Source organism: Lepisosteus oculatus, chromosome 7 (assembly GCF_040954835.1).
Source record: "Lepisosteus oculatus isolate fLepOcu1 chromosome 7, fLepOcu1.hap2, whole genome shotgun sequence".
Taxonomy (NCBI): domain Eukaryota; kingdom Metazoa; phylum Chordata; class Actinopteri; order Semionotiformes; family Lepisosteidae; genus Lepisosteus; species Lepisosteus oculatus.
Genome location: NC_090702.1, coordinates 40,874,172 through 41,018,350, shown reverse-complemented (window position 1 = coordinate 41,018,350; position 144,179 = coordinate 40,874,172). Strand labels below are relative to the sequence as shown.

General features: G+C 38.1%; 3 protein-coding genes and 1 long non-coding RNA gene across 10 annotated transcripts; 2 read left to right on the top strand and 2 right to left on the bottom strand.

Moving 5' to 3' along the window:
• The first annotated feature begins 4,883 nt into the window (after positions 1-4,883).
• Positions 4,884-34,489, top strand: cep83 (centrosomal protein 83). 7 transcript variants are annotated; one of them, XM_069192503.1, is made up of 16 exons: positions 4,884-4,940; positions 6,363-6,655; positions 14,030-14,180; positions 14,717-14,809; positions 15,333-15,464; positions 16,939-17,190; positions 20,729-20,860; positions 22,163-22,277; positions 22,478-22,622; positions 24,132-24,281; positions 25,984-26,059; positions 28,007-28,164; positions 31,065-31,194; positions 31,509-31,612; positions 32,358-32,544; positions 33,035-34,489. In XM_069192503.1, the coding sequence occupies exons 2-16, from the start codon at positions 6,381-6,383 to the stop codon at positions 33,143-33,145; spliced, it is 2,211 nt and encodes a 736-aa protein (XP_069048604.1). In that variant the 5' UTR covers positions 4,884-4,940; positions 6,363-6,380; the 3' UTR covers positions 33,146-34,489. The 7 variants fall into 7 exon arrangements, with proteins under 7 accessions (XP_069048604.1, XP_069048610.1, XP_069048608.1 ...); XM_069192509.1 differs by having other exon boundaries at positions 4,919-4,936; XM_069192507.1 differs by lacking the exon at positions 4,884-4,940 and adding an exon at positions 5,100-5,175.
• Positions 34,490-37,202: 2,713 nt separating this feature from the next.
• On the bottom strand, positions 37,203-88,421 carry plxnc1 (plexin C1). Its single transcript, XM_015352302.2, has 31 exons — positions 87,356-88,421; positions 82,734-82,868; positions 81,236-81,370; positions 81,034-81,134; positions 79,683-79,803; positions 79,417-79,588; positions 79,052-79,157; positions 78,737-78,830; positions 69,311-69,343; positions 67,086-67,219; positions 62,695-62,871; positions 61,982-62,075; positions 58,436-58,618; positions 58,173-58,343; positions 57,578-57,674; positions 57,113-57,214; positions 56,336-56,439; positions 56,051-56,092; positions 53,940-54,064; positions 49,622-49,820; positions 48,779-48,925; positions 47,208-47,382; positions 45,525-45,628; positions 43,750-43,825; positions 42,587-42,621; positions 42,401-42,505; positions 41,921-42,084; positions 41,379-41,526; positions 40,729-40,869; positions 40,567-40,641; positions 37,203-38,714 (listed from the first exon to the last, which is right to left on the bottom strand). The coding sequence occupies exons 1-31, from the start codon at positions 88,283-88,285 to the stop codon at positions 38,610-38,612; spliced, it is 4,530 nt and encodes a 1,509-aa protein (XP_015207788.2). The 5' UTR covers positions 88,286-88,421; the 3' UTR covers positions 37,203-38,609.
• LOC107078008 (uncharacterized) lies at positions 87,785-124,608 on the top strand. Its single transcript, XR_001478984.2, has 3 exons — positions 87,785-87,874; positions 122,458-122,603; positions 124,521-124,608. It is a non-coding gene; the product is annotated as an uncharacterized lncRNA (long non-coding RNA).
• cradd (CASP2 and RIPK1 domain containing adaptor with death domain) lies at positions 124,335-142,963 on the bottom strand. The gene is made up of 2 exons (XM_006633368.3): positions 142,113-142,963; positions 124,335-125,940 (listed from the first exon to the last, which is right to left on the bottom strand). The coding sequence occupies exons 1-2, from the start codon at positions 142,417-142,419 to the stop codon at positions 125,642-125,644; spliced, it is 606 nt and encodes a 201-aa protein (XP_006633431.1). The 5' UTR covers positions 142,420-142,963; the 3' UTR covers positions 124,335-125,641.
• Between the last annotated feature and the right edge of the window lie 1,216 nt (positions 142,964-144,179).

Sequence of the window (144,179 nt, the reverse complement as noted above, 5' to 3'; positions counted from 1 at the left end):
AGCTGCAGAAGAAGATAGATGATGTCACTACCTTGGAACCAGGTTAATACTGAATTTTACCCACAAAAGGAGGCTTAGCCTTTTAGTGTAGCAGAATTCATCATTCTGGGAGAACAGCATGGGTATGGTTATGAAACCAGAAGTCTGTGATTAAATCCCAAAGGAGAAGAGTTGCGAATGTCACACATTTGTGTTGCTATAAGTGTGACAACATAAATCATTATATTGTTATAAAAAGTAGTGGAGTCAGCATATAACCATATAACCCAATTTACCATACTACAATGTATTTTATTCTTCTTCTGTACAGATCTTGGTGATATAGTAAGAAATCAGAGCCAAACTTGGAAAACAAAAAACAAATATTTCTTAGCAATAAAACAAATGATAACCAGTGCTTTAAGGTTTCTGAATAAGGTCTTGAGTAAAGCACTCAAGAAGTGAACTGAAAATTTAGACTTGGCCATACACACACACCCTGGGAAATTGTACAGTACATTTTACAATTTATTATATTTCTTTCTGTTTTGGTTTCTGGTGTAATGAAAACAAGTTGTTCACTTGTTTTTTTAGGGCGATAATTATGTAAATTACTGCTCTGTCTGTAATTTCTCTCTCAGCAAATGCCTTTATGCAAACAGAATTATTATAAATTGATGACTGCAATTTAATAACAGTGGACAACTGTTTCTCCAGTATCACTTTTAGGCCTGGGATTTTACATACATTTGATGAACAGAGTTTAAGGAGTTTCATTAAATTCCTCTTTGACTAATGTGACTAATGGTCACTATGTAGTAAATCAAGGTCACCCTTTTAATACATGGACTTAATTATACTTTAAATTAAATAGATCGGGTATTTTTGCATACATGTGGTACTTTGTGCATTACAGAACCTCTGGCAGTATTTATGTAAGAGGGACATAATTGTGTGAATCTTCAGCTCCCATTCATGCTGTCATTAGTTAACAAAAGTTTAATTTTTCTTAGACCCTTTAGATTTAGGGAGTGTAACTTCTTAACAGATATTAACTCAACTCCTTTTAAAGTTTACAGTTAATCAGCAACAGTTTTTATAAAGTGACTGGCACTATGTTAATATTTATCAGATTCCCACAACTTTATCACAAATGTTCCTAGATTCATGGTGATGGATTTCTGTTCCATCTGTAGTGAATATTTAAGAAGTTGTGTTAAACATGTAATTCTTTGAGGCAATAACTCTAGTTTTATGGTATGTTGGGTTCAGGGGTTCAAACTGCACTTTGTTCAAAGGTGTTGGTTGGTACTGATTCTTGTAAATTGAGTGGAACTAGGGTTTACAATATCACCAGTACAACAAACTGCAGCTGTGAAGTAAAAGGCATGAAAGACTGAAAGAAGGTGTTCTATTTCAAGACTGCTGTGCTGGGGCAACTATTGATTCTCCAAGCAGACAGCACGTTAAACCACTGCTACACCACCTCCCCACAGTAAGGATCTCATTCCTGTGTGATTCTCACTCCTTTGGACTTCTAAGATGGTCTCAAAAGTCTCAAAGACTGGCCAGCGATAATGAACATGCAATAAAGGCAGACCGTATTTTATACCTTTTTTTATTTACATGAACTTTCTTCATTTCTGTCAGTACTCTCATCTTCTGAACTCAATGTGTATAGTGCTGTCCTATAAAATATAAATGAAATCAATGTCTCAGGCTGTTTTCTGGAAAGACCTGCCACTAGAGGTAATTTAAGGCCCCTATTGTGTGTAAATAGAAACACTGTGATGGATTAAATCCAACATCCAACAATGCGTGATACTTTGGTGCCTGCAGAATGCCAAGATTGCTGCTGGCTATGTGGGTAATCCATGTCAGGGACTCCTTGCATTAAATCCCAAGTCTGACAGCACGTCTTGCGTTGCCAGAAGTCATTGTTTCTGCTCCTCTTGATACATCTGTCACCAGATGTTTTTGACAGCAGACTTTGCAGCCCAGATGGGAAACTGCTGCCCTATCCATCTGTTTCAGCAGAGACAGCTCTTAGGGGATGGTGGGTGCCACTGTCTTCCAGCAGGACAGTAAAGGGGCTCCTAACTACAAAATAAATGTCCAGTTGGGTCAGCAGGAAGGGGAACTTCTAACAGGATTCTAACATAAACTTCTTACAATGACAAACACGTGTTGCCCACATGCCACAGCCTATTTCTGCTGAAAAAGACATATTGATTTAGTATGTTAATGCTTTATTTTCTTGGGCTGCTGAACTTTCACTGAATTTACAGGTATTTTGAAACAGTTCTATGTGATGTAAATATCTATACATCTGCAGAGAAACTGAAGACAGAAGTTGTATTTTGCTGGCATATGATTAGATCCACATTAGAAGCCAGATCCAGTTTCCACCCAAAGAAAAAAAGACTTGATTTGTTAAAAAGCATTTGCATGCATATACAGTAGCTGTAGTTTATACTAACGGGATCCCATAGCCATACAGTAGAACAGGCTGTCACCAGATGAGCCTTAAAGAGATAATCATTCTTCAGTTTTATTGCCTTAAGAATAAGGTTTTGCTGTTTCATTCTGTTGAGTGCTAGTCTTGGAATATATATATATATATGATAATGTATCTAGCTATTTTAGAGTATGAATATGTAGATTGAGAATATTAATAGAATATGCAAATTATTAATTTAACAAGCAGGTAAAATGCTGCCACTTGTGAACAACTGCTAGACCTGGTTCATCATTGGGTCTGTGCAGATTGGATGTCTCTTTCAGAGCTGTGAATCTATGTGGTGTTGTGAACCTTGGCTCCTGGACTCCATACCTTTTAATCTTCACTCTGGCTAATCCTTAACTGGACCACCTGGGTTTATTAAGCAGTTGCAGACTGGTTTAGTTCAGGGCTTACGGAAAGTTTTAAAATCCTGTCCATGTGTCATGGTTTCCTGCCTCTGACCTAGAGTTGAATAGCTAATTGCTAATGCCATTTCTAAATTACTTGGTGAAGTGTGTCAGCTCAGTACATTTTGGGTGTTCTAGCAAGAATTCAAATATAGGACATAACTGTATTTCACTATAGCGGAGGGTAGTACTACCCTCTTATGGGCAACACAGGAAGTTACATTTTTTTTTCAACCACATTGGATTTTCTTGATTCAAGGCAGGCAAATGCATTTCTTGCTGTAATCTCAATATCTGAATTCTTAGTATCACTATTTTTCCTTCGGCTTCCTTTCTGGTTCAAGACAAGTTAATGAAGCAAAAGGAGTCTTTCTGAGTATATGGTTTTATATTTGATTTTCTGTTAGTTCTGATGAGGTGGATAATGGTTTAATCAGTTTTGACAGTGTTTTCCCATTAAATTATCTTGGTTTATCTGCACACAAAGCAGAGCCATGTGGAGAATCTTACTAATGCAAACAGGAATAATTAACCAATCCAATAGATTTTGGAAATCCCGAAGGTGAAGGTTTGTGCTGAGTTTCAGTTAAGGAAAGTAATTTCCTATGACCTGGGGATATGTAACTAGATGGGCATGTAAAATCCTATTACTTCCTAGTAACATTCCAAAATCCCAAATGAGTCAATGTGTTAGGGCTGTGGGACAATGGAAAAAGCTACTCTGCCATGTTGTTGAAGCTGATACCCTGGTTTCTTTCAAGAAACAGCTGAATGAAATCAATTAACTACTAACTACCAAACAGGCTAGATACTCCAAATGGCCTACTCTTGTCTTATGTTCTTAAAAGAAGCATGTGCTGGAGTCCCGTTCCTCTGAGAGGGTATGTTTGACATCTTGTCAAACCTGAGATGCTTCTCCCAGAGGGGGTAAGTGAGGAAGGCAAAACCAGCGCCATGAGCTGGCAGTGTGGAGTACTGCTTAGGGGCTCCGGGTCAGGCACTGCGCTCATACCCTTGATCAAGGTATTTGTCTGTGGTTTTTACAATAAAAGGCCCTGATGTACAAACTGGTAGAAATCCAAGTCACTTTGGATAAGCACATCAGATAAACTAAGAATAATTAAATCATCAGAACTGTGTGCAATTGACTAAGTAATCGGAGAGCATTGCCCAAATTGTCTAAATCCAATTGCTTTGCCATAAGAACATCCCTGTGAACCTCTTACATTGGTCTGTATTGTCTCTATTGTTTAGGTAAAGTCTGATTAGAAATGTATGAAAGTTTTAATTGAAGATGAAGATAACTTGATTAGTTATTTATGTAGAGTGCTAATTGCATGTAATTTGTGTATATACACTGGTTAAAAAATAATAAGGTAATAGTATCTATTGGTTACATATGTTATGTATTTAATTTTTAATTGAAATGGTACAGCTAGCTGCTTCACACAAGCAATCACAAACTGAGCAAATAAGATCCCAAATAACTGCTATAAATATCTTAAACTTCAATATGTAGTTTGAATGTTATATATTATGTTTTATATTTCTTAGGTTACATTTAAGCAGACATCAATGAGTTTTGAGTTACAAGTCACACTTATTATTTTACACTTAATGGGATAGTATTAATTCAGGATCTGGAGCAAACATTTTGTTATGAAAGATGTAAAATAAACTTTGAATTGGGAACATTTTGCAAATAACATGCAAAATTATCTACACCCCGAAAAAGTTCTGTTGATAGTTTAAGACGTTTTAGCAGCTGAAAGGTATATGAGGCGATAGCAAAAGCTTTTTAACAGCTAGATAGCACAAGTGACTAGAACAAGATTGGTTGAGATCTCTGTATCTTTTACATTTTGTACAGGTTTACAGTTTTATATACTGTTAGTATGTGTCCATGTGTTACCGCTAGATGGTGCGCAAACGGCGAGCGCCATCCTTCTTGAATGAACTACACTTCTGTGGTCCATCCCGTGAAGCACTTCGGTTTTGTAGTCCCAGCGTGTGTTGGGCCGAGCTTGGCGGAAGGTGGTCTGCAGCTGTAGGTAAGGGGAGTTTAACGCCAGAAATGGTATGATAATTATATCGCGCAGAAACTGTGAAAATATTTTTACATGTAATGATGCCCATATTCACTTTTTGTTTTATAGTAATGGAAGGATTTTGTGGAGTTACGAGATGCTAATAATCATAAGCAGCGGCGGGAGGAAAAGCGCCATTTTTAAATATCAGAACTGAAGTGACAGGAAAAACAAACGGCATCAACAGAAAGATTATAAAGTGCGTTTCTTTCTAGCTGTACTTTGTACATACGCGATATCAAAAGCTTAAGCATAAAATGAACGCACTGATTCTCTTAGATGGCATCACAAATAAGTTTAATACGTGTGTCATGGTGTCAAGATCAGTGCTGTTATCCTCAATTTCCCCTCAGGATCAATACAGTCTTATCTTATGTAGGTTACTCAAATGATTGGCAGTGACATCCAGTTCCCGTTCTGTATGCTGTTATTTTAATCGATTATCTGAAAACAGTATCGCTTAGTGATTTATGAGACTCGGAAAAGGGAGTGTCTTTAGTTTCTAACGACTCGCTTTGAACAGGACCTTGTAGTAAAATTTGCTTATGTGAACTACTGGTGTCATCAGATCTTTTAAGGCAGGAATTGTAGCCTGGATGTACAAAGCTGTTGTTACCAGGGGCGCGCTGTTACCTTAACAACGACGTTAAAAAAGGTTAATCAAGCTCCACCCCAGCTGCAGTTCAGGGTTTGTTTTCGGTTTAGTCTTGGGGTTTACTAGCGCTGAGGAAACAATGGTATTTATAGCTTTTGTCACAGAATAATTTACCGTTGTATTTTAATCTTCTGGAAGCGTGGATTTCATAATTGTGATTATCTTATTTTAGACTGTTTCCCTGTTAACCTGCTTCTGCGCCTCGTTGGCAGTTCTCTCACACAGGGCGGAGTGTGATATTCCCGAATCTCGTGTAAGCAGCTGGAAAATTGATGGATTTCTGTTGAAGTGCGTGGACTTCTTTTCCCACACCAACAGAACAGAATGTTGCCTTTTCGATTTACTTAGCAGATGTGCAGCTACAGCTGATTGATGAGAAAGTATCGCCCATCTGTAATCCAGTTTTGGCTGAGGATACCCATTCTTTTTAAATGAAAACTTGATTAGGTGACGTTTTAGAAAATAAAGAAATCAGACTTCCACTTCCCAGTTTGTGCTGATTGCTGTTAATAATAATAATAATAATAATAATAATAATAATAATAATAATAATAATAATAATAATTGCATACACTTATATAGCGCTTTTCTGGACACTCCACTCAAAGTGCTTTACAGGTAATGGGGACTCCCCTCCACCACCACCAATGTGCAGCATCAACCTGTTGTAGTTCTAGACTTGAATGGAGTTGAATAGGACACAAGACTATGTCAAACATGTTCTCTTCAAGGTGATTTAGTTGTCTGGGATGACCACTGGGCAGGAGGAGGAGGAGGCTGCTGCTGGACACCCTTCGACGAGTGAGAGACCTCTGCCTGCAGGCCTGGTGCTCCCTTCCGCTGTAGCACAGTCTGCACCCCTCTTTCCAGGCATGGACCCTCTGGCTGGGAACCCCACAATTGCGCAAGGAGCTGTGGGGCTGGGAGCTTCCGATATGGAGCTGCAGAAATTGCTCATCGACGAAAGAATGAGATGTGAGCATCACAAGACTAATTATCAGACTCTAAAAGCCGAGCACACGAGGTAAGTCCAATATGTGTGTTTTGGATTGTTCTTGTTACCAGGTTATTCATTAAACCCTTAATTTCCAGATAACGGTCAGGGAAAGCCAGAGCCTGTCTTGGAAGCACAGTGGGGTGTGGGACTGGATGGGATGCCGGTCTGTGTGTGATGATTTGAGAGTTTGAGTTTACTTGGGCCATTAGAAATATGATCAGTAAATTCCCAGAGTATTTTTGTGGCTGCTATGAATCATGCAGCTGGAACAATAACCAACGTATGCACACGTTCAAAGAATACGTTTTATAAACACAGTAATAAAATGTGGCATTTAAACCACAATGAGGACAGGCAAATCACACTGTCATGATACACACAAGTGGCTGGTCAGATACTTAAGGATTAGAAATGCTAACATAGAATTAAATATAATACTTGGGTGTGTATTACTGAGTCTTATAAAATCTGCCTCAAAGAGGACAAGTTATATATTCAGTTGCTGTCATGATTCAGCATATTACCAAATATTTCTTGGAATAAAAGCTCGTTTCTCCAGGGTTCAAATGTGAATGCTGAATGTTCAGTCCTGATCGGAATTGACACGCTGGGCCAGGAGAGGATTCCTGATGAGGGTTGAAAGTTCCATGGGGATAGAAACAGCTGGGTCCATGTAAATACTGGTTCTGTCCGTATCCACTGAGCACTCTGCCCAGATGTTTTTCTTTTGGCACGGGGGAAGGGACGAGCTCTGTTCCAATCAAACACACACCACATTCTTGTGCAGAAACCTGGAAAGCTTGCTCACAGTTGCTTTAATATGCAATTACGTTGACAAATGTATGACAAAATGAATATCTTGATGAGCAGGTGAAGTTGTGGTTGGGACCTTCAGACAGCTTGTAGGTAGCTGATGAAGTTTTGGCCAGAAATCGGTTTTACCCAAGGTCTCTGTCTGGCCCGGCACTTTCTTTCACCTGAACGTGTTTGGCCTCAACAGTTCATTGTGTACCTCTGTGGTCACAATGACATGATTAGTGTGCTGTCAAGTTGCCAGGACCTCAGTGAGCAAGTGGGGAACGGAGTGCAACAACTGTTAAGTGGTAATGCTGTCCAGTGTTGTGGCAACCCCACATAGTACATCCCTCATTGGGGTTATGACAGTTGATATCCAGCTGGAGTATGAGTCTAGATGTGCATTCCTCCTACAGATTCAGTGAGTGTTCATTTAGAGATTAAGTCACTGGTGTTGTCAGGGTCTTCCCATGATTGCCTAGCTCGGATGTTGGAGTACCAGAGAATCCTAGTTAGGAGATCCTTCTCTCGTAAACATCCTTGTGGAGCTGGTTGAGAGGAGTCGACCAGTTCTTGGATTGACTTCCGTGTCAAGGGAAAGATTATAAAGATGATAATCTTTTTTTTTTTAAAGTTTGTTCTCGGCCTTACCAGTACCTTGATGCAACGTAAACGCACACAAACGTGCGCATGTGCAGGCGTACAGGTGCAATTTAGAGACGCCCATTAACCTCGCTAGTGTACTGTAACAGCTGCTGCTCTGTTCTGCTGGGATGTGCTCAGGCTCAGAACAGAAAGATACATCAGTAGCTGCAGATAATTTAAAGCCTAGATGAGTTGGCCATTCTTTTAAATTGACATTCATTACAGGTATGCCTTTCTCATTTTTTTGGTTTGTGCATTTGTTGAGTCTTAACTTCCCTCTCAGGAATGTTAACACACCTGCATTTTGGAGCAGCATTATTTTGTTGATTAGAGGTCACCCACTCCCACTCCCAGTTCAATCATCGTGTACGTTGGGGGAGTTGGCAGTTCTAGGCCTGGATGGCCTGTGTGTCTATACGTTGTCATTCTAACTCAGCACTTAAGGAGCTCAGACAGCTCATTACTGGCTTAATGCTTTATGAGGCCAATTTAACAGCTTCATTCAGCTCCTCAGGTGCTGATTGAAGAGATGTAGAGAACCTGCTTGATCATTTCTTCTGAATTTTTGCTTCATTAAGAGCAATGTGGTGGATGGTATTGAGATAAAAACATTACTTATATATCAGGGCAACAGTGGAGAAAATATAGCTTAGCCTAATGCAAAAGTGTGCACTGTTAAACTGCTGTGGAGCTAATGATTGGCTTCAGTTTACCTTATGCAGTCCTGTGGTTTCCTAATAAATGGGGGGCAAATACTAGAGTGGAAATTGACCTTCATCTAGAGTCCCCTGTGGCCTGTAACCATGAAGTTGTATGAATCTTGAATTGGGCCTTTCCCCATTTTGTGCAATACCACATGGTGGTGATGTTGAGCTGTGAATCATTTTGTCTTATCCTTTGATGTATAGGCCTGGATAATGGGCAGCAAATCAGTTGTTGGATGTGGGTACGCTGTGTAAATAATTAAGATGGTAATTGAATTTGAAAAAGGAGAAACAAACTCAGAAAGAGTGGAAAACCCGATTTGACTAATCTGATTTTTTTTCTGTAGGACCTTAAAATGAAATCTAAATGAACATAGGGTGTTAAGAAGGGTTTGCAGATTACATATGTACATAAAAACCTAAGAAAGTTTTCAGTTGAGAGGAGACTATTTGGCCAATGTAGCTCTTTCCACTGTAGAAATCCTCTGTGTTCCCTGTTTTAAATGCACTTTTACATGGTTTCTGTTTGTGTCCTCAGACTCACATTTCATTATTGATTCATAGAAGTCAATTGGGTTCACTGTATCAAAGAGTTCAGCAGAGACCCACATTCTATTTTTGTAAGGGAGAAAGCAGAGCAAATCATATTTGTGGTTGTTGTGTCAGGGAATCTCTACTGACCGTGATCATGTCAGAAGGCTGAATCAAAGTTGCAGAACTTCCAAGTTTTTGGATTTTTTGTTGCACATATGAATTGGCGATGAAAAATATATCCATGTGAAAAACTTGGCACAAATCAACTGTAGGTATCCGAGACTGGCTGCTGTGCACCACCGGCAAAAAATATTGGGGATGTTGACGCATGATTTTCTGTTGCTGCACAGCAATGTAGGATTTCACAAGAGCTGAGTTGCATAGACTGCCATTCTCCACTGTGGCTTGTACTGCTAATTTATTCACCCTACAGACTGCTTGTGTGTTAATGACTCTTATCACTTCCATTATTTGGATTCTGCTATGTGACACTTGGTTTTCATATTTCCCAGAAGCCTTGCATTGAAGAGTAGGCACCTACTCAATGTTGCGCCTTTTAAGGAAATGGCCGATGCGTTCGATTAACTATGTAATTTTTTACTTTTTTGAATGTCCTTGCAGCTGAGGCAAAAAAAGAATGAAATGATTATAACAGCCGCTTATTTTTCTTGACAATCAAAGGAGCTAGGAGTTGGTAAATTGGAGGATAAGGAACTTACATTTACATGGGATAAATACATTGTGAAGAAATGGGTTTTATTGTTTTTTTCTTTTTATGTACCTCAAACCTTTTTAAGGAGAGGCGCAAATGTTGAAGCATTTATCTGAACGCAAGTTCAGGTCTTTGACCCAGGATTAGCGGGTTCGAGCATGAGCCACGCTGCTAGACGACTATGACCAAGACTCTTAAGAGGCTGCCCACAATTTGCTCAGTGCTCCTAGGCCTAGATTGGGTTTAATAGGTCATAGTTCTCTTTGTCCTCAGAGACACAGGTGGAGTAAACCGTCCTTATTCTCACCTTGTGATGTTGTGAGCTTGAAACCGCCCCACAAGGTGAGAAAAACACACAGCTGGAAATTGGGTGGGTATAACTTCATTTACAATCTTACGTGTATATTTAAAAAGGCTTTACATACCTCACGAATATTGGGAATGATTTGGTTTTTTATTATAATAAAACAGAAATGCGCCATTCTTTTTGTCAGGATAAACAATGAAAGTAAAACGCTTAAGTCATTTATCTTCCTGAATAGACCACTTCTACTTTTGAGCCTGACTGCACTCCTTGTATGGAAACAAATGGTTGAGTTCAGTTGATTTGTTTCAGGGGAAATGCCAAGGAAGTTGCTGAAGCTCGATTTATTCTTTAGTGTAACTGCTGTCTTGCACATATGGTGGGGGGGAAAAAGCAGAAGGAAGTTAAACTCTCCCATTTATTGTAGAAATAAGTCAAATTCTATCTGCAACAATCTGGTGACACATGCAATTTCCGAATTATCAGTTAATCAGTATGTTGCAGAGAAGGTTTGAGTTTTCCTTTATATCTGTTTATCACACAAAACCTCTCTGTAGGACCACTGCTGCTAGACATGAAGTGCTAATTATTTCTTAATTCCAGGATCTTGCAAAACACTTTCAGACACTTCCTATGGTGTACAGGGTTGTGAAATCACAAAATGATGCGTGCAGCTTTTTAATGTTGTATTGAAAGTTAATATGTCTAAGGGTTAGGTAAGGTACAGTAAATATCATCAAAAACTAAAGAGAAAAACTAAAATATTTTCATTACATAAGTACTCAAACTTGTAGAAGCACCTGTGGCAGAATTTACAGATGTAAGTCTCTACCAGCTTTGCACACTGGTTTGTTGCAGTTTTTGCTCATTATTGTGGCTGATTTTGCTCAAGCTCTCTGAATTTGCTCGGCGATCTCTTATGGACAGAAGCTTTCAGATCTTTGCACGGATTCTCAAGAGGATTCAAGCCAGGATCGTGACTCGCCACCCAAGGACACCCACTGCTTAAGCATAAAATTAGTCTTTATGGTTTTGATCATTTTCAGCTGAAAGCTGAATTTTTGTCCCAGTTTTAGGTCTGAAGCAGGTTTTTCCTCTTTGATTTGCCAGTACTTTGCTCCATCTGTGTTCCCGTCAGTCTTGAGGAGAAGCAGGGTTTGTAAGGGCTTGCAAGCAACATATTGCTGCCGACACCATGCTTGACAGAAGGGAGGGTGTTGACTGTGTGATGCTCAATGATGGGTTTGTACCAGATGTAACACTTTATATTTAGACCAGAAAGTGCCAGTATTGCTTGTCTGACCACAGAACCAACAAGTTGCATGTTTGCGGTATCTCTTACAGTAGATGCTTTGACCATAAACCCTGTATGGATTTTATCACACAGTTTTTCCAGTTCCATACAAGTCCCCTTTTTTGAGTGACTGGGTTATTGTTAATATCATTAATCACCTTTTCTTCCATCACAGCCTTAATGGCTGATACTCTGTAACTTCAGTCATTGTTGGCCCCACAGTGGCATCTCAAACCAGCGTCCTGTTTGCTTAGATGCTCCGTTTGATGGGACAGACTGATTTAGGCCATGTCTGGGTGCCTTTCATTTATTGATCAAGTTCACAATGCTGAAAGAGATTTTAATGGTTTTTGAAATGTTTTTTTACCCATCTCTTGATCAGTACTTTTGTAAAACTCTTTTTTTGTGTTGTTGTGAAAGCTCTTTGGTTGAATCTTTGCTTGAAATTCATTGTCTGTGGGACCTTATAGAGATAATTGTATATTGTATGTTTTGTAATCATGTGAAGCACCATCATTGCATGCATTAGCCACTCAACAAATTGTGTGACTTAAAAAAGCATCTATTGTAGGTGCACCTGAATTTTGTGCACCGCAGCAAAGTGTTTGAATGCTTATGGAATCATGACTTTTCCATTTTTCTATGATCTATTTAATTCTTTTATTTTGTTTTGAATGTGTGGAGTAGGTTGTGCATATAAAAAAAATATTAATTCTAACTTCAAGGTGTCATGACTGCAAACTTTAAAGCAACAAAATGTGGTAATGGTCCACGAGTCTGAATATTTGTGCAAGGTCCTATATACTCTATATATTGTGCATAACATTATTTGTACTGTAAGTGTCTATGTGCACAAACCTACAGTAGACACTTTTGGAATTTACATATGAAGATAGATATTTCAGAAAAGTTTAATGACAAATAGGAACATGGTTTATGAAACTCCCGTGAAGACCTTTTGGGGGCACATTATGCATAAACCATGTGATTAGTATCTGTCATTCAAAGTAATGGCTTTAGCAACATTGACAAACATTGAAGTGCATTTATGTTTCCCTAATAAGGGACGTTCATATGAAAATACCAAGTACAATGGAGCTGACTGGTGGGGAAGGAGCTCACGTATTCCACACAGTCTCTCCACTGAAGTGATACTTCTACTTGCAGATGGCCTTTGTGTCTTTTAGTTTTCACTTCAGCCTGGACTCTTAACAGTTGTTCAATTAATTTGCATTGTCAGTGTCTCCAGGTCTTTGATTATGGAGGATTACAAATTGCCTCTAAACCCTGGTGCACTGCAGTCCTCTCTTAACCAGATTCTAATGAGCTGTTTTTGACTGTCATGCTTCATTTCTTTTTTTGCCCATCAATAAGCATAAGCATAGAATATAGCACCAAAACATAAATATAAAAGCTGTCCTGTTGACGGTCATTGTCATAAATCCTCACATTAAATAAATGAAATGAAGATTACAAACTAACTCCTCCTCAACAGTTCTGCAATGTGAATACCCCACTCTTTCCCTTGAGACTTCTCTCACATGTTCTGCACTGTGAATAGACACTGATTTATTTAATGTGTGCCTCTGACGTACAGTAATCTAGCTCTGTAGTACTGTACAGAAATGGGCAAGAGAGGTGGATATTCACAGCCAATTTGTTGCATGCTTGTTAGCTTGTTAGAAGTGTTTTTTTTGTTGTATGTAAATTATTGCAGAGTAGGTGGTAAATCAATCTAACAGTCTAAAAGCTGTTAAACAAACAGAACGTCTGACAGAGTAATCAGTGGAGTTGCACTGATAAACAGCATTTGGTTTATTGTGAAATATTTTTACCTGTGCAGCATTATCAGTGGTGTGAGGTGGTTTGGTTAGCCCGTTTACTGTGATTTAGATGTAAAGGAAGAAGAAGGCTCCACAGCCCAGATGTTGTGACTCTTTTCTTTTCAGCATGGAATAAACCTTTACTTGTTCCTTAGCAACCTACGCATGCTGATGCAGCTGCCTACTTGAACCTACATGATTTAGCTTTGTCTATTTAATTCTTGATATTACATAGCCAGCGCAGTTTGAATAGACTAATCTAGGAATTCTGATGTTGGCCTTAGTAAGTAGATCAAACGTTTGTCCCAAACACAGATTACAGACATATTACCTAATGGTAGATTTCTGAATGCCATGGATGCCTTACATTTACAAAGCTGCTGTTGGGTTCAGAATTGGTGATGAGTAAGTCATAATTTTGATGTGATTCAAAATCTTTGTCAGGAATGACTAGCAAGATTTGTAGAAATGTTTCCACGTAACCTATGGTCTTACACTAACATGGTTTTAAGCATTATATGTGAATACTGTAACAAATATTTGTAAGAATGATAGCTCTTATTTGATTATGCTTGTGTGTATTTTTACAGGCTACAGGATGAATACACCAGAGCTCAGAATGAACTGAAACGTTTGCTGAGTGAGAAGCAGGCTGCACAAGATAAGCTTCAGTTGCTGCTTGCAGAACTCCGGGGAGAGCTGTTGGATAAAACTAGGGAATTAGAGGAGCTGAAAATGCAGGTAATTTAGTAATTGTTACATTTCTGTTCCCTATCGGGACTGTGGAAATTTTAATACTGTATCTTCTTCTCTAAGTCATTTTCCCTTAACTCTTTGTGTATGTGTATGTTTTTGAGAACCGCTGATTTTCTGTAGTACTCTCTCAGTGTTCTTGGAATCCTTGCATATTTTAGCGTGTAGGTCAAGATAACTTTTTCTCTTTGTATTTTAAGCTTTATCAGAAGATAGAGAGCTGAGTCTGAAAACATTTTGTACTTGCATATCTTTAGCATTTTAAATCAAATTGCTGGACTTGTAAGGCTGATGTTTCTTGTGATGCTTTTAGTGTAACACACTAACACTACTAATATATTTAATGTAGAATTCATGTTAAGTAATGAATATTTTCATATTTCCCTTGTACAGATGCCATGTGTTGTTTTCTGTATTTTTCACGAATGCGAAAAAGGCTGATAGTTTTCTTCCTTGTTTTCATTCTCTGAAGAAGAAAAAAATGGGTATTCAGAGTAGGAAGTTTTTTGTTTTGTTTGTGCCAGATGCTTACTCCACAGAAACTGGAATTGCTGCGAGCCCAGATCCAGCAGGAACTGGAGATGCCAATGAGGGAGAGATTTAGTAAACTTGAAGAGGTTGGTCTTAATTTACAATACTAGATATTCATAAGAACAGTTACAAATGAGAGGAGGCCATTTGAACCTTATAGTCTGTTTGGTGGTTAGTATTCAGTTATCCCAAAGATCTCATCCAGAGGGTATCAGCTTCAACAACATAGCTGGTTAGCTTGTTCCATACTTTGGGTAATAAAGTGCCTCCTCTGGTGCCCTCTGGTTTGTGGTTCGCTGTTTGCTAGGAAGTTCTCTGAGTTAACTTTGTCAATGCATTTGAGCATGTGCATTACTGGTATCTTAATTTATTTCTAGAAAGCTTGCCCATGCACTTTCTGTAAGATAACAGCACATTTAATTTTATTAAAAGAACCTTTGCATACCTGGGTGGGTGCAAACTGTTAACAGTTGCACGTGCTAAGGGATTCTCAATAGAGACCATCACGGAGAATTCTCATCCTGCATGTTACATTTTTTTAAATGGTTCTTCACAATTCTGTGTAAATATAGTAACATGGCAAAAATGTTAACCTTTCCTTTTTCAAAGGAAACAGAAAAGTACCGTTTGGAGTACAACAAGCTCCGTTATGACTACACTTTCCTGAAGTCTGAATTTGAACACCAGAAGGAAGAGCACATGCATGTTTTGGAGGAAAGGAAGATCCGTTTTGAAGCAGAGGTGGGTTAAGAACTACCTGAAACTACCACTCATAGACTTGATTCATTTAATAATAGTTTAAATAGACATTCAAGCAACAAAGGCGCTGGAGGAAGTTTGTTTAGTTTTTATTATACTTTTTTCAGATTTTTTTTTTTTAAAAATAATTAAAATAAAACTAATGAAATTGCATACTGTTAGACACCATTGTCAAATTGCCAGAGTGATTACATGGTTTGGCTGCCGTATAGAATTATTTGCAAAACTTTAAAACAATCGTTTACTGTGAAACCATTTAAAATGCAAATCTGAAACCTGGTCCACAATTTTAGGCAATGTCAAAGAGACTTGTTCAGGATGTGATAGTTGTTTGCGTTTTTTGGCTGCTATATTGGATTAGTTAAAAGTGTTCAAGTAACTCCTCTCAAACTCCAAGATTAATTGGAATGAAATTTAGTCTGAAACATGTCTGATACAGGTTGCTCTATTGAAAGGCAAGGCCAGTATGAAAACAATGAAGGTCTCTGTTTAAGAGCAGTTGGTCTGTTGACTCCAAACTTAGTACTGTAGGTGCTGTTTTAGTGTCAGTATCAGCGTTCTGCATAAATCAGAATGACTGCCTGACTGTCATTTTGTTCTGACAGCAAAGATATTCAAAGCTATTTTTTTGGTCATACCTCACAAAGAAAAAAAAAATATTCTGGTAATAATGCTATTGTGCAAAACCTGTTTGGCTAACTATACAGTTGATGTATTACAATATGGGAGTGATGCCTCAACACCCTTTTCTCTGTACTTTCACACTGTCTCGCTCTTGGGAAATGCTGCACTGATTACACCTCGTGTGTTGCAACAATATTTTTTCTGCCTGCACCAGTTCATTGGGCAAACAGTTCACAGCCTTCTAACATTATTTCATCTATATGAAATACTTACTCTTTTTTTAATATTGAAGCTAGAAATTGGGGGTTTACAGTAGGTAGAGTAATCTCAGAGTAGAAGAGACAAGTAAAGTAGGTTAGTGAGTGTTTTGTATATGTGCTTTCACACTTGCTAAAGTTCACACTCTGCAGAGGCAAAAAGGGTAGGAGATATTTATATGAGTCTGTTATACTGAACTACTGTGCCCTATATCTTTTAGGACCACTTTCAGATAGGAGAGGAAGGTGATAAAATAGTGTTTTCCTCCATTATTAGTTGTTTGAAGTTCAATTAAGTTTTGTTACATGAAACATTCTGCTTTTGCCTTCTTTTTTAGGTGGTTGTGGGATAACTCTTCAGGGAGTTCCAGCAAATTTTAATGGCTAAAATCACATAATAAATCACATAAAACACAGCATATTTTGCAAACACATACTGTACATGCATTTCTTTATCTTCATTTATGAAACTATATACATTAAACAAAACATAAAACAATGATCAGGTTTCCTACTTCTGTGTTTTAAGAAACAGATTGCATCCTAGTAAGCAGATGTGTTTATTTTTATATTAGGTCTCCCGGTTAGAAAAAGACAAAGAGGAGCTTTCCAATCAGCTGTTAGGCGCCGACCCCACAAGAGACAACAAGAGGGTGGAATCGCTCCTAAGGGAGAAGGCTCAGTTGCACCAGAGGCTGAAGAGCTTGGAGGCAGAGGTCGCTGAGCTGCGGGCTGAGAGGGACAACTCTGGGGCACAGGCCGAGAACGTGCAGAGGATCCAGGTGCGACAGCTGGCCGAGTCCCAGTGTGCGGTCAGATCTCTGGAGGTAGGTGCTCCAGCTGAGCCGAGACACTTAAATGACTTAAAACCTGAGTTTAATAACATGGAAGATATACATGAAAGGGGGTCTTTATTCTTCTTCAAAATCATCTAGTAAAATATCAGGAAAATCTCCCCCTTTTTACTGCCCCACGAAACACGCGATGTGAATGAACCTTTTAGGTTTTCCTTTTGTTAAACAATACACAGTAGCCAAAACCAGTGCTGCACCAGTGTGTACTAGAGACCTGGCCATAACACCAAAAATAGGTCCCAATACTTTTTTGGTCATATTCGTAATCCATATTTGTCAGAAATCAATGAATATCATTAGTTACTATTTAGCTTTACTCTGAAAGCAAATAAAGGAAAAGCAATTCAGACATATGGGCCACAACTAGAAATAGATTTCCACAAAAGAAGAGTACATGATGTCTTATGATCACATGGGTTTTTAGGGGGCATAGGCATAATGTTCTTTTAAGAGGACACAGCATGGGATCATTTAAAATGTAAGCTATAAAAATAAAACACATAGATTGTTGTTATTAACTATTTTATTATTAAGTATTTCAGTTATTTCTGCAGTCAACAGAAATGACATCTTGTGATTTTGAGAAATGCTGAGTTGAGTACAGTTAAATGAAAAGGTGGTACATACATATTGGAACTAAGTTCTAATGTTTATACCAATAAACAGTGTAGTATCAATAACAGCAATTACTAGTAGGGGGACTTTCTAGCCTAAAACTGCAACTAATTGTACTGTTAACTGCTTATAATAAATCAGTACTTTGCATTGGCCTATTTAACGTATGTCAGCATCTTCATATAATAAACACATGACTGATGTGATTTTCTGAGAAAGGTCTTGTAGCTCAGATACAAAATAGATTATTAAAGCTTAAAGACTATGGAGGTCTTCAAAATATGCCTGTTTCTGAATTTTCAGAGCTGTATAAATCTGCATTTGCATTTGCTTAAAGAAGTACCAGAAAGTGTGATGTTAATGTGTGAAAGTGTGATGTTATTGTGTGTGTGAAGTGTAGTGTGTGTGAAAACTCGAGTTTCAAGCTAGTGAGAAGATGACCCACACCCACCCTTGACCACTGCACAGAGCTAAATGCCTAATATAAGTGCATAAGGAATATTACATGTAAGAGGAGGCTGTTTGGCCCATCTAGCCTGTTTGGAAGTTAGTAGTTAATTGATCCAGGGATTTCATTTTTGGATATTGAAAAAAACCAATATCTGTCATCACACACAGCAAAATAGGCCCCATATCAGCACAGCAGCTGTCAGTAAGACATACTGTCTATTAATACTTTCTTACTGACACAAAGCCTGTTGAGAGCTGCTAAATGTCTAAAACATGACTGGTACCTGTATTGTTAGTACGGCCTGAAAAGACAGCTTTAGTTATTACTGGTGTAATATATAACTTAACAAATGTTGGATAACCACTGCATGATGGTTAGTAAGTTACATATTACACCAGTAATAACTAAATCCACAACAAATGGCACTGAAGCATAAACAACAAATATGTTCTGCAATCTGCTGAAAATTTTAAAAAAACACTTGCCCATTGACTTACCAAATGTTGGATAACCACTGCATGACGGTTGTTAAATGCTAGGATATCATTTGTACGTAACTGCTACATGGTTTACAGGTGTCTGCTTTCTAAAGTCTTCCCACAAGAATACTGCAAAGATTCAGCAGGCATCAACTACTTTGTCAATGGGCAAGTGGTTTTTTAAGGTTTTCAGCAGAACATATTTGTTTTTGCTGCAGTGCCATTTGTTTTGGATGATTGTTTGAAGGGCAGAGATTTCTGAGATGTTTAATCCCTCATTCAAAAGACAGAGAAAAAGAATTAAGACACAAAGAAGCTGGTATGAAGGTGGCAATGTGTTCATTTTTTGCATATATTAAGATGCCTTTTAAAATACTTTAAATGTATTATTCAAATGTTTTTTTTTCCTTAACTGTGGTGGAAATTACTTGTTTAAGCATAGTATATAATGCAAATGACAGGCAGAGTGCAGTATGTGTATTCATCCTGATTTTCCTCAAGTTATTTGTTACTTCTTTTCCTACTCCCTTTTGTGATATAAATGGAATATATTTGAATGGCACATGAGTACTAACATACAGTATGAACATTGTCTGACTTAAACCTGTGCTGTTTTATATAACAGCACTAACGGTAACTTCAAGATCTTGATTAAAACAATAATGTAAGAAAAGTACACACAAGTCAGTCACAGAACAGTGGTAGGTATCTCTGACACAAACAGAGATGCCACCTGGTCTTTTTTTTTGTGTAACTGCCTGTTACAGATGACATTATTTAAAAAGCTGGCTTGTTTTAGAATTTAAAGAGCTATTGCGTTATTGTATTTGTGTGCTCTTTTGTGCCAGCACAGTAGAGTCTCTAAAGACTTCTGAGGATAGTTTGCTTCCTGAATGCCTTTTGGATTTTGATGTACAGTAGCTTTTAAGGTTAGGCTTTCTCTTACGTGAAAGAGAAACATAATCAACTGACATTTCAGCTTTCTGATGTTGTATTAGCTTTTTATAATCTGCAGTAGAAGCTTTGGGCTCTTACATTCTTTGCTAATGTGTACTATTACAGTTTTAGAAATATCAATTTTATTGTGGAATTTTAGAAGGGTAGTAGTTGGTTTATTGTGTTTCTCAAAAAGCAGGAGATCTAAATACAAATATGATATTTGTATTTAGATCTCCTGACAAAACATCCTCATTACTGTAGTTTTTATTAATGCTTTGTTTGTATCCCCCGTTGAGAAAATTGGTAAGGTTTCTTTGGGCTCCCTAACAAATCTAAAAACCCATGTGTCTCATTTTGTTCAGGGATCAATTCTTACTAAGAATTAAAATAAGAAAAAATAATATTGCTAAAAGCTGGCAAAGAGCTGTCATTTTATTTTAAGTTCCTAGAGCATATGTTTTTCAGATGTCTTACCATCAAATTATTATTTGTGATTGTTGTGTGTAATGTTTGCATTTTATAATCTATGAACAACATTTTAGTGAAGTTGAAAGACAAATAAGTATGGAAACAGTTTCTTTCCACATTAATGCCTGGGTTAAATCAAAACCACTCACCAGTCACATTTTATAAACCCAGCACTAATGCAAGTTTCAATTTCTAAGAACTCAGAATGAAACTCAGAGGTTGTGGGGGTATAGAATTTTTAATTTAAAAACCAGGTTTAAAATGTATTTAAACTGGGCCTAAACTTGTTTTTCCAAAATTAATTTAATATGCAAATGCCCATAGTGATCTACTCTTTCTTCATTTTGCTTCTCTTGGGCAATGCAGTTCCAGAAGGAAAATCCAAAATGTAATAAACCAACCCCCATAAATCAAAAGGTCTATATCCACTGAGGATGTGGAGAAATCTGGTGTTAGAGTTGAGTGTTTATAGTCTTCATGATTTTTAAATAACTTTCTTGTTAATCACTTTGATAGGCAATTTTCAAAAAGCTGATAGGTGCTGTTTTCTCATTTCTAGGGTGAGAAGCAGTCTCTAAAGCTACAGGTGGAGCGCTTAGACAGAGAATTACTGCTAAGTCATGAACAAAATGCACAGCTCACCAGCAAGTTGCACAAGGTTGAACGTGAGGTCAATATTCTAACTAGCAAAGTAAGTATTTATGCTGTGTGCTAGGAGTTTTCTCACTTTGTGACCTCTGAGATATCAACAACATAAAGCATAGCGATATGAGATGCATTTTTTTTCCTTTGTTTTTACACTTTATTTTGAATCATCTTGCCTCATCTTACTAGACATTTAATGTACTGTATATGGGAAGTTAAAAACTTCTACTCAATGATCTATACTAGAGGTGGTCAGCCCTGATCCTGGAGTGTCTTATACAGTACATTGCCTTTAATCATTAATTTATCAAAAGCTTAGAACCTTTATGGGTTGTGAGTTTAGTAAGTTAATTAGTTCTATTAAGTCACAAATGGCCAGTTAAAGTGCTTAAGAGCTTTGGGAGTAGATCTCTAAACTTTATTGACGATTGCCTTTCTTTCAAAACTTTCACAGAAACAGAAAATGCCAACAAAATCCTTATAATTAAGTTTGTGGAATTCAGATTGAGGGAAGTAATATTAGAATTATACATGGTATTATTCTGAGGTTGGAGTGGGTTGTCACTGCATTGTTTGGGCAGCAAAGGAACAAGTATAGGTTAATTCCACACTGAAAGTGGGGAAAAAAATGTAGAATTTTAGCTGTTGAGCCTTTAGATGAGGATCTCTCCTGAAGAATGGCTAAATTTCAGATATTAACCTCTCTGCTCCAGTTTTGAAGAAAACACAGAATGGTCTTATAAACATCAGCCAAAGACTCCCCCTCAATTTATGATTTTGATTTCCGCACCAGTTGTGTGTTTCTGTCCTAAAGTGTTTGCTTTTGAATATTGCTTTTTTGTTAAGGTTAAGCTTTAAAGACTTTTATTAAACATTTTCAGACCATGCTATACAGTATATTTAACTTTTCCAAAATGGGTCTAAATATTGTTTCTTTTTGTGTTACACAAAATGAAATGATGTCCTGAAAACAGCCCAAACCCTTCAATTCAGTCTGAAGACTGTTTCTTTCATTTTTAATTAAAAGTGATAAGCTTATTTAATTAAACCTTTTGAGTTTTAATTTCTCTTTTGTTATGCTTAAGACATTTTGATCAGACTAATTTTGTCTAAACATGTCATGGCTTAGCTGATTATGAACTAGGTTTACAGACAGACACAAGCAGTTGTAGCTTGGTCTAATAGAAAGATAATTTGATTAACAACATACATAAAATACCTTTGAATACTAAGAATTATATTCAGCATTGCACACTAAAATGTTTATTGACAGTACCAGTAAATACTTTCTTGGTCTTGATGGACACAACAAGAAAACATTCTCAAAAAACTGATATTTTCTTTTTAGGTAGAGGAACTTAAACATTCCCATAAGATTGAGGTTGCTAATATTAAACTAGAGTGTGCAAGATCAAAGGGAGAGGTGGAGAGAGAGCGGGACACCCTACAGAACCAACTGGATGGTAATTTACTAATTTCCTCATTTAAAAAATAATAAGCATGTCTCCATTCAGGCATTCTTGGGACCATGTGACACAGAGCTGCCTGTTGCTTTTCATGCTTAAAATTAATGAAGGATCAAAAACAGTAGATATTTCCTGTCCTTTACTCTGCCTGCTGTCCCTGTTCAATGCTATATTGTTTTTCCTCCATGTTTTAACAGGATTGCAGTCAGACGTTGAAATCTTAAAGACCACCATTGAAAGGAACAAGGAGCATTTGGCTGAAAAGGAACGTGAATTAATACGCAAAGTTCAGGCAGTCAGGGAGGAGGAATTTCAAAAACTGGCCACAGTACAGGATGAAAAGTAACTATACATTTGTTTCATCCATTTCGGTTACTTTCAAGTGCCAAACCGTCAAGCTGAGCCTTGTGGATGGATGTGTGCACACATACAAGATCAGACCAAATCTATAATAAAAAAAATTCTTCAAAGCATTTGCCATTGGGATGCTACTTTTCTTTCGGCTGTAGGACGTTAGTCATAATTTGTCATGGAGAGAAATCATTATTCTGTAAGAAGAACTAACACATTGGGCAACTCTTTAAGCTTTAATTTAGAGAAAGAAATATGTCACATATGGTAAGTGATGCACTGCGACTGTAAGATCTGCAGCTACTGCTAATGTGGTCAGCCTGACCACATAAATAAAACACTTACTGTAGGGCTGCGCTAGTGTTTTTGAAGTTTGGAGGTTGCAAGGCGAGTTTCTTCAGTGGTTATGTCTGTTGTTGTTGTCTTACAAATGATCTTCAGACAAACATTTTAAAATTGATAGTGTCCAGTTTCTTTAAAGACCGTATTCATTGAGTTTGGTGTTATCCAGTACCGATAGTTGTTAATCCTTTTCTGTAGGTGAATCTTCTCTTTGAAATGTCAGAACCATGTGTCTTTGGGCACAAGTCTATGAAATGCTTTGAAAATTGTAATTAAAAAATGACAGACGTCAATTTAAAATAAAATAAAAAAGACTAATTTCACTTTCCCAAAATTGTGGATAATCCTTTTAAAATATACAGTATTTGATTTATATAAAAGTTAGTGAAAACTCACATTTTATTGTAGGTAAAGCAGAGAGCAAAAAAACCCAGGCATGGTTTCAATTAACATATTATTAAAGAAAAATAATAAATTACTAATCATTTTGATTGGTTAATCCACAGATCAGTAATCTCTTTACATATATTTACAAATATTAAAAAATAATAAGTAACCATAAAAGTCCTTCAAAACTAGAACATAATTCCAAATATCCATATCCCTTGATTTTTACAATCACTTAAAAATGATCTGACTCTTTCGGTTTTCTCAGGACTTGTGATTACTACTCTTTTCCCTCCAGCACTTAGAGATAAACATGAGTTTGTTTGTTTTATGAAAGGTTGCTTGTACTAGGCCATCTGCAGACTTTTCTTTGAAGTAATGTGACATCAGTAAGGTTTCTCATAATTTGCTACATGGTTCCGGGCATTTCACAGGAAGCCTTTTTAATCACTTATGCAAATCTTATCTGTATACCTTTGATATTCTTGGACCCGTGTTTTAGAGTTATATTATTCAAAACAGTCATTCTAGGGCACAGCTGAGGTCCAAAAACATTTTTTTACTGAAGATGTTTTTATGCAAGTTAGTAATAATATTACCTATTGATGTAAGCCTACTTTAATACATGTAATGTTAAGAGATTCCTTAGTAAACAGCTGAGGGGATTAGGTTGTCCCGTACACCTACAGTACAGTAAGTATGTTAGATGCACAGTGTTTAATGCTCGTTAAGGCTGACTGGGGCTACGGCTGTCCTGTGTCCTCTGTCCAGGCTGGAGCTGGAGAGCCGCGTGGCGGAGCTGGAGCAGCAGAGGGCAGTGCAGGAAGCTGCAGGGAGCTCGCACAGAGAGCAGTGGCAGGAGAAGCTGCGTGCCGTCGAGCGGAGCGAAGACATCGCCAGGAAGGAAGTCCAGAGCCTCAGGTACTGCTTTCTTTAGTGCTGTTAAGGAAGCTGCTTCAAAAAGATGCATCACATTCATGCTGAAATAGCACCTCCAAAACAAGTCAGCTGCCACCAGAACTTATTTGTAAGGGTTATTTAAAGACATTTACTCAAAGTTACTTTAGAAGTTACTGTATGTACTGGTACGTAGACATCAGAAGTCAGGTTTGAAGATGTTCACTGTGGGTTTCTAGGTCCATAACATAAAACTTGTCACAGCCGTTTTAGTGCTGCATATAATACATGTCTCCCCTTGAAATTTCTACACCTCTGTAGCATTATGTATTACGGGACTGAAAATTCTGAAGTCTCAAAAGCATCAGACTGAAGAATGTATCGATTGCTGACTGCACAGGCTGAAGAAAAGGTTAAAATGGTAGTGCCTGCAATGAGCTACTACAATTAAACATTTCTGCCACTTTGAGTTTTTGGCACTTTGGGTTGTATTGCAATCCGTGATAAATGTTATATGGCTATGAACAGGTTTTAAACAGGCTGTCTTAAGCACAGTATACATTTTATTGACTTCTTAAAGTGTTATGTTATGATAAATATCATAATTTATAATTTCATTTTTCATTTCCAACCAAAGTAATCTGTTCCATTTTTGTTGTGTTTAGTGCACATGGTTACGTTTTTTTTTTAGGTTTTATGACTGTTTCTTTAGGTTCATGACTTTATTTTTGATAAGCTGAAAGCTGCTTATTCCATTTTTTTCTGTATGGGAGAAAATCCACACAATCGTCATTGAACTATTTTTTATAGGAAGCTGAAGGTTATAACAGAGTTAAAAATTAACAGGCAAAAATTACCTGTCAAAAGAAGAAAATGAAAAATAGTTGCCTCAGTGGTTCCTGCTATGTGCTTGTCACTCTCTGTAAAAACCAGATATTGCACTGGTTAAAGAAGTTCTTGTACTTCTTTTAAATTCATTTTTATAGCTGTCCACACATAGAGGTGCTTTTTTTTGTATTCCCTGCTCTTAATTTAGTACAAACATTTGATTCCCCAGGTGTTTAGGGCTTGCAAAAGATACACATAAGCAAGGTTGTATTTCTTGCTTCCACCTTCTCACAGTGCTTTTTAAGTCTGTATTTCCACCATTACAATTTCTGATTGGAACTTAGCACTCCCAATGATTTTTAGTCTTTTTTTTTCACAAAATGTGCAGCAGACACCTAAGTTAATCTAAAGTCCTCTGCTCTGAGTACAACACAGCCTATAAGACATAACACATTCGGGAGTGGGAGTTAGAGAAACAGTTCAAAGTTAGAAAGTTCATTTAGACTTTTACTACATGGGGAAAAAAAAGTTAATTTGAAGATCACAAATTGGGGCTGGTAGTATGCCTTGCTTGCAGAATTGTCTGTTAAATGGCAATTAGCACTTTCGGACAAATACTAAAAATAGCTTCCTAACACTTATAGGCTGTAGCACCTTTAGACTTCAGCTACATTTAGCCGTTGTCTATGTTAACTGTTATAGCGTTACAGATCACAACGGACGTCCTAGTTATTTTTGTATTCATCTACAACTGCGATACATTTAGTGTACAAGGAAGAAAGGTCCTCAAATGTTTTGTTGCTTGTAAAGTATCTTCAGGAATCATTGAACCTCATATGAACCTCATACAAAAATAACTGCCACGTGCTTTCATTTCATTCTCACTCCATTCTCTCAGGACTAAAGTACAACAGCAAAGCCTTCACCTGGAGGAGCTGGAGAAGGAAAAGAATGAGAATTGTGACCTCAGACAGGTATAATGCATGTTCACGCAACAAGTGGAGCTTAACATGTATACAGCTCTGCTGTTCAGGTAGTCAGTCACATTTCCACTGTAAATGTCATGTCAGTCACATTCCCATTGCCAGTATTGGACTTGCAAAATATGTAAAAAAAAGGTAGGAAAATCTTTTCCTGAATAACATGGCTGTTATATAAATGATTAAAATATACTAGTGCATATTGTGCATATATGTTGTATAACTATCACTTCATCTGCCATGGGTATCATGGTCTACTGTGAGTGTGCTCTATCACAACAAGGGTGATGATATATCCAGAAACTAGGTTGAGAAAATGGATAAATAGGGCAGAGTGACTCTTTAGTGAAGAAGGCATTTCATTTTGATCTGTTTTTTCAAAAACACAGGGAGCCTGTGTGCTGAAGAAGGCAAAACATTCCCAATGGCATAATGTATCATTATTAATGATAATACATATTATATCGAGGGTTGGCAACATCTCTTCAACACAATGGCAGAACGCCTTGTGAACTGGGCAGTGGGTGGTGAGGGACAATACATAAGGCAGTACTTTAGAGGTTATTGCTGTATTCAAGTTACACTTACAAATGACACGTGGACAGCATTTTAAAGATAATTATCATACATAAAATGTATAGTACTGAGATGTAAACTGTACTGTGTTTAAGACACTACACAAGGCTGTGCAGTTCAACAGGAAACCACATTTTTATGTACGTGTTCAAACCTTTTAATATCAAGTTATTCTAACACCTGTAATGACATACTAGTAGCCAAAAGTAGTAACATTCTTGCATAAAATGTTCAGTGATCATTTATTCAGTTACCCGACTGTGATTCTCCACTCTTGTATGCGTGATTCAATCTGCAATTCATTTTGTGCCTCTAGAGGTTGTGCTGGGATTAGCTGGTTAAGGCTCTGCTGGCTCCCAGCGAAACAGACTCCTGTGGCTTTCCAAAAGCGTACAGGCTTATGGTGAAGTCAGTGAGGGATGTGCCACTCTTCCAGTCAGTACTTAAGTCGCTGCAGAACCTATAGCATGAAATGAGATGAATAGCTTGGAATGATCCCTCTGAATTTCTCTTTATTTTTAATCCATTCCCTCGGTTTGTTCACCAACTTTCAAATTACAAGGTAATGTTCAGCGTTTGTTCTCCAGATCCTTGTTGGGTTACATTTTTCTTTTGCAAACTGTCCACTCAGCCAATGACCTTCAGCTGAGCTGCACAGAGCAGATTCAACCACTACTATGAAGCTGTCGTTAGCAATAAATAGAAACGGAACTGTGACAAATTTGAGTTTATGGCATAGCAAGGAGTGATACACTGAGGGCTGGGTGTACTGTAAGTTCTAAGTGGTGTTTTTCAGGTCTATTCTTGCACTTACCACAGTGTCAGTAATTTCCAAGGATGAAAAGTGAAACATTTTAGCAAAGGTTATGAAAACTGATACTATGATAAGTCTCTGTGTTTGACAACATTTCCAAAATCTGGAGAATGTTCTTTTTAATTTTTTGTTTTTTTTATTTCCTCTTTCTGTGTTTGATCCCAATTGTAACAGTCAGTTGTTGCTGTTGAATTGGGAGTAAAGATGGCTGTAACCCACAGAACGTCAAGCAAAAAAATCTGTTTATGTAAAACAGTAAAAGACTATTTCTTTTTCTAACAGTCTTGTTCTTTGTATGAGATTTGAGATTTGTATGATCTAATGAAGTGATGGGGTCAAATTGTTTTTAATAATGTGTTTTGAAAAATGAATTCTGGACACCTGAATGATGTCAAAGTTAGGTTGGATAATTAGATAGTTAATATCAGAAATTTAAACTAACCTTCATAAAGGGACTTAGATAGATGTAAATGTGTATGTGGGGTTACTTTTTTCCCCATGGGCTTATTTTAAATCTGAGTGGCCTGGTGTCCTTTTGTTTATTTTTACAGCAAACTCATGAGCTGCAAATCCAAGTCAGCACTCTGTCACAATCGGAGAGCGACTTGCTCGACGCTAATCACAAATTGAAAGAGCTGCTTGAACGGCTGAAGGAGGAACTGAGAAATGCCCGAGGCCAAGCGGAGAAGGCACAGAGTGAAGCAGAAAAGTATATTTCCACTTTAGTCCTGCGAACTGATTACTTCCCATTAGTTTACTGAGCTAAGAAACTGTTGAATTAAAAAGGTGTGAACAAAACGTGTCTTCTCCTGAAAAATATTTCTGATCTTAAATCCGGCTTTGAGGTGGGATGCCAGCTCTGCGTGATAGTGAAACTGAGACTTTAAATTGATTTGCTTTCTTCTTTTTTGGCTTGCATTAGAGGGTTGTCTGAGTATGTGGATCTGCTTTCCCTGAAATACAATAAGCTTCACATTGCAGCTTCCCACAGTGGTCCCATGGCAATCATATTTGTACTTTCAGTTAGCAGTTCCGGGAACTTGGGTTAAGATGATGGTGGGATTTTAGAGAAGTTTATGTAGGACTAAAATGTAGACACAGCTTATTTATGATGGCCTATTGGAAGTCACCGAAAGATTTTGTGGTGAAGTAGGATTAGAGGGAAGTTCAAATAAAATCAGTATAGAAATGACTGATTGGATCAATTGCCAAAGTTATTATACTGTAAGTGTCTGAGAATACATACTTCTGCAAGTTAGTTCTTTAATGTATAGTGGTTTAAGGGTTTAGCTTTTGAACTGGATAATTTGATGGGGTCAGAATCTGAGCTAGACATGGCTGAAATGGTAACGATTGCTTCTTGACACAGTCTGTTAAAGCACCTGAATGGGAAGATGCTTTAATGACCTAGACTTTTTTTAGACAGCTAGGATATAATTAGGGTGACAGGCGAACACTTTAATTATAAGGTGATAGAACCAGTGGATAGAGGTGATTTAATATTTTAGTATAGTATATAATATTGTATTTGTTGATGTGTACAGTAAATCTCTAAAATTTAAGACTAAAATTATTTTTTTTAAGTAGTGAACCTTTGCATTCAGGTAATTAGAATGAGGATGAATGGACTTCAAAAACACAATTGTTTTAGGGGTGAATTTGTTTTAAGGCTGTGATATTATTTTCCTAGATTTGGATTTATGGCCTTGATGGTTTAATGGAGAAATTATAGGAAATAAGGAATAGGAATAAGAAAACACACCAGGGGAAGAGAGTGGTTTACAGGTTGTGTAAAAGTGTCTAAGATTCCAAAATAAAAAAAACAGCACAGAGCTACAGGCACACATGAAAAACTGCATAGAGAATTGCATAGAAGGAGACAGAAGACGGAAAAGAATATTGTAACAGAGTAAAAAATATTTTCATTTAATGAAGTAATTAAGTATTTTCATTTTCAGTGTTACAACAGTAGAGGAACAGTATAAGTGTAAATAGTTAAGATAGCAGGATATAAGTGATAGAAGATTATAAAGTTAGTCAACATGCTAAATTAATATGAAGGTCTCTATAGTAGGTGTAAATAACATGCTCCTTGTTATCTTACATGCTTCAATTTTAATTTAACAGATCTAATACCCACAGGGGAATTAAATGCAGTCTGATTCTCACTGGGAAATTTAATGTAATGTAATGAGTTCATAAAAATATGTTCGGAGCTGAGCCAAGGAATGATTGACTAATTTCCCTTTCTCCTGCTGCTGGTAAAGCTATCGGAACAACAGTCATAGCTGAAGTGAAATAACACTTAGAGAATAATGTCATTTTAAGAGACAGCCAACATAGAACTAGAAAGGTAAGATCTGGCAACAAAGACTGTAGGCACAATTAAAGCATATACCTGATACAGTGTATTCGATTTCCTGAGAGTTTTCTATAAAGTCTTTCCTAAAAGATAAATCATCAAATGAATGGCCATTGGAACTTAAGATAATGTATGCTTATGGGTTAAAAAGTGGTTAGTGAGTAGGAAATGGAAATAGTGAGTCATCTTAAGGAGAGTAACCTGGACAGATGCAAGCACCTGTGTACGGCACACATCTGTTTTAGGCTGCTAGCTCTCCCTGATCTATATCTGTGATTTCGATTCAGATCTACAGTAGTTAACAAACAATTTCAGTGTGGCGATGATACAAAACTAGACTAGATAGCAGAAACAGTGGCAAGGGCATTTAAAAAAGATTTGGACAGAATCGTGGTTTGGACAGACAGTTGGCAAATGCAATTTAACATGAATAAGTGCAAGGTGATCCACAGAGTTAGCAGATGCATATATGATATTATTCCATGGGTGACTGTGAGTTGTTCGAAGCTATGCTCAAAAATGTATCTGGGTTTTTATGTACATTCACACCAAAACAATTATGGAAATTAGATGGTAAAATTAAAAGAGTAAATGGTATGAGCAAATGCCTGGGTATTTTGCAAAGAGCTTTGCATACATAAATGCAGTAAATAGAAGAAAGTTGTGGTCAAGCTTTACATCAGACTAGTCAGACCACACACATTTAAGGCTATTTTAGTAGTACTAGCAGACAGTCCACAGCAAGCAGAAGATAGTTGTGCTTGATCAAGGCCATCCAGCCCCAGTGATGCTCGGTGAGATGCGCACAGCTGTTTCGGGAAATTCTGCTCATAGTTGACTGATGGTGTTGTCTCAGACTCGAATTAGCGAAGTCTGTGTTAGAGAGCTGAAGCTTTGCTCCAGATGACTACCTTTACAGTCTGAGCTATCCCCTCGGCTGTGAGGCTGTGAATGCAAAATAAGATTAACATTGTTCGAATGAAAATCAAATAAGATCTTTTAAAAAGCATGTAGTTTAAGTTTTTTAATTGTGGTTTTAAGCCCTATAAAAACATTTTCAGTACACTGTTTTAAACATTGTGTACATGCATTCTATGTGGTTAGTGTAGTAAGTAATATAATTTATTGTGATTCGGAAACTTGTAGATGTATTGAACCATTACAAGAGCTACTGGTGTCTTACTTTACTGTAAATATGAGGCTGTCCTGCCCCTAACAAGGTGCTTTTTGTCCTGTCCCTGTTAAAGAGTTCTTGAGGACAAGCGTATCTCCTGGCTGGAGGAGAAGCATAGGCTACAGGAGCAAGGTACTGAACTGCAGGAGAAGTACAACCAGGCCAAGGAGAAGCTACAGAGAGCTGCATCAGCTCAGAAAAAGGTATCCACTGTGAGCAAATTAATTTCCTGAATCCGCGCCTAGTTTACAGTGATAGATTTCTAACCTTTGTGACTCTGCAAGCTCTGTTGGGAAAGAATATATTAAAAGGTAAGATTCAAACAATGCCAAGCAAGATGAGTTTTCCAAGCAGACAGCAATGATTGATGAAGAGTAATACAAAATCAACTTCTTGTTGTGTATTTAAAGAAAAACCTTACTGAAAGAAGCTGCTCTGTGTAAATTCTGCCTCTGACCAATAAACCTGTAGGTCTAATGTAAAATGAGTTTTGTATATATATTTTTTTTCTTTGCAGCGGAAGACATTAACTGAAAGTAAACAAAAACGACTACAGGACAAAATACAGCTGCTGGAGGCAAAGATACAGGAATTAGAAATAGAGAAAAACACCTTAAACAAGTACGTTTCAGGTCTTTTCTTTTGATAGAATGAATCAAGCAGAAGAACATCTTGCTATCAAAACATGAACTGTAAATTTATGTTTTGCAAAAAAACAGAATTTAGCAAGGCCCATGATCCACTTTGTTGTTACAGTAAGCAAATCTTGGTTATTTATAGCAGCACTCAAATCTGCGGTGACCCATTTTTCAAACAGACTGAAACCTTATGCAACCGATGATGTGATTATCTGAATTCTCTTTGCAGAACTAGAGGCCTGGGTTAAAACTAGTGTATTCTATAAATGAAGACATAAACCAGTAGTTTGCATATAGTTTGCAAAGCATATGAAAGTCTCAAACAAAAACAAAAAAACATTGACATTGAAGATGGTAAACATTTTAATATTCATTTGCATACCATTAGGTCACTCATTCCCTTAATTATAAGCTCTTTAAAAAAAGCATATTATTATTTTTGCAACTGTGTGTCAGTTATTCTGCATCTTTAAAGAGTGTAACATCGGTTAGTGCTTCTGTAGTTTTGAATTGACAGTAAATGTAACAAAACCTCAGAAGGAAATACACCGCCCAGATTTTGTTTCTGAGGAGAAGTGAATTTTCCTAAAGCAGTTTTTCAAGTGAAGTTACTTCTGTAGTAATGTATTTGGTCTGTACTTATTTGCTCTAAATGCAGACCTAGATGTATTAAGAGGTTTTTTGGTCGTTGTTACACTGCTTGTAGTTTATTGCGCTTTATTTTTCAGGAAGCCAATCTATACGGAGGAACAAGCGCAGCTTCAGAAACGACTGAAGGAGTTACAACGCAGACACAATGAGTTCCGCAGACTCATTCTAGTGCCACACATGACATCCGCGGGGATCCACGATCCAACCCCTTTTCTTTCATCCACGCTAGTGGCAGCAGCTGACATGAGTTTCCCCAATCTCCAAGTAAGGTGCCATCTGGGCAGAGCGAAACCTTTCTCCTTTCAGAAGCTCGATTTCCACGTAATCAAGAATCATCCTTTGTATGGCTGGGTGCGATTCATCCCCTTTTTGAATGAAGTCTATCCACATCTTTTGCACAAGTTAACAAGACCTGGTTTCAGGTTTGTTGTTTTCACCGTCTTTGTCCAACACCACAGTCTTTAATACTGCCTTCGATTTGCAAGGTCACAGATGTCTGGCAAGCTGTTGCCAGCTGTAGCTGAGTCTGCCCAGGCCAACCCTAACGTTGCTCAGGTAAAATGCACTAGGGCCTGGGGATGCCTAGGGAATCCTCACCAGATCTAATGACGGCCTGGGTTTGAACTAGTAATGCCTGGAGTATGGGACTCAGCCTGACCGTTTGGGAACACCCTACTCTTAACATTCTTATGGGTGGGCAAGCGCGTGGGTGAATGGAGGATTGTGTTGCTGACCCACTGTATTTGACACACAGGAAGAGCAGCATCAGAGGGAGCTGCGTCTGTTGCGGAAGAGACTGGAGGATCTGGAGACGACGCAGCAGCAGCAGCTGGAGGAACTGGGTGCCCCTGTGGAGCGCGAGTGACAAGAAAGCGCTCGATAAAGCAAGGAGACAGAAAAGGATTTTTAAGATCAAGAACAGGAGGCTGTGCGAGGGAACAGTAATTGGTAATCACCACGGCTTGCTTATGGAACTGTATGATCATTTCGAAATTATTAACATGCATGAATTGATGCAACGTTTTATGGCTTTAAGTCTTTAATTTTTACAGTACATGTGGAATTCAATATCCGAGCCAATACAAAGGCATGACACTTTTTCAACACTATAGTACAAAATACCTTAAACACTTAAACCGACATTGACATCTCCTACAGTAATTATTTTCATGGTCTGTGCAGAGCTTGTGCACCTTGTCCATTTAATTTATTGATTAATTAGATTAATTACTGTAGGTGTTCTTTTGCATGTACTATATGTGTGTGGATTAATCATCAAATGCTTTACTTTATTGGGACTTAAAAACAGCATTATAAGTCCTACTTAAACACTGCACAAGGTGATAAAACTACATGCACACAAACCAATTATTAAAATAAAATGTAATATAAACCCTGAGGACCACTGTTACTGAGATTCATCTGCAGAAAGTCCGTCTCACTTCTCAAAGCCTTAACGGTGTCATTTTCACCTGACTTTTCTCTACTTGAAGTTCTGCTCCTAGCTTTTGGCTGAAATTCTCTCGTTATGGACCATTATGGATAATTTTGTGCCTTTGATGACATTACAAATCGTTGTAAAGGATAATATGTGTTGACGTATAATGTTGAGTATTTTTTAAGAAAGGAAAATCTTAAATCACCTAATTTATTGAATCTGCATGGTCACAACAGTTCCAGATCTGCTTAAATAGCATCTGATTTTGAAGTTTACATACTTTGCCATAATACATTGTTGTTTATCGTTGCTTTATTGTTTGCTCTTTGCACATCTTAAAATGTGGAGATCTGTGAAAAGAAGAAAGTCTGTAGTGACCGGGTTTTTAGTACAGCTCCCAGCTGGTGATATGATCCATGATCAAGTCATCATGGTGAGAGAATGTCCAGGTTGGTAACCTGGTAAACAGCAAATTGTTTCTGTTACACAGTATGTACGGGTAAGCACCTTTTTGTCAATTTGAATGCTTTCCAAACTGTGCTACAACTTGAACACCACCAAACCATGGTCTGTCTTCGGTATATGTCGGATAATCATTCAACAATGTGACATAATTGTCTTTGCAAAATCATATTTAAAAAGTGGGATGATGGTGTTGCTTATAACCTATCAAAAGAAATAGTCCTTTAATATACCTACAGAAAATAAGTTCATATCTTTTTTTGTACTTAATTATATTTATATTTAGAATTTTGTACATGATTTGTATTAAAATATTTAAAATCACCTTTTGTCTGAATTTCCTTTTTTGCATTTCAGTGTTGGCTGTCTAGGATTATTAGAGTAGTATCTTTTGGATGTTGGAGCTCTTGATGGACTAGTCATTGGAGGAGCATCATTTGCTGTTAATCAGTGCCAATAGAAGTCTAACAGCTACTGTAGTTACTATTATAGAGATCAAGCTAGAACTGAATATGGAAATTACAGTAACATCTCATTGTATGTGAATGCACAGTGTAAAAGTGTAAAAGAATTCACAACAAAGTGTACTAAGATTCTGAGAAATCTAATGATAGAACTTATAGCCCATCCAATCTTTTATAATCCACAATTACCAGAAATTTAATGCCATGAAATTTGATCTACCTGAATGACTGGATTGCTGGCTGAATTTCAAGCCTTCTGTTTCTAAATTGATAGAATAAAATACTCAGAATCTTGCAAATGACATTAATGTAGTTGTAGTAATATTTTTTTAAAAGCATAGCAGGTCTTACTTAACAAATCTGTTAAAGTTCTTTCAGCAGTAAAGAACACAATCAGACCACCTTTGGTGTGTGTGGAACACTGCTACACATTTTTTATGAATCAGTGGTGGCGGTGGCCATCTTCTGCGCTGTTGTGTTCTGGGGCAGCAGCATCAAGACAAAAGATGCAAATAGGCTCAATAAACTTAGCAAGAAGGCTGGCACTGTGTTGGGGATAACCCTTGACCCCCTGGAGGTGGTGGCTGAGAGGAGAATGCTGACCAAGCTCACAGCCATCATGAACAACGCCTCTCATCCGCTTCATGGGACTGTTACTGGGCAGAGGAGCACTTTTAGCAACAGACTGCTCCAGCTATGGTGATCAAGGGAACGTTTCCGCAGGTCTTTCCTTCCGGCGGCTGTCAGGGTGTATAACGCTGCCCTAGGCTTGGACTGTTAGCCCTTCATTTGCTCATCTATGAACAACATGTTTGCTCCATTGTACTTTTTGGACAATCAGTCTGTATAAACTTATGCATATTTTGCACATAATTTTATTGATTCTACAGTGACTATGGTCATCACATTTTGCACACACATATGTATTTATTACTTAGGTATTATATATTTATTTTGTTGTCTTTTGTTCTTAGAACTATTCTGATGTCTGTTTTTGCTTGTCTTGGGCTGGACTGCTGTAATACAACAATTTCCCTACGGGATTAATAAAGTCTTATCTATCATATGGGTATATAAAACAAAGTTTTTGATAATGTTCCTTATAAAAGATGATTTTGTAATTTGCATGTCATAGGCATTAAATGTTGAAAACTGCTTAATGCATACAAACAATTGGAAGAGGTGAATGATCCAATTAGGGTGAAATAATTTAGTAGTATAGGAACAAGTAAAGGTTTATTCCATGCTGAAAAGAGAAGAAAGGAAACAGCGTTTCAGCTGTGGAGCCTTTTTCAGGTGTGAGGGTGTTTCCTTTCTTCTCTCTTCAGCATGGAATAAACCTTTACTTGTTCCTTTGCAGCCTATGCATGCTGATTCAGCTCCCTACTTGAACTAATTTAGAAGTATACCAAAGGCATCGATATTAAGAGCATTGCTGCTATTAGTTTATACTGCATCATTACTTTAGTTCCAGTATGGTTAATAAACCAGTCAAGTTTGCAGATACCAGAATAGGAGGACTAGCAAGCAATGGAAAGCATTATTCAAAAAGAAGCAGAGTGTTGTATGCGTGTAGGAAAAATAAATACAAATAAGATGGGAAATGCTAAGCTAGGAGATGCTACCTATGAAAAAGGACTTAAGCCATTTCATCTTCTAGACTGGTTGTTCTCAACTCCTAGCCTCAGGGACTGCAGTGCTAGCAAACGTTCTGCTTGCTTGTTTAGGCTCTTTTTCTGCAAGTCGGTCCTTGGTTTCAAAAGTAACTTAGTTAAGGTAATACTTCCAGCAATACTACAAGCAAACAGGATTCTGTGATGTCTCACCTCAGTTTAGAATTTGCTCTTAAAGTGCGGGCAAAGGCGAGAATAATCAATCCATGCAACTGAATAAGTGTCTCTTCCTTCCCCCTAAGTCCAGTAGGTTGTATGGCATTTCAGCTGACACACCTCAAAGAAAGGAGATTTGAAACTCAGGACACAGGGTTGATACCGATTACAAACCCAATACAACCACTATAGGATCTGAATGGAAATTCAGAAGAGGAACATAGCTGCTACAGAGTTGCTAATTGACATTAATCTGCCTGTAATGAAGAATGCTATCCCGGCAAGCAACAGGTGCAAGGCTTACAACCTGGAGAGGATGGCAGTCCATCAAGGACCTTATTCTTTTTTAGCCTTAAACAGAAGAAACAAGGAGTGGACCTGACATGTCCTCAGAGACATTAAGAGTGTGAACAATGACAACTGAACCAGAGGACACCAGTGAAAGCAAAGAGGAAGTGAGTTTAAAACAAAGAACAAAGAGCTGTTTTCTGCACAGAGGGTTGTGGGAGACTGGGACACGGTTTCCGGCCATGTTGTCGAAGTTGTTGCTCTGGCTTCTTGTCAAGAAATGGCTGCATGTGGTCATTGGATCAACTACTGTAGCACCTAAAAAGCGAACAAGCTGGACAGGATGAATGGCCTCCTCTTAACCTTAATGTTCTTTACCGCTACGTACATTGCATTTTTAAAAAATGCCTGAAATGTTACTGCTTTACACATCACTCAAAATGTTGTAAAGGCATAGGTTTATTTCCAACACTGAATTGTGTGTACTCTAACACCTTAAAAAGTATGTACATTTTATAATTTCATCATACAACAGTATACAATAGCTTTACTCTCACATTCCTACTGTATCTCATGAAAACATCAAACATCTTTGCTTTAATGTGCTAGTGTTAGCGCACTTTACAATGTAATTGATGGTTGCAGCTGTTGTGTTTCCACGCTGTTTCCTTATATAATCCTTTCACCAGTTTTTACATTGCAATTTTCTGCACGCTCCACCCAAACTAGGGTGTAATGTTATATTTTTTTATTCTAAAAAAAAGGCAGTTCTTTAAATGATTCTAAAAAAAAAAGTGAAATACAAAAGACAAAATACACAAAACCTTCCTTTTTAGTATTTAAAAAAAGCAACATTTGCCCCAATTTTAGTATAAAAACACTACTTCTAACTTTCAATAAGTTAAATGCTGTTCTCTAAATGATCTCTGCCATCAAACATGAAGGAATATTCAGATACCATCTGAATAGCAGTTACGTTTCTATTGTGATAAAAAGATGGAATGAAACATTCAGACATCCCTTATTTTGACTACAAGCATCATATTTAAGAAACATGAATTCTATGGAACAGCCAAAAATATCCAACCACACATTTTCTAACAGCTTTATTTGATTCAGGGTCACAGGAAAGCCAGTGCCTATCCCAGCTACAGGCTCAAGCCAGGATACACCCTAGCCAGGGCCCAAGTCCATGACGGGGCACACAGTCACAACACACTCTTACCACGGCTAATGTTCCCAAGACTCAATTAATCTACCAGTCTCTGGACAGTGCAAGGAAGCCCGAGCACATCTAAAAATTTGTAATTTCCAAAATGATTTCAATACACCATTAGCCTGTCTATAGTTTGTTATCTCTCTTTCTAACAGTTAAGTTAACTTAGGCTTGCAAGATCAAGTAGCAAGATCTGTTTGTGTTATGTGAATAAAGTATGTTCCATAAATATTTATTCTTTCAAAAAAATGTATCAATGTCTTACCAGTTTCAACAGCCTCACAAAAATCTTCTAGTTAAATGGATGTTAAATACGCTTTTTTACTTATTTCTGAGGTATGAGAAATCTATTTTTACATTTTAAAATAATTATATATTTTTAGATTTAAGACAAATGGATGGCTTATTCTGCTGAGTCACATGGCCATAGAGCTGTGTGAAAGTAATACAATTGAACAAATAAAAGATCACCTTGAACTTAAAGTATTAGTGCAGTACAGCTCCAGCATCATTAGTATTCCAGAAAGTGTCATATACAGTATATGTGCAAACGTTTTTTTTTAATTACTTAAAAGTACTGATTTCGACTGTAAACCTCTCCCCGCCTTCCTGTACATGGCAGGAATGGAAGATTATTCCCACTTCCACATCTTCCGTCCATCGAAGACATCCTTGACGTGACTTAGCTGTTGCTTCAGGTCACTGGGAGCTCCGCTCTGTTCCAGTTTCAGCTTGATCTGTTGGAACAACACACAGGTCAAAACAGCCAGGGCCCTGCTCACCCGCCCAGGGTCTCATGGCGAACATTCAGTCTCTGTTTCCTGAACATGTTTAGAATGATTCCTGCCATTAAAAGTAAAGAATGTGTACCAGAAACAGCAATCATGATAAAGAGCATTCTGAAGCCTATAGCCTGACAAACAGTAAAACAACTTACTACAGTAATGTAGAAAAATGATTTAGCATTGCTTTACATGAATTTACTTCGGGCTAAGAAATACAGTCATAGCTCTTTCAATTACCACATAACACAACATTACAATATTATCCTGCACAATCCTTTATTACCATTTGTGACATTACAATTATAGGATTATTATTATTATTGTTTTTATTCCACAATATAATTTAAGCCAACAGCAAAGAGCAAAATTCCAGGTAGAATTCAAGTGAAAATGATACAAACACTTTTTGCAGATGCAGTTCAGCAACAATGGTTCAGGTATTTTTGTGAAATTGTGATGTATGGTGTTAATGCATGTTGTGTAGTGTTTATAAAAGAGTTATGACTGTTTTCAACCTTAATTAAATCCTTAGTTATCATTTTCAGTTCAGTTTACAGTATGTGTAAATTTTCAAACAGTTTTATGATGAAGGCACATTGACTTGTATGTTTCTGTTCATTAAGTGTACATTGTTTTCACTGGAAAGCATGCACTAAGCAATCGTACTTCTTAACTTTCCACCTCAGAAACACCACTTAAGACTGCTGTTGTCACACTCATATTTTCCTTTAGGAATTATTTCCATGCATAACGCTAACAAATAGAAATTATAGACTTTACTAGGTCTATTGAATTATCAGTCGAAATGAACGGGTGTAAGAAACTGGGACTTTCATGGATACTTCTTAGATTTATGTCTCCATTCATCCATTTCATAACTGCTTCTTCCAGTTCAGGGTTATATGGGAGCCAGATCCTATCCTGACAAGCAATAGGTGCTAGGCAGGGGTTTATGTAGTCAGTTACACTTCTAATATTAAAAGAAATGCAATGTTACAATCCAAAAATGTGCATGGGGCTTAAGTGACATCAATACAGAGCACAGAGGTATTTTCAGTCAAGTAGCATATGCACACATACTACAATTTGAACTGTGTGCTCAGGTTTATTTGAATACGTCTAAAACGGGGATTATAAAATAAGATATTCAAAAAATTCAATCCCCCCCCCCAAGATTCAACATAAATAATAGGTGCACACAGCTTAATATCCAGCATCACAGAAGAGAAAGCTATAAGAGGTTTGTGTACAATTAGTCTCATACTGCGTGCAGTACCATCAATAAATTCCTGTATAATATGAGTTTAAGGCTGTTTGAGTCCAAATCAAGTACTTCACGTCTTTTTTGAGAGCCTAAAAATAAATCTACAGCTGTGGAACAATGATAGCACTAACACCAATGGGTGAACAATTATTCTACAAGTAACTAAAACTGTAATGCAAGTTAAATTTAGCTTCATGTGTATAGAAAGATCACTTTATTAGCCATATACAATTTCTTGCATTAGGAACTTGTCTTTTCACATACCCCAGCTTGCTCTCTATGAGACACACAAGCAGGGAGGGAGAAGCTTGAGGTCAGAGCACAGGGTCAGCCATTTAGACTACTCTCAACAGAGTAGGGTTCCTCTGCCAGCTGCAGGATTTGAACTGGCAACCTTCCAGCCACAGAACCACAGTGCCACCGCTCCACCCAATGTATAAAAGCATTGTGTTTTTATTTAATATATCTTCTCCTTTGTATTTTGTTCTGATTATTTGTAAATGATAGATAATCCTTTTTCCCACAAGGATAATTACCTACCTCATCAAAATATTGAAATATATACTTGTAGATTTCATGAAGAGCAGCAGATTCGTTAAATTCGTTTTCATGTTTCTGAAAGGGAAATGGTAAGGTTACAAGAAATCACAAAAAATTAGTACATAAATAACAAAAATATGTCTGCTTCTAAACATTTAATACCTTTGATTCCTCCTCCAGAAATAATGTAAACTCTGAGAAACCCAACAAAGGCTGATCGTGTATTTGCTTGTAGTATGCCTTCACCTCCTCCTTGTACTGTGGTATGTCTTTGGCATAGAGGAGTTTATTTGTTGGAGCATGCTAAAATCAAACAGGGAAATGAATGAGCCTTGTAGTCATTCAACACATTTACTGTCATTTCCTTCTTCAGTATTATTTTTAATCTGGAAACCCTCTAAATTAAAAAATAGAACAAGAAACAATTTTGGGCCTTGCTTAATTTAGAGGGAAAATACAAAGCAGTTCTTAGTTAAAATGTCCTTAGCTAAGGAACAAGAAGTAGCCTCATTTAGCAAAGAAAAGACTGATATAACTTCCAAAACAGAACAAACAAGCATCTTTTTTCTTCTCCTTCTGGTTTTGTTGTGCAGCTCTTCTTTGATATTTGTTCCAATTCCTGCATCTTCATATCTCAGGGTGTGCTGTTATGTATTGTAGACACTGTTCTTGCAATAAGGAACAATAGGCATTTACAAGGTATAAACACTCATCTGGGGCTGGAAATGAAAGAATCCCCAAGCACAATTCTAGATGAGGGGAAGCAGGTCATGCTGCACACCCGTGTAAGTACCGGAAACATGGAAAATCACCTTTCCAAGCTGCTGCTCTGCTAGGGAGAAGGAATCCATGAATGCCTGAGCTATGACTGACAGACAGCTATCGAGATGGGCAGTCTTTTCCATGTCAAAGACAAACTGGGGGTTTTTCAGGATATTGACCCAAAACCGCAGAGGAAGGCTGGAGAAGGGAAAAGAAAATAATTATGTACCACACCCAAGTGTTAAGCAGCATTAGTTCATCCATCCATATTCTAACTTCTTCTCCCCCGTCCAAGTAACAGGCACAAGGCAGGGTACACTACAGTCCATCACAGGGCAGACAGACACAAACACAGATGCGTGACACACTCACCGCAGGGCCAGTTTTTCCCGGAAGACAATGGACCTGCCACTATGTTTTTGGACTATGGGAGGAAACCCACGTGAATAAAGTGAGAACCTGCAAACGCCATGCAGATAGCACTGTAGGTCCAAAACTGAACCAAGCACCACAGCCCTGCAAGGCAGTGATGCTAACCACTGTGCCACCATGCAGGATTAGATCATGTTTTAACAAAATGAAAGTGCTGTACCTGTTGGTTTTCCAGATGTGCAATACATCTGGATCAGTGATTTTCTTATTTTCCGCTTGAGCATCCAAGAAGTCAAAGAAGTATTTTACCGCCAGTGGAGCCTTGCCGTTGGGCAAGCCCCATATTGTTTTGAAGAGGTTTTCAACAAAAGAGTGAACTGCAACCTGAAACAGGAAGTGGTTACAGATGGTAGGCTCTTTCGTAAGAATTAAGCTGAAGACTGCTGATTGTATTTCTTATTTTGGGGTGGTGGCAAATTTCAATGTCTAACATTGCAAAAACATCAAATTTAGAATGTCGGAGTGGAATATTTGTACAGTAGTTGAGTCATGCAAATTTGTGTGCACTTTTTAACTTGCGGGTTGGCACCACAGCTAGTCTACAGTATATTTCAAGACTTGAACAAATTACAAAAATAAGTGCCACCTTCTTCTAGCTGCAGTTTCAACAGTGAATGATATAGACAAAAAATGTCTTTACCTTTGAAGACAGAAGTTTTGTCAGGTAGACTTCCTTCAATTTTAACTTTTTTCTTTGAGGATTTCCTTTCTGAAGGTCATCTATTTCTGGGCCATCTGCTTCAATCTGCAAGCATCAAATGGTTAAACACAGAATATACTGTACAAAGCTAACCCGAGAGATCTTTACCTCAGAGATCACACTTACCAAATGGCAGTATTTTGTGGAGTAGTTGTCATCATCTAAACAAACATAGACATAAAAAAGACAATTACAATTACCAATGACACATTATTTCAGTAAGTCATGCATGTTTGTCCCATACACATGCAATAGAAATATGTATAAATGCTGAGACATTAAATCCCCCCACTGTCAAGTTATTTAGCCTAAGATAAAAGAGAATATGTTGTCTATTGTACCTTTCATATACTGTACAACTTTATTGATGCCACTTTTGAGTTTATCTAAGATTGTGTTTTTATTTTATTTTGTGATTATTTTTATTGTAAAACAATTTTTAAAGAACACAAATACAACAAAACAATTAATAATGCCTCAAATATTTTGCTAATATCACAGGGCTGTTTTCTTAATTCCATAATTTAAACTACACTGCTGGTTACATTTTTATGAAATTAATATATGATTAATAAAAGACTTGTACTCCACCTCCACCACAAGTAGGGAATAGTGTCCAGGTTTTACATTCCTTTCACTTTATTAAGCTTTTTAATTACAATATCCTCCGTAATATCATAGAATAAAATTAATGAAAAAACAAGATATTGATTCCTACTTTTTGAGATTGCCGATATCCAAATGATCCTTTATTAAAGTCAAACTGGACCAGTTTTATATTAGTCTTACCAATTGTTACAGTATATAACACTTTAATGACTCCCTTTCTTTGTTGTTTTTCCAGCTGTTCTGTGTGTGGAGGATATTGCTAGGTCTGTGTCACAAGCTCTGTAAAGACAGCCATGTGGATGCCCCTCTGTGAAAGCATGTTTCAACTTTTTATTCTGTAGTAACAGGCATATAAATTCAGACCAGTAACTCCAAGTATTCAATAAAACAAACACTACACACTGTCAAAGTAAAGAAGCATATATGCAATTCTTGCCTTGATCAGACTGTTTTTACATGCCTATTAATTCACACATATACTGTATTTTTTGTTTTTAATTAATTCTGAGCCTTTGTTCCCGGGGAGAGGGAGGACTGCTAAATAAACACTTGCTTGTTCAGCTAATGATATTTTGAAAGTATTGTGAATTAGTTAATTCTTGCCACATTTGTAGAGAGAGGATTTATTTTTCACTGGAAGTAGCTGACATGACTCAGTAGTGACACTGAAAAATATTCACCTTTTATGCTTTCCTGAGTAGATAAGGTGGCTCGAGCAATCTTCTTTGTCACTCTAACACTGTCTCCATCTGAAAGCTAATAAAAAATGAATGCATAATAAAGATCCATGACTGCTTGTTTTAATTATCCATCCATTGATCCATTTTCTAACCGCTTCTGCCAAATCAGAGATGCAGGGGAGCCAGAATCTATTCCAGCAAGTTACAGGCACAAGGCAGGGTACACGCTGGACACCTAGTTGATTGCAGGGCAGACCAGACACACTCACAGCAGGGCCAATTTTAGCAGAAGCCAATTAAATTACCAATTTGGTTTTTTGGCTGTGGGAGGAAACCAGAGCACCCACAGGAAACTCACACAAACAGCATTCCAGGTCCAGATTTGAACCCAGGGCCCCAGCACTGTTAGGTGACCATGCCAACCACTGCACTACCATGCCACCTTTCTTTAAACCACCTTTCATAAAATAGTTTTATTTATACAAATTTGGTACGAAAATAATCATACATCAACTAATAAATATTTCCCCATAAATACCGGAAAGCTGTAACACACAAAACTCAAAACAAACCATTCATCCATTCATTAGAAGTAAAATATACTGTACGGTATATTGCTGGCAAGAGTTACAGCAATCTAGGGCCTATCCTGAAAGTGTAAGATTACACCATGGGCAGTACATTAGTCGACTGCAGGGCACACCACCTCATCTGTGAAACAGGACATGCATGGCTGCCTCTGGAAATGGCTGTAACTTATTGATGGTGTAACTGGTGATGGTGGCAGCAGAATGAATTCAGAAGTGTACAAAAACCTACGTCCAAACAAATACTGCCAAATTCACTGGACAGTAATTCACCCTTCAGCAAGATGATGACCAAAACCACACATACAGTAGTGCACTTAACCACGGAGTTCAGCAGGAAGAAGAAGTGGAAACATTTGAACTGATCAAGTCAGCACCTGATTTGAAACCTATTCACTTAGAGAAGAGGAAATTAAAGTCATAAATCCCCACAACCAAACAACAGCTGAACGTGGCTGTAAATGAGGCTTGATAAAAGAAACTCTAAAGAACATACAGTACCAAGAGTCTGGTGATGTTGACGGGTTGCAGATTTGGAGCAGTCATTGAATGTATGGTTTACGGTCAAATACTAACTTTAAACTAGTTTAATTTACTTAAAGTTAATTCGTCACAATAGTTATGCTGACCTGTAATGAGGGGATTGAACTGGACAAATGATATTGTCCTAACATGTCTGAACACATATGTAAAATAATAATTGGACCCAAAAGCTGAAATTCTATACTTTTGTCTCACATCAATCTTTTGTTGTGAAATACAAATGTCATCAGTACACTGCAACAATTTCACTTCGTTGTCCCGATACTTATGCTTTTCATTGTAGCTTTCATTCATTCTTCCTTGCTATTCATTGGAATTTGTTTGTATATCAACAAATGGTGCTATTTACTTGCCTGACAGTGTGATGACCTATGGAGTGAAGAAAGTGCAGTGGCTTCTCTATGTTTTCGTGTTTGTGTTGCAAGTCTGGGAGTTTCAGATCTGAATGATGTCTGGTTTTATGATAACCTTTGGGTATCTGCAACTTGCACAACGGCAGCTTCTTTGGTTAGAAACCCAAGTAATTACTGCATGTCTGGCTGAAATAAACTCACAGGTTAGATGTACCCTAAACCACAAGTTTTTTTTGTTCAAAAAGGTTCATTACTTTCAGAGCTCCTTACTTTTATTTTTTTTCTCACCTACCTGATAGTGCCCAATCGTGTTCAGCCTTTTCACTCCATTTTCCCCAACCTTTGAAGTGGAATCCACTTCTTGAAGCTTGAGAACGCTGCCTTCCTTTTCATATTCTTTAAATACAAAACAGAAAGCAAGGAGATTGCTGAAACATTTACAAAACAAATAAGCATGAATAGAAAGGCTAGAAAATCAGGTCAGAAAGAGTAAGCTGCTGTGAAAAGTCTGTGGCTTGCAAGCGTTCATTAAATATTTGTTAAATGTAATACATCTAATTGAAACCTACCTATAAGTGCAAACATATATTCCTAAATCTATAGTGCTTTATCAAAGTATTCAGACCCTTGCATACAGTAGTATCCATAGTATTCAGACCCTAGTTTTCACATTCTGTTGCCTTAAAGCTGGCAGTCATGACACTTTGAAGTAGCAATCAGTGTTTGTTTTATACACCACCTACTCTACACATTCAAAGCAAAAAACAAAAAGATGTACATTTACAATTAATATGAAAGGGAAATAGGAAAGTGATTGTATAAGGATGCAAAAACTTGTTAGGGAGGTCACTGTGAGGTGAACAGCCATTTTGAAACAGTTACAGAGTGCATTGGTTGAGATGGGAAAAAATGACCGTGAGTCAACAGTACCTCAGTCCACAAAGGGGGCTTTCAGTTACTGAAAAAACACAAACTCCACATGGGGCTTGCAGAAAGCACTTAAGAAATACTGCAATCATTTTGCAAAGGGGTTGTAGACAGACAAGACAAAATTGAACTTTTTGCTGTAAATGCAAAGTTTTGTATCTGATGCAAACCCATCACAGTGCATTACTCAGTCATCACTCTCTCTATAAGATATTGTGTTAGTGGCAACAATATCTTATAGTTCTACTTCTCATCCGCAGGGAGTAGGATGAACTTCAAGACTGACTGGAACACAAATGGATCAAAGTACAGACAAATCTTAGAGAAAAACCTGCTTCAGACCTAAAACTGGGACATAAATTCACCCTTTACCACTATAATGATCAAAACCATGAAACCAAGACTGCACTTGAATGGTTTAAGAATAAGAAAGAGATCCAGTCAAAGTCCTGACTTAAATCCTATTGAGAATCAGTGTGAAGACTTTAAAATTGTCTATAAGTGATACCCATGCAACGGAAGATATCTTGAGCAAGAAGGAAAGACAAAACTTAGAACAAGCCAGAGTGCACAGGTGAAAACATAACCAAAAAGGCTTTAGATTGTAATTTCTGCAAAAGACACTTCATCAAATATTGAGACTTCAAAGTCTGAATAGTTATGTAATCAACACATTTCATTTTTTTCTTCTTGTTTTTTTCTGACATATACAGTAACCTATTTTACCCTTAGATGTTTTCAGTTTGAGCACTCATGTTTTTAATACAACATTAGCTTTTTAAAGAAATGGGTATGTATCATTTTTTCACAAAATGGGACACTACAGGAAGGGTCCAAATCTTTGTCCAAGGAACAGTACACCGACCAAAACTGGGGGCTACCCTGAGACAGACAGAACAGGAACAGACAGTTCAGCAGCTCAGAGCTAAGACATGAGCCCATGCAAATCTGCACAGCATTGAAAACACAAAAGCAAAAATGAAATAAGTTTAATGGACAAAACCTTTTGGAGAACCCAAGTTCCTGTAGCCTAAAAATAAACACCTACCAATATCAATGTCCTTCAGTTGAACATGGTAGGGGTAGCCAAATTTGCTCTTAAAACTCCGTAGGATCTTCTCCTTTGCCTGCTCAGTGGTGTCACAGTCCAAAACACTCACTTCCAGGGTGGCCCCTGCTTCTTTCTCCCCATCTGGAAGAGCCTGGAATAAAACCTTCAGTTTCTGGAGCAAAAAGAAAACAGGAAGAAAGCAAAGATGAACAAACTCCAGCTCTTTTTTCATTCAGTCTAATTTAGTAAAAGTCCTGACTTCGATTGTGGTGTCCTTTTGTAAAGACTTTAATAACAACAACAGCGACAACGACAGTAATAATAATTTCCACACCACTCAAAAGAGTTTTAAAGGTAATGGGGACGCCTCTCTACCTCCAATGTGCAGCCCCCGCCTGAATGATGTGACTGTAGCCAGATTGCCCCAGTACACCCACCACACATTAGCTCTCAATGGGGAGGAGAACAGAGTGATGAAGCCAGTTCATAGCTGGGGATACAATAAGGGCATTAAGACCTACACGGACCGCAGGGTGAGCAGGGTGAATTACTAATCCCACTAATACCTCTTCCAGCACAACCTTAGCTTTCCCAGGAGCCTTTTCTCCCCGTGTCCATGAGGTGTCTTCCTGGATGTTCCCATTCCCTCTCAATTCCACAATGCAAGCTTAGGTGGATTGCTAGTTCCAAATTCTGTGTGTGCCCTGTGATAGATGGCATCCTGTTCACGGCAGAGCCTCTCCTTGCAGTTTGCCGTTCTGGGATAGACTCCAGGTTGCTCTGTGTTTGGTTTTCCCAACAACTTTGCAGTATCTATAATTGCATTTTCTTGTGATTTAGACATTACCATGTTATTATGTAGTGATGTACAATGGCTTGTATTAGTGATTTTATGAAAAAGGAAAATATCTGCAACACGTACTTCCCACAGAGAGAATCACTAACGTATTTTCAAATGGATGTGGTTTTCTACCGATGTTTAAATCACTGGAGGCTGGTATCACAACACTGCATCTTTGTTAATTAATCCACTTCTGATGCTGTTGCAGTTATTGGTTTAAAACAGATAATATCTGGTAACAGGCTTTTGGTAACTGGATTTTTAAAATCTGATAGAAATATTACTGGTTAGAAAAGAGTATAGCAAAAGCCAGCACAGATTAGAAGGAATTGCAATGATCCTGAACATGTTGTGGATGGAATGAACTAGTGAAACGTAGGCTCAGTGTATTTTAGTTAAAAGCAGACTTTTATAAATGCAACAGTCTTGCATTGAGTGTGTAACCACAAAATGAAAAACTGAGTGGCAGGTTTATTATCTGATGTGTACTTGTACAACGGAAATGAGAAAGCGACACAGAAACAAGCCCTATACCTCCAGCAACTCCTCACTATGAAGAAAGAACTGATTTTCCATATCTAAAAACTGCAATGCAAAATTAAAATATGTCTGTATTACAAGAACTGTACAGTGTTATAATACTTAGCCTTAATTCGCAATCCTCAGTAAGAAGAAGAACTTCAGTGGACAGCTACCCCCGAAACAAAAAGGAAAATGTTCTGTGTACCAGAGTGTGGAAGTCATGAGCCTGCCACAGCAGCCAGTCTTCATTGAGGGTGTAGAGAGCTTTCTCTGTGATGGCATCCACAGGGCCTTTGTTGATCCTCTGTGTCAGGGCTGACACCATCAGAAACAGTGGTTCCCCAACAGACTCCTGAACAAAGAACACAGGAAGTGGATATGAGAAGTGCAACATGAACTCCCAGCCTTCCAGAGAACCACAGCACTAGTATGGTTAACGACATGTTCTTTGTGCAAAAACAGAAGTGTGGTACAGGACTGCATCACCATTGTTTGGTCCGCTGAGTCTACTCAATGTGAAACTCGCCCCCTTCTGAGCGGAGCTGTGGCTGCCTGACAGAACGAAAACCAGAGGACAGAAACCAAAAAGTTGAACAGCAACAGGTTTTTGAGACCTTGCTTGAAGAACGTACCAAAGTCACCGTGCACACAAAGTACTCCATACATGACAGCATAGGGTAGTACCAAGCAGCTACTTTTAATTAGCGTCAAGCAAAGGTTAATTCCATGCTGAAAAATAGAAAGGAGAAACACAACGCTGCTGCTGAGTCTTTTTCTGGTGCGAGAGAGAGTATATGGTGGCGAGAATATAAAGCATAGGAGTACAAAGGACAGCGTACAGAAGGTAAAAGGAGTTTTTTTTTTTAGGGATGTGTGAACACGCAGCTCTTTGAATCCAAAATAATTTATCCAGCAACTTTAGGATATCGTAAAACAAAGGTAACTACGGTAATTATCAAGGTAACGAAGGTAATAACACACAAAAACCTGCAACCAAAGCAGCTCATAAATGCAGCAAACCTTTATCAAACGCTTCAAGGAATCTCACCCGAAGAAAACCATATAAGCATATGGACATCCAGTTTGTCAGCAGTTTTTCAACAATGGACTCAGTGCGTCTCAGCATCAGCTTTGGCTGAGTGTTGCTAGACTGATCCATGAGGGCGCGCAGCAGGACCTCCATCACTCTAGTCAGGTAAACAAGGTCGCTGTGCAGGGCAATGGTCAGGAGGGAGGCAAAGACACACCTGTAGGAGTTGGAATTTATGTGTTTATTTGGTCATACGAATTTGCTTGTATAAGTATATAGAACTTGGCACAATTTTAAAAATAAAAGTGTGGGAGGTAAACAATACAAGCATGAAAAAAAAGCTTTTCATAAAATATGTTTTTTCAGTGAACACATTTTTTTATTAGTCTAAAATTCTCAGAAACAAAACAAAACAAGAACATAACAGTCACAACATCACAACCTTACTGCTCCACAGATCCACATAGTAGAGAGTTTCATATTGTTAAAGACTGAGGTAGATGACTCTGTAAGAATCTCGAGACAAAGGGTAACACATAGATAGTCTTAACATTTTCACTTCCTAGAGCTTCAAACCAAAGGATGTTTACTTAGTTTTGCTGGGCGTGAAGCACACTGATCAAAATAATCTTCTGGTTTACCTTAGATACTGTAGTTATGTTCGGGGTAAATAATCAAGAGTGTCAAAAGGGAAACAGAGAGAAGAGAGGAGGACAGAACATAAAGCATGTGCCAGACAAGAGGTCCTTGTCCATATCATCCACACAGACTAGACAGAACCTTAAAAGGGCTTGCTCTTATTTTCTGCATGAAGAATCCATTAGTTAAAAACAGCCTTTCCTGGTAAGTAGGTACAATTTTAGAATAGGGAGACAGGCTCCTATTTATTTTGTGGCAACTGGGTTTGCAGAGTTAGAGATTTAACTGCAGGCTGCATTGTATTTAGCTCAGAAGGCAGCTTTGTCTCATTCTGACCTTTGTAGGCATTATGAATTTGAGCAGTTGGTAACAATTGGTTTTTCTGGGTGTTAAGAATAGTAGGCCTTTAAAACACCGTGTCTGTAAACCTGTAACTTGTGTGTTGTATGTTAATGTTGTGTGTAGTGTGTGCATTGTCACTGTTAATAAATATATTTAATTCAGTTTGCCTGAATTATCTTAAATTGATCTTTAAAAAAAGGGCAGAGCAGTGGCACTGTGACTAAGGATTTGTGCCTGTGGCTGGAAGGTTGCTGGTTCAAATCCTGTGGCCAGCAGAGGAATCCTAGTCTGTTGGGCCCCTGAGCAAAGCCCTTAACCCCAACTGCTTCTTTGGTACTGTATAAATTACTGACCCTGCTCTCTGACCCCAAGCTTCTCTCCCTGTCTGTGTGTCTCATGGAGAGCAAGCTGGGGTATGTGAAAGGACAAATTCCTAATGCAAGAAATTGTATATGGCTAATAAAGTGATCTTATTACTCTTTTCACCACAGCAGTTCCAGAGAACAAAGAATTCACGTGACTAACTATACCAATCTCTCTGGTATATTCTTGGCAAAATCCTTACAAGTTGGGGTTTATGATTATTTAATTTACTTATCGATTAATCCATTCGCCCATTTCCAGTTATGCGTAACTCCCCATTTGTAACAATATAAACATCAAGAAAATCTATTTAATCTAGGTGCCTCTAAACTAGAAACTAATGATGGAGCCTGCTAGCAGCTTTTATATGCTGAACTGTGACCATTACGCTTGCTTGAGCACAGATGCTTCCCCCCCGTACTTACCCCCAAATGGTGAATGCTTACACTAAACTCTGATGAGAAAGGAAGGTTTCTATTTCCTAGAGTCACATCAAAGACAGGAGGGGGAGGGTGTGGAGAAAGGTATATACAGTATAAGCTGTTTAGAGCCATATCTCCTTTGGGCTAGATACAGTAGGTACTATAACTATTATAATAACATCACTTTATTAACCCTTTACAATTTCTTGCAGAAGGAATTTGTCTTTTCACAGACCCCAGCTTGCTCTCCATGAGACACAGACACAGACAGGGAGAGAAGCTTGGGGTCAGAGCACAGGGTCTGCCATTGTACAGCACCCCTGGAGCAGTTGGGGTTAAGGGCCTTGCTCAGGAGCCCAACGGAGTAGGATTCCTCTGCCAGCTGTGGGATTTGAGCCAGCAACCTTCCTGCCACAGGCGCAGATCCTTAGCCACTGCTCCACCCTTATTATGGTCCTTATTGCGGTTCCTTGTATGCATACAATAAAGCTTGGCTGGATGAACGAACACTTCAGGCTCAAATTTCTTGGTTTCTACACTAAGAAACCTTCAAAAGAAATCCTAAGATTAGACCAAACTCCATTATTATTTTCAATATGTGGTTAAAAGATGATTCATTCTATTTCACTTAAAAAAGATTCTGTCACGAAGACTTATAAAAATGATAAAATTGACTCCAAAGTGACAAATTAAATTTCATAGAGAATTAAATACATTTTCACACTCATCCCAACATTAACAAGTAAGGTGCACACTCTTGTCTTTGACTTCTTGTCAAAGTGTATGAGGACATAGTATTTGAATGGAACAAGTAATAGGTTTATTTATTTGAATACTTACTTTCATAGACATACGGGCGTACTCTAATAATACAGAGACTCTTATTGCATTTGCATCACAAACATTGTTCTGGCTGTAGTGAGACACACTAGTCTAACAAACCTGTTTCTGCTGCTGTGAGAGGCAAAGATTGGAGTTATCATTAAGTAAAGGAATATCAGGACGTTCCCACAATATGTGCAACGAATGCCCACTGGAAAAAGTATACTCAAGAAACTAGGGATGAGCTTTATATAAAAGCATCTGTGAAGACGTGAAGAGTTTTGTAAGCTGAATTAATATTTTCCTTCATCCATATCATTCAGATCTGTATTCTAAGTAGTCAAATCTACTAGGATTCGTCTGGAGCTTCTAAGAGGAGGATATGAAATTGATTATGCCTCTAAAATGCATTGGGTGTGTAGACCAAGGTTACCCAATCCTAATCCTGGGGATCCACATACTGTACCTGCTTGTTTTTGTTCCACCTGAGCACTCAATTAAATAACAGAACCTTTCACAGATCAAATAATTGGTTTATTCTGAGCTTTTTGTTATCAGGCTGGAGATTGAAACATTTGCTTTTCATACTATAATATCATAATTATCATCTATTGTGTTTCACAGCAAGCTTTGAGTTGGAAAAAAAAAACTTGCAAAGGTTCAGCTGCAAAGAAAACCAGCAGGAATAAGGTTGCCAAGGGACTCCAAAGGCATATATAGAAATTACAGAGGCAGAAATCCAAAATATTTCTGCTGTAAGGAATGTAAGACAAGCCAAGAAGTTCATATTGAGATAGAAATAAGTCTTATAAAGAGCAAAGAGGATTAACTGCCTTTGTCAACTATCTGCTAGAATGTGTTTCCCTCCATTCCTCTGAAGTGCAGAGCAGATAGAGGACTTACCTGTGACCGGTTTCTGATTACTGAAAATCAAATGGGAAGGCCACATCTTCTGATACTTCATTAATCTTTCTGATAAACCCCATGTCATAATTAACTATGGAATTACAGTTTCTAATGGGAACAGTAGCATAAATTAAAAGTTGAAATCAGACTTTCTTCAGGAGGACACCAAGATATACTGTAGGAGTGGCAGGGCTGAACCAGAAACAATTTTAAGTGTAGCAGAGCTATAGCTTTTCATGCTGGAAAATGTCAAATTTAATACACAGTTACTTCACTTTTTGAATGTGTAGGATCAAGATGAATCCTAAAACTGGAAAAAATTAAGCATTAAGCATTTTTTTAGAGACACAAACTTGAAAGGAATTGAGAATTGTATTAATCTCTTCAATTCTGTGTTTATGTGTATTAATATTTTTTAATATTGTATAAGTTGATAGCATGTAGAAAGGAATATATCTGATGTGTTCTACAAATAAATACATAAAAGTAATTAAACTCTTCAGCATTTTTAATCTGCTATAATGTAAGTCTGTCTAAAACCAGTATATTAGTTGAGACAACCAGATAGGATACACAATTGGAAAACTGCACTACATTTCTAAATCTCACAAAGGAAGGCTACAGGAAAAGCACACATCGTTTGAGATGGAAATATGCAAATACTTCATAAATAGTAAATAGTTAAAATTTAGTTTTATTACTGTTAGTTGTACTAAAAATAGTACAGTTTTAAAATGTACATGTCATATATTACTGTATAAAATTACTCCCACACAAGTATCTAGGTATATTTATTTCTTAATATTTTCATACTGTATATGGTGTATATGGCGATTACTCACTTGTCTTTGATGGTGAATTTCTTTTGCTCTTCAAGTGTGTGCACAAGAGTGATAAGAAACAGTTGCTCGTGTATCAGATTAGATAAGGCTTGTGACGATTCATTTTGCTTCCCTTTCTCCATGTCCTGAGTTTAGTCAAAAGAAAAAAAAGATTGGTATAAAACATTATATCAGAGAATAAGTCAGTCATAAATTTCTGGGTTTGATTTGCTTAATATTAGTAAAGTGGTTTAACTCTGTTTTACTGAAACAAAAGAGAATACTACAGTATGCTCCATAAAGTGACCAATCCGTGTACTGTAAGGCAGTGGTTCTCAAACTTTTTGGACCAAGTACCACCGCTAATCCAGCCAAAGCATCCAAGTACCACCTACAAGTCATCATCTCATAGGAACCCCAGCAATTCTCAATGACCAACATGAGCGCATGTGCACACACACTCACACATACATATAATAAATATTATAATAATAAACTTTATTTGATGTAGCGCCTTTAAAGGTGGCTTCTCAAAGTGTTTTACAGAAAAAAAAAACATTGACAACAACTAATAAAAAAGCACCATTTCAGTGAGAGAGGTGAGCCTGTTTAGTTGAGCAAAGCAGATGTGAATTAATTTTTCGAGCCTTGATACAATTCACAAGTCTAACAGATATTAAATCGTCAGGCATTTTCTTGACAGCAAAGGTCTCGCGGTGGATGTTGTAATGCGTACATTAATTTCTGGAGCAACCTCTCTAATTCGTGCAACTACACCGTTATGTTGGCTTGACATTGCTCTCGCACCGTCTGTACAAACTCAGACGCATTTTATCCAGTCGAGGCCATTCTCTTCGATAAATTCATTCAGAAGCTGAAATATGTGCTCTCCTGTAGTTCCTGTTGGTAGTGGTTTACAGAACAGAAAGTCCTCATGGGACATGCCCTCAAACTCGTATCTAACGTAAAGCAAATTGGCCAAATCAACTACAGACTCATCTAATTGCAGTGAAAAACATCTGCTCATCTTAACGCGCTCTATTGGTGTACTTTTGATATAATCCTTCATTTCAATAATTCTATGAATGACTGTAACTTTCAGGGGGAGGGGGGCAGCAGGTCGAGCTGTTTAGCAGCTTTTTCTCTACACATAATACGTGTCAGCTCTTTTGCCAACGGTAAATAAGGTTCTTCAAAAATAGTGTAGCTTACCTGCTTTAGCAATCCGCAAGCTTGCACTTTTCCGCGTTTCCGTTTTTATTTCCGTATTTATTTAAAGTTTTTATTTCATGCGTATGGGAGCGAAACACAGAGACGCTCGGTGTATTTTTCTCAAATAAGAACAGTTCTTAAATATTTTTCTGTTATCACGCCTTCGTGTTTCGTGTTTAGAACGTTGGCATAGTTCCAAAATCATGCACATTCTCCTTTCTCCCTATTTGCTGGAGATACAGTAGTTTTTTTTAAATACAATTGGTCACTTGCATCTGTAGCATGCATTCCCTATAGAGTGGTATAGAATTACAGAGTATCTCTTGTGTCCACTGAAGTATTACGCACTGTATCGTAGTACGTAGGCTGCGTATTCGACACGTATTAAAATACAAAATATGAAAACCCGTCCCGATTTTTCAGAGCACACGACACAGTTCCAGGGTCATTTGGCGTACCACTTGGCGGCACTCCACGTACCACTGCCGGTACGCGTACCACAGTTTGAGAACCACTGCTGTAAGGTAATGAAAACTGCCCAGTACTGTATGTGCTATGTCCCATGATTCCTGGGGAAAGAAACGCATCAGCAGACCAGGAATTTTTCCCAGTGTGCAGTGTATTGAGAAATCTAAATGATCTCACAAGAGGCTTGATTAATACTAGTATATAGCTAGCAACATCCGATCCCATAGGATGCAACTTATCCTCTATCCACATCTCCTGCCTTTGTCAGCTGCTGTAGGTTAAGCAATCCATATCTTCAACTGTGAACATCCAATGGCTGCTTGATGCTATAATGTGTTACATACAATTATGGATTAATGTGGACTATTATTACCATAATTTCTAATATTTCAGCAGATCATCATAAGGATTCAACATTTAAATGTACAGGTGGAAAACAGACGAAGCATTACCTGGCCAACGTCATTAACAATACTGCTCAGCGCAGGCATAGCCTAAATCAAAGACATCAAACAATTAACCTCCAAACAGTTATACTCATTGCAATAGATTAACTAAATCTTATTAAATTATTCTGACATGCAGTGTATATTCTTTTTCAATATTATAAATCTTAAGAGTAGTGAAGCAGAAAGTCTTTGCTGCTTTTTTCAGTGCAGGTACAGGTACAGTAGTTAATGTATACAACAGATTAACATTAAATAGGTTTGTGTTGTTGTTGTTGTTATCATTATTACCTCAGGAAAGAAAGTTCTGACGGCAAAATGCTTATAGTCCAGGTAAGGGATTGTTCCAAAAGCTTCAAGTAAATCTGATTTTTCTGTCTGTAATTCTGCAAATCCTTGAAAAAAAAAGTATAAAATCTTGTAAAATGAAATTCTGTTTTTCTAAAAGCTAAGCTGAATTCTGAAATGGCCTCCATCAGTTCATAATTCTAACACATTTCTCAGCCAAGGGAAGTCAATAGTTAAGTGTTGCTTAAGGTGGCACCCAATATAAAATTTTAAAAAGTGTGATACTGCAGGCTTCAAAACATTTCTGTTACTTTTACTGTTTACAAGCTATGACTGTAAAACAGCAAACATTTTTTCTGTATTTTACACATGTAGGAAATGTTTGATTAAAGTGACAAGGCAATTTAGTGTACATTAGATATCATATATAAACTTATTACATAAAAAACTATTGATGTTCTGTAATGCAGCATTGCTGACACTTCAGCAATTTGTCACTCATTAGACATTAAACAAGAGCCCATTTTAAAATTTAAATTAAATGTACTGTACTTAACTTGTAATACTTTACCATAATTACGCACTTGATTGATTATAAAGGTCAAAACTATTTACTTTTTTCATTAACAGAAAATGGGGCAGGTTTTGTTACTGATGAGTATCATTGTTTCTTGGTAATGTATGATAATCGTACATTTGGAATGAACACCAAGCCCTTTCATTCCCCCAGTGACACTCAAGGTGGGCACACAGCTCAGAAGCACATCCTTAAGGACTTACCTTCACGAATCTCATTTCGAATGTCACATTCCAACAGCTCCACTTGCTCACTCAGCTTCTTAGTCAGTTGCCTTTGCTTGACCCGATTAAAGCAGAACATGGCTTTGGTTTCACACAAAAAACAACAATAAAGAGGACTGAATATCACATTCACCTGGAAATAGCTGTCTATCACAATACTCGAAACTATACTCTTATCACCAAGTAGAAATAATGTAATAATAATGATGGAGGTTTTGGTTTCAGATAAACACAGCCCATTTTATTTTGACATTATTCAACTGTATTCCCATTTCTCTCTGTTCTAGTTTAAAAGGAAGGCATTTTAGAATTCAAAGTGACACAGTAAGTTATGAAAAAAACGTTATGCATAAAAACTTTCTCCACTCTCTGATCTAAATAGAATTATATGCTATTAGATGACATCAGTTTTTTATTCTGCTTTACTGTTCTTGCAGTACTCACCAAGAATAACGAAGGGCATAATGCAAACTACAATAAATAAAAGCCAGTAATAATTAAATGATTTTTCCAGAACTTCTTTAAAATCTCCCAGTTGTATCTGCAGGAAAAAAGAAAATCTCGTTTTAAAAAGTGTGTCTAGGCAACATGTATTTCCTTTCTCTGACAAATACATTTTGCACAGTTCCTACTGCACATCTGAATTACCACTGGATTTTCAAAATGGATAAAAATGAATTAATTTGAAGGGATACCATTACCATTTTTCAAGAAGAAATAATTACACACAGCAATTACAAACAAATCTAGGAATCTGATCTACTTTTATTTTAAACTAAATTACACTTATTTGGAGGATTTTGTGAAGCTTTAGCAGAAGTGGTTGAAAATGGAAGGTCATTATTCTTTTTGACAAACAGAACCCCTACATTTCTTGTAATCTGATGATTGTATCTGTTACAATTTATACAAAACCCCATCAGGAAAAAAAAAAAACCCTGACAAATCTGAATACTGTAGATCCAAATGTTGGTTGGGACAAAATGTTTTAAAATCCCCTCACTTGTTTGACTGTACTTCAGCAGTGTCAATAACTTACCTCTATCTTTTGTATAGATAATTTGGGTTTGTTGTTTATTGTACACAGTATTGAATCATCTCCTGAATTGTCATTGAATATGATTTTTATAGAAGTACATGGATGACGCTGATCATCTATGGCTGTAATATTTAATTCATCTGTTTTTATGGTCAGTGCATCTTTCATTTTCTAAAAAACAAGAACAGATTGAGGCAGCATAGAATAATAAAAGAAATTAGGAAAAAACAAATATTTTTTTAAAGCAATGTAACATGCGTTACCTTAATAGTTATTTGTAAATTGTTTGCTACCGGTGTCGTTGAGAACTCAAGAAATTTTGGATCTGGATGGTAGGTAATGTTCAAGCACTCAAGAGTGTGATTTGCCACCACCATTTTAATGGGGATCTCCACTGGTTTTTCAACTTCTCTAGCAGGCACATAATAACTAATGTTATTTTCTGTCTGAAAATAGAAATGATAAGAATGGGTTACTAAAAAGAAAGCAATTAAAGAAAGCATTATTATCAGTCTTCCTACAATCTACAGTGCTTCTTGAAGAATTCAGCAGTAAAGGAGTCCAATGAAGGATTCCACAACTGTATCATTGTTCCTCAGTAAATCCTGATCATAAGCCTTCTGTGAAAATACTAAGGTTTCTAAAATACTAAATACCAATAAAATAAAGAGACTACTTTGAAACTAAATATAAAACTTAAAGTAATGCAGTGTATACAAAACCATATAAGTTTAAAATGCCTAGAAAGTCTAAAATTGTATATGATCAATGTACGGATTCTATTATTTATACACCAGATCAGTAAATCACATACAGGAGAAACCTGTATTTAACACATTCAAGTAAAGTAATTACTAATGTGTATGACTAGATAATTAGCCTGCTTGTAATACTTCTTAAACACATAAGTATTAAAAAGTCTGATAATATCAACAACTTAAACCATACTTGTAACATGTTTACTTTTGAATTCTGAAGTTACTAACTTCTTTCTGGGGTTAATTTCTGCCTACATCTCTGGTAAGTTCTGGAAATACAAGGTTAAGTATTGCAAAACGTTTCTGCAACACATTCCTAAATTAACATTTGGACACACTCTACACTGTAAAAAGTTATTTTTTACTAATGTAACTTTTTGTGCGAAATACAAACTATCCTAAAAAAACCCTTCCATGACATTTCACACATATTTTGACCCGTTAAACCTTTGCAGCAAGGTCAAGTTTGCACAATTACAGCCTGGAAAAGAACATGAGTTTACAAAATGTGGTTAAACTGCAGCTGTAATTATTACTAAAGTCCTGCATTAAGCCAGCAGGGAGCTAAAATATAGAAAGTTCCATGTTTAATCACTCCTCAATGTGTTTAACAATCTACATACTGCGATTAGGTTAGAGTGGGGAACTACATTTTACAAGGATCAAATAGAAGTGACTTCTGTTCAGAAAAGTGAAAGAATTAAAAATAACATAACATTTGGTAGTAGGCAACAACAATATATGTTTTTTTCTTCTTCCATTTTTTAAATTTGCAGAATGGAATTAACCTATACTTACTATTATGATTATTTGCTTAGTGGATAATCCCTCTTATCAAGGGTGTTACAGGTAGGAAAATGCAATACAGTACATATACAGCAATTAAAATGTAATACAAAATTTACTGCAGACTCTGTCTGAGTCTGCTGTTTGAACATATAATCACAAAATGTTATGAGAATGTATTATTGGATTGGTATTTGTATTTGATTATACTTATAAAGCAAAAAATGTATAGTAATTAAAAATACACTGCAGTGAAAAGGTTTTGAACATACGACTCTAAGTTCTACTCTTGTTCTTCTTTTTGCCAAAGAACAACTTTTTATTCTTGATACGTTTCATTGAAATTTTAGTCATATTCTTCTGTCTTAAATATGATGGGCTCATCGCTACCAGGACTTTTGACAGGTCCTCCTTTTTTCCTGTACATTCTGAGAAACTGATGGTATTGTCATCACCAGCTACTCTCTTAACTGGCAAAGCAGAGTGGAGTCTTCATGATGTTCTAAAGTGGGTTTTCCCCCTTCACTGGTGTTTCATCAATAAAACAATGGCACCTCAGGAGGGCATGATGGCAGAACCACCCCCTCAGTACAGCCTGCTTTAGTTTGCCGCCGGTCATTCCTTTTACTTCCTTCACTTGCTTACTGACCTCAGCCACTAGCTTTTTCCTTGCTACTCCGTCGACACCAGGCAGCCCCAGGCCCCTCCAAAGTGACTTTCCCTTTAAAACCCCCTACAGTCAACTTCAGCTGTTTTGCTGCCACTCGAGGTTGAGGGACTGATATTCCCAGAGCTTTCGCTCATGTTCCTCCTCCCATGTCAATTCAATGAGAGCTCCCTGCTTTGTGTCTCTAGATTCCTCTGGAAACTGGACCTGTCTCTTAAGTTCTGCCTGCATTTCCCAGTCATTTGCTTTTTCTGCTTTGCCACCTTGACCACACCCTCTCCTGACCTGACAAAGTGGGAAAAACAAGGGCGCTGGATAAGTTGATTTGAATTCTCTAATCTTCTTTGCCATCTCTAGTCCTGTGGCCAGATGTGTCTGAAAAACTGTCTGAGCACCATCCATTAAGAAATCTTTTTTAAACCTTTCCAAACTGATTAGCATCAACTATTCTTTTTCTGACGTCCTCTGAAGTTGCTTTTGATCATGACATGATGAGTTTCCTCCAACCTGTGTGGAATCACCAAACTCACAAAGTTTCTAACCATTATACAGGACAGGTCTGACCAAACTCAGTCTCTGTTTGGTACCTTCACTGTAAGTATTAAACCACCTGATTCTACTTACTACCTGAATAATAGTAACTAAGGTTAATTATTTCACATACACTGAATCTGAATTATTCTTTTTTCTACTACATACAAACTGCATCTCAAAAAACACTGAATTGGAAGAAATAAACCAATGTGGTTAGCTATGAAAAAGACTGGTTTTAATTAAATAAGGGTATCATGGTAAGAACTTGTAATTCACATAATTATATTGGAGGTTTGCAACCTTTTTCTCGACACTGTATTCTAAATGACATATTCCCATCTAAAAAACCTGCACACATCTAAACAAAACATCTAAACTCAAAAAGTATAAGTGTGGTTTGTTTAACTTTCATTTAGGCTTCCCACATTGGCTGCTTTTATGTGTGTTTGTAATGGTTTGAATTTAGGGTCTGTCCACATATGCTACAAACACATTGCAAAGACAAAGTGGGTATAAAATATTTTATGCAGGTCATGTGTTATTGTAAGCCTGTTAACAGGATGGTTTGAACAAAACTAAAAGGAGGATGGGTAGTGGTACAAAGAGTCCACAGTAGACTTTTTGTTCTGCTGTACGATGTTGAAAATATGATCAGTCTCCCTCAAAGGACCCTAATTATAAATACAGGCCTAAAGTCTAAATCTTCACATTTGTTAGGCCCCAATATTCTGTTTGGGTAAACGTCAGCAGATATCACCAGCGCTGTGACGAAAACCCATAAAACATACAGGAGTTTCAGCATTGCTCTCCATGACCAGCTAAGTAGACTTATAGAGCGTAGGCCTGTCTTCCTGCAAAAAATAAACCAACAAAACTCAAATGAAAAAGAACATCTACTGTAGCACCTTGACCTTGTGGCTCTGATATTATTGTCAATTTTTTAAATGTTTCAGTGGGCCAGCTATTTTGCCTATATCCATCCAGTAAACGTCAGTAATGAAGGTCACTTTGGGAGAAATCAAAGACCCGTCGTTTTTGTAACAGAAATTGAAAAAAAAACTTACCTGGCTGAAATTCTTAATGTTACCCATATTTTCATGTTTTATTACATCCACAAAGTGAAGGTTGTTTCCCAAAATACTAACTCTTCTTTTCCCACTATTTCACAAATTAAAAACAAACAAACAAAAAAACAACAAAGAATAAACTGTAAAAATGAAATTCAAGAGTTGAGGTATCAGCTTAATTTGGATGTACTGCATATTGTTTCTTCTAAATGCATACATTTACTACTCCTCCTCCTTTACAACTAATGTAACAGTTATACACTTGGAATGGCAAGAGTGAGACTCAAGATGGAAACACCCATTACTTATTAACCTTCACTTTCAAGATGACTGCTCAGGCCAAGACAAGAGAGTGGCACAGGTACAGAATTGTTTTGAACAACCAAAAATATATTTTCACTTTAAAAAAGCAAGTCTACATTTATACAATGGATTATCATTTAATGTTTTTTTTATATAAAATAAATACAATAAAACCTAATATCTTTGAAAAACAGAAAATCAAATCAGCTCACATTATAAAAACTGTTCCTCATCTAGCACAGATGCAGACTACTTTTAAAAATAGGAAGTGAAATATGTAACACAGCAGTTTAGAGGGAACTATGTCAAAGCTGTGTTATCGCTATTACTCTTTGGTTTGTTTGTGTGGGTTGGGTACAGTTTACCGATCTGGAAAGACATACAGTACGTCATTATAAAAAAAATACCTGGCCCACGTGCTGTTTGGTGACAGTCTATCACAGGATGGTAGGGATCTATATTGTATTAAAACAGATCCATGACAGATGCCATCATTCACTACAACACAAACTTTCCTCACCCCCTTGGTAGATTTAGGAATGGAGAATTGAACTTCATTGTCTGTGGAGCTCAAAACAGGTATTCTAGAAAAAAAAAACATTTTATGGTTTATATGTAGCAATTTTCTTTACTGCAGCACATGATTAAAGATTGAGGGTTCTGGGCTGATAACTGGGAAGTTGTGTTTCCAAATCCAGCTGTTTAACTTGTTACTCCCTTGAGAAACTTACTGTACTTCACTCTGCTCCAGCAATGTGCCCTGTTGTATTACTGGGATCTCTCCAGTCACCCGAAAGACGGGTTAGTTCTCACGTTTATTCTTCTGGTTAAGTACTACTACTAGCAGCTATATCATCCTGCAACTCACAACTGGCAACCCACTGAAGCTAAGCAGGTGTGAGCCTGGTCAGTACCTGGATGGGAGACCTCCTGGGAAAAACTAAGGTTGCTGCTGGAAGGGGTGTTAGTGGGGCCAGCAGCAACCTTAGTTGCTGCAGGCGCTCACCCTGTGGTCCATGTGGGTCCTACTGCCCCAGTATAGGTGGGGACACTATACTGTAAACAGGAGCCGTCCTTCGGATGAGATGTAAAACTGAGGTCCTGACTCTCTGTGGTCATTAAAAATCCCAGGGCGCTTCTCGAAAAGAGTAGGGGTGTAACCCCGGCGTCCTGGCCAAATTTCCCATTGGCCCTTACCAATCATGGCCTCCCAATAACCCCCCTCTATGAATTGGCTACATTATTCTGCTCTCCTCCCCACTGATAGCTGATGTGTGGTGAGCGTTCTGGCACACTATGGCTGCCGTTGCATCATCCAGGTGGATGCTGTGCATTGGTGGTGGTGGAGGGGAGTCCCCATTACCTGTAAAGTGCTTTGCGTGGAGTGTCCAGAAAAGCGCTATATAAGTGTAAGCAATTATTATTATTAATTAAGTAAAGGTTTAAGGATGCTATTTATAAAATCAGGACAGTACTTCTGAAAACTTGTCATTTCACATTGTAAACGTATACAACAGGATGTTGAGGCACTCACAGGCCTCATGAAAAAGCTGACTTCAAGCACAGCTCTTGGCTACAGCACTGTGGAAAGGTGAGCAGAAAACAATTTGAATTGTTCTGGATTAGGTGGTGTAAGCAGATACGTTTCGGAAATGTGTGATTTATTAAAAACTTTAAAGTTAATGTCTGAGAAAAGAAACTACATAGGCAAGGATGTTTAGAGACCTTGTACATCACTGCCCCTCTTTAGCACTGGTGATTGTAGAAAGGTGGCAATACAATTCTGGCAGGGGCATATCAACAGAGATGGGGAAGTAACACATTACAACTACTGTATAGGGTAATGCTTTGCTTAAAAGAAGATAAAAAACAACTTCACAATTCAGAAAAATTACACATATTTGTGCAACTGACATTACAGACATGAGATTGTTTGTAATGATTCATAATGAGATATGGTTTCAGCCAGAAGCTAAGGACACAAATCCAAGCAGAAAGAAAGTGAGGTTAAATGATAAGGTAAAAAAGACACCATTAAAGACCTGAATGCATCAAAGATAAGGACTTTCTAAAACACAGCTCAGGAACATAGCTCCTTGAACTTTTATGCAAAATTGTATTGTGTTTAGTATTTTATTCTAAATATATAAATATGCTGTGTTTATGAATAAGATGTGATGGTGTCTTTCAACCTCATTCATGTAATTTGTTACTGGAACAAGTTACTGTAATATGATATTTCACTAAATTGCAACTGTACCCATTAATGCAATGTGGTAATGGATTCATTTTTGTGAAAACAACTTACTTTTCATTTGGTTTTGTAAAAGATTACAGCTAAAGTTTGAAGTCTAGAACTTAAGCACAAAATGCTTAGCAGGTCAAGTAAAATTATCCGCATGTAAGCAGTCATGGTGCCTAATTATAATAAAAGTAAACACACTATAGCATGAATGCATTGAAAGATAGTGAAAGATAAATGCAACACCCAAGTTTAGTGGGTGTAATGAAATGTTTTCCGCATAGATATCAAACAAAAACATAGGATATATTAATGAAAACTGAGGTCAAACAATCAAGGTAAATTTTCAAGTGAACTGTGGCACTGCTAACATGAAAACATAAAGTTAGTACTGGGTAAGACCTCCCTGAGTTCTGAGTGCCCACACATGTAAGTACAGTAAGCCTGATCAGCCTCAGGACAGAATGATGCCGGATGTTCTGGCACTCAGCGGGTGAAGGGTGGTCCTTTTTGGTTTTCACATGGGAATTAGCAAGTTGGTTCTAGAGGTACTGTATTCTATGGGTCTCAGGTTAGGAGATAGAGACCTTGACATTACTCTCTTGATGCTGGGCCACCATAATCTTAGTACTGTATGTTCTTGCATTGTCAACATGTTAAGACTGATTTGCGGAAATGAGAAACTGTCGGCTCAAGGATTTCTGTATGTGTATTCCTGAGTGGTAAGGCTGCTAACAATCTGCACCAATGGTGTTCGTGTCTTAAAGGAGATTCATTCCCGTATCATCACACCAAGATTGGGCCTGGAAGGTATGAGGATGTGAGACCTCCAAGGTAATCCAAGCTGCCACTGGAAGAGGTGTTGGTGGACCAGTAGGTGGTACTCTGGTCCAGAATTTCCAGACCAACGCCCCAGTACAGTGACCAAGGACCTTGCTTTGTAGGAGGAGCTGTTCTTTGCAGGACATAATAGACCAAGGTCTTGACCACTACAGTTTGTCAACAAAAATTCCATGGCACTTTTCAAAAGAGCTAGAGTGTTAAGCTGCCTGATCTGTCGTTCAGTGGAGCCACTGGTATATAATTGCTGCTGTACATTACTCAGGTGGATGAAGTGGGTGCCTTTTTATGTGTAAATGGCTTCGGGGTCCTTTGGGATGAAAAGAACTATGCAAAAGAAAGCAATTATTATATTACTGTACATCCACCACCACACCAGTTAGGCTGAATAAAACAAAAGGCAGTATGATGTCAACTATTACCTGTACTGTAAATACTTTGTTTACAGTCAAGTCTCATAAGCACAAGGTGGTGTATAGGATGCTTAAGTGATCCTGGAGAGCTTCACCAATATGGCTAATTTAATCACTTGAGTTCTTCAAACTTATCAGCTGTCACTTAAAGAGACTCTATTTAAAGTTAGTTATGTGTTTTTCATATAATGTAGAATGTATTTAAAGGTTAAAAAGAAACCTCACAACCTCCCTCAGTATTCCTTTTGTATAGTGCTGCTTTGTAATCAAATTAAAACTTGATAATTTGCTTATACTGTACATAGGCTTGTGTCAGGTGTGGAGTTTAAAACGCCTGGGTTGAAGAGGGTGGGGTACCTGTCGGTGGGTGGTGCTGAGAACATAAGAACTAATAGTTTGCAAATAAGAAGAGATGTGGCTCATTTGGGTTTTTAGTAGGTAATTGATCTGAGGATTTCATCTGGTTGTTTCTCTCAAGATGTGATGGCATCAGTTTCAACATTGGTGGGTATGTTGTTCCTCACTTCCTTATTCCTATGTGTAAATAAGTACCTTCTGTTTCAGTTTTCAAGGCATTTACAGTAGCATCAGTTTCTAGTTGTGGTCATATTTCTATTTATTCCTCTGGTTTGTGTATTGCTGGCAGGTTCACTTTGTCAGTGCCTTTGATGATTCTGAATACTTGAATCTGATCACCTTGCTGTCTTCTCTTTTCAGTACTAAAAGCATTTAAGTTCTTTTTAGTTCTTGGAGCCTGGCAGAGTAGGACAGGATGTGTTTGTCAGAGTTTTCACTGGGCCAAAGACATGCAGGTTAGAGTTGACTGGCTACTCTCAACCATACCTTTCCATAAGGAGGTTTGTTGGTTCCAGCACAACCAGTATTATCTGTGGGACTACAAAGTACCAGAACCAGGGGAGCCTGATGGCACAAATGAACTTCTGTCATCTGTGGCCTTTACAATGTTCCATTACAATCCCATAACAATGAGCATAATATGGTACTAAACCCTTAAAATAGCTTTTGACTCAAGTGTCTCAATGACAGGTATGTGAGATTTAACACTCAGGTGAAAAGAGAACCTGAGAAGTACTATAACTAATTTTAACTGTAACTCCACATTTACTTAAAAGTAAAAAGTTACAGATGAATTACTGTAGATTTATGTATATCTAAATCTATAGATATATATATATAAATATGTATTTGTAATTGATTACCTTTTAAATGGAACTGGTCCAGTGGTGCACATATTAACCCTAAATCATTAATCCAACAATAAATCTGAAAACTGATGACTTACTCAATTGGTCTGCAGTCAGCGCTTCCTGTAATCCAAATTTTAGACACTTGAGATAAATTTGTTCCTTTTATGGTAACTTTGTTTTTTCCCAAGTACGATATCTCAGTCGGCTCTATTAAATGTATTTCTGGCACCTGGAAATACAAAAGACAGAAAGTAGATGAATGTGTTTATCTAAAATAAAAAAACTAAAAGTAATAAGAAAAGTGTTGCTTTTCATGATACATCCATTCATTTTCTGACCACTTTAACCAATATACAGTAGGTTCACTGGGGGTTTATCCCAGCAATCAATGTGAGCAAGGCACACTGGACAAGATACCAGTCCACTGCAGGGTACTTACACAGATGTGTACAGTACACACTCACACCAGGGCAAATGTTCCCTAAAACCCAGGAACTAAGGCCACGTCCTCAGAGCTGTGAGGCAGCAATGCTAACCACAGTGCCACCATACTGAATTCTTGGCATGATGTGGAACCATTTTTTTTCGATTACAGTGGAGCCAAAAATGTCATTTAACACAGCCAGCACAATCTAAACTGACCCAACAGCAATGAATGGCTGATGTTTGTCTGACTAAATTTTCAGTAATAAAATCATTAAGGATTAACGATTAAAATCCTTTGTCAAAACAGACTTTTCATTAAGATGTTGTGATGACTCGCTTAAGTAAACATCCAAAAAACCTCACTGTTTTCAACAAAAAGGAGACTATAATCATATCAAATAATGTTTAGGTTAGGGCATTATTTGTTCAGCATAATAATAAAAGTAGATAGAAAAACATCTGTTCTGTAACACATGATTAATATTAAGACAGCAGACATGTTAATGAAAAAGTAAGTAACAGAACATAAATATATGGAACTTTGCTTTCTCTTGCTTTGATGGGTTTGACATAGTCAATGGCAACTGTAGACTCTTTATGTAGGATTTACTTTATATCCAGAAAGTTATTTCCAGTTATTTTGGAATTTAGTCACATTATAACTGAGAAATAGCAGTAACACAAATAAAGATGATTCAACTTTAAGAAACAGTTTATGGCTTATTGTGGAGAGTGAGTCTAGTGTGCTACTTTCATTAGGCAACTAAGATCTTCTGATCTGTTAAAATGATGTCACCACAATAGCCCTATTGCTATCTTCTAATTCTTGTGACTTAGCTTTTAATGTGCATTCAACCACAATGTTTTGGCTTCAAGGTCACTAGAAAAATCCAGAGGCAAAAAACAATGTTTTATTAATTTGCTTTATAATGTTTTTCAATATTTGACATGTCGCCAGTTCATTTTTATATACAGTAATTCTTCAAAACCTCATAGGTTAATATATATTAAAGTGATAATTATTTTTTCCTACTGGCTTGGGAAAATAAATGGTCTTGTTTGTCTTAAAAACACAAAACCATCACCAATATAGTGGAATAGACTTGAAAGTTTGCAACAACTAAAGAAACAGAAATGCAGGCTTATTCTGATTGTGGTAAACTGATCTATTCTGGGAGAAAGACTATTGCTCTATCTCTAGAATATTAAAGAACTTAATATTTGACGAACATTCAGAGGAAAGGCAGAAGAGGCAACATTCAGAAGAAAGCAGAAGTAACTCAATATATCAAGAGCAACAATGCATTGTCATGGTTAGGACTCAGGAAAAGAGGCTAAAAAGCACAAGAGCCCCAGTGAGAAGCTACAGTATTAGCATTAGCGGTGGCAATGTTGTGTTTGTTCTTTTCACACCAAGGTGAAACTGCACTTAGTGCAATTGCACGTGATATATGTACCTGACTAGTAAGATGATACAGTACATCCCCCAAACTTGTTGCACATTATTCCACGGGCTGCTGTCATTGCTTTGATTAACCTTTGTCCTTCAGTCCCGATCTTGGGTTTGCTTTGTCTGGGAGGAAGTGGCCTTGAGAACAAATTGTTCTACTGCTGTCTCTCACTTTATCAACTTATTTTTACTCTTTTAATTTAAGCAGGCCGGACATATCAATAGAAAATGTCTACGTCATATAGCTAAATGCATTACATTAGTCTAAAACAAAGTATACACAGTAAAAAAGGCCTATATGCACACTTTGTATTGTTCAACTGGTGATGCTGCTTTTTTTGTGTAATGAATTTATGGTGCTTCAATGAACAAATATATCACTCTAGTAGAATTGTCATTTACTTAAAACAAAAAAAGGTAATAGGAATATAAGTTTGAACTTACCAAACTAGATGTATTTTCTTTTGGACATGTGTTCTGAAGGAAGAAACAGGAGTTACACTGCTGCAGTAGGCAATTAGGCATTTTACATAACTTAATGTGCAGATGAAAGGATCACAAGCAGCAATCCATCTTACAATAATTACTGCACTGAACACTAACATTAATGAAGAAAAAAATATAACATATACTGAGCATCAAAAGAAACAACTTAGAACTGCAACAAATTTACAAAGCATTTACAAAAACATTTTTTTTTCATTTCTGATACTTCAGCCTCCGACATACCAATAACATGAAGGCATTGGTTTTTTGATAAGTGGGATATATGTGTTCCTTACTGTGTTTTCTTTCTTGATATTTCACAAGTTTGAGATTCAACAGGTAAAATCTCCTCTTCAACTCCAATCACTTTGCTCTCTGAGGAGGTCATTTTTAATTTGTTCATTTCTTAGATGCTGATAAAACAACCCCTGCTCTGATGGTTACCTCCTCTGAATTGTTTTTTACGTCCTCCTGCTATATCTCAGCCTCTGTTGGTAGTTATTAACTGACCCCCTAAACCTTTAAATAGGTTTTTACCCAATCTTTCAGAGCTATAAACTCTTGCATTGTCCAGCCTATGGAAGCATTTAACGTCTTGGTGAGTTCAATAGGAGCGCGGGTTCTCCTGACTACAGCTGATTCTCTGGCTGCTCTGGATTGATGTGGCTGTGCTTATATTGTCAACACCTCAGAACATGACTAAAACCAGTACTTAATCAGGTCTTGTGGTGTTGACACTTCTAACATACAGTACAAGCATTTGAACTGAGCAGTTATAACCACAAGACTATTTTTTCAACCCTGCTAGCCCCTTCGCTTCACCACAACCTTTTTTCTGAATTTAGTGAATTGAACTTAACTAGTTAGGTGCAGATCACATCAACTCCAATTTAGTTCAGCCTGTTATGGTCTTTATAGTAGAACCCTAATACATATTATCAGTAGTCTAATTCCTATAAAAAGGCCTCAATTTCCACTGCTTGTTCTTCACCTTACACAGCACATGAGTCAACTGTTGGGCAGGGTCGTCGCCAGAACAATTCAAATGGGTAGGCATTTGCTTTTAACCAGGGGGTTATGACTCAGCAGACACATAGTAATGATTTCTGAGCTGGTCTGTGTTAAGGAGAGTGGAAATTTCCTTGTCATTTTTAATGCGCATTTTATGGTCCTTCCATACAGCCATGAAGGTTAAATATTCCTTTGAAGTGGAGTGCAAGTGGAGATGAAACTCTTTGTCTCTCTCTCTCACTGCGGCGTGTTTCCAGTCATGGTACCCCCTAACTGTAAAAGTTGAGTCAGTTGCGCGGGCACTGTTGAACTTCCTACAGGGATAGCAAAATGCTGCATCAGCTTTGACGCTATACTTGAGCCATTCTCGATTATGGTACCATGAAGATACAAAAGAGTGATTCTTACCCTGAAACAGACAGATAGGGTATCGATGTAGAATGACCTGGTTGGGTTTTTCAATCCCAAGGTCATCAGGGGGCTGTGGCAGTGGTCCACAAATGACAAATGACCGGACAGGAGTCTTTATTGGTTAAGCTGGCTCTGTCTTTAACAGCACAATTAGCATGGCTGGAATTAGCACGTGCACTTCTGCCCAATGCACATACTTTCATAGTTCATAGGCCTGTAGATGCAGCAGTCTCTCTTCATAACTTTATTCTGCTGCCTTCATAGAGCACAGTTCAGTTCCCCAGCTTGCTCTCCATGAGACACACAGGCACACAGAAGGGGAGAGAAGCTTGGTGTCAGAGCACAGGGTCAACCATTTATACAGCACCCCTGGAGCAGCTGGGGTTAAGGGCCTTGCTCAGGGGCCCAACAGAGTAGGATTTCTAAGCCAGCAGCAGGATTTTAACCAACAACTTTCCAGCCTCAGTCACAGATCCTTAGCCACAGTGTCACTACTCCACCCCATGCTCTCCAGATCTGGAAAATGTAGTTCTTTCTATCTCCCAAGTGAATTTTCACCTGTTATTATGTCTGCAGTGTACTGTATATTTCACCCCGGTCAGACGTGAAAGCAGCACTCAGAGAAATATGTGCCACCAATAACGATTCTGAAACTGCTCATCCTGATCCTGCATCAATTGTTGCGGGGGACCAACTAGAGGAAAGATCTTCTGAAATATTAGCAATATTAGCATGTCTCCTGCCAGGCTAGGGGTGTGAATACTCTGGATCACTGCTATATGACTATAAAAACCACCTACCATTCTATCCCTCACCCTCACTTCGCATATCATCTGTTAATGCTTCCTTACAAGCAGATGCTGAAGCTGAAGCGGGAGAATGTGTCGACAAGGACAGGACAACAACGGGTGGAGGAGACAGATGAAGTGCTGCAGGGCTGCTTTGAATCTGTGGAGTGGGCCGTCTTTAAAAGTTCATCAGCGAACCTGCACGGGTACACTACAGTTGTCACTGATTTTATTAAGTAATGCGTGGATGACTGTGTGCCTACAAAGACAGTTTGCTTTTCTCCTAACCAGTAACCATAGCGATATCTGTAGTAAGATGTGGGCAGGATCGAAGAATTTTAAATCTGTCAATCTGAACCTCATAAGAAGGCTAGGTAAGACCTGTGGAGAGCTATCAGGGACGCTAAAAGGTAAGATTGTAACAAACTAGAAATGTAAGCTGCCTCTTCCGATGTGCACCAAATATGGTGGGGTATTCAGTCTATAACAAACAATAAAGCTAAAATAAGCAGTACTAATCCGCTGATACTGATTTTTCTCTCCCAGATGAGCTGAATGCCTATTACACTCGGTTTGAGAAGGAAATCACAGAACTGCCAGCACGAGAGCTCCCAGCCGCTGATGATAAGGCTGTGTCTGTCATGGAGGCAGAAGTCAGGGAAACATTCAGAAGGCTGGTCAAGAGGCATTTTAACAGTATGCTGCCTGAGTGCTCAGACCCTGGGTGGGGCCCACACCCCTGTTCACATCAATGGAGTGGCTGTAGAGATGGTTAGCAGTTTCAGGTTCCTGAGTACCTTCACTACTAACGATTTAACTTGGTCTCAGCATATAACTGGAGCTACAAAGAAGGCACAACCAGCGCCTTTACTTTCTCAGTTGAAAAAATCTGGTCTATCTTCAACTATACTCTCTACAATTTTACAGGTGTGCTATTGAGAGTGTGCTCGTGTGGCATTACAGTGTGGTTTAGCAGCTCGTTGTCTGACTGAAAGGCAATACAAGGTGTGATCAGGTCAGCCCAGTCCATTACTGGAGTATAGCCTCCCTCTATAGTGGACATTTTTACAACTCTTTGTCTCAGGAAAGCTGGTAGTATTGCAAAGGATAACAATCATCCTGTATTTCATTTTTCTCTCCCCTTCTCTCTGGTAAGCATTATAGGAGAATAAAGGCACATGCCTCTAACTTCAGTTTCTTCCCACAAGGTGTCAGATTATTGGATTCTTCTCCTACCACTGACTCACACTGATGTTTTTTTGCACACGGTTTGTGCTGACTTGTAATTAAGTTGTATTTTATTTAACTTTGTTGTTGTTGCTGCCGTTGTTATGTTTTTACGTTTTGGTGTTTCCTTACTGTCTTTGTATTGGAGCATAAATGCCAATATGCATTTCATTGCACTTGTGCATATGACAAATAAACTGAACTGTGCTCTATGAAGACAGCAGAATAAAGTTATGAAGAGATATGCATCTACAGGCCTATGAACTATGAAAGTATGTGCATTGGGGAAGTCCCTCACTTAGAAGGAGAGGGAGAATGTAAGCAGTGATGCACGTCTTGCTGAACCAAAAGGACAGACCTGTGACCCGTGACCTACAACTACAGAACAGGGAGAAAAGACATTCGACAGAGCTTGACAGAAAACACCACAATTTCTGGGACAAAGCTGTTTTTATCAGATCTGTGCTCAGAAAATCAGAATTTGTCATGGGTTTCCTTGATTAGATTAACAGTGTAGTCTGCTACTATGACTAGAGTAGAGCAGGGGAACATACTGTAGCGCTTGGGGCAAGCCAATTCAGATACAGGCACTCAACTCCGCAATACATTCTTTAATATACAGTAAGTGCCAGGTTTGCTTTCAGAGCATGACAGACTATGAGCCTCGGAAAACAGATGCAAGTTCTCAGCCTGGAACAAATTCCACACTGCTAACGTAAGACTACGGAAAAAAAAACAGGCATGAGTTCCAATATGGTATTGGCAATATGGCAGTTTCATACTTCTCTACTCCTGAAACCCAGCCCGGGAGATAGCCAATATGTTGTGAAGTCCAGAATAAGCACCCAGCAGCTCATGTAAGCGGTGCTTTCACTCTTGTAATGTGAGTGCTGTGCCAGACCAGAGAGGAGAGTAGACCCATTTTTTGGGGGGCAGGGAGATAGGCGTTGTGTTCTCAAGTGTGGCATGTGCTCCAAGCTGCTTCAAGTGCTATATCAGCACTTAATTCCCAACTAATGTAAAATGCACAAAGTCTCAGAAATTTAGAGAGGACCTTAAGGTTTTCCTGCTCATATACAGTATAAGACACTGAAGGTTTGACTTCCGAATTATTTTAAGGATCTTCGATCCTAATCTTCGATCTGCGAATTCTGGTCTTCTTTCTCAGTTGTCGACCATGTTCAATACATTGTCTATTACATTCATGGCTCCAATCTATTAGGGACTCTGTCACTGCTGTCATGTTGAAAACAGCAACATTCCCTAACTACGCACCCTTCGAAGCTCAAAACCCTGAACCAACCACCTGGACCACTGACTCCCCTGCCACCCCACCCCCTGCACTATCCAACCTAGATGTGTGGAAATCACTAAGTAGAGTGAACACACATAAAGCTGCTGGACCTGATGGTATCCCTGGCCTGGTACTCAGAACATGTGCCTGGCAGATAGCTGATGTCTGTACTGACATCTTCAACCTGTCCTTGGCCCGGGCCACTGTACCTAGCTGCTTCAAGACGACCACCATTGTGCCAGTACCAAAAAAATCAGGCCCCACATGCCTGAACGACAACCGCCCTATTGCACTCACCCCCATCATAATGAAGTGCTTTGAAAAACTACTTATTCCACACATTAAAGCCAGCATTCCAAAAACACTGGATCCTCTCCAGTTTGCCTATCGCACAAACCTCTCCACAGAGGATGCTATCTTTATAGCTTTACACACCACACTAACCCACCTGGATAAAAGGAACACCGATACAAGAATGCTGTTCATTGACTTTAGCTCAGCATTTAACACCATCATACCCATAAAACTCTCTACCAAACTCAGGGCTCTAGGGCTCTTAGATACAACCCTCTGCAGCTGGATCCTAGACTTCCTCACCAGCAGACCCCAGACTGTCAGGATTGACAACCTCACCTCCAACACACTCACCCTTAACACCGGTGACCCTCAAGGCTGTGTGCTCAGCCCACTGCTTTACTCCCTGTTCACCCACGACTGTACTGCCAAGTTCAGCACAAACACCATCATCAAGTATGCTGACGATACCAGAGTCGTGGGCCTGATCACTGACAATGATGAGACTGCCTACAGGGAGGAGATAAAACAACTTGCAGACTGGTGCCGAACCAACAACCTATGTCTCAACATCAGCAAAACCAAAGAGCTGATTGTTGACTTCAGAAGACAAGGAAAAGTTCACTCCTCCATCTACATAGAAGGGTTTACGGTGGAGATGGTGAATAACTTCAAATTCCTAGGTGTTCACATCTCTAAGGACCTTACATGGACACTGAACACCTCCAGTCTCATCAAGAAGGCACAACAGCAGCTATACTTCCTGAGAAGGCTGAAGAAAATACACCTACACCCACAGATCCTCACCAACTTCTACAGATGTATGGTGGAGAGCATACTGACCAGCTGCATCACAGTCTGGTACGGCAACTGCACCGTATCCGACCGTAAGGCACTACAGCGGGTGGTCAAAACTGCCCAACACATCATCGGCAGTGCCTTACCATCCATCCAGGAAATATACAACACCAGGGGTCCGAAAAAAGCCACCAAAATTATGTCTGACCCCACTCACCCCAGTCATAACTTGTTTGTTCCCCTACCATCTGGCAGAAGGTTCCGGTCACTCCAGTCGCACACAACTAGACGCCAAAATAGCTTCTTCCCCAGAGCTGTCGAGTTGGTGACGCCCCCACTCCCTCCCACCATATTATGATCTCTCCTAACGTCATCCTGTACCCACAATGACTGTACTCCTACACCACTACACACACATGTAAGCCAAAATTGTACTGTCCCCTCGATAGCCCAGTAAAACTGTACCGGTCATAATATTTAATATTTATTAATTAACCATACTATTTTTACACTGTTCCAAGAATTACCTTGCACAGTTTTTGTCCTGTTATATTTTCTCTGTTTGCGGAATTTTGCACAGTTTTGATTACTTGATTACATGTTACAGTATTTATGTTATGTTATTACATGTTACTGTTATTGCTATTGTGTTACTGTCTATTGTCTTATCTTCTGTCCTATTTATATACTGCACCCGAGTGACTAACAAAAAACACTTTTCATTATGCTATGCACCTGTGTAAGTTTAATGACAATAACGTTTAATTGAACTAAAATTCAGATCTTAATGCATCATTTAGTTTCACTCTTGGTTTCAAAATATTAATTTTCTGTAATTTTTTCTTTCAGTTTCACATTGGTTCTGTTCTGTATTTTTAACACTGCACCCATAAACACAAATTGTGTTTTTAGTGCTTTTGCAACTGTTACGACCCCAAGTGTCTAGGGGTAAAGGGGTGTAAGATTTAGGATAATTTTTGGATGCGGGTGAGTTCTGGTGAATGACTAGGAAGCGTTACAAGTAGTGTTGGTGCAAAAGTGATTATTTTAAGGTGAATAAGTGACTGGTACATAATAGGACACAATAACACACAGTGAGAAGGAACTAGAGTGGTGCCAAAGAAAAGAAAACAACAAACAGAATGGAGATGGCTAAGAAAGTGAGGGAAAGCTAACCTGACTATAAAAGAAAACCCGAAACACAGTCTTTGACGTCTTCAAACACCCTAGCTAACCTTCACTGACTACCCAAAACCATACAAGACAAACGGCACTCACCCATACTAAACTAGTGTTACTAATACAAAAATCAATTACGTGTGTAGAATGTACCCAACAACCTAAACTAACCCTTAACACAAAAGTTCACACAAATACACAAGTGAACTAACAATACAAATAAGGGAAAACGAGAGTAGACACAAGTAACAGGGTACAAAAGAACACAGAGGTTGAACATATAACACGTTAGGGCAAGGTAATGGCAAAATAAACGATAAATACAAACAAACAAAGTAAAAAGAGACAAACACAAATCAACAAAACAACAAAGCCGAAGCTATATGAAAACACACACACATGAAGCGAGACAAAGCCGAAGCAAAACCAAAAGCGGAGTGGAGCCATGTGGGACCAAAGTCAAACAAAAGGCCCCTTCATTCAGAAAACCTCCAACTTATATACTAAATAAGCTGCACTCTGATTGGTGGAGATGCTGATTGACGATGATGTCACACAGAAACAATGATCTGTAATGATGGACCAATAGGGGAGGGAGAACAATCAAGATCAGGAAGTGTGGAACATAGCAGTAAAACACACATGGACTACACACTGGGACGTACAGTAACAGCAACTATCAAAATTACTTGGGTGTATCAAATTCAGTCATGAATGTTGAATTGATCAATTAATCAAAAGACCACCAAAAAGGTCACGCATGTATGGGCCTTCTAATTAAATTTTTCAGTGACTAGTTTTCAACATGATCTCTTCTCTGTATTGCAGAATTTACCTTTATACTGATGAGTTAAAAATAAGAAGTAATCATAAAAATAAAGCTGGTTTACACAAACATTGTGGATGCACAATCCAAAGCACTGTAATCTCTGTCAGTTTACAGCCATTATGCCGTATAGTACAAACTATTGCTGTTACATAGTCAGTCATGAAACTGTGGGCATGAAATAAATAATGCAAACAGAATGATTGGGTGTATAGCAAAAAGTATGGAATGTTAATACCTGGGAAGTTAAGGTCAAGATTTAGAACACACTAGTGTGTCCTAATTAAGAATATTGTGCTTATTTTTGGTAAGCATTTCACAGCCATTGAAAGAGTTCAATGAACATCTACTAGTCTCGGGGAATTAACATATACAGGCAGGTTAAGGACACTAAATCCTTTTGGTTTTTAATAAAGGAGATTGAGAGCAGGTTTGATTCAATTATATGATATCTGAAGATGTATAAATACATAGTCAAATAAAAGATATATAGAGAGTTATACGGGGGACTATTTCACACACAGAAGTGAAAGAAAGACATGGGATCACATAAGGAAACCAAAAAGCTTTTTGGAGAGTGGTGGGTATTTGGAACAGACGTACTGTAGCAGCCAGGTTATTGAGACTAAAACTGGGCCCTTCTATGAAATGGAGGCATAATGTTATTTTAGGTTCATTTAGCTACTAAACTACCAAAACAGAAAGATGGGCCAATTGACTCCTCTTGCTTGCAATCTTTATGACGTTTACAGCTGCTGAATTTATATCTAGATGCTGTCTCCCAGCCAGCAGCCATATCACTCTGCAACTCACAACTGGTACTCACTTAAACTAAGCAGATGAGAGCCTGTTCAGAACCTGGAGGGGAGATCTCCTGGGAAAAACTAAGGTTGCTGCTAGAAGAGGTGTTAGTGGGGCTAGCAGGGGGTGCTCGCCCTGCGGTCCATGTGGGTCCTCATGCGCTAGTATAGTGATGGGGGCACTATACTGTAAACAGCTGCCATCCTGACTCACTATGGTCATTACAAATCCCAAATTTCACATTGGCTCTGACTAATTGTGGCCTCCTAATAATCCCCATCTATAAACGGGCTTGATTAATCTGCTCTCCTTCCCAATGATAGCTGATGTGAGGTGAGTGTTCTGGCACTCCAGGTGGATGCTGCACTTTGGTGGTGGTAGAGGGCAGTCCCCATTACCTGTAAAGCGCTTTGAGTGGAGTGTCCAGAAAAGAGCTATATAACTGTAAGCAATTATTATTATTATTACTTTATTTTTCTAAAGCATATATAGAATTAAAAGTTTCTTTTGGGGCTCAGTATATTTTATATCTCTTAAGTCTTTCATTTTTTATTGCAGAGTCCCTCTTTTACAAACTCTTTCAATGTATTTAAATCCTTTAGAGAGCAAAAAATATTTAGTAAGTATTTTTGATAGTAAATGACATAAAATGAAGAGAAAACATTGTGACTGATAATGAAGGACACAACTAAAGGACAGAGCAAGCCTGAACGATTCAGTATAATTGCAGCTCAGATGGGTACAGCCCTTCTTACCTGTGTCTGACTCACATACGAAGAATCAGGAGATGAAGAACATAGGTTGTCTTTCAGGGACCAATAGCAACCTGCTGCAATGCAGACAGCACACCTATATGAAAAAAAAAACAGGAAACTAGTGTCAGGCAGTCTTTCCATACAGTTCAGTTGAAAGATATTGCATACAGTAGCAGCTCTTCAAATGAATTAAAGCAGAAATGCCATTATGTACTAGTGTTTAAAGATGCAAGAGACAATGCAAGAGACAGCATGTTGGTTTGAATTGAATGTCACCACGAACTGAGCAGTTCAATGGAAACAGTAATGGCTCACCTATTAGGTGTGGTGGATGTTCTTCCAATCTCAGAACACTTTTTCAGAGTCCAGTTTTCAACGATATTCACTGAATTTATACGAATGCTTACTTTTACATTGAGACCTTTAAAATGAGAAAAATAAGAGTTTACACTTAACACAAGCTCTGCCAATTACTCCATTTGTCTGTATAGTGCACACAATTGCTGCTCTATGAAAGACAAATGTAATGTTTAACAACCCATTCCATGCCTCACTGCCCATCAGTATTGTCCCTATTTCTCAAAAACTTCCCCTTTGCTGCTTCCTGATTTCTAAGCTGCTGTAACATTGCCTTGCTGCTCAGTTGTGCTCTTGAGTAGGATATGAAGCACATCACTCACCTTCCGGAACCAGTCTGTTTTTTGGGAAACTGCAGGAACACCCAAGGAAGACTGGATTTAAGTTGGAATTTTCACAAAGGCTCACATTGTCACCATACATGAAGACACAAGCAAAAGAGGTATTTTGTAAGGAGGCGACATTCAGATGAACCATCACATCCAGTGTAATACCCTGATAAGAAATATACATACAGTATTGACCAAATCTGAATAAAAAACCTTTCATTTTAAGCAAAAAAACAATGCCAAAATATTTTGCTTATTGCCTCTTTGTTTGCCAGTGTGTAGTCATTCAACTGGTAGGAGATCATTTGCTTTAAATTCTCAAAAGGCTCCTCTGGTATGGTGATCCAGGCTGAGTTTGAACACTCGTCATGGAATGTGCATCTAAAATGATCAAAAAAAGAAGAAAGGTGAGAGCTCCTAAATAATATGTTTCTAAGCTAGTGTCACAAAGCGATACATTGAAGGTTCTGTAAATTGCAAAGATTATTTGATTTGTTATTTTAGATTACATTTTATATTAATATTACAGTCTGTTTTGTCGAAACAAGTACTTTCAACCCTTTATTGCAAGCTTGTGTATAAAATAAAATATTTTTCATCATCTGAACTGTTTCAGAAAGGCTGTTCATAAATCTGGTAATCTTTAGAGTCTCTTTAAATCAATAATCAAATTAAACTTGCTCTGCACAAAATACAGAATTACACTTTACTGTATGGAAAGTGCCTAGTTTTCTTTATTGTGTTGTGCTTTCAAGCTTGTATTTACCTGTGATCGCTTATGTCTTATATTATTTTATCATCTTTTAAAAATGTTTTAGAAATGTTTTTAGAATTACATTTTGCATTAAGGGGCATTTTAAAAAAAACAGAAATGTAATTTTCAAGAAAGATAAAAAGGACAAAAAACAAATGCGTTCTTTAAGCTGACTTCATACCAGAAGAATTCTTTGAAGTGCTGTATGAAGTATACAGTAATACACGGTATATTGGTATAAAACCTTAAAGTTCCCACGCGTTAAAAGCAAAATTGTACATGACACTTCCTGCCCCATGATAACCTTGTGAGCAATCCTGTGCCTCAAGGCTTTTTGATGCTGTGGGCATCAAAAACAGCTTTACAGCTTGCAGAGAAGGGATTCATAAAAGAGCTTATTTCCCCAATGTCTGTACTGAGGAAAGAAATGTAGAATTCAGACATAATCCACACTTGAAAGACAAACCACCTCGTGCAACTCTGCAACTTCATTTAGCTGAATAGAGCCCCTGAAAAATGTATGACATTGTTGAATAACTGGATATTGAATTTGTATTCCGTGCTAAGGTTGACATATTTTCATGTCAAGTGTGTCCTTTTTCCTAACACCACATTGAAGACTATTCATGCCAAAGTTCGAGGTATAAAAAGCATTCGTATTTGCCTGTGCTACGAAGCTACTGTAAGCCTTGATAAAACAAACTTTCTCACTGCTTTGCTCTCTAAGCGCCTGAATAATAAAATGTATTTCCAACCTACACTGAGCTGCTCTGTGACTTCTTGCATCCCTACAGGAAGAACCTTAAATAACGAAGACATCAAATTCTTAAAAACTAAAAATACATTGAAATACAAACCTGCTCTCAGAAGCACACCACCCACAGTATGGGTCCTGTCCAGCCCAGCAGGTCCTTAGAGCATCAAACCTGCTGCAGTTTGCAACTCTTATTCTTGAGAGCTGCAACATAGACCCAGGAGGGTACAGTTATCAGCCGTGTCCAAAAAAAAAACATGCTGTAAATTAAGTTCTTGAACAAAATATGAAAAACTAAAAATTACCTGTTTTTCCAAAGCAATATAAACTTGTTTTTTATCCACTGGATCCAAGATCATTTTAGAAAATACTGCATTATCACCAGGAAATTGATATAAGATATCTGGGCAACCAGAATTTAAGTTCTTGTCCAATACAATCTGAAATACAGAGAAGAATTTGTTATCCTACCACTTAACAGTTTCTATTTTTTTTAATAGACACCCAGTTCACTATTTCTGTAAAATACAACTCTGCAGTTTATGAATAGGTCACCATTCACTACTTTAAGAAGGCAATATATATTTTTTTAATTTTCAGTTGTATAGTACGGTACATCATACAGTCCTTTATATTGAAATAACTTGGTATTCAATATACAGGGCAGTTACAGTCTTACAATCATCTTCAAGAAAGATATAATTTTTTACCCAATTTACATTTGATTCACAGAGTACATTAATGATTATGAACATATGCACTAGACCTGAAAAAACAGCCTTCACTTGTATCATTGTCCAGTATGGATTCAACCCTAATCAGGGGTGTAACCCCGGCGTCCTGGCCAAATTTCCCATTGGCCCTTACCAATCATGGCCTCCTAATAATCCCCCTCTATGAATTGGCTACATTAATCTGCTCTCCTCCCCACTGATATCTGATGTGTGGTGAGCGTTCTGGCGCACTATGGCTGCCGTCACATCATCCAGGTAGATGCTGCACATTGGTGGTGGTGGAGGGGAGTCCCCATTACCTGTAAAGTGCTGTGAGTGGAGTGTCCAGAAAAGCACTATATAAGTGTAAGCAATTATTATTATTATTATTATTATTATTATTATTATTATTATTATTATTATTATTATTATAATCAGGAATTGAATCTAGACAGGTTATGATCTTATGGCTCATAAAACCATTCACATGTTAGAAATTCACAGGATATACAGAATCAGCTGTAGAAGTAATGTAAATCTAATTGGAGGAATTGTTATGGATCTTTTGCTTCCCAGAGATTATTTCACGATTCTATTCCCATCCTATATAACAGAGAGTGTAGGAAGAGAAACACATCTAATACATTATGTAAACTTTTGCAGTTAGAAGGTAGGTGCTAAAATATTCATCACGGTATTTATCTTCTTATCTCTTAGAGGTTTGACCAACAATATGCTAAAGAATTTCCACATGCTACCATGTCTAATGACATCAAATTTAATTCACTCATCAAACACCATCTTTTGCTTAGCAAATGTACCATCCTGTAGGCATCGCTGCAACAGTTAGGTTTGGAGGATATAACATATTTAAAGCTATAATTCTTTGTCTGATGTATCACAACTGTTATATCAGAAACATTTTTATCACAGTATACAGCAGCAGAAAACAGACTTTCCACAGGATAGAATTATAGACAGATATTTTATGCAGTGTTTATAAACACACCTGCAAAGATCGTAAACCTCAATTTTTTTCTGTGACTTTTTTTTGTAAAATTGATTGCATAATGTCACTCTTTCCACAAACCTTGAGTAACTGCCCATCTCCTGTCCCAATGAACAGCACAATCCAGCTGTTCACAGTGGCAGTAGCAACAGATGTCATATTGGGATGGAGAAAAGCCGTTTTAAGTTCTTTTATATGATGACTTTGCACAGTTTTCTGCAGGAAGAGAATTTACAGTAAGATTGGTTATCTGGTATTCCTCCATTTATCTAAGCATATCCACAGCTTCAACTGGCTGCAAAACATTAAATTACATTTTTTTACTAAGCTCAGATTTTAAACAAAAAGACATTCATTGGACACTCTCTTGAATTAAGTTAGTTTTAACTAAGTGTATGAATGAGAAGCAATACAGAGTATATCTGTTTATAGTGAGCATCAAATCAAACTGATTTATTTTTGGACTTCTAAGTGCCGACTGCTCCTACTCATACTGTAAAGTTTAACAGAAAATGGCTATTTTTTGTATTAGATGCACTGATATTTTATTATATTTAAACCATTATGCTGATTTACAAGGTTGATCAACAGGGTGTTTATGGTTAAAATCATAGGCTAGTATCCCGTATGGCCACCAATAGAAGCAATACATGTGTATTATACAGCTCCAACAATGCGTTGTGCCAGGTTGCAGATGCTGATCTTGTGGGACTGTATCTCAGTCATCTCCAGTGTCCTTTCTCTGGTCTCCAAGGTCTAGATGCCACATGCCACCCCAGCCCATCCCACACGTCTTCAAAGGGGCTCATACTGGCAAGTAGAGCACCCATGACATTAACAGTCTCATTCTCATCTCACAAGACGAAAGCTGTTGTTACACAAAGGAGAGCGAGGATGTGCACTCTCATTGTGGAAACATGTCACAAAGGGATTAGTCCACAGGGAGGGCAGCAGGTAACATCCCAGGACTGGAATGAATGAAGCACCATCTAATCTGGTTTCCATCAATCACAACACGCAGCATGGGAGCTGAACTCGGTGTGAGAGACTGTACTGAAGGTTTTCCTTAGCTTTGAAAAATGAACTACTTTCTCTTGCTTAGGCACTGATAATGCAATATGATGGGCGATACTCTTTGTAAAAAGTGTTTTACAACTGAATTTAACTGTGTAAAATCATACATTCTTCATGCACAGTTCCCAAAGATGTTTATCTCATTAATTTCTAGGAAACATTTGTTTTTGTGACGTTTTAGAACCTACAGTATGATTGCTTAATGTTTAATGTTTACGGTATTGCATTAGATTCAAGTTATAAAGTTCCTCCCTTCGTTCTTTAAGCTCTAAGACTGGAACTGAATCATTTCCTGTGTTGACTCCCTTGACTTGGGTCTCAAATTGCCTTGCTGAACCATACTTGCAATATGCTGTGGAGACTAGGAAAGAGTATGTTCTCCCTGTCTGCTACAGCTAGTACAAAATAAAACAGAAACATCTAAGTAAATGATGGACATCAAGTATTTTGAAAGCAAGATCTTCCACTCAGATGTGGGTCTTGTATGAATTAAGCACATAACATCCAAGTATGTTTAGGGTAGGGTAACAAATACAAGTTCTGTACATGCCTGAATGGCTATCATTATGGCTAACACAACTGCATGAGGAGACCTCAAGAGCAACAGCATCTAAGGTGATGTTAACATGGAACTCCAAGGGAAAGACATCATCAGCAACTAGATATCTGTGGGCTGAAGAGCATACTTCAGGATAGTGATATCCATCCAATTCAAAGTGCAAAGCCAACCACCAAGAACTCTACAGACTGGGACACCACGGTCTAGTTGCGGTGCACATACAGCTTATCACGCCTGACGTGCAGGTTTGTGAGTCCAGTGTTGCAAAGAGCACAGGCAATGGACAACCAAGCAATGGAAAAGTGTGAGATAGTCAGATGTGCATCACATCTGGCACCACAAGCACCACATTGGTGGTGGTGGAGGGGAGACCCCATTACCTGTAAAGCGCTTTGAGTGGAGTTTCCAGAAAAGCGCTATATAAGTGTAAGTAATTATTATTATTATTTTTTATTATTATTATTATTACTTGTGTGGTGCCAACCTAAAGAACTCTACTGCCTTAAGCGCTAGGTTCCAAAGTGAAGGATTCTGATGGTTCAATAATGTTGTCATTTCCTGTCATGGTGTGAGTTAATTCATTCCCTTAGAAGGCAAGGTCAATGCTAATTACTACTTAACGGTACTGAGGGATCATCTTCTTTCCATGTTGCAGAACTTCTTTCCCGCCTGGAGGAGTGTCTTCCAGAATGACAGTGCCTCTATTCACAGAGCAACTGTGGTCACCCAGTGATCTGATGAGCATGACAATGATATTATCCATACTGTATGTCATGCCCTTTTCAGTCACCAGATCCGAACCCAGTTGAGTATTTCCTGTATGTGATGTTTCGGAACTATGCTTCAGACAGGATTTTCCACCCCCATTCAACCAAGCCTAATTTAATTGACTTTCCCATGGGAAAATGGTGCTGTATCCCTCCATCAAACTCTCAGATGCTAGCAGAATCTTTGCAACAGTGCATACAGTGCCTTGCGAAAGTATTTGGCCCCCTTGAACTTTTCAGCCTTTTGCCACATTTCAGGCTTCAAACATAAAGATATAAATTTTTTATTTTATGTGAAGAATCACCAACAAGTGGGACACAATTGTGAAGTGGAACGAAATCTATTGGATTTTTGAAACTTTTTTAACTAATAAAAAAATGAAAAGTGGGGCGTGCAAAATTATTCGGCCCCTTTACTTTCAGTGCAGCAAACTCACTCCAGAAGTTCAGCGAGGATCTCTGAATGATCCAATGTTGTCCTAAATGACTGATGGTGATAAATAGAATCCACCTGTGTGTAATCAAGTCTCTGTATAAATGCACCTGCTCTGTGATAGTCTCAAGGTTCTGTTGAAAGCGCAGAGAGCATCATGAAGACCAAGGAACACACCAGGCAGGTCCGTAATACTGTTGTGGAGAAGTTTAAAGCCGGATTTGGATACAAAAAGATTTCCCAAGCTTCAAACATCCCAAGGAGCACTGTGCAAGCGATCATCTTGAAATGGAAGGAGTATCAGACCACTGCAAATCTACCAAGACCTGGCCGTCCCTCTAAACTTTCAGCTCAGACAAGGAGAAGACTGATCAGAGATGCAGCCAAGAGGCCCATGATCACTCTGGATGAACTGCAGAGAACTACAGCTGAGGTGGGAGAGTCTGTCCATAGGACAACAATCAGTCTTACACTGCACAAATCTGGCCTTTATGGAAGAGTGGCAAGAAGAAAGCCATTTCTCAAAGATATCCATAAAAAGTCTTGTCTAAAGTTTGCCACAAGCCACCTGGGAGACACCCCAAACATGTGGAAGAAGGTGCTCTGGTCAGATGAAACCAAAATCGAACTTTTTGGCCACAATGCAAAGCGATATGTTTGGCGTAAAAGCAACACAGCTCATCACCCTCAACACACCATCCCCACTGTCAAACATGGTGGTGGCAGCATCATGGTTTGGGCCTGCTTTTCTTCAGCAGGGACAGGGAAGATGGTTAAAATTGAGGGGAAGATGGATGCAGCCAAATACAGGACCATTCTGGATGAAAACCTGTTGGAGTCTGCAAAAGACCTGAAACTGGGACGGAGATTTATCTTCCAACAAGACAATGATCCCAAACATACAGCAAAATCTACAAAGGAATGGTTCACAAATAAACGTATCCAGGTGTTTGAATGGCCAAGTCAAAGTCCAGACCTGAATCCAATCGAGAATCTGTGGAAAGAGCTGAAAACTGCTGTTCACAAACGCTCTCCATCCAACCTCACTGAGCCCGAGCTGTTTTGCAAGGAAGAATGGGCAAGAATTTCAGTCTCTCGATGTGCAAAACTGATAGAGACATACACCAAGCGACTTGCAGCTGTAATCGCAGCAAAAGGTGGCTCTACAAAGTATTAACGCAAGGGGGCCGAATAATTTTGCACGCCCCACTTTTCATTTTTTTATTAGTTAAAAAAGTTTCAAAAATCCAATAGATTTCGTTCCACTTCACAATTGTGTCCCACTTGTTGGTGATTCTTCACATAAAATAAAAAATTTATATCTTTATGTTTGAAGCCTGAAATGTGGCAAAAGGTTGAAAAGTTCAAGGGGGCCGAATACTTTCGCAAGGCACTGTATACAGTACAGTGAAGTGAACTGGACTCATCTGGTGGTCCAAAGCCCTAATATCTGTGACTTTACATCACTGTGTCAATTGTTAGTCCACTATTTGTATGTACCAGTGGCATGGCAAAACTGATAGATAAATTCCATTTTATTATGAAAAAAATCTATTTCTGAGCAAAACCTCCTCTTCCTTGTTTTTCAGAATATGCACAAGCATTGTAAATTCTGCTGTATTTAACGCATTCTTCCTCAAAGGCATTGAATGACAGGTAAGCCCAAACAACACAGTTCAGTATTTCTTTGTTCATTTACAATAGGAATTTTCATATTTCATTAAATTTGCATATTTTCATTTTCACATGTACAGCATGTATTTCCAAGCATTCGTTTAAAATGAATGCATCAGTTCACTACAGTTAATTTAATTCAATTAATGCAGTTAATATTTCCCTGCTTTCCAACTCAAAGGACAATACTACTCACCTCAGTACATTCACTGGAGCACAAATCCTCGTCTTTGTCACTGTCTACATTGGTCCACGGCGTGATGTTGAAGATGGCGAGCGCGGTGTTATCTGGATTACTACTTCTAGCTGTGAAAACACCAGCCAACAGCACTGGGGGTCCGCGATTAATCAGAGAAGAGGAGAGCAGCACCGTCCTGTTTTTATCCTCGCAGCAGAGAAGGGTAGCTCCTCTTAAAGATTCCAAACTTTTTTGCTTGTCATCTTCGTTTTTCATCCAAAGTATTCGAACTCTTTCACTGTTTGTTTTCAAATTCATAATTACATAAATACTATTTTGAAACTGGAAACCGTCCACAAAATCTACATGTAGGACTGTGGCTTTTTCATTTTTTTCAGTCAATTTAATGTATGGTGAAGAACTGCTTCCTATATAAGAAAATATTCCTTCCCCCCCATCCTTCATGTTCCTTAGCGTTATCAGGTGTTTTTCATACTTACAATCCGTTTCATCTCCGTGCACTGCCCCAACTGTCAGGTACGTTATTTTTGACTTCGTTTTTATCAGAAATCCTAGAGCAGACTTGTCAGGGTAGATAGGAACGATGGTCACGTTTTCAAAATAAATTGTTTTTGAAATATTATTTAGATCGAGCACTTCGCAACCACCACATTCCGTGCTGCTTCCACAAGCGATTAACGTGCTGTTTTCTTCATAAACTACTAAAAGCTTTATCCTGTTGGGGTCTTTTACTCCCGAGACCTTCCTCTTTACTTCACAGTGTAAACTGAAGTTCATTTGATAGATGCAATTATCAGTAGCCACGTACAATTTATTTCTCCCAATAGCTATGTTATTGATTTCTTTATCAAATCTGTACGTTTCATGACCATGACCAAAATCTTGACAGGCGATAATAACAATACAGCAGAAAATGTATAGCGTCATTTTAGCTTTTCCACAAGTAAATTATTGAGTGATCACGAACGAAAACTCGGGCTGCTCCGTTTTTGCCTGTCCCATGATAGCAGATTGGTGTTTCAGGCTGCGTGTTTTATGAAGAGAATTGAATCAGTTCCTTTTTTTTGTCTCCAGGGCATCGAAAAAACTTCCGCAAATCTCAAGCTAAGCGAACTGCGTTGATTCTTTACTTTTCACTATCACCTAGTGTTCTACATTAGTCATTGCAGTATAATTGTTTTGCATTTTATTCTGCTTTTGCCACTTTGTCCGTTATAAGCCACAAAGGAAGATGGCACTTTCTAATGTCTAGACGTTATATATGTTATTAAAAATAAATACATTTAAATTCTTTCTGATAAATTCTTTAAGTTAGGAACGGCTTTGATTATTTTTTCTGTACCCGAGATGGCATGGAAATCACTTTCCTATGGGTATATCACTTACTTTCAACACTTGCTGTACGTCTGTTGAAGTGCATAATAACTTGGAAATGTGTGTAATATGTAGCCGTTGTTAAACCAAGAACATAGTTGAATCATCTGTGTATATTATTGTCATTGTTGTGTCTGCCACAGAGCTCGGCTGTGATGCAACACCTTTCTCTGGATAGTCATACTCCTATTTATGGAAAATGAGCCTCATTGAACCTGTCAACTTGACTATGAAAAATGAACTTTGTAGGGCTAAGAGGACAATGTGTTTCCATGCTCTGTGTTGTGCCCCCGTTTGTGAGTATTCTTCAAGGCTGTTTGTGACCTAGAACTGCCTGGGAAAGCTTATTGGAATGCACCCCCAAATAAATGCACAAAATTCCCTGTCCCATTCCCTGATAGACACACAGTGGAGATCTCTGGGTGCTTCTGTTTAATTACAGGGTTCAAGGACCGAAGAGGTTTTATTGGGAGTGCTCTGCTCCATGTCTAGCCTGCTTACAGAGAGTTAACAGGAATAGTCACAACCAGTCCTCACCATGCTGGTACTGTACCTCTTGTTCTGTGACACCCAGGGGTAATGACCACTCACAATGTACAAGTATAATGTACAGTAAAGGAACAAGTAATAGGTTTATTCCATGCTGAAAGAAAAGAAGAAAGAGAACACAACGTTTCGGCCATGGAGCCTTCTTCAGGTGCTCACACCTGAAGAAGGCTCCACGGCCTGAAGAAGGCTTCACAACCGAAACATTTTGTTCTCTTTCTTCTTTTTTTTCAGCATGGAATAAACCTATTTCTTATTCCTTTGCAGCTTCCGCATGCTGACGCAGCTACCCACCTGAACTAATGTACAGTACTGAATGTGCACTACAATATTGGTCAGTAGTGTGTGTGTCATTAATGAATTAATGAATTAATGAATACTATACTCTAGCATTGTAGAGAGGGACAGGTTTGGTGACTTTCCTGATCTTGGTAACAATTCTAAAAGTGACAGAAGACATACAACCTTCTTTATCCAGGGACCTTCTCGGCTTGTGTGTTATACTGCAAAAGGATAGTGCTGGCTCATGCACTCCACGTGTTGCCTGAAATGCTTTGCAACAGCAACAGAAAGTGCTGAGTAACATTTTCCTATCCGTACATGGGACTGATCAAAATTTCTAATATAATTCCACACCCATGTGTTTTTGAAGTACAAAATGCTTTGCAGTCAGCAAGATACTGACTTTATGGCTTGAAGTTCCTGTCTGTTGTGGAAAACCAAGAAGTAGAACTTGGGGACCTAAATAACAGAGGTATACAAGCAGTTGTAGGTATCCTTCACCCGTCACAGAATTATTTTATTAAACACCATATGTCTCATTGATACACTACTTAGCCACCTAATGTTTCTATTTGGAGGGAATTACTTTTAGAAAAGTCAAGTATGCCTTTTCATCAGAAGAAATTTACATGTAATTTCTCTTCTCTCATAAGCCATTCAATACCTACAGTAACTGAAAGCTGAAGTGTATGATACCATTACAAGATATGAAATAAGAGCTGCTGGACAGATCACCATCTCATCTGTTCAGTTATGTGTAGCAACTGACTCTCAAACATTTCCAACAGAAGAAGCAAAGACCATTGAAAATAATGAATCCGACCAAAAGAGAATGTTTTTAAGAACGCATTAGGGAAAAGATCAGAAGTCTCAAACAGGAACAGAAGTGTACATACAGTACCACATGGGACAACCTCTAGGCAAATATCTCCAATGCCTGAAATCTCAACATTATACCATAAAAAGCTATCCCTCCAACAAGCAGAGACAGAGGTTCAATGGAAATCTTATGTTACAAAGAACAAGCAGTACAAAGGAAATTAATCAATATCTGTAGTTTTTTCACATCTACAAGAACTGCTTCCTGTCCCAGCGCTCAAAGACCTGTTAAAATCCTAAGTAAATGAAGGCAATCAATGTCCTTCAGAAGATGCAGTTTGAAGAATTCACTGTCAACGATATTACTGTACTGTATATAGTTCAGATGGGTAGCTATAGTATTATTATGCATCAAGATGTTGTGAATGCAGTAAGCCTCACTAATGGATTTCATTATAGAGACCTTTGAAATACAAAAAGAAGTCCAAAAGAAGGCAGTGCCAGCTCAATTTTCAATATATTCTAAATGGCATGCTCCAATGGTAAATTATTAAATCTCCAACCATTCTGGTCCAAAGCTAAAACCACCCCAGCTTCTGTTATTGTGCTCCACTATACTGATGATACTGCAGTATGTATCTTGATAGAAATGGATCTCCAGACAATTGTCAACACATTTACCAGAACTTAGGAGATGATGGGACTTAGACTTAACATTCAGAACGCACAAATCTCCATCAGTGTGATTCATTGATGGATTGAAATGATATGCTAAAATCAAAGAAGAAGAAACCCTTTTTCATCACCTTGAGATTATAGCTCTTGACTGGACCAGATGGAGGAATAATATCTGGGGAAGAGCTCAGGACTTTGAGGCACAAAGGTGTCAGATGAAGGTAGCAAAGAAAGATCATTAAAGAGAGATCACCATGACCATACTAACACTTGCTCAACCTGCCAGAGAGTGTACAGGTCCCATATTGATCTGATCACTCACCTTTGGGTTCATGAAAGATAATCATCCTAACCATGTGGGATAGACAAAGAATGAATCGTACTCATTAGCTTATACATTAAATTTATGATAAAATGCTTAAAAATAATGTGGAGAGGTTTTAGTGAGCGGAGCCAGGTTTACTTCCCCAAGTCACGTAGACAGTATTCGTGGTTGAGGTCAAGTGTGGGTCAAAAAGCCAAAAGCACAGGACAATGGATTTCTTAGATGGAAAAGTCGAAGTAAAGGTAACTCGGTGAGGGTTAACTCAATACTAAGTGTGGGAGTGTAGGTGAGTAGCCCTTAAGTAGTGAATGTTGAGAGGCGTGGAGTGATGCAGGATGAGGGACATGGTTGGGTAATTAGGTTGTGCGTCGGTGTTTGTGGGAAGTTGCCTGGGCTTGTGACTGATTAGTGAGATCCGTGTGTCGGCTTTTGTGGGCTTGTGTCTGATTAGTGAGATCCGTGACATGTAGCTAACTGATCCAAGATTCTTATCCAGAACGTTTTTTAAAAAGCCAGTGTATTATGTGATACCACTGAGGGGCGGTCATCAAATGAATTACGTCAAAAGCAGGTCACAAGACAAAACACACCCATGGCATATTTTATTTTAAACAACAAATAAAATAATAAACCAAAGTAAGTCTTAACTCATGAATCAAGCATCTACCTCAATTATTCATGGGTAGGAACTGTAGGTCCCTTTTCAGGCCATAAAGGCCCATTGGGAATGGGGGCCAAGGGCCACCATTTTTCTTGGCTATCCAACACTGGAAGTGGAGGTGATGTGGTCAGCATCATGCTTTGGCCACCCTATTTCCCCCAGAAGGATTAACCCCCCGTACTCATTTGGAAAGCAGGTTGAGTGGACCTGGGAGCTGTCTGAAAGGAACTAGAGCAAGCTACATCACATGCCTCTACCTGGGATTGAACCCAGGACCTTCCAGTCAGGAGGTAGACACCCTTGACATTAGAGCTACCACAACTCCTCTAATTAGCTCTCGCTAAAATAAATAAATAATTGTCTGGCAGCTTCCACCACAGTTCACAACTTTTTCAATTCATAGTAGATTCTCTCTCGAAGAAATCGGCATTTGACTTATATTGTCTGGAAAAGAGTAGGCACCTGTGCCCTGTTCCATGCATTAAGTCATGCCTCCATTTTGTATTCCAGTTTCATTATGTGGCTATCTTGGTACAGTTAAAACCTTAAAAAATCCATGAAGTGCACAGGAAAATACTGCCCATCAACTATACAACCCTTAGCAGCATTACAATTATCTTTGACTACCGTGTTTCACCATGGCTGACAACCATGTTTCAGACTCCCACATCCTTTTGTGTAAAACAGGTGTCTCCTCTTCCTAGTTTCAAGTGTACTATTCTGCTTGTTTCCATTGTGTCTTTTCACAGTCTCCACTTGTGTACAGTTGTTCTTTTTAAATGTTGACCATAAAAAAGTCCTTTGAACCAGTTTCAAAGGGGTTGTTTATAGTTACAAAAAGTCTTACTAGAAAATAGAGCACTTAAAATTCTCCATTTAAATTATGCAGTTTTAACTGTGTAGTTTAAATTGTCTAGGGATCAAAAAGTCACTGTAAACACGTGATTTTATAGGGATTTTTCATCATTTTATATTTATAGTTTATGCTTCTGTCACTTGTATGGAATACTTTGCACTTGTTGTTTCTGTATGAGCTCATGCAGTGACTAGTTCCACTGCTACTTGGTTGTGGTCAATTATCCTTTCATGTTTCTGTTAGAGATGCTACTATTATGCATATATGTGGGTGTGTATTTAGGGTCATTCTTCCCTTTGGTTCTATTTGGGGAATTGAAAAAAGGGGGGATGTGAAACACTCTGTTCTGGCAATATATGGGAGGAGCTAGGAGAGGAATATTGCATTAAATGATGTAAACCAGTACGTTTACTGCCATCTTCTGGTGAAGGCTGAATAGTACAACACAGTGAAAGCCAGAGGTGGCAGATATCCACGCTCCTTTTGCATTTCATGATAATGATAATGTTTCTTTATTAGCCCTATACATTTTCTTGCATTAGGAATGCATCTTTTCACATACCCCAGCTTTTCTCCATGGAGACACAGACAGGGAGAGAAGCTTGGGGTCAGAGCACAGGGTCTGCCATTGTACGGCACCCCTGGAGCAGTTAGGGTTAAGGGCCTTGCTCAGAAGTCCAACAGAGTAGGATTCCTCTGCTGGCCGCAGGATTTGAACCAGCAACCTTCCAGTCACAGGCACAGATCCTTAGCCACAGAGCCAGCGCTCCACCCCGAGAGATCCCCTCAACATGCAGCATCCAGTTACTGTGCCAGGAAGTCCAGGCTGTGCAGTGAGGAACTTGATTGAGGTTCAAATAAGAAACAAATGCAAGATATTTGCTTTAAAATGTTCACTGCAAAGGTTAAAGAGCCTCAAAGTTTGCTAGTTCAATCCCTGCAATTATTCTCCATTTAATGCATTAATATATGACTAGCCAAACGTTTTTCAGAATTTTAGACATATCTAATACAGTGCATCTGTTTAGGTTGTCACAGGGGAAAGAATAGAGATAATCTTTTTGACAAAGATCTGGTGGTTAAAATGTTAAATTTTCCAAAACATGATATACAATACTTCCAATGTACCTATTCTAAGCATCTAATTTGAATTGTAAGACTGAAAAAAAAAATACCTCTACACATTAAGTGTGAATCACTGAGAAATCTTTTCCAATAGACAAATACTAAAATGGGTTTAATCACAGGGAAACTATATGAGTTCATTTGCGGGGGCATCGTCACCCCTCCCAGCAGAAAGGAGATGCTGAAACATGGGGTAAAGATGATCACTCAGCACCATTAATTAGTAGAGTGTACCCAAACCATGCAAGGAGAATGCACCCCACAACATTACAGAATCACTAAAACCCACCAGAACTGCTGGAACCAAGCACTCAAGGCTTTAGTTTTTTAGGCTGGCTCCTTTCTTGTACCTTACTCGCTTGTCTGTCAAGAACACAGTGCAGAATGGTTCATCGGACCATCTCGCTTTTCTCCACTGCTCTGGAACATTTTGATTGTGCTCTTTGCAGCGCAAGACTCACACACCTTTAGCCCGACTGTGGTATCCCAGGAGCTCTCGGTGGACTGTTTAAGATGAAACTGCCTGCTTGCGCTGTCAATTGGCCTGCAGTTGTTCAGCTTCTTTGCTTCACACTTTGAATGAATGCACAGATACCATGAACCTAGATACTCCACACTGTCACCCTTTGCTGCTGATGTCTGTACCTTACAGTACCACGCTGACATCACCTTAAATATTGCTGCTCCTGATTGGTAAGTTGAGCTGTCTTGTTAACAGAAGCTCCTGTCAACCCCGCCTCAATATTATCCATCTTTCAGTGTTACTAAGGTCTATCAGCATTTTATATATGGCCCTAAGAACATGTTACAGGGCTCAGTGCGCTGAATGAGTTACAGACGTGTCATCACCCCTTCTGAAAAATAGACACTGTGACTCTCCTATAGTAAATGACGTGGTCTTTAGGCGTGGGGGAGTTTTCTATTGTCAAGGGAGTTGCACTGTGCAGGTTTGGACAGGTGACTAGGATTGAATCCATGAAGGTCGGAGAGAGAAGAAAGAAGAGCTTGTCAGACATGCTTGGATGTTATTTACTTAATTAACACATTAGCCACACCTGTGTGGAAGTCCTTGCTTTCAATATACTCTGTGTCAGTCATTTCCATTTTTTTGTCCACCACCTGTATTATACCAGTGAAATGATTTCTAAGAGTAACTGTGAAACATGTATTATGTAAATCCACCACATTGTATGCAGATACATATTTAATTAGAGGCAAAGACAAGATAGGGAAGGCCAAATGGAGAGTAATAGCTGAGGCAAGGGTACTGTTGTACAGTACATGTGGTCTAAGGTAAGGTGTAGTGTGATGAAAGGTGAGCTAAAGAAGGGCTAGTCAGCCTCCTGGTGTGGGTCTGAGGGACATCAGGACAACAGTGCTGGAGCACATCACAATACAGATATGCATACCTGCAGGCCTTGCCAGTCCAAAGCATCAATGGTACATTTAGAAGGGAGGAAAAAGTTATTTTGCATACCAGTAAGTATTACAAAATATAGGAGGTTTGTTTTTTCCCAGTGAACGCCTGCCGCTAGGAACACACTCACATGGCAACCTTTTTACCCTTAAAAGGACTAGAAGGAGAAAAAGGATATACTGTACAGTATGCGAGTTAGCGTTATCTGCTTGCTTTAAGTCGGCAGCAAAGAAGACGTGCAATACCGACCACCGCCAGCAAAGCGCGCCATCGCACTATCAGGATGGAAGCGCCTTGGTTTCTCTCCAGGGAATCCCATTAGCGAATTTAGGAGAAGAAAATGCTCACGTGGAATATCCACTCTCATTTCTTTTCACTTAGGAGAGTGCAAAGAGGCAGCACAAGGAAAACACAGGCGTGAGATTTAATAGAAGGTAATTAACCGAGAGCTTAAACGAATCTGAGGAGAGCGCTTCCTCCCTAGTGTAAATGAAGACCTGAGATCTGCGTTTCTCAGGAAAGCTGCGTTGTCCTACTTTCGGGTAGCCCGCTTTGTTTATTCATTTCTTGGAACGGAGATGTTGACCTACGTTAGAGGGCAAAGCCATTAAGTACCACGACAACCAAAGCGAATCTAGTCTAACACGCTGTTGATTGAAAATTGCTGCGCTAACCATTACAGAGTTCTTTGTAATGAGTCTTGTTAAACACTGCTACTTAAAAGCCTTCGACAGATCAGATGGATGGGCGTTGCACAATTTTTCAGTATTTCACATTTAGATGCACAGCGGATAAACCCCTTTAAAATACCCTATATCCTTTAAAAATACGGTACAGGTGTCCAAAACCAGATTTATATCTACAATAGGTCCATTTCAATCTTTGAGCCGCTGATTTTAAGTATTTCTGCCTAATCTTTTGGTGCATTAACTTTTCACAGCTGTGAATTCACATCATTGCTGTACATTTTTGTACCATTGCCCTTCAAGAATAAAGATTATTTGTAGTTAATGAAAAATAATGTACTTTTAAGCACATATTGGCTGAAGTATTTGTAATAATCCATTCCCCCTTGACTGCCATCTGTACAAAAAGATCCTAATAATGCAAATTCCATAAATGTATTTTGCAGAATTGTTACGTAAACCCTACTCTAATTGTGTAAAACTAGATTCTATTTCCTGTCAATCCAAGAGCATTGAAAGGAAGCTGAAAGCACCGAGGAGTGAGATGGTGAAATGGCCTCAATGTTTGCCAGTTCTCAAATTACTGAAATCCATTTTGCATGCCCGTTGCAGCTTTCTACAAATTGCATACACAACGAATTATATTTTTTTAACATTTAAACGTTTATCGATGATACAAATTCAAGCCGGCAAACTCCTATCACCACCTCCTCGCGGTGCCGGCTGGATACAACGATTCGTTGGAACTAACGGTGAAGGTCTCTGATGGCAGGCGGAGCGACGCGCCGCTTGGAGTATTCTCGGTCGCATTTAATGGCAATGTCAGCTCAAAGATTTGGTTCAAACCACCAAATGGAGACGGGCGTCCCGACAAGCGGACCCTGCTGATGCGGGATTAACACTAGGATGAAGAAGAAGATGATACAAATTCAAATCTGGTCCTGAATATTTTAATATGATAACCACACTATTCCTCCACGCTTGACAGTCACCTACAAAGCTCAGAAGATACTGTAAATGATTGTGAAGGTGTTCAAGAAGAGTCCAGTCTTGCTGTGGTAACATATGGGGGACCAGAATGAGTGTTAACACTACCTGTTTCCTAACAAGGCCTACCAGATGAGAAATGGCGCTGGCCAACCATTAAGGTGACGTTCCAAAATGTACCATTCCATGCAATTGTCAGTCAGGGTGTCCTGCAGGTGAATTGGTGAATATTATTTTAGTGGTGTTGGTCTGTACACAATGTAACATGCATCACGAGATCTTGCACTGACTGAATTACAAAACGTGTCATGCACTGTTGTGTTTATTGCACACTTGTCACAAATTCAGAAACAATACAGAAAAAAGTTTTCCACACACCAAAGCATTTCACAGACAAAATAATTACCTGTTTCTCAGCATGATTACTTATTCTGGATTGGTTTCTCTACCAATGCTATCTATTGTGCCTCTGTATTCCTTGTATATGTCTGTAATTATTTGTGTCTTTAGTTCAGTACACCTTGTTTGGAACGACCTGGTGTATCAGGGAGATACTGTAGCAGGTAAACCCCTCTGTTGTGAGTTAACAACTTCTCTCGTGACTGTGCTGTTGTGTTTGTATTGACCATAGACTGCCAGTAAGGTAGAAACGCAATGTAAAAAACGGTTTCAAATGAGAGGAGGCCATTTGTTCCATAGAGATTGTTTGTTTTTTTATTAGCAAATCTATCCAAGATTCTAATTCAAACATTTCCCAGAAAGAAGTGATAATACCCGTGTTGACAACATTACTGGATAGTTTGTTCTACACTCAATAACCCTTTAAGTATGGACGTGCATACTGTTCTTGGATGTTAAGTGCACTACTTTCCACTTCTTCCAGTTCAGGTTTCAGCTATTGACTCTGAAGAAGTCCACTGGGTTAATAATAACTTGATTATGAATATTTTAACCAAATTACCTCATACTCCTCTTTGTTCAAAAATGAATAGATGCAGCTCTTTTAGCCTGTGAGTATACAGTAGGCAATTCCTTTGGGTCTTCAAATTTGCCTGTTCACTCTTATCTGGGCTAATTCCAGAGCACTAATTCTTTTTTGATAAATTGCTACTGGTCTGAGGACCTTATTCTTACATATGCAGGTTACTGAAAATGTTAAATACTGAAGTGATAAGAAGGACAGAAAGTTAAATGATTTTGATGAGTTAATCATCATGGTAACCACAATTGTGCACAGTGTTCTGTTTACATTTTCAAAATAGTACATGTTGTTGAGTTCTTGGTGAGTGGAAATAATATTAAAATGTTCTGTTTTATGTTAGGTTGAAAGGTTTCCGATTATGTCCTAGACACTTTATCATCTCCATTACTGTTCTTTTGCTATTGTAACAGTGAAAAAAACTATTTTATCTTTATCCTTGGCTTTTCTAATATGTTTTTGTACCTCTACTTATAGTTCATTATATTATTTATTTAAACTGTGTCCTGTTCTTTTTCATAATATTATATTATGATAATCCTTTTATCATGTGTTTTCTTTCTCCATACTTTTTTCTTAATAGATTTACTGTACAGTGGCCCAGTGTTTAGTGTTGCTGCCTCCCAGCCCTGGGTTCAATTCTGGCCCTGAATTGCTGTCTGCATGCAGTTTGTATGTTCTCCCCATGTTCATGTAGGTTTCCACCGGGTGCTCCAGTTTCCTGCCAGTCCAAAGCCATTCTGGTAAATAATTAGTATCTGGGAAAATTGGTGCTGGTTTTGGAGTGTGTGTGTCTGTATGTATTCTGTGATGGACTGGCATCTAGTCCACGGTGTACCTCCCTTTCACCTTACTGCCTGCCAGGATAGACTCTGACTCTTCTGAATTGGATAAAGTAGTTAGAAAATGTATGGATGAATTTATTAAGTCGTTTGGGCCACAACTACCTAGACTTTTATTTGCTCACACTCAGAATAAAACTGGCAGTCTTCAAGGAGAATTTCTTTAAACTGTTGCTGTCCGTTTGCTATGGATTCCACAGCTATCCTGTCCCTTTCTACTTCTCTTAAAGCTCTGTCTCATTGCTTTGTAGACCTCCTGTATACAGTAAATGTTTGCTTTGGACTCTTACCCGTGTAAGAATAGTGTACTGTATGTACTATCATCGCAGTTCTGCTTTTGTGTTTCCAAACAATCAAGATGGAGTAATGAAAAATAGATTAGGCTTTCCTTCTTGTCGTCATTCAGACAGACTGAGTAAAATGGTCATTGTTATCAATGTCAACCTTTTCAGTTTCATCTGCTAAGATCCTGGCATAATTTCCTCATCTGTGAGAGGAACGTTAAAATCTCCCATATTAACAACTACTTCTTTTACATACAATGATTTCTGTGATCTGTAAAATATTTCTAACTGTCGCTGGATTGTTTTGTTTTGTAGATACTAGGACTCTCAATTCTTAACCTCTATTTCCTGAATGTTTGTTTTCATGTATAGTATATTGTTCCACCTCCATGTTTCTTTCATTCCTGTTTCATTTCAGACTGCTATATATCAACGGTGTATTCATCATGATCACTCTTGGTTGCCCATGATTCATTGAGTGAGATTACATTGCATTACCATAATATGGTAGCATCTGTTTCTTGTATCTTGTTCAGAATATTCCTAGAATTTAGGTATAAGGCCTGAATTACTTGGTCCTTTGACTGTTTTTCCCTTTCAGTTCTCTTTTTGGCTGTACTCCCTGTGTATCTCTCTGGCAGGTTTTCTTTGGATTCTCTCCCCCCTTCCATTGCAGTTTAAATCTTTTTGGATTTCTCTGTAGATCCTCGTGCTGTGCTGATGGATTAACACGGTGCAGGCAGAATTCCTGAGACAAATTGCTGATTTAGTCCTGCTCTTCGATTTCTCACTAAGGTCACTGAATGTGTAAAGTTTGGAAAGAGTGCCATTTCCTGGATGTCCGCTGCTCATGTGAGGACAAACAACAATTACAACCCGGGTATAATGCATTTAGAAAAAGAGCTGGGTTTTCTTTCATTGGTCTACACTTTGCTAGAAACAAGAGCAACATGAGCAACATGCATAAGTGCTACAGTACTAATTATTTACTTCAATGAATCAAGTTAGGGGAAGCATGGCGGTGAGGTGGTTACTGTTGCTGCCTCACAGATCCAGGGTTTGATACTGTGCTTTGCATCTTTCTTGCTCAGTCTGAGGGTTCTCGCTATGTTGGTGTGGGCTTCCTCCTTCTGCCCAGAGATACAGTATATTGGATATGTTTGCATAGCTATTCTACATGATACCTTTATCCTTGGCCCTGAGACAGACTGATGCCCCATGACCCTCAGCACTATAAAGGGCACTCTGATGAGTGAAGGATCAGATGAGTTATTTTTTGGCATTTAGAGGGGTCTACAAAGATCTACTGCTGTCTGAGCACCGAAGCATTGCTTTAGAGTTTGCTGCTTAGGTCCTTGCAATCTAAAATTAATTAGGTTTTCTATTGATAAAAGTAATCAGAAGTTTAAGACCAGATCAACTTTTAAACATATTCACAACAGATGGCTTTTAATTATTATTAAGCCAGTACATTTTCATTCTGCCAAAATTCTATATCCCACGAATGGACAGAAAATGGTCAATTATTTAACTTAGCCATAAGGAAGGACCGTTATTTTCTCCACTTTTCAGACAAAGTCCTTAACAGACCTTGCAGTATAAATGGTACTACCTAACTTCATATTCCAGCCTCCCAGGAAATGTCACAATTCCCAGAAAAAAAAGCACAGTGGGCTTGCTCAGCATACCTTGTGCATATTTAATTTTCTGGTGCACTCATTCACATATCGTGGTGTTCACCCCATTGGGTTATAATATGTGTTTTACAAGACATTGCTGGCAGTTCAGTTGTGTTTGTGTGCTTTTTATAATAAGGTATTTAGATGTTTTTTTCTGCATATTACTGTATATGAAGGTTACAAAACTAACAATACTAAGTATCCAAAGATTTGCTACAGTGGGAGTTGAATATTCCGCTTCATTTTTAATTTCATGCTGTGAAACAGAGCAGTGTTCAGAGAACTCTGCTTATTTCCCAGAAGGTCTCCCAGAACGCTGTGTACTTAAATGCACTCTTCTGCTAAAACGGTTTTCAAATTACATTGGATCCATTTACATAAATCAATTTTGCTTTTAAATGTTACGTCTGATGCGAGACTGATTTATTTCTTCTTTAGAGTTATTTAGAAAGAACTGATTAGCAAGTTCAGTATGTTCTCCAGAATGAATGGTACAGTATGTGATAAAGAGTAACACAGTAGTACAAAAGACTTATGGAAATTTAATAAGCCTGAGAATCGACACAAACTAATATCACTGGACACAACTGAAAATGAAGTGGCACAAAAGTGAAGGTTAAACAGGTTAAACATATGATTAAGGAGTTTACCAATCTGTTCTTTACTAAAATCCTTTACATATTATAGCTACTAAGTACACATACTGTAACATATTATATACTGTATATTAATTTTTAACAGTCTTTTATCAACATAAAAATATCTTGTTAGACAGTTTTGAATTAGTCACACTTTACATCTCTTTGCTGGACCAAATATTTCTGTCACTCAGTATGCGAGGTGTATAAAAAGCACATCATAAATCAAAAAAAGCTCAAACACTCCTTGTGTATAGAGGGTAAAGGGTTGTTTTAGGAATGGGGGAAGTAAATGCATGGTTTCCTGAGAGTAAAGCCACTTGAAGAGACTGCATCTGACTTATTTTTCGCATTACAACAGCTCCAGAACATAAAGTGCACAGGATATCTACACTATACTAATTAGATAATGGAGCAATCACCGTTGATATTTCTGATATTGTTGTGATCTAGCAGTGAGTGGCCCGTTAAGAGAAATGGTATGATAAGACAGATGAGGACCAAGTAATGGTTAGTTCCACACTTATACTGTAAGTAGGAAAAAAAAACATGTATACAGTATACGTACTTGGAATTAACGTTTAACATTTACTTGTTCCTTTGCAGCCAACACACACGGACACGGATCCCTACTTGAATCTCATGATAGGTTTTGGAGCAGTCTTCTAGAAGAGGCAACACCAAGTTGATCAAATACTCTTGTTTGGAACCTTTCTCATGCCTTTTATATTCATGTATAGTCTAAGAATCTCCCTCTCATTCAGTTTCTTGCACATGGTACACACATTAATGATAACTGGAATAAATGCCTACCAACTGGTGTTATAAGTAAAGCAGCTCAACCAATTTATTATTACTTTAGTCAAGATTAGCTTGAATAAATAACAATATTGCTGATTTTCACAGATTTGTGTATCCAGGAGTAAAGAATAAATATAATTTTAAAAAAGGTCAGATGTGAGGATGGTATTTTTCTAAAATGTCCAAAAAATATAAAATCGTTTGATAATAGTGAATATAATGAAATTTCACTGACAAACAGATCTGTATGGAAACCACAGTCTGCTACAAAATAAACAATGGGTTCCTCATTAAAACAGAACAGAACACAGGGTTTTTCAGCACAAGCCAATTTGTTTTAATTGCATTAGATGCCTTAACATTTTTCTTGGAGCGAGATTAATGAGCAATTGTTATTTTATTCTGTGTCCTTGTTTTTAAGCGTTTCTGGCATTTGTTGAGATTTGCTGCTAAATAAAGACTTCACGAGAGAAATAAAACACTTAAACACTAATTCAAAACGTCATGATGTTACAGTATGTGGAATATTTTAGAATGAATGCTGGAGGCTTCCTTTAAATATCAAACACATTTTGTGACCAGTGAGTGGAATACTTGAGCTGTGATCTCAAGACACAGTGAAGGCAACTGTTATATTAAAGACGTTCAGATCATCGACATTTTGGAATTTCTAGGTTTTTTCATCTGCAGCCATCGCCTTGTTTATCATGACACCTTTCAGTCACATAGGTAAACACAGACTCACACAGCATTCCCTGAAACTATATGTTAACATGCTTTGTTAAATAAATTTGCACAGCAAAGCAGAGCTGAAAACACACATTGGAAGACCATTTGCACATACAATACCCCGTTCCTACAAATATGTACACAATAGTGGCTGTTTGCCAGGCCAAAGACTGCTGCTTCTCCACCCTTCATCTTAAACAATCCTTTGCACAGCTGAGTAACGCCACCAAATCTGTCTCACATCATAGACTGCTAATGGTGTTGAACTCTAAACTGGAAGGCTCATCCTGTTTCCTGGTGGGAGGTGAGCAATTAGAGCCTGGATAAATTGTCTCTTATATATTCAGTGTGACTTTTTGGCATTTATGATGTTGGTGTTGACCAGTTTATTATAGCAGCCTTCTGGAGATTTCATCTCTATTTCATTCTGAATGAAGGTAAAAAGTTTTTATGTACTACAGCAAACTTTGAATTTTAACCTTCCTCTTGCTCTACTCTCTCATTGGACCTAATGTTGGCTAAAAGAAGGAGATAACTGTAATTGATTCTCGGGTACTAGAAATGTCATGTACATACTAGAAACAGCTGATAACAAAGAAAATAAAACAACCCACCTGAAAGAGAAAATACATCTTTCCAAAAAATCATTAGGACAGGAGCTTGTGGAAATTTCTTCTCAACATCAGTATGACTTTCCCAGGGCCTGGTAAAGTTTTTTACTGGGTGAATCCAAACCATGCACCATGTGAACAACATCAGTAAGACCATTTTCAATGACAACATCCCTATCAGATTCAGGAAAATTTTTAAGCACTAATCCTGTTCTTAACCTAGACCCCAACCATAAACTTGACCTTAATCCACAGTCCTAACCTACACTTTATGGGCACATGCAACCCAGGCAAATCCTTCAAACTCGCTATATCAATACAATCTAGAAGAATATAGACTGGAGACTCTCACAGTGATGAAACCATCCTGATTTTTGGACACACCAATTCAAGCAGGTCCCAGAATTTATGCTGATCAGTGATCCAGATTCAGAACTGTGTGGCAGATTGATCCAGATATCAGCTATCCAGAGTGGCAGCTACCCCGCAACCAAATGACTCAACACCACAGCCATTCTACAAGAAAGCACAAGTACAGCAAGTTATCCTCTCATTCAGAATCAACAACCTGGTCCAAAAATGACAACACCACTACAATGAAACAGGCAAGACAAGAAAACCTTTCCAGCTGGACAGATCAAAACCCCCTTAATTAACTCACACCTTTACAAAGGGAGTCAGTGCATTTTTTCACAAAATAATAAGTCTTTCCTCTCATCAAATTCCACTTCCAGTGTTTCTGGTTGCTTCTCTAGTGGCTCAGGCTGTCACTTCTTGTCTAGTCTTCTTTTTAATCTGCTAGCCATCAGCTTTTCAGGCTTATTCACGAAGGCTGGCTCCGTGTGGCTCATTCATCTCTCACTCAGCAACAGAGCCCTGGTGGTTGGTTTTCCAGTTACTGTACCTCACGCACCTGCTGAAGGGCAAACATTTTTATAGGGCGCATCAGAAACCGTGGCCGTCACCACTGTCAAGTGTATCTTCTCAGATGGTAACTATCTGAAGGACTATTGGATATTTGTGTTTTCTAATCAGACAGGAGCATAACAATTGAAGAGCAATTAGTCAATCATGTTTTAGAGAGTGAGTTAGGGTATGGGTCCAATGTATCTGGTAGGAGGCAAGTGCAAAGAAAACTGACTAAACAAGTATGGCAATCAACATATGTATAGATACTGTACTGTATATATACCATATTTCACGTCAATTACAGAATTCACTCCTGAGTTTGAAAAGAGCTGTTGAATGGTCCTTTACAAGGTCTTTCATAATCATTATTCACTTATCTTTTCTTCATCATTGTCTGAATTCACCATTATTTATCAACACATGTAAAGCAGGGAATTTTGCATTTGTATTTGCAGTTTATTTTGCATTTGTTTTTGTTCTTATTAACAAGTATTGTTATTCACATTTGTGGTAGTAGCCATTGATGCTGTGTTTGTGGGAATCCATAGTGCTGTCCTTGTCTTACATCTGTTCTGCCATTTTGTGTTGGGTTACAGACCCTGAATCACCTCTGATGTAATGTTGTCTTACCACCTTACTAAGAGAAGTCAGGGGCAGATTTTAGGTTATTTAATCTGATACTCATGAGGTAGCAGTTAGTCTTTGAATTAGTGTAACTTATTCTGTGTGTGGTAACACAGCTGGGCTTATTTAGGCCAGTTATACTTAAAAACTGTTGGTGAGGAATTCCCTGGACAACAACAGTTTGGTTATTTTATGTCGTCAGTTTTGCCATTTTCTTTTGTAAATATTTTTACTTGCACCAGAGCAAAGTAAACGGACACTGGTTTTGCACTCTATTTTGGTCTCTTGCATATTTGTAAGTTTTCTTAAGTTTTCTATGACCACCCCTGGACTTATTGCCAAGCGATTTAGTCACACTCAATAAAAAACTGAGGAATGGAATCTGGAGCATATTATTTTTTTAAATGAGGATAACGGTGTTTTCCAAACACAAGCATTAGTGGGGACAGTCTTCAACATCATGCGTACAGTACCTTAGTGAAAAGTCTAGATTATAACGGTGAGACACGTTGCTTCCAATTGGAACAACTGAGTATTGCTATCGTTAAAGAACTGAGCTGAAAAATAGGAAAATGCGTAGCAATAGACACTGGACCTAAAAAAACAAACTGAGATGCAATTAATCATGGTTAACTATTTGTTTATTGAGGGTGAACATACTTCAAGATGTACTGTATTTTTAAGTATTGACTTACAAGCTGATTCTCTAAGTGACTACTCTTCGCGAAACTGTACCTCAAGTTTATTTATTGATGCAAACTCCAAAGTAAGTTCACAGTAGAGATTAATCTGTTTCACAGTGTGGCTCTAAGAATAAGGCTTCCTGCAATTCACAGGCAGCCTTCAGTGGTGTGGTATTCTGTGGACTAAGCAAATTCAGTAGAAGGAGAGCATTACTGTATCCAGGAACTCCAGGGCTTCCATATCAAATTTACTTCATCATCTTTCATCAAACCACAGGGAAACTGAATCATTTAAATAAATACTCATACCCCAGCACATGTAATTTCTGGTTAAAATACAGTATGAATATGGGGTTCATTTGGCTCTGGTGCAGCAGTCAGTTTCTTGTAGTAGATGTAAAACACCATTAAATCTGATTAAAAGAAAAACTATAAAGCGCTGACTCTTGAAAAATACTGCATGAAATGAACTATGACTACATCACTATCACATCAATTTTGTGTTTGAGATGCAGATTGTTATTTGGTACAGTTAAAGATCTCTAGTATTAAATGCAAACATGTTGCATATTACAGGGTTACCGTTGGTTTTCTTTTATTTGATTGATATTTATATTCAGTATAAAGGAACTTGCAATTACATATACAATAGATTATATCCCTCCATTTATAGTCCACGTATTCTAATGAGGATCATAGTACAGTATATGTTACTCTATTGTATATGCAGAGCTTTGCCATAATATTCAGATCCTTTGCAGTTTCACCTTTTGTTGCTTTAAAACCAACAGTCATGATACTTTGAAGCTGCAATTAATATTACTACATCATACATTTATAGTACAAAAAAAGCAAAAAGAAGTAAACATAATTAAGAAAAAATAGAAAATTCATGATTGCTTAAGTGTTCAAACCATTTGATGAGGCAAACCTAAATAATTTCATGTGCACAGAATTTAATTGAAGTCTTTATTGGCAACAATAGTTAGTGGAATTTGCTTTTGCACAGCAGGAGAACACCGATGACACACAACACATACAATATTAAAAGACATCAACAAAAAGAGATGACAAGATATGCAAAACACAATCACATGCATACATAAACAATGCTGGGTGTCTCTTTGCCTAAGGATCTATGCCTGTGGCTGGAAGGTTGCCAGTTCGTATCCCGCGGCCAGCAGAGGAATCCAACTCCGTTGGGCCCCTGAGCAAGGCCCTTAACCCCAGCTGCTCCAGGAGCGCTGTATAAATAGCTGACCCTGCACTCTGACCCCAAGCTTCTCTCCCTGTCTGTGTGTCTCATGGAGAGCAAGTTGGGGTATGCGAAAAGACAAATTCCTAATACAAGAAATTGTATATGGCCATTAAAGTTATTAACCTTACATTTAACATTCAGAATTGTGAAACAGATGCTCACGGGAGGCTAAAGAACTGAAGGGGGAGAGTTTAAAGTTCATATGCCAGATGGAAGGAAGCTATGGTTGAAGCAGGCAGCTCTTGAAAGGATTGCTGTAAAGCAGTTTTCCAAAAAGGGGAGCTGAAAAACATTATGACCTGGATGAGAGAGGTCTACAATAATCTTGTATGCAGGATTGGAGGTATGGTTTGTGTAAAGGGATAAAATTGAACACACTATTATTTTTGAGACTTTGGACACAATCCTTTACAATTTTCCTTTTGTATAGCTATCCAAAATCCCATACCAAACTGTAAAGGGAGCTGTCAAAATACATTTAATTGTGGCCATATAAAATTGAAAAAGAAGTTGCTGGTTTCTTAAATTGCCTGAGAAAGTATACCCTGAGGTGTCATCTTAACTATACGATCTGTGTAAAATTCTGTGTAAAATTACTTTCATAAGCTACACAATGAGATCAGTAGCTTCTGTGTGCAATAATAGTGGTTCTCATTATTTCAGAATAAATACACCTGTCTCTGTAAGGTCCCTCAGTGAGGTAATGAATTTCAAATAGAAATTCAAACCATGAAGACCAAAAAGATTTCAAAGCACCTTGGGAATAATCTGAATATCTGTTTGAGCATGGTGAAGTAAATCATTAAGAGGTAGAATGTGTATCATACCACCCAGACACTGTCCTATAACTCAGCAGCCATGCAAGGAGGAAACTAGTAAGAGATATCACCATGAGGTCAATAGTGACTCTGTTACAGATTTCAGTAGCTGATATGGGAGAAAATGGTTCAACAATACCCAAGTCACTCCACATGGCTGGCCTGTATGGCAGAGGGGGTAAATTGGGTAAAAGGGTGAATTTAAATTCTTAAATTATGCCTTGGGGATGAATAAAGTATACTGAATTGAATAAACCCATGTCAAATCCCACATGGAGTTTCTAAAAAATACATTTAAGTAATACTGCAAATGTGGCAAAAGGTTTTGTGGTCACACAAACGCAGACTTGGTCTGCTACCAAAGTCTCCCTATCCCAGAGGTTGGCTTAAAATCATTTGTGGTCAGACAAGACAAAACTGGAACTTTTTGGTGTAAATGCAAAGCATTACATCATGATGTAAATCCACCTCAGACAACAGTCAACATCACTCAGTCAACACTGTCCTGACTGCCGAGCATTATATTACAGTTCTGCTTCTCATCAGCAGGGAGCTTCTCAAGACTGGTGGGAACATAATTGGAGTAAGGTAGTGGAATAGTTTGGGTACTAAAGCTGTCCATAAGTGAATCCTAAGCAACTTGAGAGATCTTGAGTAAATCTGCCAAGAAGAATGGGCAAGCATTGCACCAGCTAGTGTACAGAAGTGGTGAAGACTCAACAGCTGTAATTGCTGCCAAGGAACATACAGTAAGAACATAAGAAAGTATATAAATGAGAGAAGGCCATTTGGCACACCTAGCCTAGCCCATTTGGTAGTTAGTAGTTAATTAATCCAAGCATTTCACCCAGCCACTTCTTGAAAGAAACCAGGATATTGGCTTCAACAATATCACTGGGTAGCTTATACCATACTCCCAAAACCCTTTGGTTAAAGAAGTGCCTTCTGTTCTCAATTTTAACTGCACGTCCATACAGTTTCCACTTGTACGCTCTGGTTTGTGTTTCACGGTTCATTCTGAAGAAATCCACTGGGTTGACTTTGTGAAATCCTTTGAGGACTCTGAATGCTTGTCCCCTCGTAATCTCTGTTCAAGACAAAATGTTCAATTCCATCATCTGGTCAGTGTGGAATATTTCTTAAGCCCTAGAATGTATCTACTTGCTTTGCTCTGGAAAGATTCCAGAGTTGCAACGTCTGTTCTATAATGTAATGTGTTAATGTTAATGTTTCTTTATTAGCCCTATACAATTTCTTGCATTAGGAATTCATCTTTTCGCATACCCCAGCTTTTTTTTTCTGCATGGAGACACAGACACAGACAGGGAGAAAACAGGGTAACCAGATTTTGGAAAACAGGGTAACCAAAATTGTACACAAAATTCCAAATAAGGACTTACTAGTCTGTTATACAATTTTAACAACATCGCTTGATTTGAAATTTTGCTCTTTAAAGTATACATCCTTGCAGTTTGTTTGCCTTTATAATTGCATTCCCACATTGTCTAGAAGATGAACTTGAACTTAAACTTTATTGCCATAAAGGATGTAACCGGTACATGTACTGGTTCAATGGGAATCTTACTTATAGAAAGTCTCTCGATTGTTAAAACAGACAGTGCATCAAGACAATATACAAACAGTAGACAATGTACAAGTAAACAAGTAAACAGTAAACAGTAAACAGTTTGAATATAAACAATGTAGACGTGTAAACAATGACTGGAGATGTGCAATAAATAAGAAATCATAATGAGGTAGATGGTATAATAATCATAATAATTGCTTACACTTATATAGTGCTTTTCTGGACACTCCACTCAAAGCGCTTTACAGGTAATGGGGACTCCCCTCCACCACCACCAATGTGCAGGATGATGCGACGGCAGCCATAGTGCGCCAGAACGCTCACCACACATCAGCTATTAGTGGGGAGGAGAGCAGAGTAATGAAGCCAATTCATAGAGGGGGATTATTAGGAGGCCATGATTGGTAAGGGCCAATGGGAAATTTGGCCAGGATGCCAGGGTTACACCCCTGCTCTTTTCGAGAAACACCCTGGGATTTTTAATGACCACAGAGAGTCAGGACCTCGGTTTTACGTCTCATCTGAAGGATGGCGCCTGTTTACAGTATAGTGTCCCCGTCACTATACTGGGGCATTAGGACCCACATAAACCACAGGTTGAGCGTCCCCTGCTGGCCCCACTAACACCGCTTCCAGCAGCAACCTTAGTTTTTCCCAGGAGGTCTCCCATCCAGGTACTGACCAGGTTCACACCTGCTTAGCTTCAGTGGGCTGCCAGTTGTGAGTTGCAGGGTGATATGGCTGCTGGCCATGGTATAGGTGTGGTCTGAGGGGCATAGCTAAATGTGTTTGCCAATCGCACTGCTTGTGGATGGAAGCTATAGAGGAATCTAGTGGTAAGTATCCGTATGCTCTTGTATCTCTTGCCTGAGGGCAGTGGGGTGAAGAGCTCATGCCCGGGGTGGTGACTGTCCTCTGTGATGGCCAGAATTCTACCACGGCAGCGGTCCTCATAGAGCTGTTTAATCTCGGTGAGACCGCAGCCGATGATCTTCTGGGCCATCTTGACCATTCTCTGTAGTGCCTTTCTTTCTCGAGAAGAGGTGTTGCTGTACCACATGGTGATCCCGTTGATGAGGATGCTCTCGATGGTGCAGCGGTAGAAGTTCACCCTGTAATGGACTGGTGTCCTGTGCAGGGTGAACCCTGCCTTGCACCTCTTGCTTGCTGGGATAGGCTCCAGCTCCCCCGTGACCCTGAATTGGAAGACATGGTTAGAAAATGGATGGGACACCACAGAAAAGGCCTGCATAATTTTGCAAGGCACTGTACAGCTGAGGGAAGATGATGAGAGACTTTTCAAATCTACTCCTTTACATTCCTGAGTGAAAAAGAGACAAGCATTGTAATACAATACATCATTTATACAAGAGAGCTTGGTGGAGCAGTTTGGGTCAAGTACTGTACCTCTCTCAATTGTGCAGCAGCAGTTTTCCCATTTGGGATTTGAACCTTTAGTCTGAAGCCAGACCCCTACCCAATATTCACTAACTCTATTCTCAGTAATTTGCTGTGGGTGGGATTTAGTTTAGGTTAGGATGAATATTAGTATTATGGTAGAGTTTAGGGTTAAGGTTAGAGTCTGCATTAGATTAAGGGTTTCAGTCTTGATTGTTGATGTTGGGTAAAAAGTAACATTGAGTCTGGGTCATAGTCATGAGTCATAGTTTGGGTGAAGCTAAGGATGAGTTTGGGATTAAAGATGGTGTTAGGGTAGATTTCCATTGTAGTTTTTGTTTAGAATTTGGGTTTGGTGAAGAATCTACTGCTCAGTTTCATACATTACCCATAATCAAACTGTACATTCTGTAGCATATATAAACACAGTAATTGTATAAGGGTACATTCTGGTTTTGTTAGAAGTAACATGTTTTAATTGTCACAAGTACTAGGATATATGTCTGAAGATGACAATGTATTCCATCTTTAATTATCTAGGTAACTTTAGTACTATCATAAGATCGATGATGCTTTGCTATTATATAAAGTGCTCCTTTTCCATTTCATTAAAGCAAGTCAGAAATGAAAAGAAATTAAATGAATTTAAAGTGGAAGAAAGTTTAAGATTACTTATTGTTGGTATCCAAGTTGTAAACAATATTTACAGTTACAGAGACAGAACATTTTACAAGACAGATTATACATACTGTACATACATAGCTGCTCTTCATGTATTTCCCCTGATGGAGAGAAACTGTAATTCGGTAATTATTGGGTAGTAGTTTTGTAATGGACATTAAATTATTTAACAGCACAGCACCCACTTGCCTCCACAGTTGGTCTTTCTACATTTCCAGGAAACAGCTTCACAGAAGCTGGATGATTAGACATACTGTAAATGCAAAACTTATACTTAATGTCTAACAACCTGATAATGAATTTGTTCCTACATGATTGTCAATCCAAGGGCTCTATTATGGAGCAGTAAACCATTAACATGTAATTATAGTAGAAATATTTGCAATGTCTGTGTAATTACTTATTCCAATGGTAGTTACAGAGGAAAACCATGAGATCAATTGGTTTATAGATTAATTACGTGGTTGAGTACCATAGTCTAAAGATTTACCATAAAGGGCTAAACTGTAGGCTAAAATTGGTCATGAATATAACTAATTTCTAACATCTGTTTTTGTAATGTAAAATATTAAAGGATTCACACTCCACACAGTGTCTGAACATCAGCCAAGAAATCCATGCCACTTTAACAAAAAGAATGTGCATAGAAAATATGACATTCTAAATACAAAAAAACAGAATACATGGACTACAGTGGATAATAAAAATGCTGTGGTTTTTGCATTCATTTTTTGGAAACTGTTCTTTGGGAAAATAATTTGCATAACATGCTCAAACAATATTCACCCCTGAAAGGTGTGGCCCATGTCCACAGTACTCCTCAGCTGATTTAGACCTCAGCTGTTCCTCCTCTACTGCTCTGTTGTTATGTTTCTGCCTTCCAAGGCTGGATAATGTAAAAAGGATGTACAGTACTTGTCAATGGGACTGCATGGCTCCAGTCAGCACACTTACTGTAACTGACAATGGGGTGACTAGTTAGCAGTGCAATTGGCGCAAGACAACCATAGTTATTAGAAGTGTTGGGGTGAAAATACTTGAGTGCCAAAACTAGTGTCACTCAAGTATAAAACCTTATAAACAAAACCATCCGTTCTGAAAAACATGTTCCCTTGCTTGTGGGAATTGGAAGACATGCTTCCTGTATTCATGTATTTCCCCTGATGGAGAGAAATTGTAATTTGGTAATAACTGGGCAATACAGTAGTTTTGTAATAGAGATGTAATAGACAGCTCCCACGTGCCTCCAGAGTTGGTGATTTTTCATGTTTTGCAATGTTATGAGTATACTTTTGTCCATTAAAATCAAGAGTTCTGGAGGGCCAGTGTTTCTACACATTTTCAGTCAGACTGGGCCTTAATTACCTTAATCAGGTTTGTATTGGCTTAACTGAGCCTACTTAACAAATCCTTCCAGCTTTTCAGGTGCTGGTGTTTTAAAGAGACATTGAAAACCTGCTGACACTTCCATTACCAGAACTGGGGACCTCCACCGTAATTAAGAAAAATCTGTATCATTCATCTAGATATGGGATTGTCCCTTGGTTTTAAGTGATAACCCAAACCAATGGACTGAGATTCAATGGATACAACATCGATTGGTCTTGAATTGTTATTGAGTTTTTAGTCATTATTTCTAGAGTAAAACCAACTGGTTTAAAGAGGTCTCTGTCCACTAACACTTGCCAGAGACCACACTTCTGACCAGTTTGAATTTTCAAAATGTCTATTCTCTTCTATTTCTATTCTATGCCCTCAAATCCTCACTGTTACAAAGAGACGACATAGACCACACAGTGAAATACTCAAAAATAAAAGTGCTTTATTTACCCTTTTCATTTAAAAATTTATTTTAGTATCTTGGGTGTATTTACCCACTACAGTTACTATATATATATACACTGTACAGTATATCATTTTAAGTATAAAAGTGTTTACAGCTCTGTTTTGAAAAACAAGAAAAACAAACCATTTTGTTACCACAAAAAAAGACACTGTGGCGTATTGGCTGTGCTTCGAGGAGCCAGAGTGATTCACTCAGCAGCCCTGTGGTCAGTCAGTCCAGCACATCCAGCACCCTGTCACGTGTAAATGACCTTCACACTGGCTCAGCAGGCTCTAGATGAAGTCTTTGCTCCGCTGTAGGGGATCTCTTTGGTTGATGCGGTTCAACCACTTACTGTATTCCAGCTAGGCTTCTCGGATAATTCTTTGCTTTTTGTGGAGCTACCTTAGACCTTTCTGCAGTTTTAATGAAATCGTGCTCCCCTAAACATTAACAGTACATCTACTACATATGGTATTACATTGTGGGTCACAGTTGACCTTTAGGCTATACTATTTTTCCACCGTAAATAAGGTATAAATAGAACCTGCAAGCTACATACACATAATTGCTGTACACCAGAATGACTGAATGTACCACATTTAAAGCCAACTAATTGTATCTCTTTACACATATGCCACACAGCATACTGCATCATTCCATCATAAGGCTGAAATAGTTTTTCTTCAAACAGTTAGTGAAATCCAGAGGCCCGAGCTATTACTTTTAAAAAAACAAAGGAAAATCCTATATCTAGAGTAAATTACAGTCCAGGTTTCATTTTTTTTATTTCTACATATTTAACAATTTTGTAATGCCAAATAAAGGATACTTACTGATACTTTAAAAGATTTTCACACCTTTGATACAATGTAACTGAAGGTTGGCTTTGTAAAATAAATTGCATGTGTACATTCACACCCCAACAATCAGTATACAAGCATCAAAATGTAAAAACTGGGGAAGGCTCTGAAAACCTTTTTCAAGGTACCATATGTATCTTTTTTTTAAAACAAAGCTTGCAAAGTCTTACAAACAGGAAACAGGAGGAGGTATACAATAAATGTTTAACAAAGTGATAACATTTTCAAAGCAATCAAAGAAGACGCACTACCAGTGTCTTATTATTAAAAATAAGCCTCAGGAAAGTGTTTAAGTTAAAGCTTCAGAGATGGATAGCTAAGAATTATCTTCTGACAAGTCTTTTTTTAAAAAACACAATGAGTTTGCCAGGTCTCATCCTTAGGCATACTTCATCTGCTACTATCAATCATTTTGAAATCAGAACCACTCAGCACATACAGTAAATAGCATATGAATTGTGGAACTTCCAAACTCAAGTTGTTGCTTTAAAGCCACCCTCTCTCCTCTGACCACCTCAGAACACAAAGTAACAGAAAGAAAGCACACTTTGTTTCAGTCTGGACATTCAGCTGGGAAACTCCAGGCCAGATTTTCTGCATGTCTCAGTTTTGGCTGTGTGCCTTTTCACAGTGAGAAGCCTTCCAAGAAAGCATTTTACAGTCTTGGCATTGCTGTTCCTGGAAATGTTCAATAGGTAATCTTGAAAAAATTCCTAAGATGTCTGTTTGCATGGTCCAAGCCCTGTAAGCGGACACTTTCTCTCATTACCTTTATTATAGCTGTAGCAGAGGGAGACTAGTACAGTAACTGTGCTCAAGTACAGCTAAAACCAAGACACTTTCCCATGGAAATCTGTTAAAACTTCAGGATTGAATTTGGCCTCATTTTTGACCAAACCTGAAACCCAAATAAAATCTATCTGTATAATCCACTGAGTTCTAATTCTAGTATTATAATAATAAATCTAATTCTCCTCTGTGGATTCATATACGGATACATTACCACTTTGTCTGTCAAATAACTGTTGATGCATAATAGAAACAGTTTGTTTACTCAAAATAAGAAATAACATTCTTCAGGGATTCAATCAGGGATTGAAAAAGAGGAAATGTTACCTGAGATCACAAAGCCCAATACAAATGCATATAGCATGACCTGGCAGGAAAAAATGGTATGGTTGTCAGTTACAGTTGCTAGTAAAATAAGGTAGCATATACGGTTCATACAGTATTACAATGGTAAAACTTCCTAAAATACGCTGCAGTCTCAACAACTGCATATGTATTTCCATATGTACAGTATGTATATACTGTACAGTACATATGTATTGGTCAGTGATACCTCATTTAAGTTTACAAAAAAATCCTTTACCAACAGCACATTGAATTAACAATTGCACCTATTCCAAGTACAGATTAATTTTCAAATTGTCATTTTATAATTCATTGAAATAGAGATTCACGTTTACACTAGAAATAAGGAAATAAGACTTCATCTTCTCTCTTATTTTAAATACATTTTGGGATTACAAATGAGATTTGCCATGGCCAGAGTCTCTTGTGAAAATTACAATAATTGGCATCATTTGAGAGACAATGACCATATGAAAACATTATTCAACAACTATTTCATAATGACTGGAAAGCACTATGTCAAGATCATGATAGTTCTGCACGTGATATTCAAGCTATTCACACGTCATCCATTTTTTCCATGTTGTTGATGAGTAAAAAATAAAGACTTTAAGTCTTTATAAAATCTCCATGGCAACTCACTTCACACACCATGATAATGCAGAAAAGACACATTTGCCACAATACACGAGATGTGAGTTTCATGTGCAATGGTGTAAATAATTGAATGGAATAATGCTTCCCCATTTGCCACAAGATAGTAACATAATTGACCATTTGAACTAAAACTTGTTTTTTCATCTATATACAGAAAATCAATTTGACCTGAAAGTTAATTATATGAAATACTATCTAACAGAAAAGAGTCATTGATTTATGTCTCCTCACTTTCCAGGGGTACTACAGTCAGGTGTTTCATGAGTGCAGTGGTGAGATTGGTGTGTTATTTCTTTTCAAATATAACTTTACATAAAAAAGGAAAAGCAAGCTTGATTATCTTGAGGAGATGACTTCTTCACCAGCACCCTTAGTAAGTTAATTCTCTATTGATAATGTTCCTGTAGTTCATCACTGGGAGACATGTTGTAAAAATAAGCAATGGCAACATTTCCATGATACAAATACTGTAACATGCATTGCTAATAGTTTTTAGCTAGTTTCAGACACTGATTAACACATAACAATGTAAATAAAACATGTCAGTTAATGTTAGAATCAGTTTCATGCTTTGATGCATGTATTAAGAAATACTAACCAGACTGAAGTCAGCTGCTTCATAAGAAGCTTGGTGAGCACACAGAGACTTTAATATGGATTATTTCAGGAAGACCAATAAAACAAGGAAGAGACACGCAGCTTAAGCAAAAGCACACAACCACATAAACAACTGGTCACCACTTGGAGATAAATTGGAGGTAGACCCCCTTATTACTGGCAACACAGCAAGAGCAACTAAAAGAATAACAGGAAATAAACTTTTCCAAGTCATGGCAAGCCAAACAAAAACATGGATGTGCCCATTACCACAGGAAAAAAAAACAACAAATGCTGAAAGACTAAAAATAAGCTGAAGAGAAAACCTAACGGGGTTGACTGGCAGTTTTGGAAAACCAAGGTCGGTCTGGATTTGTCTTGTCAATGACCCAATGCCAATGAGAAAATGTTCTCTGCCCACACCTCATTTACAATAAAACAAGACTACTGTAAATATTCTTCAGCAAGACAACAAGAGCATAATGTTCATGGCTTTTCTTGAAGACCACTGCCATGACATCTTGTGGCTTGCATTTTACTTCAGTGCATTGTCATGACTGTATAATTGATAACAGTATCACATCCTACGCATTCAATCCACCTTGTTAACTCTTGTATAAATAATCTAGAGCTTGTTTTTCCTATGCTTTCTTGAACAGCTGTAACCGAGTATAAATATTTAGCAGCAAAATAATGGGCACGCTGCGTGACCTCAACCAAAAAAACAGTAAAGTTCCTCCTCCTCATTAAAATTAGCAGAAAAAATAAAATTCTTGGTAATCTGTTTCTGACCATTTTACCCAAACCTAGTGTCAACAGCCATTAGAAGAAGAAAACAGTCTCAGACAGGGTAAAATACTTTGTGCTTTTTATTTGTGAAAACATTGAAAAAAATATGTAGGCTTGCACTGTTACTATTACTATACTATTAACAGTATACTACTAATTCTAATACTATTAATACTTAACAATAACTTTTAACATTTAACTTCCAAATGAAGCCTCTTCAAATGTTTTACACTTTCTAAAACTGAGAACCAATCACATGGCTATTATCATTCACAGGAAAAAAGACTTCAAAATAGTGCATTAATACTGCATGATGGCAGGCAGTTATTAAATATTATTCAGCCATGCAGAAAAATTTGCAAGTCAGTTGTGGGAACATGTTTTTAGCATAGCATTTCTGTGTGAATATTTCTGGTTTATTTAATAACATTTCCCTTGGTTATTAACAGCTGCCTCAATTTCTAATTTTAAAAAAAACTTGCAGTTACATCCTTGTCTTAAAATAAGTGAATTTGGCCTCAGAATGTTAAGAAAATTAAATTACCACTGCTTTTAAACAAAACAGGCAAAAGAAAATGATATGTTTGCTCTTAATTCTTCAGGTCTTTCAAAATATTATGAAAAAACATTACATTTGACAGAGCAGAATGGACATGGTTTTTAAAACATTGAAGTGCCAGTCTTTTATGTTGATGTGAAAATTAAATAGCCACTTTTTAATAGCAAAATTTCTCTACTACTTATTCACACAAGGCATCAGAAAGATGGGGTTTATTTACCTTAGACAGATCAGCCTAAATGGTTGTTTAATGGATAGGAAGTCTTTGATGATAAAAATGTCCCAATAAGATGCATTTGGATATTTGAAAAGGGCAGGAACAAGGCTAAAGCAATACCCTTCATCACTGGCGAGCTGCTGAACATCTCCACAGTTACCAGAAAGGCTTACTTTGAAGTTTGGATAAGATGCATTTTTCCGTTTGATGTTTTTGCTAGGTGGATGATTCTCTTTTTATCAGCTCTTCTTAGCTTGATATTTGCATGTCTGGGCCAACAAAACTTGCAAGAATAGCACATGAAAGCATTTCTCTAGGCAAATCGACAGCATTCTTGAGAAAACAGCTGGAAGAGGGAGCTGACACTTTTATGCCTCTGAATGCAGGGTGTTTAACTGGAGTGCAACTGTATCAAACCAGACTAAAACCACAAAAGAGAATAACTGAGGATTCAGTTACACTGTGAAATGTACCCCTGGCTTTTTAAGTGCCTTAGGCTGAAAGCCCCTTTAATAAGAAGGATGGTCATATACTGTAAAGTATAATACAAATAGTTAACAGAAACAAAGGCCTCTATCGTCATCATGCCTTCTCCTGTTGAAGAAGAAGAAGCCTGTTCCGATACAATTAGGTGTCTCTTCAGGGCCTATGGTGCAGTGTGGGGGAAAACGTACTTCCATTGCAGTTCTGGTCTAGAAACACTGTGTTCCAGACCTCAGACTGTGTCTGACAGCTGACAACTTACTGGCATAGAAAGGAATGTTCACACAAAACAGCAAATCCTTAAAGAGAGAAATGGATGACACCAAGGGATTTTATTGTGTTTATTTTATAGGATGCAGAACTTGACTGGCTTAAACATGCAGGTGTCAGGGCACCTGGAGAAAAAAATGTTGAACTAATAATGAATTCCACTTATGCCCCAGTTGTCAGTATAAAAGCAAGAAATAATAAATGATTATAATAAATTCCTTACACTTGTATAGTGCTTTTCTGGAAACTCCACCAGTTGTCAGAGGGGAGGGGAACAGAGTGATGAAGCCATTTTATATTAAATTCTTTATCTGAGCTGCTTTTATGCCCTGGTAGATCCGGGGTGATAAGGATTGCAGTTCCAACTGACCTGCTACCAGAGACACTGAAGACCCCTACTAGGTGCTAATAGTCACACTGAGGGGAATTAATTAACTATTAGAGAATGGATGAAAGGTTAGCAAACCACAGCCTCGCACAGGTGAAATTGGGTTTCCTTTGAATAAGAATGCGTGTGCCTAGTTTTTAAGTGGTGTTGGGTGTTTGAAGAGCAAATCTTGTGCATTTGTGTGCGTTTGTTCCAAAATGGGTTTAAATGTGCTCAGGCTGCACATGCAACCTGAAGAAAGAACTCTGTTCCAAAGACATGGAATCTCATTTTGCTTCTTCTTAAAAAATAAAAAGATCCATTAGAATGTTCAGCAGTGGCACTGTCACCATTAAACTCATACATAAAACTTTTGGAAGCTCTGAATTCAACATGACTGGACATTTGTTTTTGATTGACAAATAGCTTCTTTTCCACAATCTTGACCAAGCTTGTCATCAATTAACCTCTTAATCACCAATCCCCGTGCTGTTATACAAAGCATCAGTTTTGGCTACTCATTTATCAATAGGAGTTGTGGCATACAATTACAAGACAGCACACGCTGAGAGCAGGTCTGCATTACCCCTTAGTTTGCACTTGATGGAGGCAGAAGGCAGGGATGTAGAAGCACTTTTACTATTAAAACTTTCACTTAAAATACTGACTATATGTCAGCGTCATATCATTTCTGTCTCAGTTCCCCACATTTCTGATTTGCACATTTTTGTAGGCTTTGTGGATATGGAAAATAACTGGACAAAATCAGTCATTTATGCCTTTGACATCCATTAGCAAAACCACTTGCCTTTCCCCCTACATTCAGATTCACTCCTCAGGTTTTTACTTATTTGACCTTTAAAATTTCTTTTACAAGTCACATTATATAGTAGAACCTCTATTATTTATTCTCGTTCATTTCATTTTTCTCCATGCTCCCACTTTCCTCCCACTGCAAGAAGCAGAACTAATTCACTCTGGTTTCATTTGGAGAGGTTTGCTATCAAGGACTTGCTACCCATTCACTTCCTTTCCACTCGCTTTTAACTGGGATACAAAAATTAATAAGTAGGATATTATCCCTGACTGGGAGGCAGTCTGTCATAAATGGGAAGAAACACTATACTGGCAGTTAGATGAAAAATGGTTCCTGCATGTTACACTCTGCACTTGTCTTCATGAAGTATCAGCTGTCAGGTGTTTGCACAGGTCTTGACTTTTTATCTAAACTGTTTTCATATTCTTTCACAGTGTTCTCTAATTCTTGATTTTGGTATGGCATCCAAATAGCTCTGATGCACTCAGTGTGATAAGCACACACCTACAGTACATACACTTTGAAATGTATGTGACTGATGTTCTCTTAGATATAACTGGATTTCCTAGGAACACTGCACTTATACAGTATGATTAACATATCAGTCAGGTTTGCAGAGCTATTTGGATGCCATACCAAAATCAAGAATTAGAGAACACTGTGAAAGAATATGAAAACAGTTTAGATAAAAAGTCAAGACCTGTGCAAACACCTGACAGCTGATACTTCATGAAGACAAGTGCAGAGTCTAACATGCAGGTAGCAGAAACAAACATCAGAAGGGAAGCACTGAGCTTGAAAAAGCTACAGCTGAACAAGACAGGTGTTTATGTTGACACATCCTCTTCCTCCTCTAGTGTGTGGAAGCAATAAAAAGGAAAGCGGAATATTAGGATATACAGAATAGGCAAATACAAAAATAAATTACCTGTTACCTCCGCTGTGTTCTTATGTGATTGTCAGTCTTTAAATATCCTGCAACAATGACTTTCGGGTTACTGGAGGAGTCAACTCTTTTTAGTCTTGAACAGAGAAGACTGTGAGGAGACCCAATACAATGTCAACCCAGCCGAAATTTTCAGAATGAACCTGAAGACACAGGTGCAAGCTATATGTATGAGCATTACAAACTGGGAACATGTGGCTCTTTGTTATTCAAAGGGGTGTGGGAATATGGAACAAGCTAGCCAGCCATGTCGTTGAAGCCGAGACCCTGGCTTCTTTCAAGGAATAGCTGGGTGAAATTCTTGAATCAATTAGCTGCCAAACAGGCTAGATGGGCTGAGAGGCCTCATCTTGTTTGTAACCCCTCATGTTCTTGTGTGCCCCCAAATACATTTTGCAGGTCTGGGTGAAGTCTGAAATACCAATTCAAATTTATTGCAATTGTTCTTAATAGAGTAAAGTTCAGCCAAACTGCAAAAACTATTTTGTCCAGGACAGATACATACTGTTGCTTAAAGAATTTGAGTATTAAGCCCCTTTCTTCATTTTCTTTTGTGTAAAATCCGTTTTTTGTGCTGTTGTATTGTTGCCATTTGTTTGTTTCTAAACTTTTTTTTTTAACATAAAAGAACCACTCTGTTAATCCAAGACAGCTGTTCCAAATCCAGGAGTCACATGAGATGCCACATTAAGCCTACAGAACCTAGTAAAGTTATGGAGATAACCAGAAAGACCCTTGGTAACTTCAGTCGCTGGAACCCCAAAACATAGAGCCACAGGGTGCTTCCTGGTGGAGTGACTGAGGACACATCACAGTGCCAGTCCACCACATGCAATTTAGCACTCTGGGATCCACCTGCTGAGTTAGCCTTCAGCACTGGTTTACATTTTGCTCAGGCATTACAAAAGACAACCAAGAGGAAAAGTTACTGTACCCTTTTCAGAGAATTCTCCACTTCATCCTTCAAACTGAGACCCAAGGGTCCTAAATAACTCTGAATCTTTAAAGTGATGCAATTAGGTAAGTGTCACAAAGCCCTTCGAGACTGAAGGCTAAAGTTCTTTTTGTTTTAGATCTGCAGTCTGAATATATTCCCCAGCAACCAATGGTATCCAAATAACTGTCTAGGTCTGGGAAGGCCTCCAAGTGCTTGACAACTGATGAGAAAGGACCCACAGGCTGAAACAGACTGCAGTATTGTCATTGTGGTTCATCAGAAGCAGCATTTAAGTTAAATTATGCATATTGTAAAACCCATTTCCTACTAACTTAATAACAATAATTCCTTTCTTTTCTATAGAGCTTTTAATCTCAGAGGATCCCTAAGCACGGCACATACAAAGGGGGACCCACTTCAACCACCACTGAAGCGCAGCACCTAATGATGTGACACATGACAGCAATTGTGCACCAGAAGCCCCGCTGCACAAAGGATAAAGTAGAGGAGTAAGAATCCGCTGCACTAATCGAATTAAGGGGTAAATGTAGGCATCCCAGACTGAGGAACTAATCCAGAACAGCTTCTCTTACAAACAGTGCCTTAAGATCTTTAGTGACTGAGTAGTTAGTACCTTAGTTTAATGTCTCATCCAAAGGATGACACCCCCTCAGCACAAAGTCCCCAGTCACCAAACTGAGGCATTCGTTTGGAAATCTGGGACCACACAGAATAGTGGCCCCAACTTGTCTACCTATATACCATTTATAGCAGCAACTTGATTTTCCTTGGAGGTCTCCCATCTTAGTACTGACAAGGCCCGGCCTTGGTTAGCATCGGAGGTCAGGTTACAAATTGCTACTGTTATCGTCAACTTAAATAATAATTAGAAGGAAACAAAATTGCTAAAATGTCAGAAGAAACCAAAAACTTGATAATATGCCAAATAAGCTCACCCTTTACATAATAAATCCAAAAATCTTTCATGCAAATACTACAATAGTCCCATTACCAATACTCAGTATAAAACTCGTATTTGATCTGCAGCACAGCCAAAATATTTTTTATAAACTGAGGAGATAGGGTTAAATGTTAAAGCCTTCCAAAAGTTTTATGTTTACAAATCAATTAAATTATGCCAACTATCTTTTCACAGTTAACTATGACCGTTTACTCTGTAACAACAGAAACATTCCTCAGGATTCTTGGAAAGGGTGATTAGTAGTAGTAGTAAATCATATGGCAGTGGTTGAACAAACTGAACAATTGTGATTAATTGATTTTGTATAAAAGCATTAACCACAATTTATACTGCATACAGCTCTAATTTTGGTGTGAAGTTACAGTCGTCATCAACATTTCATAGGTATTTAGTTTTATCCTAGCATAAATTTGCAAACCAACTGCTGTGATACAAAGATAAAACATTAATGCAAAATGAAAGGGACACCCTGAAAAAACAGTGCCATCTGAATCACATGTACTGCACATCCCAGAATATTAAATACATTTATAAAACTCCAGGAAACAGTTACTCACCCATTTGAGGTACCCCCAGAAAACGTATTTTTGTAATAATGGGTGAAATTTATGCCACAACAGATTTTCATTTTAAATACTCAGCTTTTACTTACTTCAGAAAATAGAACTATTCCAGGAACCGAGTAGATCTATGTAAAAACTTATCTTCTTCCATTTCCTTGTCCATAAATACATATTATAAATTATAAAGTATTTCAACATAGACTCAACCTTCCACACATTGTTGATAAGAGCCTTTGTATATTCTACCCATGTACTAAGAATATTATTTCTCAGGGATTATTTATAAAGAAATATACAGTACAGGCTCACATTGTTTTGTGAAACAGAATCCATTACATAATTCTGCACACACAGTGCATAGCTCTTCAAAATGGGAAAAAAAGGAAACTGCATGATATTTTAAATGCAATTGGGTACAGTGCACATGGACATTCCACGATCACCCCTGGCTTTCCGGTGTGTTGCAACAAGGTTTGGCTCAGGAGTCTTTCTTATCTCATGGTTACAAGTTTTGAATACACAGAATACATCCAGGAACAGGGTGTTCTTTCCAGTAAGGCTCCCTGCCAAGAGCCTCACCACCCCATGCAGCTTGGTACATTATCTGCCAAGATGTGGGCATAGGCTTGTATCTGTCAAATAGCTCACCAGGAGGCAATGAAGATGAAACACACAACATCAGTACCAAACAACAATTAGTACTCCAAGGACCATCTTTAATATGTTCATTTAAAATATTTAAAAGAACTAAATGTCAGCAATGTCTATACACATATAGTTGATACACGTAGTGTTTGGGGCTCATAATTCCAAGTCTGTGCCACTTATATTAATTGGATCTGCTTCTTAACTGAACTTAATTCCATCCATTCTTCTGTTAGTTGTTTATGTAGTACAGGGTCGCGGAGCCTATCCAGGCAAACAACGGACACAAGGCAGGGTACATCCTGGATGGGACAGCAGTCAGTCGCAGACAGGGACAATCACACACAGGCTGACATCAGTGCCAAAGTTCCCTGAAGCCAGTTAACCTACCAGTATGTCTTTGGACTGTGGGAGAAAACCAGAGCACCCAGAGAAAACCCACACGAACACCCCAGGAATTGAACCCAGGACCTCAGCGCTACAAGACAGCAATGGTAACCACTGCGCCATTTTGCTGCCTAAATTCTGCAAGACAAGTTTCCATTAAGAACTTCAAGGTAACCTCATTTAAGTGGGTGTATGACATAGCTTTACTATTCAAGTGAGAAACCTCCTTTGCAAGATTAAAAGGATTTGAGGAAGACTGAGAGCTCTATGGAAGCCAGTGCAACAAAGGTGCTTCCAAAATGAATGGTTTCTTTGAACAAGGACAATTAAAGTTTTTCACTAAGAGTACTAAAAACAGTGATGAGATGAACTGCACACTGCACTTTACAGTTTTTCAGTTGTATGTAGTCTAATTCAGGTCTTGCAGTGGTTGCAAAACCTATTGCATTTATGTAATTATTTGAATTTAAATTCCTGCAGGTGAAGATTTTGTGGAAGTGGAATACATCATAAAATTTACTTTGTCTAAAATGCATTTCACTCAATTTGATAAATTAATGACAGCTGTCTGTGCAAAAATTCATAATTAAATAGGAATGCAAAAACATTAAATACATCAGAATTAGAAATATATTTTTAAAAACATGTATATATAAACATATGTTGTAAAAATACACTTGAAACTCACTTTAACCACAGGGTAACTAAGTACATTTCAGTGTAACCTTCTTGTGTACAATGTGCACCATGACTTTAAATGCTGTTTCCCTTTGTAACACAGTCTGTAGTGTGGGGTGGCATCAAAATCAATAGTTCTTGAAGAGGCATATGAAGACAGTTACTCATTTAGAAACATACAAAAGGCCAAATGTCCTGTTTCCAGGAAAGCTGACACTGGAGTATGTTGTCAACAGCTCTGTTTTTAGACTTAGAATTCCAGCACATTAATCCAATCAGTAATGCTGCTCTTTTACTGGAATATGTCATCTACGACAGAGGTGTCTATTTCCGCTGTCAGCAGACTGTTATGAAGGCACCTCACAGTTGCCCGCTTCCCAAACTTTTGCTTCCACAACACAAAAGCTGCTAAGGCCTGGCTCTGCACATTGAGACAGTGGTTGGCTTTGCAGCGGTAAATGTCATTGCTGGACAAACCAAGATCCAGAAGTAGGGTTTCCCATTCTGGTCCCAGCCTACCGACGAGTTTGTTCAGCTGCTTGTCAGAAGGCACACTGTTCAGCATTTCTTCTGAAATTTGCAGAAGTGGTTCTGTAAGGAAAACACAGAAAATCACTTTGAGAAGAACAACAACTTTGATTAATGGATGATGTGGATAATAATTAACATATATTCATCCACTTTCTAACCACTTCATCCAATTCAGGGTCATGGAGGGGGGCAAGCCTATCCCAGCAATCAACAGGTGCAAGGCAGGGGACAGCAAAAGAACTGAGTGCTCCTCCTTCTATAAGCTCTTATTCTGTTTTTTTTTTACACCTTAAAGGAACCTAGTATTGTCTTCCATTGTTTGGAAACCTCCTATGGAAGTGATTTTATTGTATTGTAACTGAAATACCACATTCCCGGAGGTCTGCGTCATTCCACACTGTACCAGATTCATCTGGGTGAAACAAGGTGTAAGCTAGACCCTAGATATCTAGAACCTGGCTCTGACTGCGTTACCAAGACCAGGGTAATTGCATTTCATCATTCATGACTGGACGGGATGCACATGAGTGATTCCGACAGTTCCACAAGCAATAAATCACCCCCATCAGCAAGAAAGCAGATTGGGCACAGGTGATGACATGATTTAAACTGTTGAATGTCAAACCTGGTGAAAAGAAAGAAAGAAAAAAAACCAACATGCCCAGCGATTTTCACAAGAAAATTGCCTTTGTACCCATCAGTATACTGGAGGCTGTGCCGGGTCACCTCAGGTGGATCCACTGGCAATGGACCCAAGTCTTCTTTAGTGATCAAAGATTCTAAAAACTGCCTTTATTTATGTTATGAAGTGGGGCACAATTAGGGCGATGCACTAATTCTTGTGTACAAAAGACAAATTGAAAGGGAGATCCAGGTGTTCTGGTCTAGTCTAGCTACCTACTGTAGCTGCTACAGAACTCCATGTGTAGTGACTGATCAATAGCAACATAACTATTGTACTGAGCAATTTCAGGGGTCTCATTCGCTGCCCCCTTCTGTGGGTTTATCCTGATGTGACAATATTCCAGCTGGATAACACACAGCCCCAGGCTACAGAGTCCTTATCGAATCAGTGGGAGGAGCTTGGACAGCATGTGACATCTGGGGCTCAGAGACCAGTACACAGGCTGTACAACGGGAGCAGGACAGGATTCCACAAGACAGCATCTGCAACCTGCTGCGAAGCATGCGTCACAGTAATCCAAGCCTGAACAGCTTCCAACGGTGGCGGCCACACACTCTGCTATCTTTGACTTTCCCCCTGCGGGGCGGCTCAGCTGATGACAGATCGTAATCAGCATCGTCAGTTCACTCATGTGAAGCCGGTTCAAAACAAATGTCTAGTGCGACTGCTACAAAAAGGAAGTCATATTCCCGATAACTAAAATATTCCTGGGAATTGGGTGTGGTTCTAACTGATAACTGTCGTTCAAATTGTCATCTTAATAATAACAACATCAAAATAAAAATGTCTGTTATTTTGACATGTTTTGACAAATTGACCAATCCCCATATACAGTACAATATTCTAATCTCGGCATACAACAAAATACAGCACGGATTTTCAAGACACTTGCGTAATTGTGTTGCTTATAGGCTAGTACAAACAAGATCAACAGAAATTCAGCATTTATTTTTGTACTATACTAGATCAGTGCATCTTCCAAAGGCCTAAATTATGACTAACATCCACAGACCTATGCTGTTGGCACACTTTAGTGGTTTGTAATACTCAAGAAAAACTGAAGAACCAGGAAAATGATTTCTGGTTTGCAGACTGGTAAAATAGAATGTAAGGTCCCAGGGAAATTAAATGTATATCCTACCAAGTGAAAACACACATTAAGGAAACGTCACATTAAGAGGATTCCCAACTTAAATAGACAAAGGAAAAGTGAAACCAACATTTTAAATGTGATTTTGCTACAAATGAAGCCTTTAGATTGAATGTAACTTTAATGTTCCTAAGAGAAGCTTAGGCAAGATTAATTCTTATGAAGAAATACACTGAAGAAATTTAGGTCATCCCTGTTTTTAAAGCATTAATTTTATCGATTGCCAATATGCTCTTAATATTACATCATAGTCCTGAATTGCAACTGAAGATTGTAATATCCAGAAGTCAGTGACTGTCACATTATTCTAAGAAATTTTATTAGAGACCGAGACAGTAATTGCACTGAAAGTGCACTGTACTGCGAATTAAATAGGGCAGCAGTAAACAATAAAGGTTGTGTGACTGTTTTCATGGAAATCCACATTTATTTCTTGTACAGTATAAGCTAAACAAAATTACTATATGCACTGCTTGTTATTCCAATCCTATTTATAATGTAAAAAACAAAACAAGCAATTATGCAGAGTGTAATTAGCAGTTTAACTAAAGAACACTTTTTTATAGTTTTTTTAACACAAACATCACAACCTGTTAAACTCTAGTTTAAGAACACTTCACAGTATTCTGTTTCCAGCACACATTAAGCTATTAAGTCCATTTGTACTCTAACAACCCATGTGCTGTACTACAAAACTTAACATTTTTTCAAACATAGAAACATTTTCATTGGCTATTTCCAAATTACTTCCTGGATACCACTGGACCTTGACTGTTTAAACACAAGCTACAGATTAAGGACATGTTAATTTTTTGTGTGTTCAAAGCAATACAAGACATCATAAAACAGACAAAGAGCTACATTGTAAATAAAAGGAGTATGGAAGCAACTGAATGCTTTACAATTCTATAAAGGAAAGGATTGAGGTTTCCAAGAAACAGCAAGGGGGGCGGGGGGGGTTGTTACTTTTTCTAGGAATTCTTTTTAGTTAAAAAAAAAGTCAAGCTAAGGCCATGTGCATTTTTATTGTATATTCCTAAAATACTTTTGAAGAAGTAGAAAGAAATTAGCAATAATGAATCTCATTATATGAAATTACCACACAGAGATAGCAACTAACAGCTGAATCCCTGCCAATGCCCTCCTGAGTGGTACTACAGCTTTCAATAACAGAGAGTAGTTTATTTTTACTGTGTACTAAATGAAAGTCTGAAAGCAAGCTAATTTAATTTGCTGAGGTTGTTAATGCTATCATGTTCTGAACAAAAAAAAGAGGTTTTCTGTGGGATAGATTTCCATATTGTTTCATATCCTGAAATGTGGTAAATTAACGTTAACAGAAGTGGTTCGTAGGTGGCACAGTGGCAAAACAGTTGGAATTGCTGCCTCAAAGCACTGGGGCCTTGGATTAAATTTTTTGGGCCTTGGAGTTTGTATGTTCTCCCTGGGTTTGTGTGGATTTCCTCAGGGTGCTCTTGTTTCCTCCTATAGCCCAAAGACATACTGGTAGAGTAAAGGGCTTCTGGGAAAATTGTGTCCTGCGATGGACTAGTATTCCATCCAGGGTGTATTCCACCTTGCACCCAGTGCTTACTGGGACAGACCTCAGCTGCCCCGCAACCCTGAACTGGGTTAAGTGGTTAGAAAACAGATGGATGCATTCAAAGAAAAAGAACAAGATCACGAATGTTACATATTAATGAATTATAAAAAAAACACTTTTGCAATAGCTTGTTTTTCACTGAATATTGGCCCTGGCGTGAGTGTGTACGTGTCTGCGTTTGTCGTCCCTGCGATGGAGTAGTGTCACATCCAGGCTGTATCCTGCCTTACACCCACTGCTTGCCAGGATAGCCTCTGGCTCACCAGAAATTCTGTACTGACTGAAGCAGTTAAAAAAGGGATGGATAAGCAGTTAGGTAGGTCGTGCTGGGGACACTGTGGTCAACCTCGCCCAACCCCTTCAGCACCTGGTCAGATGTGCACTGTGGCCTGGGGAATCAATAACTGGCAGCCATATCCTGAACCAGCTGAGACATCAGGGAACCACAATAATTGCATGACATCTTAAGGACTCCACACTACAAGGTATATAGATCCAGAAGATTGCTTAAAACACGTGTGAATTTCTGGCAAATGCTGGCACAGATATTTAGTTTAAGATGTCAAATGTACTGCAGACTTTGCTACAAGACCTTTCAAACTATGAAAGTTTGTTTTTTATGTGTTAGTCTCTGAGAGTTACAATTTAACAAGAATGAAAGCACAACATTCTTTACAGAAGAGCAATCTGTTCCTTTGCTTATTGCTCACAAGGGAATAGGCAGACATCCGAAAGGCTTGAGAAAGACTGAATTTCAAAAGAACAGGTTTTGGGACCTTAAAACTTCATTTCACTCGTGTGAAATGTTAATTTTTTTTTTTAACTGCAACAGATTACCAAACATTTGTTCATTGTAAAGAAGTATAATGGTCCCTAGAAACATAACACAGCGATGAAAACATTGAAAATTACTGTATCATGAATTACAGACATAGAAAAACACATTGAACACATTGTATTAGACCATGTGACTAGTCAATGCCAGTGCCAAAGCAGGATTCTCAAAAAATCAAAACTCTGTGTTCTACTTTTCCTGGCAAGGTCAATTTAAAGAATGCACTGAACCATATAAAAAGGGTAAATTGGCTGGAAGTATTAACATTACCAAAGTAAAACATTCTATGCATTACATTTACTTTGAAATGCACTTATTGTATAACTCAATTTTAGCCAAAGAAACTCAATACCGCTATGGCTATGCTAAGGAAGAAGATGGAAATGATATACAGAACTCAAACTATTTCTTGGAAACAATAAAGATCATGCCACTCGTCTTCCTTGAACCGAGAGGAAAAAAACAGCTTGAACACCTCTGTTGTGGCCTGCACAATTACAGGTAAAAACTGTACAGAGAGCATGCGAGTTATATCCTTGACTGATCCTCTGTGAACAATATCCCAGTAAGCCTATTTTCCTGGAATCCTCCACACTGACAGATTCTCTGCCAGGAATAAGCTACGATACCACAGAACACGATTGCTGTTCTCAGCCATTCAATATAGAAGAGCCTCTGCTGTATTGCATTAAGCATTAAGCATTAAGAATTAACCTTGTACTGTTCAGCCAGTACAATATGAATCTTCACAACAAACAGGTGCTCTTTCAAAACTCAAACTTCTGTTGTCTTATGTATATTCTAGTAGTTCCTAACCCCTGGGTCTTCTGCTTTTTGCCAGTTCTAAGCACTATAAATGTTTTACATTTTCTGTTGTGGATGTACTGTATTGTAAACTACAAATCTGAGTTGAAAACAGTCAAATGGGCCTCCGAGTTTCAGGATGGCACTCATGCACGTGTGCTCCCTGAATTGTTACAAATTGGACCAGTGTCTGTTTCTCAATTGGTAAGAGCTGTCAGTCAGAACTAACAACAAGCCTATGAACAAGCTGAGGAAAGTTCTGTCTGCTGAAATTGTTGGAAACAGTATCCCCCTTAGAGTTGGATATGTTTTAACCCTCAGAACTGACTTGAAGAAACAAATTAAATAAAAGTCTAAATAAGCAAGGAAGTCAATCGAGCCATCAGATAGAACTGTTAATATAGAGCTCAGCTGGACTGAGAACCAGCAGACACAGAAAATTACGACCAAGGCTGGGGCAACTGGGTTCATCTTTGCACAGTATCTATGATTTCAAAAACAAATGTTCTTCAGCATTAAACTAAGGTCAATCAGTACACTGTCAAGCTGATAATGTCAACCGATATGTGTTTTTAGGAAAATGATCAGCATCAGCCCAGATGGGGCAAATATTTGGTTGCTATTAATTATCACCTTTATACTCACACAAACCTACGTGAGTAGGTTAGCACTGGAACACTTATACAGTAGTACCCACTCTTAGCAAGTTGCTAACAGATATTGTAAAATGTACAAATGTAAATATGCAATGTCACCAGCTCAAAAATGATCTCCATAAACAAGGATTTCAAACATTCAGGACACTCCTTTATAAGGGCATGTTGTAGATATTCTTCTTGTATATTATTATAAGACTAGCTTCTTGGGTCCTACAATAAACACACTTTGACAAAGTTTATTTCATTTCTCACAACAGCATCAGCAATTTCTGCCCACCCATTGATCACAATCTGATATTTATATACTGTACTGATTCTTGGCTTTGAGGCAACATTGACTCTAGAAGAAAACTGATCTAGTGCCTTCTTGTTAAATCAATATAGAAACTATGGGACCTTTGATACTGTTGGAAAATAATGCATTTCAATCACTTCACTTTAACCAGCAAGAAGCTTTGTTATCTTTCAATGTTCAATGTTATCTTTCAATGTAATATTTTCTCTCATGGATATTGGAGAGATATCTGATGTCTGATGTCTAATGTACCATGGACAACAGAACATTATACCAAATTATGTGCTCAAATAATGAGGGCCCAATTTATCCTGGGGTTACCTTACTCATCTCCAGCATTTTGAAATGTGATTTCTTGCATGTCTTGTGTAATTGTCCTCTTCATATGAGAAAAATCTGCATTAATCATGTTTCATAAGAAATAAACAAATAACCCATTAACCCTGGATTATGTTTTGGTGCACCAGAACTGCTTTAAAAGGTGTGGAGGATTACCACAACACAAGATAGATGAGTACTGCAGTTTCAAAATTAATAATAAGGCAAGAAAAGTAAAACTATTCCTTCTCAAACACCCTGGAAAAGTGTCAACTTACTGTATCTACTGTAGCTTTTAACCCATGTTTTTAACATCCTCCATCTCCTGGCCCTAAAACACAGCTCGTTTTCTCTAAGCCAAGTATTTCATTCCTAGATCTCACATTCCAAAGTTTAGTGTATATCCTTGCGGCTAACCAGCAGAATACAATTTCACATTCTGTGGACCTTAACCATTATTACTGCAGAACCGTTTCCAAAAAATAACAGATGCTCGTTAATCTTCAAGTGGTTCAGCAGAGATCTGCATTAAAGCTAATAAAATTGTTGTTGCTCTCTTTCTTAGCTTGTGATTTAGATTAGGCAATTTAGCAATCAGATTAAGAAATAGCAACACTTTTGCTCCTTCTTCATCTTTAAAATTTTTATATTTCTCAGCCTCATTGGTACATAGCGTAGAAGTATGTTTTCTGATGAACGGAAATTTGTTTTTTTCATGGACATAATATCTTCAAACGCAATGCCTTAACCCTTCAACATGAAAGTATTCAACTTGGAGGGTAACAAAGGATAGGCTTGCTTACCCTTTCATACCAAAGAACAAACTGAAGTGGTAGCAGAAGAAAAGGCCAAACCAGGACACCTTGGGTATCACCTTAAATCACCTTAACAGGCTCTATATATTATATAAACAGTCTTTTAAAGGCATTGCCTTACACTAGTACTTATTCCTGGACACCAGACCTATTCCTGGCCTGAAGGGAATGTCAGACTCAGACAGATTAAGGGAATTGAGTATGTTTAGCCTGAAACACAAAGGATTACATGGGGACTTGATTCAGGTACTTAAAAGTCCTGAGAGGCACTGATGAACTCAGAAGACTTCACAAAGGTATACTAGTGCTTAGATCACTAAAGTATACTAGTAACCAAATGGTCAAGATGAACGAAATGACATCTTCTCTTCCACAGCCTCTCTTTTGTTCCAAAGCATGGCTGGATACCATACAACTGGGGTTCCTGACCCATTTAATCAAAATAGAGACCCTTGTTCACATTATAGGCTTGACCCCACACTACAGACATTATGCTTTCCATTTCAGACCCTTTCAGTCAAAAACCAGGAGCTAATCACTTCCGTTCACCTCTACACCCTCTGCATGGGCAAGGCACATCAGCAGACATCTTCAAGAAGCTGACCCCCACGTCAATCTTTAAGACTGGGCAAAGTAGAATTCCTAGGTTATTCAGTCAATCCAAACAAGCAAGATGGGCCAAGGGCTTTCTTTTCATTGGTAATCATTCCTACGTTCTTATAGAAGGAAAACAAAAGCAACAGATCCATAATTTTCAAATTCAAAACTGTTCAAACCTACATTAAACTGCAGTTCTTCTTTACTCAGATAATTTTTAGAAATTCAGATTACATTTAAAATCGGAGGTCTTTTGTGCTTATTTGTATTTGATTCAATAACCCTAAAAAGAAGCAAACATCTGGAGCTGATGGCAGTTTTCCTGGTAGCTACTGATAGAAAATGAAATTTCAGACAAAACAAGATTTTGTACCAATGCCAAATGAGAGGCCAACATCAATACTGCTAGCTCTGCCAATTAACAGAGAATTCAGAGAAAAAGACCAATATGAGATTATTAATGTTAAATATTGAGGAATTATAAAAAAAAACTTTTGCAATGGGTTGTTTTTAAAACTTACTTCATAGTAGTTATTTCAAATTGGCAAAATGAAAAAATATAAAAAAATTTCATTTTAGAATGTTCAATTGTTAGAAAATTGAATTTACATGAGAATTGTTTACAGATTCTATTTTTTCATTATAAATTGACACTTTCTGGAGCTCAGGATTTCAATGGTTTACATTTTAAGGACTTCAATGCAAATGTCTTGAAACGCAGCTTGGCAGTGTCTCACTCAAGCACAGTATCACCGTTGTCACTTTTTCCAATAAACGCATTAATAGAAATGACTGTTTCAGAATGATACACATGACATGAAAAAGCATAACAGGCAGGCTGAGGAGCAAGTTATTCTGACATGTCTACTTCATTAGACAAAAACCTCTACATTACACTCTCTTTCAACACCAAAGTATAAAGGAATCTCTATAAATTAAATTTGTTTTAATATGGAATAAAAGCATGTATAATACAACTCAATACCGCCCCTAGATCAGCCTGAGGAAGGAAAAAAGGCAAGAACAAACACAAATCCTTCTGACGGTCACTGGAAATAGGATTTACAGCACTCCGGACACAGACTGCCACAGCTGCTCGACCAGCAACATAAAGGCACCCTTAAAAAGTAAACCCTTACCCTTGAAAGACAGAAGAGTGGCACCGTTTTAAAAAACTGGGATTTTTCTTTTAAGAAAACACTATCCTAACATACAGTACAATCCAAAGTATAGCATTGTTTACAGTAGATGTGCACAGTAGTTATAATATTGATCCACAGCCAAAAGGAAACCTCTGTCTGAAGTTAAGGATTAAAGTTATGTGAAAAAGAAATCTCATACACCCAGAGTTTTCCCCGTGCCAGTTTTTCAAACTGCAGGAAAGAAAACAGCTTCTCCTAAAAATAGAATCCAGCACGAAGGGATCTAAATGTAAAAGTTTCCATTCTTGTGATGTTCGTGCCTCACCCCAGCCTCTACTGAAATACATCATGTTTAATATCCCAGGCAGGAAGTCTCCTCCTGCCAAGATTCCTGGAAAGCAGACAGCAATAAAACCACTGGAGTAAAACTAGAGCAACCAACAGTTCACCAATAAAGCAAATACAAACATTCAGCTCTGACTCAGTTTTATAGCTAATTATCGATATTAATCTTATTTAACAAGGTGGCCTGGTTCAATTTTGTTTCTCTGAACTTTGCTCAGCTTTAAAGAAAAAAAAAACTATTTCCTTGCAAGCCAGCAGTTATTTTTTTAAATTTCACAGTCTCTTTAACTACAGACTGACACACTTAACTGCTGCAAAGAAGTTGATCTTTATGTAGGTATTGAAAAAGCAAAAAATAATACTTTCACAGTTTCTTCTGACGGGAAGTCTTCTTAAAGATCACAAACATAATAAAAATAATGACCACAGGCTGCCATAAATTTGGGCTTGTAGCACGCAATAAAAGCCCTTCACTAGGAGGAACAACGTCTGCTTTACTTAGGTAATGCTTTCATCATGTTCTGTGGCCCTTCCTAGAAATTCTTATTTTTTAAGAAAATAGAAGCTGCAGAAACATACAGGAGAAAATGAAAACTGTATGTATGAAAAGAAAAAAAAAGCTTTTTACTAACCAATTGCCAGTGGCAATAAATGCTGCATATACATCAACTTCTTTTTCACTTGGGAGTTCGTTCCCATTTGCTCTCCAATCCCAGCTGACCACTTTTACATGATTTGTGTTCTCTAAAGGCAGCCTTGGGAGACTGCATAAATCAAATCACTTAAAGCAGCTCTACAGCAAACCTCATCTGTGCAAAATTAAACCTGCCTATTTAATTGTAGCAGGTATTTTCTGTGTGAATTTCAAAATGCCAATAACATCTGAGTGTTCATTCACCAACAGTGTAAACGAAAATATGAAACTGTTGCAGAAGTTTAAAAAATAAACGTCACTTGCAGCCATCTTACATTAAATTCGCGCTACGCTCTCGATAATTGCTCATTCCAACCTTTCTCTGGTAAAAAAAAAGCCCTTTTCGAGCTTTTCACATTTTGTGTGTCAGCAGAATGCTCTCCCCCTTAAAAGTCTCTGTGGTTGCACCATAAATGCTGTCTTTAGCTACAGCTTTTATCTTTAAAAAATGATCCTTTTCTGCACTTCTGACATGACTGGCTGAAAGTTATTATCCTCAGTCTAGTTACACCCTTTAAAATCTGTCAGATATCCAGTTATTTATGAACTTAAGAACCGCCACAAGCAAAAGAAGACCACTCTACCCATCTAGCCCATTTGGTTGTTAGTAGGTAATTAATCAAAAGATCTCCTCCTGCCAGATTTTGAAAGAAACCTGGGTAGAGTTAATTTAGATACAACTTAAGTACAGTACACTTTCTTTAATCTGGCATTTGAAGGCTCACTTTCAAGGGAGAACAATAAATTAATATGATTTACTGTAAATGCTGTTGATCACACAGAAAGGCAAACAATGACTTTTTGTTCTGTCAAACTGTCTGCACAGGATGCATAAAATAAGTCCACTACTTTCTTTGCAAAGCCAATAATTTTCTTTGCAACTGCCACTGGCAAAGACTCTACTGTCCGGTTAACCATTGTTTAAATCTTTGTAGGTTTCTCAAAGGTCCAGTTCATTTACTGCCTTCAGTAAGTCCACACAGAAAAATGAAACATTTTAGTATTTAAAAATAAATCTAAATATTGTGTTTATTATTTGTCAAAAACTATTTTTAATCTTTCTGACCATGTCTCCTTGGTTCTTATTCTAGAAACCAAGAGTCCTTTCTGCAATAAAGAAAATGAAAAGTTGCTTTTCCATTCTGTATAGTCAGTTACAACTTTGGAAATAATAAGAAAAATATTTCACCTTAATAAACTAGAAAAAAGATCTCCATACTTAATGTTAGTTACACTGCAACACCAAAACTCCAGAACCACAGTTATGACATAGGCTCCTTAATAGGAGTATCCGAGATTACTGTACAAAATCCTCATGGAAGGAGACCTGTTTCTGAGGGATCATCTCGGGACACAAGGCTCATCCAACACAGCACAGCTAAACTGCTCTGGTTAAAGATCTCCCTGCAGGTCGTATGGGGTGCTTCTGGAGCTTTTGAGCTGCAGTGTAAAATATGGAGGTAGATTAGAACCAATTTACAGGTCCTGGGAAGGCAGCTGCCAAAAAAAACACTGGGTTTTGATTATCAAATAACTGGAATAAATTAAATCAATAGGGTATGATTTTTTCCCAGCAAATTCTCCCAAAAAAGAAAAAAACAATTAAAGAAATTCCTCGTACCAGACTGCCACCTCCAAAATAGTATAAATCCATCCATTTTCTAACCACTACAGTATATACAGTACAGGGTCACAGGGAGCTAAAGCCTATCCTGGCAAGCAACGAGCACTAGGAAGGATACACTCTGGATGGGACCCCAGTCCATCCCAGGGCAGACAGACACATACTTACACATACGCACATACTTACACCAGGGCCAGTCTTCCCAGAAGCCAATTAACCTACTGGTATGTCATTGGACTGTGAGAGGAAAAGCCACGCGGACATGGAGAGAACATGGATACTCCACATAAAAGCACCCCAGGAATTTAACCCAAGGCCCCAGCGCTGTAAGGCAGCAGTGCTAACCAAACTGGAAATTTACAGGTTCAAATTTATAACAGGGTATCCTTGATCACTGATGGAAGCAACTAGACGGACTGTACTAGCATTAACGTCATTAAAAAAATAGTATGCTGGGAACTTTAAATGACATGAAAACAACTAGAAAATGAGACGACGGTACCCTTGTACCATCTAAGAATAGCTAGATTTAGTACTGAACAATAGTAATCTTTGAAATTCAGAAAATCTGATTTTTAAATATGTTTTGTAGAGGATAAAGCAGAATTTATTAGCACAAATGAGTCACTTGGAAACAGACTTCTCAGAATTTTTTTTTTCATTTATCCGCCTGCATGGAATAAGTCAATAAAAAGCTCTGCACTTTAGTGGTGGAAAACAGTCGACAACTGGCTTTAATTACTGGGTATTTTTCCTAGAAAGGCGGATACAGTTCATGCATCTGACCTTGATAGCAGTGCTCCAAATTAAAAAGAGCTTGCATGGAACAAGGAAGTAGGATTGTGCCGAGATTATGCCTTAAAAAGTCTAAATTTAACTTGTTAATCAGCAAAAAACAAACAATATCTAGGCACATTAATGTCCATCATTCTTACAGGTACAGTGTGATCTGATATGAGGGGCTTATGAGCACAAAGAGGTGGTTGGTAATTGAGGTGCAATGTGACAGCAATTTGTTACAATCAGGTTTATGATACTGTAGAAGCCTTCCATTCCAAGAGCAAAACAGAATATCGTACAACTGCAAATGCATGAAAAGTACTAAATAAGACAGGGGCTCAAAGTACAATGCATTAGTATTCTTAGTGCCTACAATGTGCATCATATTTGTTGTATAAGAGAAGAAAACATTTCTACTTTGAAACTAATTTTGGCAATGTGGCCTGCAGCTCTGAACAGCCTAATGGATTCAGAAAAAAAGGCAGTAAACCCAGAAGGTGAACTGATGCAGATATGAAACTGGTAATACAAGCTTCTTACTAAATGCACAGTACTGTATGCACATTAAAAGAACTGAGCAGCTGCACATTCTGCTTGTCTTTCAATTAGACATGTTCAGTTTAAATAGCTGGAGCCGTGGTAGCACAGACAGCAAGGGCGTCTACCTCCTGACCAGAAGGTCCTGGGTTCAATCCCAGGTAGGGGCAAGCAATGTAGTTTTCTCCAATTCCTTCCAGCCAGCACCCAGGACCACTCAGCCTGCTTTCCAAATGAGTACTGGGGGTTAATCCTTCTGGGGGTAACAGGCCGGCCGGAGTGTTGATGGTGACCACATCACCTCCACCTCCAGTGTCGGATGGTTGAGAAAAGTGATGGCCCTTGTCCACTGTTCCCTATGGGCCTTTATGGCCTGAAAAGGGGACCTAACCTACCTACAGTATCTCAGCTTATTTTTTCATATATCCCATCATAAATGTATACTTGGACGATAATAGTGAATTTCAGGCAGACTACACCTCAGTATATTCCAACATTCTCCATATTATTTCCATTTAGCTGTAGGCTCTTTGTGCTCTTTGTGCTCTTTGAAGCAAAACAGCATATCGTGATATATGGATCCTATTCTATCGAATAAAAATACAGAATTAGCCATCAAAACCATAAAAATATAAGAAAGGTTACAAATGCCATTTGGACTATTTAACGTGTTTGGCAGTTACTAGTTGGTAGTTAATTGATCCAAGGATCAGCTTTAAAACAAGTATGGGTAACTTGTTTCTGACTCCCATAACCCAGTAAACAGGTAATTTCAAAAATCAATCTGAGTTAAAAGAAAGAACATTTTCACAATAAAGCATACCTTTGAAATAACTACTGGTTTTGCAACTGGGACAAAAATCAGGGTTCACATTACAGGCTATATCTAATAAACTTATTTTTTTTACATTTATTTTAAAAAATTGTTAACATTCTCTGAAATTCTAAGTGTTGGTAAGGCACCATTCTGCTCACGTCGATTAACAGAAAGGTAAGTCAGAAAGCTAATGGTACCAAAAGTTCTTCAGAACAAGCAGCCTGGGTGTAAACAAAGAAAACAAATTACAAACAATTTGCAGTAGAATATCATAGTAGTTCCTAAATCTCTGCAGAAGTGACTCCTGCACTGTCTCTCCCTCAGACCAGCAACTGCGAGAGAAAGAATGAATGAGCCACATGGACCCTGATACACCCACCTGCAGAGTCACCTGTCAGCCCCTGTGTTGACAGTACAATCCTATAGTGCCTGACAGGAGAGTCACACTAATTCTATCAAGTAGAGTAGTAGTGATCTGTGGACTGTGGTGCATCTCTTAGTCAGGGGCAAGACCCAAGAATCCCTGTTTGCCGGAAATGCGAGAAAGCACTTCAAGAATTCACCCAACCCTAAACCTGGCAGTGCCCTGCTCATCATATGCTGCTGCTTAGGGAATAGTGACACGAACTACATTCAGACGAGAAATTTTGGCATCATGGTGTCCAACCAGGCATAGTGCGTTTTGTTTTAAATACACTCAATGATAACGACACGCCTACATTTAAGTATGATCACAAAATCTGACATGCAAAAAATGCGAGATCATTAAGATAGAATATCTTTTGTCTCTAAGAACGGACCGAAAACATGAACCGGAAAAGAATAGTCGAACTAAAAAAGTTATTTTTAAAGATAGTACACTACTTTGGAAGTGTAATAAAGTATACGTACATTTCTCTGCTTCTTGGACATGCATGTCATGAAGGGATCCAAATTTAAGCTAAAGCACCCACTTATTCAATCTTCTTTTAGGGGGCCGTTCTCTGAGCCCCCATTAATTTACTTGTTATTTTTTTTTAAATACCATTTGTTATTTATAGAAGTATTCCCTTTATAAAAAGGGTGTTACAGGGGTCAGGGGTAAGCGAGATCATGCTGCCAACACCTGGTCAATGTATACTGCAGTTCTTTGTTTAACAAGGACAGCACTCAAAGGATTGTGACTGCCCTACTTTTTTCTTCCAGAACTCTGACCTAATTTATACAAAAATCTGTGCGCGCAAGACCCTGAATCCTTTCGGTCACACAACCCCAAGCTCCACTTCCTCCCTTAAAACGTAATGGCTGTTGCCAGCGGTAGTGGGAGCCAGCTGTTTACGTTTTTCTCAGTCCTTTTCGATCAATGGGACAGTGCCATTTAGGTTATGGCCAAACAAACAAAACCACTGCTGAAGAGCAGCCCGTTCCATGGTTGGCACCGAAACTTGTTTACTGGAAATGGCATGAATCACCACTGACAGGACACAAACAAAAGCGTTCCCCTGTCGAGGAACTATCAAGGACACCACCACTCTAGATCACTGTTCCAATTCAACAACAAAATATATTAATGATACATCTACACACAGCTCTACTAAAAGCAGTCAGACGTTAGATAAAACTCCTTGTTAAACTTTTTAAGTTCCTGAATAAATTCAATATGATCAGAAAGTTAATTGCCTACGGTGTCACGAGTCCTGTATAATTAGGAAATATGTATTAACTTAAATAAAAACCTGTCAATTTTGTAAACTATACGCATAAAAGGGGTATTTAAAATAGTACACAAGGAATTTAAGTTCCCCAGTGTTTACTAAAAAATGTCCTAATTTAATTAAGATATTGGGTTATTGTACAAAGACAATGAGCAATACATCTTGTTGTAGTAATTGCGGTAATCATAACCTTGAACTCTGGATTTTTAAAATGTCTAAGAATACGTTAGCATCAACCGAGTTCAGTTAAATCCGCAATTTTGTTAAGACATCCCTACAGAAGGAACCGAGTTGCATCGCCAAAACCTGCCGCACGACAATGTGCAAAAGTGCAGATCATCTCAGCGAGAGAATCGACGGATGTTCAGTTCCGTCATTTAAAAGGAATGTGGTTTTGTACCAGGAACGAAAGCAAAGAGGGAAAAAAGGACATTTAAAATGATAAAACAAATTAAAGACAAAATATAAATATGAAAACAAAAATGAAACAATCATATCGAAGAAAACTGGTTTTGACAGCTTTGAAATATATTTGGTATACATCGGCGATGCTTTTTTATGGCCTTGGAACGTATTCATTTCAACTGACCTCTGAACAGATTAACGGAATCTTTTTTGCAACGTTGATTAAATAAAGGGTAATGATTTAAGAAGGTGGTGATGTAAGACAGCTACAAAAGTTGCACCGTTGGACTACTGCTCTGCAACGAAACACATCCGCCCACTATTGATCGAGTATTTTGCTTTTGCTTGTACGTCGGTCTGTTTACCACACATATAACTAAGAAGACTTCACATACGCGTTAATGTGGAGTTTAAATCATGGCACTAGTCTTACCTGTTGAATTTACTTCACTAGTCGCATTCTCTAAATCCTGGAGCAATTTCTCTCTCACCCACGGAAACTCTTCCTTCAGAGACTCCAGAAATGTTTCAAACGCCCTTGGTCCTCTGGTGGGGAGAATCTCCAGCAATGCGAGTGTTTTCTGTTTGTTTGTTATCCGGGATCTTATTTCCTCCACATGGCTTTCTGTTAAAATATTTTCTTGATACAAGTATTGAACTATGGTGGTGTCAATTAATACGAGCTGATTAGAAAGCTCCAATCTGTGCTCTCGAAGAAATTGTTTATGCCTGCGATCCATTCAAGACGTTTATCCGAAAACAAGTCACTATTTCAGGAGTATATCGATGTTTTTAGGCGGCGCTAATTTTCTGTCTACCGCCGTTTTCAAATAAAAACTGGAAGTTTATTTTTTAGTTATCAGTAAGCGCCTACAGTGCCAGTTTCTTCCAAGCACGCCAACTACAATACTTGATTACATCCTCAAAACAAACTTCCAGGTAAAGAAAGCACAAACGGTATGCTTTTATTATGAATTATGAAAAACACGTGACGATATTAAATTCTGAGATTGCCTAATTATCCTTAGGTAAAAATGAATGACAGTGCGTTTGTTCTCCTTACACCACAATACTCTCAACTTTTGTATACAAAAACCCTAGCGTAACAGTTAAATTCCTCCCTACTGAAACTTACACTGATCGGTGAGATTTCTGTACTCATTTTTTAAAAATATTTGAAAACATGTTTCAGTAGAGACCACTTCTTAAGCCACAAAGAGCTATACAGTATATTACATTTCTAAAACTAATTTAAAAATAAGGGCAACCTGTTGTACACTTTTTCGAACGTATTCGTTTAGCTTTTGAGTAAGCATTATTATGACCTTCGGTGATAGTAGCTTCTCTACACTTAGGAAATTTCGAGCTGTTCTGATTTGTCAAACTGCATTTTCGTGTGCAAATAGTATCAGATCATAATGTGTGATTGATATAACATGAGTAGAAAATATGCATCATTTGCAGGTTACAGTAGCAAGCTTATTGTTCCGTCTTTAAAATGTCCAGTGTATTCTTTCTTGTTCAACTGCGTGGGTTAATTACTTTGTGTACTTGTTCTTACAAGTCTTTGTTTTTAAAAATATTTCGTGCGTTGCTGCTTTAAAGAAAGTTTGGGTTTTGTTCTGCGGCAGCCTTGAGCTTTTACAGAGTTTGACAGATCAGGCGGGAAACACATGACGAGGTCTCTGATGGGACCACAATCACTGCTATAAATTTCCACTCTTTAATTGTATTACCGAAGCCCGTTTATTTATAGGCTTCTGAGTAGCTCGGTGACGGGACGAGAAGCTGGTGGGAGCGTATCAGAGTGGGCTCAATATAATAGGTATTAGGCACACACCTGTATCACCTTTTGTATTTTCCTTTTTGATTTTGTCTGATAAAATAGTCTATGCATTGATGCATCTCTTACACCCAGAAACCGCATTACCTTACAGTATATGTCTGTAAATGTAAAAAAGCTGATGTCACATTTAATCATGTCTCACTTTTATCTTACCTGTGGGAAAGACAGATATCAAAGGCATATGAGATACATTGTTGAGTAACCTGGTGGGAGGGTACAGTATGTAATATGATCTGGCTTAGTAGATTTGCCAACCTTTAAAGAACTTGTTACAGATCTGGATTTGCAAGTTAGAAACTTGAGAGTTGTTTTCCTGAAAGGCCTCCAGTGATTTATTGAAGTCTTACAGTGGAAAACAGTCATTCTGATATTTTGGTAAAGAATGCTTTAATTCCCTCTGTGCCTTGAAGTCAGATTTGGTAGTTTTAGAAAAGTAGCCTGAAAAAATCCCATTACAGGGAAACATTTACTAATTCAGGGGGAAATAAAAGCATCTTGGTGAATCTGACAAGTATAACAATCATTTTACACAAGCACCTACAAATACAGACCAATCAAGTCATTTCCATGCAATGTGTCGACAACCTAAACAATATTTTTTAATATGTTTTTGTTACAATACATAAAGCACTGTACAATAATACATGTATCAAC

Excerpts from the sequence above, each read along its gene's own strand:
- cradd (XM_006633368.3), bottom strand. The coding sequence starts at position 142,419 with ATGGATCGCAGGCATAAACAATTTCTTCGAGAGCACAGATTGGAGCTT. Across the intron at positions 125,941-142,112 it reads TAGTGAAGTAAATTCAACAG|AACCACTTCTGCAAATTTCA; the intron begins GTAAGACTAGTG and ends TTTTCCTTACAG.
- plxnc1 (XM_015352302.2), bottom strand. The coding sequence starts at position 88,285 with ATGACGCTATACATTTTCTGCTGTATTGTTATTATCGCCTGTCAAGAT. Across the intron at positions 57,215-57,577 it reads TATGCCCTTCGTTATTCTTG|CCATGTTCTGCTTTAATCGG; the intron begins GTGAGTACTGCA and ends GTGAAACCAAAG. Across the intron at positions 56,093-56,335 it reads TCAGAACTTTCTTTCCTGAG|GCTATGCCTGCGCTGAGCAG; the intron begins GTAATAATGATA and ends TCTTTGATTTAG.
- cep83 (XM_069192503.1), top strand. The coding sequence starts at position 6,381 with ATGACCACTGGGCAGGAGGAGGAGGAGGCTGCTGCTGGACACCCTTCG. Across the intron at positions 14,181-14,716 it reads TAGAGGAGCTGAAAATGCAG|ATGCTTACTCCACAGAAACT; the intron begins GTAATTTAGTAA and ends TGTTTGTGCCAG. Across the intron at positions 20,861-22,162 it reads TCAATATTCTAACTAGCAAA|GTAGAGGAACTTAAACATTC; the intron begins GTAAGTATTTAT and ends TTTTCTTTTTAG.